Raw genomic sequence first — 132,086 nt, forward strand, 5'->3', positions numbered from 1 at the left:
AGATCATTGTTGTTGTAGAGTCAAGTTTATTTGCTCATTAATACATTTCATATATGTGGCCTCTGTAATATCAGGTTCGGGCTGTGCATTGCATGGTGACCTGTAAATATACATATATACTACATATGCGTGCATCACAAATGAAATAAATTCATATTGAAGTCATCTGCCTCTTTCATACTGCTCTTTTTTTCTTTCTTTTTTTTTGCAATTTTTATTATCGTCTCGTCATCGCCGCAAGTTTTTACATGCAGCGTAGATCTGCAAGTGTATCTGAAACTGACCCCCCTTACCCCTCACCCCCCCCCCCCCCCCCCCCCTCATTTTTTTAGACAAGAAAAATAATAGGATATACTATTACTTTTGCGTGCTATCGATCGTGCGCGTACCCAATTCAGAACAGAGAATGAGCGTGGCAGTGCTGATGAGCCCACTGCAGTTGCGATTCGTGTGGAAGGTAATTTACAGGAACTTTATATTCATTCGCTCGCCAAGCATGTTGTAGTTGTTTTACTTAACGCACACGATGATCCGCCCCTGCATTCAACTGTATCTCTCACGTGCTCTACTATGCCGCTCTTTTGCGATTCTATAGTTTCATTCAGTAATTGTTGCACAGCAAGGGAATTGGTATGCATTTTCAAAGCTCTCCGAAATCATTTTACATATCATATGTGTAGCGCAGCAATGATTTTTAACGAAACTTATTTCTAACCGACGGGAAAAAGAATTGCAGTTCTACAATTCGGTAGACATAGGCACTATGAAGTGTGAAGGAAGCACCAGCAGAATCTCATTTTGCGCAAAGTACAGAGTAGATACATGGCGCAGGCATCAAAATACCAAATGTAAACGTACAATCACAGCGCAACCATATCTGCAACGCACGGCGAATGTTCCAGAATAATCTCCAAATTTCGCGCCAGCCTACCTCAGCGGCACGCCCATTACCGCGAGAGCGAACGCACCACGTGACTCGAGTGGACCAATCGCATCATGTGAGCTGCCCCATTTCTCGCACTTTCTCGAATGCCGTTCCAGAAAAAAAAAACGAAGGGTATAAAAGGCGCGCCGAGCCGTTTTGAGCGTTAGATTGAACCGAGCGTTCGATGCTTTTTCTGCTTCACTGAACCTTTGCAAGTTGAAACTCCAGTATCATGGCTCTGTTCCCACTGCTGAGCCGCGGCTCCTGGGGCCCCGCTGACCTGATGAGACGCTTCTTGGACGACGACTTCGGCGGTTCTTTCCTGGACGGTGAGCTGTTCGATCCCCCTTACTACCACCAGCGGTTTTACATCCAGCCCCGTCACCAGCAGTCGTCAGGAAGCGTTTGTCCTGCCCAGCAGGGCACGTCTGTTGCTTGCACTCCGGACAAGTTCGCCATCCAGGTTGACACCCGGCACTTCACCCCGGAGGAGATCACCGTCAAGACGCAGGACAACAGCGTCGTCATCCATGGCAAGCACGAAGAGAAGTCAGACGACCGCGGCTGCTACATCAAACGGGAGTTCACGCGCCGCTACGTGTTGCCCGAAGATGTGGATCCCCAGTCCGTGAAATGCCACCTCAAGCCGAACGGGCTCCTTGCCTTGGAGGCACCTCGCAAGAACGCCCCGAAGAAAGAGGCCAGGCCCATTCCCATTGCTATCAAGCATGAGGGTGCTAGCGGCGACGTCGGAAAGAAATGAACTGTTGTAATGCCGGTGTGTGGACAAGCTCAGTTGTGTTCAGAGAACTGCAAAGCAGCAATTTCAGCTGGTCGTCCCGACCTGTTACATTCCTCTTACATGAAGTGTTCATCTAGTGCATATGACATCGCATTTGATAATAAAGGTTTGTACCTTTCTGACAGTCTTTTCTTTCTGGCGGTTACATTGTTTGCATACGTTGCAGACGGTGTTGTCGGCCCGCTACGCAGAATAGCTGCGCATATAATGGCGCCGTTTTTGGAACGCAGCTTGCTCGTAGCATGTTTGTAGTGTTGTCGCTTCCCTCTAAGAAGACGTCAGCAGCCTGAAATTATCGCAAATATATATATATATATATATATATATATAATATATCAACAAGTACGGAACACTTAAGGGGAAATGGTTGGCAGGAGTTTAAACTACTGCCAAGAATTTGGACGGTGCTTTCAGTGTCCTGCACGCTGTCTGTCGAAGTTTGCATGACATGAATCCAGAGATCGCAACAGGACTGTGCGACTCTGGTGCTTCCTGATCCTCGCACTTCGGCATGTTCCCTGCTTTTTGTGGTGTGCCTGCTTCTAACACCAGTAGGGCCGTACTGTTCATGTGCATCTGAAGGCGCGTTTGTGAAGTCGTGTCTTTGATCTCCTCAGGCGGAGGGTCGGCTGTTGGTTTGTCAGCTAAAAGCCTGCCACTTGAATCCCTCCAAAAAAAAAAATGGAATCCATGTAATTCCCGTGGCTCTTGTCTCGATCGGTGACGGTATGATCAAAATGAAAACACCAAAAATAATCCAATGGAACTAAGATATCTCGTGGCCGATTACTGAAGTGCGGCCTTTCGGTCGTAGAGCCACTGCTTGCAAGTCAGCAGACACTGGTTACGTCGCAGACTTGCTTGAATGAAAACATTTCAGTTCCGGTTAAGGCATTCATTCCTGAAGAACTAGCATGTATCAAAGGTATTGTGCGTGGTGTCGACCCAGCATCTTCCCCACAAGAAATATTAGAATTTTAGGATGCAGGGGTTGGGGTACTTTGTTTATCGATGCAGCCGAGAGGTGAAGAGCTCACGATTTCGAACTGAGTCGGTAATAACAGCCTTTGCGTGTTCGTCTTGTCCCAATGAATTAAAAATTTGGCCTATTGTATATTGTGTGGACCCTCTGAATCCCCGCCCTCTGCAATGCACCAACTGCTGGCAGTTTGGACATAGTGGCAAAGCGTGCAAGTCTGCTACTCGCTGCCATTTGTGTGCACAGAACCATTCTTTTGACAGCTGCACCTCAGATCAGCCTCATTATTGCTTCAACCATACAGATGATGGTGCAGTCTGTCCAAAACGTACGAAGTGAAGAACAAAACTTATTGGAGATAATCGGAAAGAAGTGCTGCTCGAGAACAAATGCATATGTGTTTTTGGACAGGAAAAAAGAGTCTTATGCCAGTCGCGTGCGCTAGAGACATTATTAGAGACATTCAGTCCTGTATGGGAACATAAATTGTATCTACTGTGGAAAAGCCCTCACAACTGCGGTTGAGCGTATGAAGACCGTATTTTCTGAGGCGTTGGCTCAGATTGTAGCAGCACAGCCAGTGTCATCATCATTGGATCAGACGACAACCTCTGTATCTCTGCCAGATTGTACAAAGAGTGCTACCCATTGATGGTTATCAGGCACAAGCTTACCTCAATCTTTCTGGAAATACACATCGCACTGACATCTGCGCCACACATGTTGAGATGACGTGCCCGTCCCAGAAGCGCCGTGCTTCGTCACCGTCAAAATGTAGTCTACCTCAGGTAAAAGCAAAAAAAGGGTCACTAAAAGTCCTCCCTCAGACTGACGTCCTCAAAGATACTATTATAGCCTCTTTAATTCATCAGTAATCGTGGCAGGTCTTGATACTTTACAATGGAATTACAGCTCCATTCTGTCTTCCCTTCCTGATTTTGAATTACTTCCTAATAAGCATGACCCTGATATCATACTTCTACAAGAAATGTGGCTATCTCCCAGTAAACCATTTTCTATGAGAAATTTCGGAATTTTCAGAGCCGATTGTATTATCGGCAGAGGAGGCGGATTGGCAACAATGATATCAAAAAATGTATGTCATCAGGCATCTATTTCTAATAAAATTATACGTCCTGACTGTGAGCTTTAAGCGATTAGTATTTCACTTCCGGATTGTGCCACAATAAAAATAGTTAATGTCTACCTCCCTTTAGGCGGGCTCAGGACTGACTGTTTGGATGGGTAGTGCTGTAATTGCAGGGGATTTTAATTCGCATCATTGTGAATGGGGCAGTCGGACAGGTACTTGCAGCCAGCTTCTCTGGTCGTGGATGTCTACAAATGCTGTGCGATGCTGTAATTCTGGAGCCATTGCATTCATGCAAGGAGTTTCCTGCTTAGTCATTGACCTAACCTTATCAATGGGTGGGCTAGTGGTCACTAATTAGTCCACAGAGGATTCTGGCACATCCTGTGATCATTTTCCAATAACCTTGAAAATATGTTTATCTCCACTCAGAAATATTGGTAAAACCCACAAGTTTGTTAATCACGTAACTTATAAAAATTTGATATCTATGTCTATTGCTTCAGTAGTTAGTACAAGCAAGTCAGACAAAGCTAAGCACACAGTTTCCTTTCTGCAAAATGCAGTACAGCAACCGGTATTTACTGTACACACAGCAACTTCTACCAAACAGCCGTCTTCCTGATGGATGCAAGAATATCGTAAATAATGTTATTGTGTAATATCAATCATGGGCAGTATCGAAGATACATGTATCTTCAATACTATCTTTAGATACAGTCTGTGTATCAGTACATATTAGGTATCGTGTGCTGAAAATGAAAGTATCGGTATCAAACATACATTTTTAAAGTATCGTGATTTTGAAGATACTCGATACTAAAGAAAACTTCAACTATTGAAACCGCAGTGAGACTCTGGGTTGACGGCGCTTGCTCAGGCAGTAGTACAAGCCCTGAGAGAGCTCGGCTTGTAGTACCGCCTGAGTTCCCTATAAGCTCCCCGGCCCCTCAGTGTCAACCACATTTCCAGATTCCCTTTCTTTAAAACTGAAGGAGGCAATGGTAAGTAGGTACTAACGAGGTGCTTGAATTTTGAGCCCCGAGTGCATGCCTGAAGCTTGTAAGCTTTTAACAGACACATAGAGAGATATGAACAAAGCGGAAACGTAAGGCGAACATGCAGTAGGGATCACGCACACTGCTGTACCCGCTCTTCCCACCCTTTGCCATCCGCCCCCTGTCTATGCGGCATTGCCCTCAGTGTGCTGTCGGATGCAATAACTTATGCACAGCCCAAAATCCCTGGGCTCTGCGTGCCGGCTCTGATTGGTGGCAAGAACACAAGCTTCTAAGGCCTCAGTCCACCACGATGCAGTCGGCCAACCACATTCTTGTAATTACGGCGTTTGACGGAAAACAAATACATTCTTTGTAAATGCACAAGGAACAGGCTGCCACTAGACTTTTTTTCTGGAAAAATATTACGTCCAAACTTTTGTGATATGCACGACATGAAATCTATGAATGCAATTTTCTAGCACAGTTCGAATAAGAAATTATGAATTGTCAAACAATTTTTGCGAAAAAACATTTGAGCGAACCTTGAATAAAACTTGTAAAAATATCTCTATATTAAAAAAAACATAAAACAAGAACTTTAATTTTTGAAACATGCGAATTGATTGACACCATATTAGCCACTTTCTGTTGAAAAACGATACTTCTATCTTTTATCTACAACCAGCCGTAGTTCTCCAGCGACACTGGTAAACCTCGAGTTTTCTAACTACCTCCAGGATGCTTGAGTCAACGCGGCTATGGTTCAATTTTGCACGCTGATAAAAGGCATCTTCACCTAATAAACACTGCGGTTTGCTCGTGTGCGTGTGTAGAGAGGATTGTCTCATTTGCGTCACTTTTAGCACGCTCATATCGTGCTCTTACCGGAATAAATAACCTTCAGCCATTTTATTTTTCTTGTTTTTCTTCTAGCTTTTAACAATACGCAGAGCTTCAAAGGTTTGTTATCGCACTAATGGCAATATAACTGCTCAGTTCTCCAAACGCACGCAGGTTGCACCTTTGTATTTGTATGTACCAAGTGCTCACAGGCCGGTTCGCATGAAGAGCATTACTTTCAAGAAATATTTTGCTATTCTGCTTGTGGAAGCAATCGCTTAACTGTAACCATGGCTTCAATTTAATGTGAAGTTCTGACCAGGACAGCTGCCCAAACAATAACACCGTGCTGGTGTATTCGTTAAGCCCTTCCAGAAAAAATTACGCTATAGGAATGCCCTAAAGGTTCCAGAAAGCACGGTAAAATTTCCTTATGCCACTAATCGTGTTACCACCTTTATTATGGTAGGATTTCAGTGATGTATCGAAGCACGAATTCTACCTTGTATCGGCATCGGAAATACAATTTTTCAGGGTATCGAGTATCGGTATCGAAAATACTTTTTCGAAGTATCTTGCCCAGCCCTGCATGATATATATCACGCAACAATATTTACGTGTGAAAAATAATTGTTAATGAAATCAGCTAGCGTTATATAATGCGATAATGCATTTCCATAATGCATGTGCTTTCATCACACTGAAAAACTAGGCACCAATTTATATATCTTAAACATGTTAAAGAAAGTTTTAATTCTATTGTTCTAATTTCTGTTTCTGAACGTACAGTTGATGTAGAGCAGCATGTGAACTGTGTTTTAATATACTCCGCAGAGGACAGTCCTCTATAGATATTACAAAGCTTTAACTGTTTGGAAGCAAGCAGATGCCTGGAGGACATTTCTCCAAAAGGCAATATGAGCACAGAATGTTTTACAGGCACAGAATCCCAAATGGGAATTAGTTCGAATTCATACCTGTTTCAATAAAAGAAGGTATGCCAAGCAGTTTGGCAAAATAGCTGCTGTTTTAACATGGTCTTGCAACATCATGATATTCAAGAAACATGGATATGACTTAAGGAAAAAAACTACACGGGACACTCGTATAGATTAATGCATTGTTTCAGCTCCAAGTTTGATTTATTTTTGAATACCACAGTTTAATGCAAGACCATAAAAGACCGTCTGGTGCATTTTAATTATCATCAAAGTCTACATGTAAACTACCAATCACAATTAATGGCCTGTAAACCAACCTTATATATTTATAGCTTGCTGTAGTTAGTGAACGTGCAACAACTAAGCAAGGCTTTCTATTTTGCACCTTAACCTCTGCAGTACTGTCCCAGAGATTGTAGCAATAGCGCTATAGCCAATGTTTAGGAGCAAAAATAATTGGATTAGGAAAGATTAATATTACAGTATCTCTGCAAAGATCAACCTTCTATTTGACTTGGTTCGAATAAAATTAGGGATGTTTGTGTACGCTGTGACCGTTTTACTTAAAATTTATTTCATTAAATTGTGAATATTTTCAATATATAAGAACATCAAACAAAACTGCCGACATGTAAAGAACAAGGAAATATGAAATATGCCTGGCACTTATGGTATATGAACATACACCAGCTAAGGATGCTAGAGTAAAGCCTCTAAACACCTACCTTGAATAAACAGGCCAAGAATTTAGCATGGCTTAATGCAGTGAACCTGTTCTCAAAGTGTCACTGTAGCATATAACTATTTTAAGTTTATAATAGACCAGCAGTATATGGTACCCCTGGATACCATGTACTGCTTCAATGTTAGGGACTTAATTAGGGGACAAGTGAAAATTTACCTTGAAGTCTCACCATACACCCCCATCTGCATTTATTAACTCTGTAACATCCATATTTACCCATGAAGGCAATACACATTCTCTTTCTTCCTGACCTATTAGGGGACAATGGTTTGAATGACTGACTTATCTGTCTGTCTCCTTTGACAGCTTTTGCTCCAAAATGTCTACCTAGCAACACCAATTCTCTCCATCTCTTCGCTGGCCACGCTCACTTCCTATTCTCTCTGATATATCGACCTATCATTTTAAAACCTTCATCAGTCATTATCACGTCACTAAACCAACAGACATTTAACTCCTGTGGCTTTGCTTCTATGTTTGGAACTGTAACCGTGTTTCTCATAATTTATACAAAATGCTGTCTACTGCTTCAGGGCATAAATGGCTTTCATATTGCTCATAGCTTGTTACCTTCCCGTTATCTATTACCTCTCTTCAAAAAAGGAGTCTTAAACTGAAGCAATTTCATAGGACTACACTTCAAAGTGAAGACAAACGGATGTTGGTCATATCTTGCTGTTTGCAGAAAGAGAACTTCATTTTCTAGTCAAGAAGCACAGCATTGTCTGCTGGTCTAACTGCATCACAGCACATTTTCCAGAGTCACCACTTAAAACCATTCAGAACTACACAACATCCACTTAACTGAAATTGCAGGCAAAGTTGAAAGGTTACTGCCTAAAAACTGTCCAACATATTTTTCATGAGTTAGACAGCTAGCAATATTGTTCAATAAAACAGATTCATACAGCATACATGCATATATAAGACACTGTTATATTCAATATTACGCACACACATATATTACGCTTCCACATTCCATTATTTGCGAGGTACCGAAAAAAGAAAAACTGTATTTGCAACTGCATGCAGTATACAAATGGTGATATGTACAGTCGGCGTCACCCTTGTGTAGAGCGGTCGAGCAAGACATATCGGGCTACAAAAGCCGAAAATAGACTCCAGCTCCAGACTTCTGGGCTAAGTGCTAGTGTCAACCTTGGTTGCGGCTATCTGTAGTACTACTTTCACTCGAGTGTTGCCTCAAGAACCTACCAGCTGCGGCGATATCTGGCCTTATTTGCAGGGATGTGTATCTCCCGAGCGCTCTACACAAGGGTGACGCCGACTGTACATGGCACATATGGTTTTAGGAGACACTGTCAACAGCTGTGTAACGTACAGACCCTGAAATTGCAGCAAGGATAAGTTATTTCATCTGTATACATTTGGATACACTTTAACAACAATGCAGCACATGTTTCTCCACCCAATGTTATGTTCCAGCTGTCATTCCCTCAATCAAGGTTAATCCCAGAGCTCTTACCAACCTCCTGCACTGCAATATGCTACTGGCTGAAAAGGATTAACTACAATACCCAGCCAACCAGATCATATTCAATGGACACTGAGTACATATCCACCATTACATACCTGACGTTCACATGATGTCTTTGAAAGTTAGTACTGTATTGATATAACATCCATACAATGTCCAATTTGACGAGTATGATTGCCCATATATAATGCCCACAACATGTAAGTACACACACAATATCAGTGAGACATGAAATGATATTCTGTGAATACCAACATATTTTTCTGTGCATGCTATGAGTCATGTAGCAATTGCTCAATAATGTCCACCCAAGTGCAACCACATATGGCTCCACTGGGTGTGGACATTAATTTATGCATGCTATATAATATTACTCCCAACCTGCAAATTATACTTCCTGCGGGGATCTCCCCTAATGCATTTGAGTACACTATATATCTTAGTTAAATAGCATTGATACTTTGCATTAAAAACACCAAGAAAGATCACTGTTGTTGTAGAGTTATGTTTATTTGCTCATTAATACATTTCATATATGTGGCCTCTGTAATATCAGGTTCGGGCTGCGCATTGCATGGGGACCTGTATAAATATGTACTACATATGCGTGCATATATACGGGTCGCTCACAGATGAAATAAATCCATATTAAAGTCATCTCTGTCTCTTTCATACTGTTCTTTTTTACAATTTTAATTATCTTCTCGCCATCCCTCAAGTTTTTACATGCAGCGTGGATCTGCAGGTGTATCTGAATGTGACCCCACCCCTCTCCTTTTCAGACAAGAAATAGGATATATCGCAGTAGCATGCCATCGATCGTGCACGAACGTGACAGTGCTGATAAGCACACTACTGTTGCAATTCGTTGGAAGGTAATTTGCAGGAAGAATTTTCATATTCATTCCCTCGCCATGCATGCTATAGTTATTTCACTTCATGCACACGATGATCCGCCCCTACATTCAACTGTATCTCGAACATGCTCGCCATTCCCTTATGATTCTGTAGCTTCATGCAGTAATTGTTGCACAACAGGGGAATCGGAATGCATTTTAACGCTCTCCGAAATCATTTTACATATCATGTGCAGCGCAGCAATGATTTCCGACGAAACTTATTTCTAACCGACGGGAAAAGAATTGCAGTTCTACAATTCGGTAGACATAGGCACTATGAAGCGTGAAGGAAGCGCCAGCAGCATCTCATTTTGCGCAAAATACAGCGTAGAGACATGGCGCAGGCATCAAAATACCAAATGTAAACGTACAATCACAGCGCAACTATATATCTCCAACGCACAGCGAATGTTCCAGAATAATCTCCAAATTTCGCGCCAGCCTAACCCAACAACACGACCATTACCGCGAGAGCGAACGCATCACGTGACCCGAGTGGACCAATCGCATCACACGAGCTGTCCATTTCTCGCACTTTCTCGAATGCCGTTCCAGACGCTGTCCTAAGTCTCGTAGCCCTAGCCACGACATCGACCGGCCGTTGTAGACGCCAGCGACAGCTTGAACACCCGCTGTCCTAAGTCAAAGACGCGCCGGAGCTTAGTCCGAAATTAGAACTACGGAGTAGCTTTGTCGGGATCGGGAGCAGCTTGCGCTACAAAACGCAAAGAGTCTACTGAGTCGTAAACTTCTCTCGGACATCTCCGCGGGTACCCGTACTCGCGACAGCGTCGTCATCCATGGCAAGCACGAAGAGAAGTCAGACGACCGCGGCTGCTACATCAAATGCGAGTTCACGCGCCGCTACGTGTTGCCCGAAGATGTGGATCCCCAGTCCGTGAAATGCCACCTCAAGCCGAACGGGCTCCTTGCCTTGGAGGCACCTCGCAAGAACGCCCCGAAGAAAGTGCCCAAGCCCATTCCCATTGCTATCAAGCATGAGGGTGCTAGGCGGCGCAAGCTGCCGTCCGATACAAAGGGCAGAGCCACTATCATCCATCCATCCATCCATCCAGCTAGCGGCGACGTCGGAAAGAAATGAACTCGGTTGTGTTCAGAGAACTGCAAAGCAGTAGTTTCAGCTGGTCGTCCCGACCTGTACATTCCTCTTATACCTCTGTCACACGAGCAGATTTAATGTCATTCGAATCGAATGTCATTCGATGCGTCAAATGTCATTCGGTTTCTTTCGGTGCTACACGGTAAAATATAATGTCATTCGCAAATGGTAGCAATTACGATCTGCTACAAAAAATGCTGCACTTAAGGAGCATCAGTGCGCATAAAAGGCGTTTGAAATCACTGTGTAACATTTAAAGCTGATCGAAACATTTCTGTACGATAATTCAAGCGAAAAACATTACTTTTGGCTGTGCTGTAGCACTTTAGCCATAAAAATCCAAGCCAAGTATCGAGTCACCCAGAAATCCGAAATATGTAAACAAACAACATGGCTGAACACAGCGGAGCGCGGATACACAGTGCGGAGACGCACGGAGACACGTAGAGCATGCAATTGGCGTCCAAACTGTGAGGCGCTCAGTCAAAACTTTAAATAGTTCCGAGATAAACATACGGGGAGATGCGGTTACCAAGGAACACAGAGCCCAAAATGATCGTGAGTCGCTGCCATTACTGGACCACTGCTGTGACCGAGAGTAATGCCGTTCCGCGAGAGCCTGCAGTGCTAATAATTTTACACCTAAATTAACAGGTTTTAAAACAAAACTTTAGAAATATAATTTTTAAATTTCGATGTGCGCAGAATATGTTGTTGCGTTACTTGTTTCTGCTGCGTATCTGGTGTCAAGAGTACACATTCGGTTCGCGATCGAATGCGAATGAGTTCCCCAAACTCATTCGATGAAGAATGTCATTCGAACCTAATGACATTAAATTTTCTCGTGTAGCATGGGAATAATGACATTAGATGCTAATGTCATTCGTATCGAATGACATTAAATTTGCTCGTGTGACATGAAGTGTTCATCTAGTGCATATGACATCGCATTGAAAATAAAGGTTTGTGTTTTTCTGGCGAAGTCTCATCTCTGGCGGTTACATCGTTTACACACGTTGCAGACGGTGTTGTCGGTCCGCTAAAGCCGGAGCTTGGCGCCGTTTTTGGAACGCAGCTTGCTCGTAGCGTGTTCGTTGTAGAGTTTGCAGCGTGCCGATATCTTTTCGAAGCTCTGCCGGGTGCCTCATTGGGTGCCTCTACGGTGTCCGAAATTGGCGATGACACTGCGTTCAGAACTGAGCAGTTAGCACCAACCAGCATATAGAACCAAGGCGTCAGCAGCCTGGAATTGTCAAAAAAAAGAAAATCCGGAACGCCTAAAAACTGGTCAAGAGGAAAGGACTGACGACTGCTTTCAATGAGCACGCTCTGTCTACGTTTCCATGACATGTTCTTACGTGTTTATGGCATGGAAGTTTATTTTTGCTGCTATACTTTTATGCAAATCGGTCAACGTTTGCATTTATGTTTGAAGGTGTCATGCTGTGCACTACGGACTGGCGGAAGTTTGATTTGGATAATTTGAGGAAAACTAAGTCAGGGATTTCAAAAAGAGTAGCTTAAATTCTAGACACCCTAGGTAAGGAAAGGCATATGACGCTAGCTGCAAAGTCAAGTGTTGTGGACAGCTGCCATGCAGATGCAAAGGACTTCCTCAGTTTCCTTGCCTGTCCATCGTGGATCATGCCAAGTATTTGCACCACAGAGTGCTGGAGTGAGTTGAGCAGCTTACCATGTGTCATGTATAGTTGCATCTTGTCAGCATGGAATTGCTAAACTGCAGAACAGTTTTCCAAGGTATGCCATTGCAGGCAGAACACTACGAAATTGTTGTCATTCCAAGGGAGTATGTTCTGTGTGATTGAAATTTTGCCAGAAGCATAATACCAATGTTTTTGTTTCCTTTTGCCGACAGCGTCCTTATTTCTACACAGAACAGTGAGTTGTCTTGCGGGTTGCAGACGAGATTTGTGGCAATGTTTTCCTCGTGGTAGGACCTGTGTACTTGAAGCTAGCCATGATTTCCTCTGTTCATTGCGTGTTGTACGTACCATACAACACTTATATATCTGACATTGTGGTCATAGTTTGTGTTAAGTAAAGAAGTTCGAAATGGTCAGTTTATTGCTTCACACATGAGGGATAGTTATTCATTCATAATGATACATCAAGCAGGAATGTACCATATGTAAAAGGCAACTGCCCTATTTTTTAGTAGAACACAGTGCAATTTTTTTTTTTAGTATGTATACCCCATGGTTTGAAAAAGAAAGCTGTCATTTCCTTGTAGCGCACTATTTGCAGTAACTCTGCACCAGGGAACAAAATCTTCGCCTTCATATTTGAACCAACATTATCTACAGTAGCATAAACTCGTTGTTGAATGTTGGTTAAATGAATATTATAATAATGAATTATGAACATTTAAAAACCCTCAATGAATTTCCTATGCATTCTATGCAAGAATGTTTCAGTTAAATTTTGGAATAGTGAATATCTATGTTAGAACAGCACTGGAAACACAGACAAATAGAAAGACAAACACACATTCTATTTCTATCCATCCGTAATTCTAGCACTGTTTTAACACAATGTCCAACCAACTCTCCCAACAAGCCACTTTGCTTGAATATTAAGTTTTTATATTTAATATTTATGTAATATTCATTAATATTTATTTAATATTTAAGTTAAGTGAACTAGATCAGTGAACCCATGCTTATGCTTGCAATTATCTTTGCAGTGCTGGTGTAGTAATTCCAGTTATAATTACAAATTTCTTACACTAAATGGCTTTTTGGGCGAATTGGTTGGATATTATATTAAAACAGCGCAGATGGGTAAGCAGTGCAATGTGTGTCTATCTTTCTATCTGTCCGTATTTCTAGTGCTGTTTTAACATAATACTAGCACAAGTATGGCCTGTGCTGTGAAGGTAGGCAAGATGTGGACACAGATGTGTCGCTGGCTGAATGTCTACGGCAACACTGCATTAATTTGAAGACTATGTGCAGCGTGACAGTGAAATTGTTACCTCTCCTGGACAAACTGATTTAGATATTGTGTCTTGTGATGTCTTGATGAAGAAGTATAATGGCAGAGCCACATTCAAACTCTAAACCTAATGAGTCTGCTGGATGCTTCGGAAAGTTGTGAGATTTCTTGTCTTCAAAATAAGCTGTGGGAAATGAAATGTGTGAAAACGGGACTTTCTGGACAGCTTTGTTACTTGTGCTTTAGGAGTACCAGCACGAACAAAAATTTATTTTCGAAATGAGAAGGCCAGTAATATTCCCCTTATGTACTTTGTAACAATGTATGCATAACTCCACAAATCACACTTCACAATGTTGACTCAATGCAAACTGTGCCCTATGCTATTCAGTACATATCCACCACTACATATCTGACATTCATATGACAGCTATGAAAGTTAGTACTATATTGCCGCGAAACCTTCAAAACTGTATTTGTTGTTTTTTAACAGCCGCCGGCATACAGGCTTATCACTCTGATTCTGGACCGCGTATCGGTTCCGTAATCTTTGTTTGTTAATGCTCAATGTCGCGTGTCACACCTTTATCAGTTTTGTTGTAGCACAAGATGCACCGAGATCTGTCTCGAAGGTTCCGGCCACTCGGGTGTCTTTCCACAATGTTCCAGCCCGTGCTGGTAGCTGTTTGCGACGTTATCTAGATTGTTCTGTGCAGCCTTTAAATTGAGCGTTGCCGAGTGTGACGGGCATTCTTTGTTCGACGATCGACGAGCGCGTTTGTTTCTATCGCCGCCGCCGAGTTGCTTAGTTCTTTCGCGGGCGCAAGTCAGCCCAAATAAACAGTTTCTTTAGTGCAGACATCGACCCTTCATTTGTGTCGTCGACCTCGTCACCACTACGTGACATCTGGTGGAGGTGCTGCCTTTGATCCTTCAAGCGAAGACCCAAGCCGTGTTCCCGACGCCCTGGAAGACCAGCCTACAGGTCGCCGAGCCAGCCGCCGACTTCAAGGCCTACAACCCGAACACGGTCTGCTGCCTGACCCCACTCGATCTCGGAAGGCATCGACGCTGACAATGGCCCAGCCTACAGCACCGGTTGTTTTCGTCCAACCCCGTGAGCCCCCCTGCTTCCATGGACTACCAGATGAAGATGCGGGAGATTGGATGGACCTTTTCGACCGTGTGGCAGATTTCAACGGCTGGAACGACGCTGCGAAACTCAGGCAGGTCTACTTTGTTCTTCAAGGACATGCCCGAGTTTGGTTCGAAAATCATGAGGCAGCTCTGAAGGATTGGGACATTTTCAAGGAAGCGTTTTTGACTGCCTTTTCAAGCGTCGTCCGAAAAGAAAGAGCCCAGGACCTCCTTCAGTCAAGACTTCAACTTCCTAACGAGCCTGTGCTGGCGTACGTTGAAGAGACGAAGCGCCTCTTTCGCCGCGCTGACCCTGGCATGACTGAAGGTGAGAGAGTCAAATTTTTAATGCGAGGCGTCAAAGAATCACTTTTTGCAAATCTTGTCCGAAATCCGCCAAAAACAGTGGCGGAATTTGAAACGGAAGCGTCTGCCATCGAGAAGACGTTGTACACCCGGATGCGCCACTACGAGCGACCACTCCAGGCAGACTACTCAATCCACTACCCCAGCGCATCTACAAGCGGAGAGAACCTTCGGGACCTCATCCGGGAGATCGTGCGAGAGGAGCTCCGCCGACTCATGCCATCCTCGCAACAACCGCAGGTGGCGACGCTCGCGGACGTCGTCCGGGAAGAAGTCCAGCAGGCGCTGGGCGTTCCTCAAGCTATGGCTGCGACTGTTCCAGCACAAGAGGCAACAGCGATGAACTACGCTGGTGCATTACGCCGCCCTCCGCCCCGACGTGATGACTTTCCGAGCCCTCGCCGCAACCGTCCTGTTCCCAAAAGCCGCCCCTTGGCCCCCGCCCGCCAAGCCTACCAACGACCCCCAAGCCCCAGAAAGTGCGACGCCTGGAGGACAGCAAACAACCGACCGCTCTGCTTCCATTGTGGTGAGGCAGGACACATCCTTCGTCACTGCCCGTACAGGCGGATCGGCCTCCGTGGTTTCGCTGTCGACGCCCCACGACCCCGTCCTGGCGAGCGACCACAGGAAATCAACGACTTCCTGCGCAGCGGAGAGCACTCGTCGCCAAGGCGTCTATCACGATCACCATCGCCGTACAATGCCCGATTTGCGTCGCCGGGCCGCAGTTACGTGCAAGGACGGTCTCCTAGCCCCCGTAGGGGAAACTAAAGGCAGCAACCTTTGGAGGTGAGGTTGCTCAACGGCGAAAAGACGAAGATCCTCCGCCGCCGACGACCACTAACGACGACGCAACCATTTCATCGCCGCTCCACACGACGACATCGACGACAACACGACCAGAGTACAAGCAGACACCGCCGCCCAGCGAAGTAACAACGGTATGCCCCGGCCATGACCTGAAGAAACGACGGAGCCGAGATCGGACACCAAGGCCCACGTGCAATGCGAGGACGCGAACGAGTGACCTTGAAGTTGATATCGACGGTCGCAGAGTCACTGCCCTAGTAGACACCGGAGCTGACTATTCAGTCATTAGTGAACCGCTAGCCTCTCAGCTCAGAAAAGTTACCACCGCTTGGGATGGCCCGCTGATTCGCACCGCAGGTGGCAACCTGATTACCCCATCGGGACGATGCACTGCAAGAATAACCGTAAATGGGCGTACTTACCCAACCAGCTTTGTGGTCTTGCAGCAGTGCTCCCGCGACGTGATTTTAGGCATGGACTTCCTAAATGAACACAGGGCTATCATCGACCTGCGATCCAAGCTCATCAAGCTCTCTGCAGACAAAGCCATTTCTGCAACGACGACGTCTATGCAACACATCCCTCTAAACGTCCTCGACGAAGAATTGAACGTCCCGCCCCGATCAAGTATCGCAGTCAGCGTAGGTAGCACAGACATCGAAACCGCTGAAGGCATCGTCGAAGGAAATATCCAATTGCTCTTAGAACGAGGTGTCGGCATCGCAAGAGGCATCGCGAAATTCCGGAAAGGTCAAGCTCAGGTTCTGGTAACAAACTTCACCGAAGAATACCGGCATCTCAACAAGGGCACGACGATCGCTTTCCTCGATGAATTAGCCGACTTCAAAGATGTATTCGCCCTCCACGACCAAACGCTGGAAGACGCACCTGACCAATTCCGTCAGCCCAAATTTGACATCAACCCGGCATTGACCCACAGCAGGAAAGACCAGATTCTCAGTCTTCTTCGAAGCTACGGGGAGTGCTTCTCATCGTCATCGAAGGTACGACAAACACCACTGGCCAAGCACCGCATAATAACGGACGAACACGCCCGACCTCTGCGCCAAAGCCCTTATCGAGTATCGCCGCGAGAACGCCAGGCCATTCGCGATCAAGTTGAGGAAATGCTGCGTGATGACGTAATCCAGCCATCGAACAGCCCCTGGGCGGCACCAGTCGTTTTGGTGAAGAAGAAAGACGGCACCCTTCGCTTTTGCGTTGATTACCGCCGCTTGAATAGCATAACGAAGAAGGATGTCTACCCGCTTCCCCGCATTGACGACACTCTCGACCGGCTCTGCAGTGCAAGGTACTTCTCATCGATGGACCTGAAGAGCGGATATTGGCAAATTGAGGTCGACGAAAGAGATCGCGAGAAGACCGCATTCATCACACCGGACGGCCTTTATGAATTTAAGGTGATGCCATTTGGCCTCTGCTCCGCACCAGCCACCTTTCAACGAGTAATGGACACAGTCTTGGCAGGCTTGAAGTGGCAAATTTGTTTGGTATATTTGGACGACGTTGTTGTCTTCTCGTCAACCTTTGAAGACCACCTCAAACGACTACAGACAGTGTTGGAAGCCATCAAGTCATCGGGACTAACACTAAAAGCAGAGAAGTGTCACTTCGCCTACGAAGAACTCCGGTTCCTAGGTCACATAGTTAGCAAGGACGGTATTCGCCCAGACCCGGAGAAAACAGCTGCAATCGCACAATTCCCACCGCCTGCCGACAAGAAAGCTGTGCGCCGATTTCTTGGGCTGTGCGCTTATTATCGACGATTTGTCAGAAACTTTTCGCGGATCGCCGAACCGTTGACGCAGCTTACAAAGGCTGACGTACCTTTTAAATGGAAAGCGCCGCAAGGAGAAGCCTTCGACGAACTCAAGCGCCGCCTGCAATGCCCTCCTGTACTTAGCCACTTTGATGAAAACGCCGAGACCGAAATTCACACCGACGCGAGCAGTGTGGGCCTAGGAGCCGTTCTCGTCCAGAAGAGTGCCGGACAGGAGAAAGTAATCGCCTACGCTAGCAGGTCACTCACAAAAGCCGAAGCCAATTACTCGACGACCGAGAAGGAGTGCCTTGCAATCATCTGGGCCACTTCTAAGTTTCGTCCATACCTATACGGCCGACCATTCAAGGTGGTAAGCGACCATCACGCGCTCTGCTGGCTGGCTAATTTGAAAGATCCTTCCGGCCGCCTTGCCAGATGGAGCCTACGACTTCAAGAATTTGACATGACTGTAGTCTATAAGTCGGGCCGGAAGCATTCCGACGCAGACTGCTTATCCCGCGCTCCCGTCGATGCTCCCCCGAAGGACGATGACGACGACGCCTTTTTGGGACCGGTAAGCGCCAGCAGTTTCGCAGAACAACAGCGATCAGACCCTGAGCTGAAAGCGCTAGCCGATTACTTGGAAGGAAAGACCGCTTCCCCTCCTGGTGTGTTCAGGCGAAATTTATCATCCTTCACGTTAAGCAATGGCCTCCTCGTGAAGAAGAACTTCGCACCCAACAAGACCGCGCAGCTTCTCGTAGTGCCCAAAACCCTCCGGCAAGAGATTCTGCAGGCGTTACACGATGAGCCCACAGCAGGCCACCTGGGATTTGCGCGCACGTTGCATCGAATCCAGGAGAAGTACTACTGGCCGCGACTGCCTGCCGAAGTTGCCCACTACGTGAAGACGTGCCGTGAGTGCCAACGGCGCAAGACGCCGCCGATCAGACCAGCAGGACTACTAAACCCGATTCCGCCCCCAATCCTGCCCTTTCAACAAATTGGGATGGATCTCCTTGGCCCCTTTCCATCTTCGTCTATGGGTAACAAGTGGATCATCGTGGCCACTGACTACCTTACCCGTTACGCCGAAGCAAAAGCACTGCCCAATGGTACCGCGGCAGAAGTCGCCAAATTTTTTGTCGAACAAATCCTCTTGCGACACGGCGCCCCAGAAGTGCTCATCACGGACCGGGGAACGGCGTTTACGGCAGAGTTGACGCAAGCCATCCTGGAATACAGTCACACAAGCCATCGACGAACAACTGCGTACCATCCCCAGACCAATGGCCTTACGGAGCGCCTGAACAAAACGATCGCGGACATGATCGCTATGTACGTCGACGCTGAACACAAGACCTGGGACGCCATCTTGCCGTACGTAATCTTCGCGTATAACACGGCAATCCAGGAGACGACCAGAGCGACCCCGTTCAAGCTTGTGTACGGTAGGGAGCCCACGACGACGCTCGACGCAATGCTACCGCACGTAACCAACGAGGACAACCTCGACGTCGCCGCCTACCTGCAGCGTGCAGAGGAAGCTCGACGACTCGCACGGCTGCGTATTAAAGACCAACAGCGCACCGACAGCCGACGACACAACTTACGACGACGCCACGCAGAGTACAATCCAGGGGACCAAGTGTGGGTTTGGACACCAATTCGCCGTCGTGGACTTAGTGAAAAGTTGTTGCGTCGATACTTTGGGCCGTACAAAATCATTCGCCGCGTCGGACCACTGGACTATGAAGTCATTCCCGACGGAACTTCAGCATCACAACGGCGACGCGCACGCCCAGAAATTGTACATGTTGTACGACTGAAGCCTTATTACGCACGCTAAACAATCTGTGGTGTTTAAACTTCGCAGTGCTTATGTTTAAGTTGCTTTGTTTTGGAACATCGAGGCGATGTTTTTTTAAGGGGGGAGTAATGCCGCGAAACCTTCAAAACTGTATTTGTTGTTTTTTAACAGCCGCCGGCATACAGGCTTATCACTCTGATTCTGGACCGCGTATCGGTTCCGTAATCTTTGTTTGTTAATGCTCAATGTCGCGTGTCACACCTTTATCAGTTTTGTTGTAGCACAAGATGCACCGAGATCTGTCTCGAAGGTTCCGGCCACTCGGGTGTCTTTCCACAATGTTCCAGCCCGTGCTGGTAGCTGTTTGCGACGTTATCTAGATTGTTCTGTGCAGCCTTTAAATTGAGCGTTGCCGAGTGTGACGGGCATTCTTTGTTCGACGATCGACGAGCGCGTTTGTTTCTATCGCCGCCGCCGAGTTGCTTAGTTCTTTCGCGGGCGCAAGTCAGCCCAAATAAACAGTTTCTTTAGTGCAGACATCGACCCTTCATTTGTGTCGTCGACCTCGTCACCACTACGTGACAATATTGATACAACATCCCTACAATGTCCAATTGCACGGGTGTGGATGCCCATATATAATGCCCACAGCATGTCCACACATAATATTCTGTGGATACCAGCATATTTTAGATGCATGCTGTGAGTCATGTATTAGTAGTCCAATACACTTTTTAGTAAGTGAGTATAATTGCTCAATAATGTCCACCTAAGTGCAACCACATGGCTTTGCAGAGTGTGGACATTGATTTGTGCGTGCCATTCCCAACCTGCAAATGTACACTTCCTGCGGGGATCTTTCCTAATGCATTTCGAGTACACTATCTCTTAGCTTAAATGGCATTGATACTTTGCATTAAAAACACCAAGAAAGATCAGTGTTGTTGTAGAGTCATGTTTATTTGCTCATTAATACATTTCATATATGTGGCCTCTGTAATATCAGGTTCAGGCTGCGCATTGCATGGTGACCTGTAAATATACATATATACTATATACGTGCATGTATATACGGATCGCTCACTAATGAAATAAATTCATATTGAAGTCATCTCTGTCTCTTTCATACTGTTCTCTCTTTTCTTTTTTTTTTGCAATTTTTATTATCTTCTCGTCATCCCCGCAAGTTTTTACATGCAGCGTAGATCTGCAAGTGTATCTGAAACTGACCCTCACCCCCCCTTCTCTTTTTCAGACAAGAAAAATAATGGGATGTACTATTACTTTTACATGCTATCGATCGTGCACGTACCCAATTCAGAACAGAGAATGAACGTGGCAGTGCTGATGAGCCCACTGCTGTTGCGATTCGCGTGGAAGGTAATTTGCAGGAACTTTATATTCATTCGCTCGCCAAGCATGTTGTAGTTGTTTTACTTAACGCGCACGATGATCCGCCCCTGCATTCAACTGTATCTCTCACGTGCTCTACTATGCCACTCTCTTGTGATTCTATAGTTTCATTCAGTAATTGTTGCATAGCAGGGGAATTGGTATGCATTTTCAACGCTCTCCGAAATCATTTTACATATCATGTGCAGCGCAGCAATGATTTTTGACGAAACTTATTTCTAACCGACGGGAAAAGGAATTGCAGTTCTACAATTCGGTAGACACAGGCACTATGAAGCGCGAAGGAAGCGCCAGCAGCATCTCATTTTGCGCAAAATACAGCGTAGAGACATGGCACAGGCATCAAAATACCAAATGTAAACGTACAATCACATCGCAACTATATATCTCCAGCGCACGGCGAATGTTCCAGAATAATCTCCAAATTTCGCGCCAGCCTACCTCAGCGGCACGCCTATTACCGCGAGAGCGAACGCACCACGTGACTCGAATGGACCAATCGCATCATGTGAGCTGCCCAATTTCTCGCACTTTCTCGAATGCCGTTCCAGAAAAAAAACGAAGGGTATAAAAGGCGCGCCGAGCCGTTGAGCGTTAAAATCCCTTGATAATTTGAAAGTAGCGACACTCTCCTCCGCGCCGCGCTTTCCTCCTCGATTCTCCTCGCGCGGCGGCGGCGAGCGCTGCGCACGACACGCTTTTTCCCCCTGACGCCCGCCGGCCGGCCGCAGCAGTGAGTGAAGCGCGAGCTTTTGGGCCAGGTCTGTGCTCCAGGAGTGCACAAAATTTTTGAAAAATTGCGAGAAAAGCCTTGAGAATGCCGATAGTAAAGTTCATGAATTGATTGGTTTCTTCTTAGAACTGTTTGAATGGGGAATACTGATAAACAAAGCTTTCAGGCGAGTTCTGTGCTACAGACACTTTTCAAGTCTCATGATAAGGTTTTACTTTGTGCACTTAATCTAGTACTGCCTCTGACTTTGTGTTTGTTTTTTTTAGAGCGTGAAATCTGTCACCGCGGTAAAACTTCAGAAAACGATCCAGGCTGGTGCTTTGAACTTCAAGATTAGAGAAGGTTAAAGCAGGACTTAGTCTATTTCGCTACTGTCAAGCTATCTCTCTAAGCATAGTATATGTCACGTGATCAACCATGAGATTGGATTATTGGTTAATTGTACATGTATTTCAATCAATTACTGGGCCAAATTAATTTATATTTAGTAAATTGCAATTAAAATCTAAATTTTAGCTGCAACACCGAACCGTATACCGTTGGAAAGCTTAGGCCAAGTGTAATGGCACTGTGCTAGTTAGCGATCCGCGATAATCTGCGTTCATTAGTTAATTTTGTATAAAATCAAATTTTGAGCTGTTCCTTACTGCTTCGAGGCAAGGAACAGGTTTGCCACGGCAGTCTTGATATGATGCTGATGGAGGAATTATATAATATTATGAGTACGTGGCCCCTCACTGACTTCGCGTGTGGTTAAAAGACAGCAGGGTACACTGGGAGATGTGGTGGGCCCTATTGCCGATACACTGAAGTTCTGGGGCAAGCATGCTGTGGTCTCATGCGCTGTGTAAAAGAGCTTGATTTCATTGAACGCAACAATCAAATAAAAAAAAATTACAAGGTGCACATAGGTCTTCAACGTGCGGAAATGAGAAAGCGTATAACTGCCAATTCATTAACTATCGCTATCCTATCACTATATCTACTAATGCCAGAGACCTAGCGTAACTGTCACTATCCGCAACGAACACTATCACCTCACTACCCGGGCCTATTACTATAATTTACTATTATTATCCGTAACAGTCACCATAATTACCTATCACTATTCATAACCATCACTATTTAATCTGATGCCGTCCCATGACCCATTGATATACTTCAATTTTCATTGACTTACGTTGTCAGTCATATCTCTGTTATCTCATAATATCTGACGAGACAACTATACATTGACTTTTAATTCTTATACTTTCTTGTTTTCTCATAAATGGAGGTGGGAAAAGAGCAAGCCACAGAAATAACTGACTACTATCAGCGCGAGGTTCATGTCTCTGTCGAGGAGGCTTCCTTTACTTCAGGACAGGTCGGTGAGAGAAAATTGATGGAACTGCGTTTGGTCTGTTTTTTTTTTTCGAGTTCGTGTAATATTGGCGGCTCAAACTGGTCTTCAGTGAAATGTAGCTAGAACATAGAGCGATGAGATAATTACTCAGGCTAGGTGAAAAAAAAAAATCTTGCATACAATTGAAATGAGTAATATGTTACAGTGTTAAGAATTGTTGCTCGCAAAATGTTCCCCTATTTTTACATAATAACTATAATCATCATTGATTGTTTAAGTTTCGTAAATACAGAAAATTGATGCAATGATTCCGGCTGATTTGACATCGATGGGATAACTTTTCTCGCAATAAATGAATACGCGGAATCGCGCTTTTAGAGCTCCAGCTTTCAAAGCGAAGGTAACCTGCCAACGCCTAGTAGTCATGGTCAAAGTGAAGCGTGTGTGATCGCCGTATCCTTGATAAAACGAACGCATGTTTTTTAACCCACGCGTGCGTCGAAGCATGGCAAGACACATTCAAAAATTGAAAAAAAAAAATGCCATACGACCTAACTAGTGCAGATTACCCGCAATACCTCGGGTTTACTTGCCAAAGAGTTTTTCAGGGCCAGCATTCATTGCTCCCGAGTAACCGACGCACACTACAAGTAAAAGCTGGAAAGGCTAGCTCCTCTACAAGCCCGAATTTTGATTTTTAGTGAAGGAGGCCAGGGATCCTAGCATAATCGCGACAAATGCAATCGAGAGACTAATTTTCCAGTTATTTCTGACAGCAAAAAGCAGATTATAGCGCCCTGTTTCTGACTGTACAGAAGTCGAAGCGTGTTAAATGATGGAGCCTTGGAGCCTCGCAGAATATTCAGCATGCTGCAGAGGACAACCTTATTTTTGTACAATGAACATGCTGCCGCCGCAAAAATATTGAGCAGCAAGCAGGAATAAAAAACGCAGCGTCAGGTGACGCGTTATTACAGGGAGTGAGAAAGGCACTCGACGTCGCAAACAACTCTGTTGTTTCTAGGAATAAACGTCTTTCGACTAATCTTGTGAATCTACTGACTCGTGCGCAAGCCGTCACGCTTGCCTTGAGATATCATGAATACCGCATAACCATCTTCAGGTCGCTTGCTGCAGTTGTACGCGCAACAGCACGGCATAGAGCTTGCACGCTGCAATAAAAGCACAGCGCGCAATATTCGCTCGCAGAGACTAGGGGAAAAATGGCGCGAAGGAAAAAGAAAACACAAGGAAAACGCCGGACGCGCGTCGGTTTCCAATGGCAACGGCAGGGAGACCAATCGTCGCTCAGGAAATCGGGCGGAGAGCCGGCCTTCAGCGAAGGGGCGCGCAAGGGGCGAGGAGGAGGCGAGGATGTAGCGCGGCGGCGGCAAAGTTCAACCGTTGGCGTAACTTTCAAAGTATCAAGGGGCTTTATTGAGCGTTAGATTGAATCGAGCGTTCGATGCTTTTTCTGGTTCGCTGAACCTTTGCAAGTTAGAACTCCAGTATCATGGCTCTGTTCCCACTGCTGAACCGCGGCTCCTGGGGCCCCGCTGACCTGATGAGACGCTTCTTGGTCGACGACTTCGGCGGTTCTTTCTTTGACGGTGAGCTGTTCGATCCCCCTTACTACCACCAGCGGTTTTACATCCAGCCCCGTCACCAGCAGTCGTCAGGAAGCGTTTGTCCTTCCCAGCAGGGCACGTCTGTTGCTTGCACCCCGGACAAGTTCGCCATCCAGGTTGACACCCGGCACTTCACCCCGGAGGAGATCACCGTCAAGACGCAGGACAACAGCGTCGTCATCCATGGCAAGCACGAAGAGAAGTCAGACGACCGCGGCTGCTACATCAAACGCGAGTTCACACGCCGCTACGTGTTGCCCGAAGATGTGGATCCCCAGTCCGTGAAATGCCACCTCAAGCCGAACGGGCTCCTTGCCTTGGAGGCACCACGCAAGAACGCCCCGAAGAAAGAGGCCAAGCCCATTCCCATTGCTGTCAAGCATGAGGGTGCTAGCGGCGACGTTGGAAAGAAATGAACTGTCGCAATGCCGGTGTGTGAACAGTGTGTGTGAACTTTTTTTTTTTTTCTTTCATTGAGCTGCGGGACAGCTCAGTTGTGCTAAGAGAACTGCAAAGCAGTAATTTCAGCTGGTCGTCCCGACCTGTACATTCCTCTTACATGAAGTGTTCATCTAGTGCATATGACATCGCATTGAAAATAAAGGTTTGTGTTTTTCTAAGTCTCCTCTCTGGCGGTTACATCGTTTGCATACGTTGCAGACGGTGTTGCCGGTCCGAGCCGTTCTTGGAACGCAGCTTGCTCGTAACGTTATAGCAGAATTCTCAGTGCAGACTCGCAGCGTGCCGATATCTTTTCGTAGCGCTGCCGGGTGCCTCTCATGTGTAGCGTCTGAAATCTGTGATGACTCTGCGTTCAGAACTGAGCAGCTAGCACCAACTAACATAGAAACAAGATGTCAGCATCCCGGAATTGTCGAAAAAAAAAAAAAAATATGAGCAAGTCCGGAACGCTTAAGAACTGGTCAAGGGGGAAAGTGCTACAAGAATTTTGACGGTGCTTTCATTGTCCAGCACGCTGTCTGTTTGCATGCCATGTTTTTGCTTACGTGCATACGGCAGGGAAGTTAATTGTTCAATTTTGCTGCTTTGTTTTTTGTACTGGGTGTTGTAAATCGGTCGACGTTTGCGTATGTGTATGTTAAATGTTTCATGCTATGCACCACGGACTGACGGAATTTTGGCTCGGATAATTTGAGGAAAACGAAGTTCAACAAAAGTAGCTTTTTAGACACCCTGGTTAGTCATTTCAATTAGGCATGGCTGAGTTCCCTTTCATGGTATGGTCCCTCTGATTGGAATTTTGCCAAAAGTATAATACCAAGATTTTTGTTTGCTTTTGACGATTGCTCCTTTTTTTTCTACGCAGAGCAGTGAGATGTCTTGCGGGTTGCAGACGAGATTTGTGGCAATGTTTTCCTCGTGGTAAGACCTGTGTACTTGAAGCTAGCGATGATTTCCAGTGTTCACTGTGTGTTGCATGTTACATACAACACTGTTTTATAACTGCCCCTGTGGTCATAGTTTGCGTTAGGTAGAGAAGTTTGAAATAGTCAGTTTATTGGTTCACACATGAGGGATGTTTATTCATTCATAATGATACATCGAGCAGAAATGTACCGTTTTTTTTAGCACTCGCATGTTTTTAATAGAATGCAGTGCAACTTTCCTTTTGTTTTCAAGATATGCCCCATGCTTTGAAAAATTTCAGCACTGCCATCTTCACAACGCCGCATTATTTATAGAGAATGAAAACTTGTTCGCCTTCATATTTATGCCAGCATTATTTGCTGCAGAGTTAACTCTCACTTGTACAAACATTTCAAAATCCTCAGTGAATTTATGCATTCTATGCAAACACAAACAAATATCGGAATAGTGAATATTTCAGAAGTTAAATGGACTAGGTCGGTAGGCCCAGGATTATGCTGGCAATCAGTTGAACAAAGTTCTTGCACTCTGCAGTGCTGGTGTAGTAATGCCAGCTACAATTGCAAATAGATGGCACAAATCTGGCCTTCTGTACTGTGAAAATAGGAAATGGGAACAGCACAACAAGGTGATCAATCCTGGAATGTGTACGGAGCTCTGTCACCAGCTGGATGTTTACAGCAACACTTCATTTGAAGTCTATGTGACCTGTACTGGGCAAACATATCTGTATATTATGTCCTGTGCTTGTCTTAATGAAGAAAAGGTAAAGCAGAGCCACATTCAAACTCTCTAAATCTAGCTAAGTCTGCTGGATGCTTTGAAAAGTTGTAAAAATTTGTGTCTCTGCAACAAGCTGTGGGAAAGGAAGCGTGCAAAAATGGGACTCTCTGGGCAGCTTCGTTACTTCTTGTGCTTTAAGAATACCAGCGCAAACAAAAATTTTTTTTGAAATGAAATGACCAGCAATGTTACTGTTATCCACTTTGTATATACCGACGTAGGTAACCTCGTAAATCACATTTTACAATCTTGACTCAATGCAAACCATGCCCTACGCTGTTCTACTTTCTAGCAGGTATTCATTTCAATGAACTTTCAGTTAAGTAAGCAGTCTTTTTCGGTCCCTCGAAGTTCACTTAAGTCAGAGCAGCTATCCTAGAAATACTATGAAGTGCGTTAAAAATAAATGATGTAATATCTCAGCAATGCCAAATATATATAGTTTCAAAACACGCATGCCATTTTACATCTTGGCTCTCACCCCTGTCAGGTGGTTAATAAATCTTATTAAGGACTCTGTACACACAGTGGTTTGCACAGTAATAAATGGGAGTGATGTTAGCACTGCAAATATAAGAATGGGAAAATCACAAGGTAAGGTTATTTTCATTCTTCACCTAGGCATGCAACGGAGTACTAGTCATATTAATCCCCTCACATACATCTAAGTTGAATTGATAATGAGCAGATCTTATGCAGTAAAATAGTTTCCATAGTGTCATTGCAACATAATGTTTCAAACAAGATGTGAGCGCAAAGACTAGGATGAGAAAGGCTAGGACAAAACAGGAGGGACACACCTGTATCTGAATGAAAAGAAATTTAAATGTGTTTCAGCAAAAGATTGCAAGTTGGACAGGCTGGAGAAAGAGAACGAGTGCAAAGTAGAAGCTTTGAAGGTTTTTTAACCGCAGGGACAAAAGCGAACATCAGCAAACATAATAAAAAAGAAAAAAAACATTGACGTTTCGTTGCCTGTAGGGGTCCCTTGTTCACAATGCTACTGTGCTGCCACCTCGCCAGACGAGTTTCTGTCAAACACTCGACTAAGATACGCACACCAGATTACCCATTCAGTATCCTCATTATAGATGGAGGCAATTGGCAGGCGAGCTTCGGCAAGTTTCTGCAGCATGGTCTGTTTCCTACTAATTACAGCGGACCACTTTAGATAATCAGCTCAGACGCCTTAGTTGACTCTCGGTGTCATGGCTCGTGTGGTTCAATATGGCCGTTTTCGCTGGACCTTGAAGAACTTCACTATTTGCTACTGTACGATTAACTCTTTATTTCTGTGAAGGAGTGCAGTGAAGAGGCAGCAACTGTGTCCTTTTATGACTCTTGTAGTGTCACTATTGAGACCCTTTAAGAACAGTTCACCCTGTATTTAAATAATTTTCCATAGAGATCATTTTTATATTCATAAAAGTGGAATTTGCATTGAATTATGTGCAGCTCCTGTTCACTTTGTTTATTTAGTTTTTTTTTTTTTTTTTTCTGGGATGAGCAGCGCTCACCACATTGTCCTCACTCATGCATATGATGTCGACGGTTTCCTTTTTGTTGTTCCTAAACTTTCTCCTAGACATAACTTAGTGTTGCTGGCTTAATTCTGAAGAGACTCAAAGCGATCACAGATTCATTAAGTTTTTGCACTTAACTACTACTAGTCGATAATTGCATTCAGTTTTTAAACATTCATCAGTATTATAATCATGGGCATTACATTAGTCATATCAGCTTTGGCCGAAGAAAGTGCTTCTGCCCTATGACGGATCAAATTCCAAGCTGATCAGGCAGCGAGGGATAGCAGCTATGTGTCTTAGATCAGTACTACAAGCCCTGTCCTCACAAAGTTGGAAGTAGTTTTGATCGTGCCACGTTGAAAGATTGAAAAAGTCAGGTTTCCCTACCAATGCTCTTACTGAGGCTATTAAGAACAAGCTAGGAAAATAAAGAAAAAAAGCAGTTACTACAGCAAAATGCAAGAGCAGTGAAAAGGCACAGTTAAAGAAACTGCCTTAGGTTTTCTGGAACTTGAAAAATGTGGCAGAAAAATTTGAAGTTACCATCACATTTTGTACCACCTCAAGCTTTCACATTTATGAGCTTTAGCAGACCAAGAGAGGAATAAGAATCCACTATGTGGGACAAAACACACAAAACCACTCGTTTCCTGCACAACTGACATTGTGCACAAATTCTCTCAGAGATCCATTATGGCAGAGTGTATACATAGGGCAGCTTTCTGAATGTAAGACTGAGAGGACATGCTGTCCAGTTCATATAAAAACATAACACATAAGCACTGCCAGAATTCAAAAGGCTGGTCCCCTTTTTAAGTCGCACCAAGCTTCGAGGGCATGGCAAAGATCAACTGGTGAGAAATCTTGGAAGCCATGATTTGAGCAGTGATGCGTGTATTGTTACACTTTGCGTTTGTCTCCTGAACAAAGGCAGATTTTTTAAGCATGTGTGAGTTCAACCGACAGCCTTCCTGCTCTTCCATTCGTCTCTCTACCATTTACTGGTTGACCATTAGGTTATGCAAGTTTTTTTTTCTTCATTTTTTCAAGGTCCGTGCACCAGCATTATTTGCTCATTACTGGAATGCATTCCACTTTCATTTCATTCAGTTATTTATTATTTATTTATTTGAAAATACTGCAGTCTCGGAAGACCAAGCAGGTGGGGATATACAGAAACAATGCAAGTCAGCTTTTCAAAAAAAAAAAAAAAAAAAAACATACTTGAAACGGGCGCTTGATTTAAGAAGAAAAAATAAAAGGGATTACACAGCAGCAAATCCAGACCAGTAAATGAATGCCGTACATGAGCATAAAATATAACATTACATAACAATAGGAGATGTAAATAAGGGTAAAAACAGCAGAAAAGTAAAAAAACATCACAACTGTAATGCGTTTGTTACACCACAATCAAAACTTTCCAAAGAAAAAAACGGCTGCAGGCAGATTGTTCCACTCTATTATTGTTCGTGGAAAAAAAGGAGTATTTAAACAAATTGGTGCACGCGGTATAAGGGAGCAAATTATGGGCATGTCTGTGTCTTGATGAGCACGATAAAAATGGCTGAATATAATTTTGTGAGTTAATGTTCAGATACTTTTTGTAAATTGCAAATAAAAACTTAAGTCGCGCAATTTGCCGCCTAGTTTCCAGTGTTGGGATGTTATTATCTGATAGAACCTTTGATATAGAATCAGTAGCTCTATATTTATTAAATATGAAGCGAACTGCATGCCTTTGGACCATTTTCAGCTTTTGTTTGTCTTTTACGTAGAAGGGATCCCAAACCACTGAAGCACACTTGAGTTCCGGCAAGATAAATGCTTTGTAGGCTAGAAGTTTTAGGTCAGAAGGTGCCTGTTTTAGCTTGTGTCTTAAAAAGCCGAGTTTACGTGTAGCAGATGCGGAAATGTTTGTTATATGCTTAGACCACGAAAAAGTGTTAGTAATTGTAATTCCCAGGTATTTGTATTCATCTACTTCCTTTAAAGGGTGACCATCGATAACATAAGAAAATACATAGGGATGCTTTTTATTTGTGATGCGGAGCAGTACTGTTTTTTGGAAGTTCAGTGTCGTGCCCAATACCGCACACCATTCACTGATATTCATTAAGCTGTCAAGTAAATTTCTTTGGTCTTGTTCACATGTTATTTGTTTATAGAGAAGGCAATCATCTGCAAAGAGGCGGATGAGGTGTAGTGGCCATCTTGTCAAACCTATGGCACCAAAGCCACCATGGTGTGAATTTTACCAAAGCATTTGATAATGTTATGCATTCAGCAATCCTTCAGAACCTTACAACCCTAGGAGTCGGTGGCAGGTTGTATTATAATCACATCTGAGACTTCCTCAGCCAGCGCACAGCCACACTTCCCTTTGGCAACTACTGCCTTTCAGGGATAATGATAGGTGCACGAGGTACGCCCCAGGGCACCGTCCTCTCCCCTATACTATTCAACATAGCACTTCTTCACCTACCCGAAAAATTAACTCAAATCCCCGACATTCATTTCAGCCTCTACACCGACGACATCACTGTCTGGGCTAAAAGTGGCAGTGATGCCGAAATAGAGGGACACCTACAATTGGCACTAACCGCCATCGACACATATGTACGAGAACGTGGCCTAACTTGTTCCCCTTCAAAATAAAAACTCTTTCTCTACCGCCCCAAGCAATATGATTCAGGCAGTCTGCCTACTTTCCTCAAGCTAGATACTCATTCAATCCCACTAGTATCCAAAATCTGTGTGCTGGGTCTAGTTCTTCACTCCCATGGTGTGCACGGAGAAGTTATAAAGACTCTCCATACACAAAGTCAACAGACCACCCGACTGATTCGCCCAACAGCCAACTGCCGAGATGGCTTACGAGAGCGAAACACACTTCACCTCATTCAGGCTTACATTATGAGTCGCACCATATATGCCCTCCCATATACCTCCCATTCAAACAAAAGGAGAGAGACTGGGTGAACGTGCTCCTACGAAGTTGCACGAAAACGGCTCTATGACTCCCCCCCAGCACATCTAATGCCCGACTCCTTAAACTCGGTGTACACAACACTTTCGAGAAACTTAGAGAAGCTACATTAATGGCACAAATATCCTGCCTACCTAACTCGGCGGCTAGCCGCACTTTATTATCCCACTTAAACCTTAGTCCAGTTACACACACACATTAACGGCGTCCCCCTTTCTCCTAACTTCCGCTCTAACCTCATCATACCTCCCATCCCTAAAAACATACACCCTGAGCGCGACCAAGGCAACAGAATAGCAAGGCCCTTCATAGACAATATAGCGAGGACCAAGAGGTGGCCTACGTGGACACAGCGGAATATACATCAGGCTCCCATATGGTCCTGGCTGTAGCCGACAATCAAGCAAAGCTGCTTACTTCCAGCTCTATAATCACCAGTTCCACCACAGAGGCAGAGGAGGCAGCCATCGTGCTTGCTCTAATCTCTACATCTGCCACAAAAATTATCTCTGACTCCAAATCTGCGATTATAAATTATACCAATGGCTATATATCTTGCACCGCTGCTCGCATATCTCTCTCTTCTCTCCTGCTCTGCTCTCCTTCCGTGATATTCTCTCGGACTACCGGGACAAACAAAGGGAATATACACCCCCCGCCCCTTCTCTCACCATAGTGCAGGCCGTACACTAGCGAAGCTTGCAGACTTGGACTGCTCCATACCCTACACTTCCACATGCCCGATACCCAGACCAGTTTTCCTCATCATGCAAACTCTGCGGCAAACCACGACACTTCCTACACATCCTTCTTACATGTCCCACCTTTCCTCATCCCCCATCACCAAACGTCGCAGAGTCCTACTGGGAGTCTCTCATGAAGAGCACCTCAAGTCAAGACCAACGAAAGATCATTTCCAGGGCTATGAGAAGGATTGCTTTTCAAGGACTTTCTTTTGCCTTATAAGGGTGTCTCCCGTGTAGTAAGGGAGCACGCAAGTACCATGAAGGGGTCTTCACCCCCACTATTTGTTCCAATGGCAATAAAATGTTTCTACCACCACCATCCTGTCCTAGCCTTTCATATATATGCTTGTCTTACACTGTGCTCTTGTTTGAAAGACCAACTAGCCCCTCTGTTTAGCTTATAATGTCAATGCAACTGCATCCAGTTTACAGCTACCGCGCAGCTTTCGCTACACCTAAGTACTTACAATGGCAGTATTAAAAACACTGCAAATAGATATGAATTTACATTGTATTTGCAGTGCATGTCCGGTACATCAATATTTGATTATGAAGGCAAATGTGTATTCCTGTTACACACTCCCTTATGAAAAACCCCTTAAAGAGGCAGTCTTTAAAGGAGTATAGACGCCAATTTTTGAAGCGTCGGAAGGAATATGGTTGCTTTCCTGGTTATATATATATGTCGGTTATACGCTTTAACTCATAGTAGACATTGCATATAATCCTGTGCAAGAAGCACATGCCATATACTAAGCCTTGTTAGTCCAATTGCATCATTAAATATGCTATTAGAGGTTACTACACATTAAAATCATTTACTGCTTTTCAATTTATCTAACTCTGCCAACCTAACTTCTTGTCCTTCGCTTTTCAGCATATAGAATGCCACTGACAGCCACACCTCATTTAGTATTATTGCCCTAAGGCTAGACATGGATGTTATTTTGCTTTCTACGCTTGCATAAACACTGCTCTATGTTCTTATACATAGTCTTCTGTCAATGAAAAGGTAAACAACTACAGTTGTACATTACACGTATATATATATAGTTGGCACATGCCTTTGTTCATTCGCAACAAAATGGAACACATAACACAGGAACGAAAGTCAAGTCCTGTTATCATTTGTCACACATTAGCATTCTCTTATTGAAAGGCACAACATATTCTTTTAGCTAATGCGTCATCCAAAATTAGGACATTTGGCACATTCACTTCATATTCTGCTCAACTTGAAAGTGAAAACTCTTTAGTATCTGTTGCATGATCAAAGGATGCAGCAGTATCTATTTTAAGTGAAGCATTCGAAGCAGGGCATTATAGACATTGATCATGTCAGTGGCGTATGTTTGCAAAGCATAATGCATAATTATTTGGCACTAAATTTGATTTGGGCCAGTACAAAGATAGGCGGTCGAGGTAATTATTTGGCCCACAACCTTGATTGGGCCACTTCAATTGAAACATACTAGTAGGCCGAGGCAGCACAACCTTTTTTTTCTCATACATGCTTCTAAAGCCATGGTGCATGCAGTTGTGTGATTTTGATCGCCCTACAACCCCCTTAATATTCATTATCTGAATGCATATCCCCTTAATGTATGTGCGTACAATATGCGCATGCACACACATCTTTCTCCCCCCCCCCCCCCCCCCCTTTCCCAAACCTCTTTGCTGAGGTGGTGCAGTGGTGCCCAAATTAAGATGCGGGATCGAGTCCCAGCCGCGGCGGCCACATGGATCCGGGATCCGCGAAAAGCAAGGTGCCTGGGAACTGTGCGATGTCAGTGGACTCTAGCTGGGTGGTCAAAATGGGTCGCAACTCCCCCTCAACACACACACACACACATATTACACTGACTAAGGACGTATGCTTCTCAACGCTCATCCAAACCCGATCAACACCTTGTCTGAGTTTAAATTCCTGCTACCGAGTAGCTACAACTGCGGGGAGATATTCGAATGCGTCCCACGCAACAACGAACGCTCTGCCACAAATCATGCACGCAGCAGCAATAAAGTTTGCACATCAGTATGAAGTGTGCTGCAACACAGCTTCAACTAGTCTGTCTGTTATAAAACAAACGACAGGAAACAGAATTATAGTATTACTAGGGATTCGGCCTACATGTGCACATTCGGGTGCGCAGAAAGTGTCAGCAGCTTATTTTTCGCAAAAATACAGCAAAGACGCTAGAAAATACCGCACACGAACGCGAGATTCATAACGACGAACTTTCGAGAACAATCTCCAAATTTCGCGCCATCTGATTTCATGAGCGCCAATACCGCGAGAGCAGACACGCCACGTGATGCAAGCCGACCAATCGCATCACCGGACGTTGCCCTGTGTCTCGCACTTTCTCGAACCTCGTTTCGTAAACAAACGAGGGGTTTAAAAAGGAGCGGCGGCGTACGAGCGCTTCAGAGCAGATTTCTGCAAGTTCTACTGCGTTGAAAGCCTGTGAAAGTTCGAGCGGTTCAACTCGAGCATCATGGCACTGTTCCCGCTTCTCAGCCGTGGTTCCTGGGCTCCTACGGACCTGGTGAGGCGTTTCTTCGACGACGACTTCGGCGGTTCGTTTTTTGACAGCGAGCTGCTCGACTCGCCGTTCTACAACCAGCGGTTCTACATCGAGCCGCGTCACGATCAGGCATCAAACTGCGTCTGCCCCGCACAGCAGGGAAATGCCGTCGCCTGCACTCCGGACAAATTCGCCATTCAAGTGGACACCCGGCACTTCACCCCGGAGGAGATCACCGTCAAGACGCAGGGCAACTGCGTCTTCATCCACGGCAAGCACGAAGAGAAGTCGGACGACCGCGGATGCTACGTGAAACGTGAGTTCACCCGTCGGTATGTTCTGCCCGAGGATGTTGATCCGGAGTCCGTCAAGTGCCACCTGAAACCCAACGGGCTCTTGGCCTTGGAAGCACCGCGCAAGAACGCTCCCAAGAAAGAGGAGGCCAAGCCCATTCCCATTGCTATCAAGCACGAAGGTGCTAGCGGCGACTCCGGGAAGAAGAAATGAAGACGCCGGGTGGACGTTTGAAGTCATGTTTTAAAGTGTTGTCGTTGAGCTGCAGGACAGCTCAGTTGTGTGTTTAGGACTGCAAAGCAGCTAGTCTTTCCGATCGCCTCATCACGAAGCGCTGGTCATCCTGTCCATGTTACATCACATTTAGCAATAAAGAGGTTTGTGACTTTTTACCTCCCCTTTTATTATATGCGGTCACGCTGTTTGCGTATCCTGCAGACTGTTCGACCGCAGAACGCATTGTATGTGGTACTGTGTGCGCAGTTTTTTTTTTTTTTTTTTTTTTTTAATGCGATGTTGCATGTTACAACCACAGTTCGTGCAAATACTTGCCGGGTAAATAAAGCAGCAGCAAAGCATCGTATATGGATTCCATACGATGTAAGTATAGTGCAGTACGTGCAGCCAAGCTTAGCAGTAGAAAGAAGGAGCTGAGTGGTGGCTCTGAGAAGTGGGGCATCTTATGTGGAAAAAAGTTGAATTTAGTGAGCACTGGAAGCTTGTACTATGGCTGGAATTATCCTCTGTTTGTTGATGAAGGTAAGACAGGGGCAGAGCTAAGAAACATTTTAAGATGAAATTCTAGGTCACTTCTAAGCAGCATGAGAAGACTGTCCCTAATGAAAATGGGCTGCGGTGAGCGTATTCTGTTGTGGTCACCATTCTTCGAATAGGTGTACTACTTCTGCAGTTAACTTGTAGGCTGCAGGCAAGATATATGGCAATGTTTTCCACCTGGTCGGTGGTGGTGTCATCTCACAAGCAAATTTATCAAATGCTTTGTCATGTACTTTTTTATGAGATAGCAAATTCCAAAATAGGCTCAGAAACCACCTGGGCCTAGCCATATCACGTGGAAGTAGTTAATCAGCTATGATAAAATGTGCAAGACGAAGACTTGTTCAAAGAGGAACTGTGAGAAGTCCTCTGTAGTCATGGCAAATAAACTGTTGGAGTGTATGGCTTTGATTACTAGATATGTCTTCAGCAGTCAGTTAAGAACTAGGAGTCCACAGCCAACTATTTCTCGTTACTGGGTATGACAAAAGCACTGAATGCTTTTGTGGGAGATCTGTCAGCTATTTGCTAATCCAAATTGTTCTACGATACGTGCATGCCTTTATTCTTGGCTACATAGCATATGAGATATTTATTTCAGTTAAATGACAGGGGAACTTTCAGGAACACTGCTTGGGTCAGTTGGAAACAGTTTGGTTACATTTGTGTGTCTGGCCGTTACAACTTGGCTGTTGTAATTGCTTATGTCCCCTGACTTATAAAAAGGCAGCTCTCTTTTTCTAATAAGGTACAGAGCTTCTGTATCCATGACTGCTGGCTGTGATCCATGATACTGCATGCCAAGTAGTTAATTGGTTTTGGAGTTTCACATCCAAAAGTGATTGAAGCTAAGAGGTGGGCTGTAGTTGAGAGCGACGGGTAATTTTGACTACCTTAGGGTTATTTAATGTGCACTGACATTGCACAGTACATAGGCGCATTGCCTTTCACCTCTTTTAAAATGTGGTCACCGTGGTCGAAATCAAGCGTCGGGTCTCCCAACTCTGTAGTCAAGTGCCATTAGTCCCTGAGCAACCAGGGTGCGTTGGATGACAAATTGGGTGATACTTTGTTATCAGCGAGGCTTTTCTGTTTATGAGTGCGAAATTTGATGCTCTTAAAAAGCATTCTTTTTGCTTGTACTCTTGCAGCTGCCTGCAGCCCTTTCATTTTTTTCATCATTTTTTTTCATAACCGTCTAAGCTGCATTTGTGGAAATGTGGAGGGGGATTTAGCGGCAAGAAAGCTAGCAAAGAAACGGGTTGATAATAGCCTGATGTGGAATGTGCTTATCAGAAACGGCAACTCCGCATTAAATTGTGAGAAAGCTATGAAAAGAATGAGATGGTAAGCTGCAGTCACTGAGTAAGACTGCAGTATATAATTTGTGCAAAGACAGTGGCCAGTTGCCCAGTCCATATGAATTCACTTCCAAATCTTGGACATTCTTCATTTTGTGCTGCTGTAATCAACTCTTTCATTAGATTTTTCGTTATTGGTCAAATGATTGATTTTAAGGCTAAAAGTGTTTTTGAACAAATAAGTAAACAGGTATACTGGCTGTGCTAGTTAGTGATTCTGCTTTTTGTATACGTATTGTTGGCCGCCTGCCTTAGATGCATGAGCTGTTTCTTACGATGGCCATGAAATGGTACGTCACCTTTTGTTTTCCGCACCTTCGCTGTGGAAGGTCAAGTGGACAAGTGCCGTCAAACTGCTGCTGCTGAGGCTACATGGAACAAACGCAATGATTACTTCCCAGCCACTAAAGGAGGAGAGGCTCTCCACGTGGTCCGGTTGGTCAACAAACTTGACAACCCATTTCACAGAGGAAACCTGTTGGAAGGTGACGAGGCAGGGCATGTTGCTACAAGCAGAATGTACAATGTATGTATGTGGCCAGCCAATATTGTTAATTAGCTTCTCTCGATATTTGCACAATGCATGTCCTTTGGAGAATGATCAATGTCCAGATGGCATCAAAGCTTCCCAAAAGCAATGCACACTGCATGTTCTGCACATAATATGTCATTTGGGAAGCCTCCAGATTTCATCAGTGAGACATCATGCAACTTTCTTACAGTGCAGCAGCATTAGTCATGCCACTTTACAGAAAATCCAGAATCAGCGTTGTTGGAGTTGCGAGCGAAAAATGGGAATTAAGGTGATATGGGAACTAACAGAACACTTTTACACCGAGTCGGACACACTACTTCTGAGCCACAAGGGCATTTTTCTTTTCATACATGGTATGTAAAACGTGTGGTTATATGTATACAGAAAAGGCTCTATATATAGACTATTTACAAAGCATTTGGCATTGGCAAGCTGCACTATCTTCACAAAGTGTAGCTAAAAGGGCGGCAAAAATAAACACACCGTGTTATCAGCGGATGGCTGTCTGGTTGAAAGTCATATTCCTCACAAAGGGCCATGGAGGCACGTTTTTACAACTTCCTTAAAGCAAGGTTTTATATCTGCTTGGCTGGTTTTTCGCATATTATGGCATCTTGCCACTACATGTATATTAATCAGTATGTGTGAAATAAATGTACAAATTAAGAAATTAGTTATTGAGTAGTTAAATGCATGTACGCAAACAACGACCAACGAGGAGCACTGCAGAGGAAGCCTTTGACACTAATGCATCATACCCTTAAAGACAAAGCTTAAGTGTTCCCAGAATTTTTCTTCCAGAAGATATACCACATGCTTAAAATAAAGCAACTTCATCAATGCAGTCTTCGTAGAGCCAGAGATAATGACTGCTTCCTCATTATGGAGTCTAGATTGAATGCAACTCTGCTCCAGAGTAATTAATCAGTTCTCTGCCTTCATCATTGCCATCTACACCATCGTTATTATTTGCAATAGCAATTGTCCTTGCAGTTAGCATGGATTATATTGTAAGTTTCATCATGCAGTATCTCGGCAATGGCCAATTCACTTGTCGACTTTGATATATATGAATGCACTGTACACCATGACCCACTAAATTGTGAGGTGAAAATAAATATTCTGAATGTGCAGCGATAAACTCAATGACAAAAACAGATTATCAAGACATGAAGGGGCAATGCAGAACTTTGTCATGAAGCAATCTCAGCTAGAATACATGTTACCAATACGAACACATGAATGAGTTATTTCCATTTTTCAAGTAAGAATGCAGTAATAAAGTTGTCATATTGAGCCCATGAGCACATAATCTGTAAAAATCCACCCTAGATAAATTGAATACAGTTTTAATAGCAGACCTTATCTAGTGTGATCATTTTTGAAGTACTATAGCAGCTACGTCCAGCTTACAGTGTAACCACATCATTCACATACCCTTGCACCAGGAATAAATGTAAGTTTACTTTGGAGTCTCAGTGCACATCTTATTTACCTTTTTCAACTATGTAATTATCTCTATTTAACCCAAAAGATAATGTCTGTTTGATTAATTTCTTCTACACGCTCTCTATACATGTAATACTGCTCAAAAAGAGTCTTGAAGATAATTAGTTGACGTGATGTAGTGCCCATGCACCTGACAACAGGCACAATTGTTTTCGGTGATGGCAAACAGTGCAGGTCTAGGTCACAATCACGTGCCATACAAAGATTCTCAGAGGTTACCTTATAACCACTTTAAGGAACCACTAGCAGAAGCTTAATCAGCAATTGAGGAAATGCCCAGAAAATGTTTTACCTGCATAAGCTAGCTGACAGCCTCCAACATGTTGCATAGAATAAAACTGTGTAGCAGATGTGCATTTATATGACTAGCTGGAATATTGGTACACATTAAGATGTCATAAAATATGCAACTTTATGCTTCCTCATTTTGCAACGTGCCAGCTTGCAGAACAAGAGTATACACAGATTCATGGAGAAATTTCACAATGTACTGGGACATTCTGATCCTGATCTGACTGTTAGGTTCATGACATTCAGGGGGCATGCTTCAGGAGCTGCAACCCACTCTGTTGCACAGCAGTGATGTAATGTTAAGCTATATTGGCAGTAGCCGCTTATAGCCCTGCTTCGCAGTATAAAACATGGTAAAGGGGCACAAAGGACAAATATAATATAGACAGGAATAGCTAATATCTTATTAAAAATATACTACCCTAAATCAAAAGAGCTTTCATATAATTAAGCATAGTGTAAGAAGTGAACTAGAAGTGAACTGTTGTTAGGCATATACTTTCAAGCAAAGTGCAATGTGACTAGACAGTGTATTTTTGGGCTCAGACCTCTCAGATTACGAGTCCTTTCATTCATTTTTGCTGTCATGAGCTTGAATCCACTAGCAAGGAGGAGGGGAGAAAGGGGTGGAAGGTACCATTTTTAAATTAAAAAATCAGTGTTTTGCCATCGGGGACATACACACACACAGAAACAGAAGCACAGCCTGAAAGAGCCATAGAATAAATTTTTTTCCAACAGAAATTTGATGAGTTGTTCTAAATGTGCTTTGAAAGGTAAACCTGCATAATGTGGATGTCAGTTTTCATCAATGTAGCTTATGTGAAAGAGTCACGGAAGAAAGGAGGCCTATAATTTACTGTAAAGAAGGCCTTAAGGATCATATGGCAATGTAATGTTGCTATGTGATGATGCCATTTTGCACAGATAGCGCCTGGAAGATCTCAGTGCATATCTGGCTAACAGCTGACAGTGTAACGGTATGTATACGAGATGCTAGGCACATCGCAATGATGGAGTTACAACTTTAATCATGACTACATTTTAATTTTACTTGTAGGCTAACCTACACTAGTGATGACACTGCATCAAATGTCTTGTACTGTGCTTAGGCAATGCCATATATCCATGATACTTTAGCTGTGATGACATTGGAGAGGTTTACAGGTTCGCCATTTCCAAGAACAATACTGTGGAAGCAGACAGAGGCTTCTGATCCCAAATTCGTTCTGAGAGCTCGATACTTTGTAGGCTTGTTACATCGTGAACACTCAAAGCCAGTGAGAAAATGCTCGGAACTGAAGCATGTATATATTTTGTTACGTACTAGCTTTTTTGTGGAATAGAGACATAAAAAGATGGGCTTTAATAGTGTTGCATATATGAGCCTTTCATCTCAATTGCAGTGCAAATCATTAAACCATGCTAATATTCAACTGCTGTCCCTAGTACACTTTTTTTTCTTCAAAACTAACCTTTCTAACCGCAAATTTTCTTCTAAACTTGGCAGTGATGGTTTACTATCCTGCCATCTCTTGTAAAGCTGTATTGCTTTCAGTGACTTAAAAAAACACTGCCTTGTGTCAAGGAAAAGTTTGTCTCTCCCATCTCAAATTGCAGCATACAATCTTGGCATGTTTTCTCCTACTACATTTTAATTTCATAGAATTCCAGCTGATGTGTGCTCCTAAACCACCCCTCCCATGTAGGAACATTGTCGGTTATCATATAGTCATCCCACAGCTAGCATATATGCATAAAGGCCACATTTCGAGGTTTGTTCTTTCACCGTGCAGTAAGAGATATTCATTCCCTTATGAGCAGCAAGTTTTGATTGCAAGATGTGATTAAAACCATGCAATTATAATATGCCTTTTCCCAGTGCTCCACATAAGTCCCTTTCTCTCTATTGTTTTGCTTTAGAGTAGTATGATATCAATTTACATTCACGTTTTTGCAACCTGTTTCATACTGTTACCTTTGGTACTATTGTAGACTGTTCCAATGTTCCACTTCCAGTGGTCTGTCTTTGGTGTTTTGTTGCTTCCAGTTTGTCTGCAAGCTCTAATGTAGGTCTCTTTGTTTGCATGGTATGTGTGGATGTCTTTAAGATGTGATAGATGAGGCAAAATTACTATGCTGTTCAATTTATCAAGCCTTCTATACCGACCTTACCTCCCATCCTTAACTGGCATTCCTGCACCTGGCTGTTACTATCTGCATTTGACACTTGCTACGTAATTGCTAGACATTTTTCACTTATTCAGATCAGCTTGAAAGTGAAACCATGTATATATACTAGTTAGCATCTGTTGCAGTGTCAAATGATGCAGTAATATATACAGCAAGCAGTTTCAAGCGAAGCAATTGAATTAGAATTCATTTTGAAACCGCGCAAAAAGACAAGGGTCAAGGAAGAAACCAACAGATTCAGACTACATGAATGATATACACTGATTAATGTAGTTTGTAAAACACAATATATAATATTTGGTGTAAAACCTTATTTTGTGGCCGTTTAATCATTTTTTCTGAATCTTGTCTGAATACGTCATGCAGCGTCTACCCAAGCGAAAACGAACGCTCACGTCACATAACGTAGCTCGCAGTAGTAGTAAATTTTGCCGCAATGCGAAATCTGCAGTATAACACCTGATGAAATGCATGATAAGCGACTGACGAAATTCGCTATACCTCTATACGCATATCGTTAGCATGTATTTCAGAAACGGCTGGAAAGGAAATTGAAATTTTACCGAAGGATTCGGGCTACATGGCCACATTCGGGTGCGCAGAAAGGACAGAAAGCGTCAACAGCTTTTCTTTTTTCGCGAAAATGCAGCAGAGGCACGCGCACACATATATATACCATGCAAGAACGCACGACGCGTACAACGAACTTTCGAGAACAATCTCCAAATTTCGCGCCAGCTGGTCTCGCGATGCGCCAATACCGCGAGAGCAGACACGCCACGTGATGCAGGCCGACCAATCGCATCACGGAAGCTGCCCTGTTTCTCGCATTTTCTCGAACCTCATTTCGTAAACAAACGAGGGGTTTAAAAAGGAGCGGCAGAGTGCGAGCTCTTCAGATTCAGATTTCTGCGAGTTCTGTACTCGGTGAAAGCTTGTGAAGGTTTCAAGCGGTTCAACTCGAGCATCATGGCACTGTTCCCGCTTCTCAACCGTGGCTCCTGGGCTCCTACGGACCTGGTGAGGCGCTTCTTCGACGACGACTTCGGCGGTTCGTTTTTTGACAGCGAGCTGCTCGACTCTCCGTTCTACAACCAGCGGTTCTACATCCAGCCGCGTCACGACCAGGCATCAAACTGCGTCTGTCCCGCACAGCAGGGAAATGCCGTCGCTTGCACTTCAGACAAATTCGCCATTCAAGTGGACACCCGGCACTTCACCCCGGAGGAGATCACCGTCAAGACGCAGGGCAACTGCGTCTCCATCCACGGCAAGCACGAAGAGAAGTCGGACGACCGCGGCTGCTACGTGAAACGTGAGTTCACTCGCCGGTATGTTCTGCCCGAGGATGTTGATCCAGAGTCCGTCAAGTGCCACCTGAAACCCAACGGGCTCCTGGCCTTGGAAGCACCGCGCAAGAACGCTCCCAAGAAAGAGGAGGCCAAGCCCATTCCCATTGCTATCAAGCACGAAGGTGCTAGCGGCGACTCCGGGAAGAAGAAATGAAGACGCCGGGTGGACGTTTGAAGCCATGTTTTAAAGTGTTGTCGTTGAGCTGCAGGACAGCTCAGTTGTGTTTTTAGGACTGCGAAGCAGCTAGTCTTTCTGATCACCTCATCATGAAGCGAGCGATCATACTGTGCATATGCTACATCACATCTAGCAATAAAGAGGTTTGTGATTTGTGACTTTTCTTTACCTTGCGTTTTATCATTGGCGGTCATGCAGTTTGTGTACGCTGCAGACTGTGTTCGACCATAGAATGTACGTGTGGTACTATGTGCAGTTTTTTTAGGGGATTCGTTACAACCGCGGTTAATGCAAATACTTGCTGGGTAAATAGGTAGCAGCAAACGCGTCGTATGGTAGTACATGATGGATGCCGTACGATTGTAGATTGTAGTACGTGCAGCCAAGCTTAGCAACATAAAGAGGAAGCTGAGTGGTGGCTCTGAGAAGTGGAGAATATGAAGAAGAGTTGAATGAAGGTTGTGCTTTGGTTGGAATTGTCCTTTGTTTGATAATGAAGGTAAGGCAAGGCCAGAGTTTAGAACCATTTTTAGGATGACATATACAAATGACTTAAAAGCAGCATGAGAAAACGGTCCGGAACGGGAATTGGGCTGTGGTTGGTGGTGTGTGATTTGTCAAATGCAAGTGCTTTGTCACGTATGGTACCTTCTGAGATGACCTAGCCACGTCCTGTAGAAGTAGTTAATAACAAAATGGTGCGCGTGACAAATCCTTGTTCAGACAAATAACTGAAGTTCACTGTAGCTATGGTGAATAAACTAGTTGGTTATAAGCAAGTATTGATCCACAGCCGACTAGTTCTAATTACTGGCTATGGCTGGGCAAAGGAAATGACTAACTCTGCTCTTAATAGCTCCTATATGAAGAACTGAATGTTTTTGTGGGTGATCTATCAGCTATGCTCATGTTCTACAATACATGCATGTCTCGATTCTGATTCTTGGCTACATAATGTGTGGCTCATATTTATTGCAGTTAGACAGCGGAACTTTCAGGAACACAGCCTGGGCCAATTAGAAACAGTTGATTACATTTGTGTGTTTGGCTGGTAGACTTTGGCTCTAATAATTGCTCATGTCCCCAGCCATCTAAAGGTAAGAAGCCTGTGTATCCATGGCTGTTGCCTGATATCCATGACACTGCAGACATGCCAAGTACTTGGTTGGTTTTTGGAGTTTCATGTCCGAAAGTAACTCAAACTAAGGGGAGGCTGTAGTTGAAAGCTGCAGGTAATTTTGACGATCTAGGCTTATTTAGTGTGCACTGATATTGGACAGTGCGTGGGTGCATTGCGTTTCGCATCCTTCAAAACAGGGTCGCCATGGTTGAAATCAAACTTTGTTTCCCAGCTCTGTAGCCAAGTGCCATAAATCCCTGAGCGACTACGGCAGGGGCAGGGTGGATCACGAATTGGGTGATACTTTGTTATCCGTGAGCTTTTTGTATTTATAAGTGAGTTAAAAATTGAGTTGAGTTGAAAACCCTTTATTAAATAGGAAGGCTCATGGCCATGGACTGGGGTAACGAAGAGAATCTTCAGTGTTTGCACAGGTCGTCACTCAAATCACATTGCTCTGACCAGGCCACTAAGGGAGCCATACTTGGCAAATATCATTTGTGTGTTAGCGTCAGTTCCTAGAAGGGAATGATAGTTCAGGCGGTAGGGTTAAATCTCGGAGTGTCCAGTAGAAAAAGCAGGGCAATCCCAGAGTAGATGAGATATACTGCCGTGTGTTAGTTTTGTTTGTCCTCTTGCTGCTGCTAGCAGCCCTTTTCATATGTACTGAATTTCAACAGCCTTTTCAATACTTCGGCACATAACTGTCCGAGCTGCATTTGTGGAAATGTGGAGGAGAGTTAAGTGGCTAGAAAGCTAGCGAAGAAATAGGTTGACTATCCGATAGCCTGAAGTGGAATGTGCTTATCAGAAACAGCAATCCTACTTAAAAATGCGACAAAGCCATGAAAAGAATGAGATGGTAAACTGCAGTCATGGAGTGAGACTGCAGTATATATTTGTGCAAAGACAATGACCACTTGCCCAGCCCATATGAGTTCACTTCCAAATCTTAAGCATTATTCATTTATGTGCTGATGTAATTCTTTCATTAGTTTTCTCACTCAATCAAATGATTGCTTTTAACACTAAAAGTGTGTTTAAATAAATAATTTAGCAGGTGTAGTGGCAACTGTGCTAGTGATTCTGCTTTTTGTACACATTTTGTGCCTTAGATGCAAAAGCTGTTTCGTGCAATGGCCATGTAATGGTATGTTACCCTTTGTCCCCCGCACCTTCGCTGTTGAAGGCCAAGGGGATGAGTGCCATTAATGTGCTGCAGCTGAGGCTGTGTGGAACAAATTCAGTGACTACTTCCCAGACACTAAAAGAGGAAAGGCCTCCCCACATGGTTTGGTTGGTCAACTAACTTGACATCCCATTTCTCACAGAACATCTGACAGAAGGCGTTGAGGCAGAGCATGTTTAAACCTTTAAAAGCATACATGTTCAAAAAAAAAGAAAAAAAACCTTGCTTTGTGAATGCGTTCTTTAATTTAATTTCACTGGCTTGTTGCTAAGGAGTCTAAGCCTATGTCATCAGATAGGAAGAGAAGGCAGTGAGCTGGACACATGTGGGACGGACAATGAAAGGAATGAAGGAGAAACGAGAATTAATGCAGCTCATTGCATTAATGAAATATCGATGTACTATTCTTTTGTGACCGCCCCAAAAAATGAAGTTAGCCCTCATATAGGTGTTCAAGCCTGGGGCATTGATGGCACCCGATGTTAAGACGTGGAAGGCAGCACAGGAAAAGTAGGTATGCACTTTTGCAACTCCTTGCAGAAAAATATATTTCTTAAAGGCTTGAAATGTTTGCAACAAAGACCGGTTTACAAATCAGTGTACAAAACTTTTGGGACCCAACAAAATTGTTTAAGGGTTCCTGACCTAAGGGGATACGTGGAACTACATTATGCACTGAGAATGTGGCAGAATTGAAGTCCTAAGTCTACTCGGCCTGCTTCTGCTCTTCTGTCACTGCTGCTTGCTGCATATGATGGGCTTGTGCAGTGGCTGAAACAGCAGCGGCATACTTTCATAATCGCCCTCGCTGCTTGCACGAATTTTCCAGTGCTCTAGGCATGCGCGGTGTTGATTCTGGCTTTATTCCAACCTTGTATGGGGAGCTGTCTGAACATATTTGCATACCACCAAGTGCAGCTGTTGTCGAGTGTGCCACTGTGCCCTATACCTGCCAACTCAGCTGTGTAACGTGGTCTCATGATGTCATAAGAAAGCAAATGTTGGTGTAAAAGACCGATGAAATAAGTTAAGAAATGCTTGTGGCAGTCACAAGTTCTCAGTCTGCCCAGTATCTCTATAGACTGGAATTGTGAAAGCTATGAATTTTCGGTCTTCTGTGGTTCACGATGAGACTTCCATCTCCACTCGTGCAAATAAATATATACAGCTCCGATGTCCTATTGGTGTCTGAAGGCGCCTCACATAGAAGGGTCAAGATGCATTGGCGTTGTTATGATACCAACTATGGTGACTTCAGCAGCATATGGTACTAATAGTATTGGCACATGTAATATTTGGGAAATAAAAACTTTGTCATGCTTCTGTGTCCACCACACTGAAACAATGGTTATAGCTTGTCATAAGAAGCACAAAACAAGATAAAAAGGAGGAAAGACATCACGCATGTCTTGAAACTGATCGAAAACTAGATGTGCAGAGGTACTCCCTTCAGATAAATATAAAAAAGAAAGCACTATCACTCCTAATATCAAGTTACACTCACTTGGAAACAGTATTTTGGCATTAAAAATTTGCTTTATACATTTGGTAGTACGAGTGTCGGGGAACTGCAATAATGACATGCTCTCATTACAATTTAATTTTTGAATTACAAAAAAAAAAAGCAGGAAGTTAAGATTTCACACTTCTTGATCTGCTTTTTTTATATGGTTTTTGAAATGCATATATTTAAATGTACAACATGGTATACAGACAGCCAAAATTGTTAAGTCTCGAAGGATATAACCAGTGCTTAAAGTCTGGATACATAGGAGGGGGTCTCTAGTGGTTCGAGCACAGGTGGAAAGGGAAATAAAGAAGGAGAGAGGTAGCGCCTGGTGGCCTGCCTCGCACATCATTTTATAAAAATTTAAAGGGAGAAATCATTTTTCTTTTTCTAACGTTTTAGAAAACGTGTTAATGGTTTCTTATTAAAACTTACTGAAAAATTGCCAGAACAACAGCGAAGAAATGAAAAGAAGTTGAAAGGTCGCAGCTTGCTCCATATTCATGCAGTCCTTATACAATATTCGAGCGCAGAGGAGTCTCAGACCCCCTGAGACCCCCTTGACTTTAAGCCCTGGATATAACTCCCCTTCGATATTTGCAAAGTGCATATCCTTTGGAAATAGATCAACATCCAGATGGCATTAAAGCTTTCCAAAAACAATGCACACAAATGTCCTTCACATAAAATGTCATTTGGGAAGCCTCCAGATTTCTTCAGTGAGACATCATGCGACTTTCTTTCAGTGCAGCAGCATTAGTCGTGCCACTTTCCAGAAAATCCAGAATCAGCGTTGTCGGAGTTGTGAGCAAAAAATGGGAATTAAGGTGATAGGGGAACTAACAGAACCCAGAACTCTGATACCGAGTCGGATACACTACCCCTGAGCCACAAATGCATTTTTCTTTTCATACATGGTATGTAAAGCATGCGGTTACAGCTATATGTATAAATTATTTACAAAGCATTTGGTGAGATGCACCATCTTAACAGAAAGTGCAACTAAAAGGGTGGCAAGGATAAACACACCATGTCGTCAGCGGACGGCAGTCTAATTGAAAGTCATTTTCCTCATAAAGGGCCATGGAGGCACGTTTGTACGACTTGCTTAAAGCAAGGCTTTATAGACCTTTGCAACGAGGGCCCCCTGGGTGTCAGAAAATTGTTCGCTGGGCTGTTATTTGTGCCTGATGTCAGTATGATGGAAGCGACAGCTGAACCGGTTTGCAAGAGCCCAGAGAGGAGGTGTTTTGACATCCTTCTCGCCCTCCTCGCCCGATGCAAAGGTCTATACCTGCTTGGCTGGCTTTTCACATAATATGGCATCTTACGACTACTTGTATACTAATGAGTATGTGTAAAACAATTGGCACACAAATTAGGAAGTAAAATATTTAGTGAGTAGCTAAATGCATATACGCAAACAAGGATCAGCAAGGGCGGCTCAATATAATTAGAGATGATGACTGCTCCTTCATTGTTTGGAGTCTAGATGAAATGCAACTCTGCACCAGAGTACTTAATTAGTTTTCTGCCTTCATCATTACCATTGCCATCTACACTATCATTTGCAATAGCAATTGTCCTTGCATTTAGCATGGATTGTATTGTAAGAACCATCATGCAGTATCTCAGCAATGGCCATTTTGCTTGTTAACACTGATATATATGCATGCGCTGTACACCATTACCCACTGCACTGTCAGGTGGATATTAATATTCTGGATGCGCAACAATAAGTGCGATGACAGAAAGAGACTGTCAAAACACGAAGAATCATTCTCAGCTAGAATACATGTTAGCACTGCGAGCACATGACTGCGAAATTCACAAGTTAAGGTTATTTTTGAAGTAAGCATGCAGTAGTGAAGTTGTCATATTGAGGCCATGAGCATATATCCTGTAAAAATCTGCCTTGGGTAAAACACCAAGAGCAGGAATAGGTGCTAGGGGCATAGAGTACACAGTAGCTGGTGCTCATTAGCTCTAACAATGAGCTTGAAGTCTCCAGTTTGATGAGCAGGGATGAAAATGACAGCAGCAGCAATTCAGAGTAGTGCAAGTGAACAAAGTTCTGTCCTTGTATTCTGGTCATTTTTTCTTCGTTTTTTTTTTTTTTTTTTCGCCTGATACGTTTTTCAATTGTAATTAGCTGTGGACATTACCCAGTGTGATGATTTTCGAAGTATCATAGTAACTATCTCCAGTTTATAGTGGAACAGCATACGTATTCACATACCCATGCACTTACAATTGCATCAGTATTAAGAACCTAAAGAATAAATGTATGTTTACCTTGGAGTCTCAGTGCGCATCCTATTTGCATTTTCAACTGTTTAGTATATATTTAACCCCAAACATAATGTGCATTTGATTAATTCCTTCTATACGCTTTTTATATATGTCATACTGCTTGAAAAGAGAGCATTGAAGGTAATTAAGGGACGTGATGTTAACGCACATGTGCCTGACAACAGGCACAATTCTTTTTAGTGATGGCAAACAATGCAGTTTGAGGTCACAATCACGTGCCAATATGAAGATTCTCACAGGTTATATAACCATTTTAAGGTACCACTAGCTGAAGCTTAACCAGGAAAAAACTGCCCCAAAAATGTTTTACACACATAAGCTAGCAGACAGCCTCTAACATGTTACACAGAATCGAACTGTGTTGCAGAGATGCATTTATAAGACTAGCTAGCACTTTGGCACACATTTAAATGTCATAAAGTATGCAAATTTAAGCTTCCTCATATTGCAATATGCCAGCTAGCAGAGCAAATATGTATGCACAAATTCATGGAGAAATTTCACTATGATACTGTGATCCACTTAGGTTCATGACTTTCAGGGGGCATGCTGTTAGAAGCTGTAACAATATACTCTGCTTCATAATTAAGCTCGGAAAGTTTAAGAAATGAAATACCAGAGTTGTTGCTATCAAGCATTCTTGCAAGGTAAGTACAATGCAGCATGACAGTTACATTTTTGTGCTCAGATCCCCGTGGCCGTGAGCTTTTTCATTCAGTGTTAATGTCACGAGCTAGAATCCAGTAGCAGGAAGAAAAGGAGGAGAAGTGGAAGCTCGGTAGCATTTTTAAATTTAAAAATCAGTTTTTTTCTTTTTGCTGTTGGGTGCTCAAAAAAGGTAATAAACAGTAATGGAGTAACAACTTCGTGACTGCATTTTATTTTTACTTGTAGGCTAATCAACAGCAATGATGACACATACTGCATCAAATGTCCTGTACTATGCATAACCAATGCTATATATCAATATGGTATTTTAATTATGCCCGCCCCTCTCATGGTGGTGCTGTGGTTAGGGTGCTTGACTTCTGTGCCCAGGAACACGGGATCAGATTCTGGCCGTGGTGGGCCGCTTTTCGATGGAGGCGGAAAGCAAAATGCACGTGTGCTATGCAATGTCAGTGCACATTAAAGAACCCCTGGTGGTCGAAATTTCTCTCATAGTGCGAGTTGCTTTGGGACGTTAAACCCCACAAACCAAACCATATGGTACTTTATTTGTGAGATGCGCAAGACGTTTACAGGTTCACCATTCCCAATAGCATTCCTGTAGAATCTGACAGAGGCTTCTGATCCCTATTCCATTCTGAGAGCTGGAGTCTTTGCAGTGAACACTGTGAACACTGAGAGCCAATCAAATAATGCTCAGAACTGAAGCATGGGTATACTTTGTGCCGTGCTGGCTTTTTCCTGGAATACAATCACAAAAATATGGGTATAATAATATTGCATATTATTTTTGGTTTCAGTCGCAGTAAAAAAGGTTAAACTGTGCCAGTATTCAATACTGAACTGCTTTCCTTAGCCCTTTTTTTTTTTTTTTTTTTTCTAAACTGCGCAGAGTTTAGAAAAAACCTTTCTGACCACAAATTCTCTATAGAACTGGGCACTACTATCTGCCATTTCTTAAAAAGCTGTATTTTTTGCAGTGACTTAGAAGTTTTAAATAATCGGAGTGAATTATTTTATCCCACTGAAAAAAACAATTGCCATGTGTCAAGGCAAATTAAGTCTGTGTCTCTCAAATTCCAGCATACAGTCTTGGCACGCTTTCTCTAACTATAAGTTCACAGAATTCTAGCTGACATGTGCTCCAAATCCATTCCTCATGTAGGAACATTCTTTTAGTTATCATACATAGTCATCCCACAGCTAGCATATGCATAAAAGGCATCTTGTTCCTCCCTCATGCAGAAATAGAAATTCATATCCCAATAACACAGAGCATGACACCAAGTTCTGACCACAAGGTGTTGATAAAAGCGGTGCTATTAAAACATTGCTTTTCCCACTGCACCGCAACGGTTTCTTTCACTGCATTTCTTTCTGCTTTATATATATGTTGTGTGGCATATTAGTTTTCATTCACGATTTTGCAACAGTGCCTTTGTTATGATTGCAGACTTTGTTGTTTCCTTTCCAGTGGTCTGTTCTGTTTTGTTGTCTGCTCCGCCACTCTGATGTTTGTCTCTTTATATGATGTGTGCAGATGTCATTAAGATCCAATAGATGAAGTGAAATTACTAGTGTAATTTATCAAGCCAACATAGCGTCCCATCCTTAATTTCCTTACCAACTTTTATTTGCCACTTAACTGCTACCCAGTTATAATTACTAGCATGTATACTATGCATTTGGCACATATTTTAATTATTTCATTCAGCTCAGCTTAGAAAGTGAAAACGTGTGTGTAGCATCTGTTGCACTGTAGTCTGAAGCTGTTTCGTAAAGCAACTGAAGCGGTCGCGGCTGTATACAGCTGAGACAACACGGATATGAGAACACCATGCAATGACAAACGTAAGTACGTAGTACGCAAAGCATATGGTTCAAAGCCTTCATTTGCAACGACGGCCTACAACAGAAAAATTCGGTGGCAGGCTAGACCCCGCCGCAAGCGGCGTTGACCTACCAGTCCCAGCCCCGTAGGGCCTGGAACAGCCACCCTTCACCACCTCCCACCACGGCCGTTGCGGCGCGCGTCTTTTCTTTTCGCTTGTTCTTTCTTCTCTACTTTCTCTCTTCTGTCCGCACGAGGCAGCGGAGGTGGCTCAGCTACAGAGCAGGCCCGAGCATTTTCTTTTCCTTCTTCCTACAGCCACAACAGCCTTCATTAGCGTCAGTTTTTTTTTTCTTTTCATTTTATTCATTTTGCACAGTACTCACGCAACCGTCCAACAAACCTTTGTTGCATGCAGTTGTACGATATGCTATATGCGACCTTGCATGCAGTTGTACGATATGCTAGAACTAAACTACACAAAATATCCCTTCACGCTTAACCTTGTACAATACGAATTAAATAATAATAATAAAAACAAACTTATTTCACAGCGGCACATCGCAGTTCAGAGTTGAATATATGATCCGCGCGTTGCATTTCTGTTTCGATCGCCTATCGCCTAACTGCAGCAGCATTTACTCAAACGAAAACGGAAGCTCCTCACATAATGTATCTTGCAACCTCAGTACGAAATCTGCGTCCTATCGTCCAAGGAGGTATGATACCTCCTTGGACGATACGGCTGGAAAAAGAATTGAGACTTTTACCAAGGATTCAACCCACATGGCCATGTTCGGGTACGCAGAAGCCGTGAGCACCTTATTTTTTGCGAAAATACAGAGCAGAGGTACGCGCATACATGAAAATACCATACACGAACGCACGACGCATACAACGAACTTTCGAGAACAATCCCCAAATTTCTCGCCAGCTGACCTCTCGACGCGCCCACTACCGCGAGAGCAGATGCCCCACGTGACACAAGCAGACCAATCGCATCACGGAAGCTGTTCTGTTTCTCGCACTTTCTCGAACGCTGTTTCGTAAACAAACGCAGGGTTTAAAAAGGAGCGGCGGAGTGCGGGCGTTTCAGATTCAGCTGGCTCTCCAACTGCTGCAATTTCTGTGCACAAAAGTTTGCAAAGGTTCAACTTGAGCATAATGGCTCTGTTCCCACTGCTGAACCGCGGCTCCTGGGGCCCCGCTGACCTGATGAGACGCTTCTTGGACGACGACTTCGGCGGTTCTTTCCTGGACGGTGAGCTGTTCGATCCCCCTTACTACCACCAGCGGTTTTATATCCAGCCCCGTCACCAGCAGTCGTCAGGAAGCGTTTGTCCTGCCCAGCAGGGCACATCTGTTGCCTGCACCCCGGACAAGTTCGCTATTCAAGTGGACACTCGGCACTTCACTCCGGAGGAGATCACCGTCAAGACGCAAGACAACAGCGTCGTCATCCATGGTAAGCACGAAGAGAAGTCGGACGACCGCGGTTGTTACGTGAAACGCGAGTTCACGCGCCGCTACGTGCTGCCTGAAGATGTGGATCCCCTGTCCGTGAAGTGCCACCTCAAGCCGAATGGGCTCCTTGCCTTGGAGGCACCGCGCAAGAACGTCCCCAAGAAAGAGGAGGCCAAGCCCATTCCCATTGCTATCAAGCACGAAGGTGCTAGCGGCGACGTCGGGAAGAAATGAGGACTGTGATATGAAACCCTTTAGGTGTGGACGTGTGGACTGTTTTCATTTGGAGCTGCAGGACGGCTCCGTTTGTGTATTATAAAAACTGTTTGGTGAACAAGTCAAGCTTGTCTACTCGACCGGCGTACTTCAAGTGTGAAGCGTTCGTCTTGTGCATCACGTTTGAAAATAAAAAGTTTTGTGCATTTCTCAAAAGTTTTATCTTTCCTTCGGCGGCTTTCCAGTCGCGTGCACAATCGCAACTATGTCTCGCCGGACCACTGAAAGCGGTGCTTGTGAATTGCTCACCGGCGTTAATAGGGTGCCGGCTCTTGTAAGCAGTGTGGCCGAACTGTTGGCTTGAGGGATAGTACTTGTGCAGGTGGAGCGTTTAATCAATGTGCCCTTGACTTCTGCAGGTGCGACAGTGATTACACTTGAGGTTATTACTAAGCGTTTTATTCGTGAAGGGTCGGTCGCGTCGTGCACCCACACACTGTCGTGACAGTCATGGCACCGTGGACGCAGCCTAACAGCTTATGAATAAGTACAACCGTTCGGCTTAATTAGCTTTGGGTAAGAGGCACAGCAATGACTACTTGCAGAGAGAAAAGCCTTACTGTGCGTAGTTTTGAAAATGTGCTCATTCCAGCACTTGGTTCATTTATTGATGTTTGCTACTTGCAAAGACGGTGTCATTACTAAATTTATTTTTATTTTGCTTCCAGTTTCTGCACACGAAGAAACGAAGGTCCATGCCTCAACAAGTGCATCCTTTGACGATAAGGAGCCTTAATTGGTGTATCAGATTCCATGTGATGCACTTGACCGCAATGAAAGTACCTATGCTAGAGAAAGTTGTCAAGCAGCTGAAGGCCTGCCCCCTGCTGCCTTTGTCAGACGTGAACACCCATGGAGGAAGGAAAACCTCAGTGGTCAGGACAGGATGGAGCTTTCTTGTGGGCACGTATCAGTGGAGTCTCAAAATCTGCTCACTTGAACCTACATTGTATCTGGCCATCTTTCAGGCCATAGGTAAGAGTGGTAGTGATTATTTTTTTCAATAATCAAACGAAAGAAAGGAATAGACTCGTGGAGAACCTGCTCAGCACAGTTGCCGATATTCTAGCCTAGTTGGCTGGAAAACAAGAACACATACCTCATTACTCTCAAGGTCTCAAGGAGACCTGTGTCTTCATACACACCAAGCAAAAAAAAAAAAAAAAAAGGGGGTCCAACAACCATGGATACCACTACATCCGGCACGTTGTTGGCACGTACCCACCATAGGGGATTGGTCAAGGTGTAGTGTCATACACTGACTCGATTACAAGCACAAGTTTGGCGCAAAGCGAGATTGTAAAGAATTACAACGGTGCAGCTATAAAAATTCTTGTTAGAATTTATTACAATCATAATTTTGATCTGACGTGTTCACGAGCTGCTGTCTAATGACCGTCCAGTGTCAACTTACACATGCAGTGGATTGTTCGCTCATGTTGGTGGTGCTCAAGAATGCTTCCAAGAGTGGGTCAAGCCCATTTGATGGAAGTCAAAAATGGAGATGACAGTGTTGCTGCTGGGACGATGGAAAACTACTTTAACTGAAATCTTCATGTGTTTAGAGATCCTGATGGGAAGCTTCATTGTCGTGTTCAGAAAACTGTGAAACACGTCTAGTCACATAAAAAAAAAAAAAAAAAAATGCGACTTTGAGAGGACTTCCGTGCAGTGCTTAAATCACCAAATTTTGCTACAAAGCCCTGTAAACCAACCTAACTTAACATCTGTGCAGAGTTGTTTTGAGCATTAATTTTCATAGCGCTGCGGGCATTTGGTGTTATAGTCTCATAGACTAAAACCATTTAATAGTGTTCTTAACCCAACGCAGCACATAAACCATGGAGCAAGTTTCCCACTTATTTGAGTGAATATGTTTCAGTAACAGACTAGGTAGCCAAACCACAGATGACTGGAGACCCTAACCAAGAGCTAGATAAACTTTGTGAGTAGTAGTAAAGTGATATTTCAGTAAGTATTGCAAACCTGTAGTTGCAGATGTTGCCTCCTACTAATACAATTCAGAACCATTCGTTGTGAAAGGTGGTGCAAAATTATAGCATGCAGTATGGATCAAATATGGGAATACTAGTGATCAACAGCCAGTGGTAAGCGGAAAGACCTTTAATGCGGGAAGCATGTCGTACAAGCAGCAAACACAAATACAACAAGGGTATACATAAATCTAAACGGTCCATCAATGTGCACTTTTCATGTTTTTCTAAATAACACTGCGGCAGCCGCACCTGTTGCAAGAATAGCACATCCAACATGCTTTGGCTTTAAACAACAGTGACACTGCAATGAAAAAGTTAATTTCAGGATGTAACAGTAAATGTTACAATCAATGTAGTCGTAAAGGGCTGGATGTATAGTAACAATGACTAGACCTGCTCTTTGCAATACATATTTGGCATCGTCAACTGTTAACACTAGGCTTTCTGACTACTTGCACTGACTGCCGCTAACAACAAAATGGTACAAATGAATGACACCCCGTCAAAACAGTGGGAGCTCGCTGGACGTAAGATGTAATATGCAAATACATAAAATATGGCTATGTAAACAAGAACTATACACCCAATCTGGCAGTGACTAGGGATATAACAATTTATAAGCACAACAACAGCTGGAATAAGTCTGGGGAGTGTAAACACCAATTTTTTTGTTGCGTGTTTTCTTGTCTGTAATGATGTACGAGGTTAGTATACATGGATCAACACATTGCATTAACCTCCAACTATAATCGAATTTCTTCTCTAACCTGTTTTGGTTTAAATAGCTGAGCGGTGGTTATGATGTAAAACATCAGTATGGGTCAGTCTGCACGAAGAGCTAGAAACTCGCATAATGTAGAGTGACTTTCAATGTCATATTCATCATTGCAAACAAGACCGAAACAGGTGAGAGTGAAAATTGAATTATAAACTATTTAATTGTCGATATGGTGATCGTTGCAGGGCAATGTCTTGCACATCGATACAAAGAAGAAAACGTACAATTGAATGTGGTGTTTAATCTCCCTTAGAAAGCTTTAGAGCATACTAGGAATTCACAGTGCAGGAATGGTGCTCAACTCAACATATCAAGCGATGAACTCCTCTAAAGCTTTTTTAGGTAAACGTGGGATGCCTTGATGCTAATGATGACTAGCAATACACTAGCAGCATTTAGCTGTACAAAAAGGGTAAACGCATGCACTACAAAACAAGCAAATTGGCATAACAAGAAGCACGGAATTAATTTCCTGTTTTACAGGGTTCTATAAAGCGCATCATAACACTGTGACGATGACTGGTACAAGAAAAAAGCAACACGTTTTGCTCTTTTAAAGTGACTACTGACATTTAAGAAAACAGAACAACTATTTGAAAAGTAAACTACACTCAAGCAAGACCGCCGTATAAATTTCTATTGCGTGACGCAGTTTTTTCAAGCTCACCTTACCTATGTTATATGCTTGAAGGACTAACCACATTCATTCTGCGACCTAATACTGGTTTCAAATGGGGAGCTAGACAGGCAGTTGAAAGGAGAGTTGGCTCTTCATGTAAGCATTAATCCAACAATCAGTGGATAAATGTACGAAATGAATTCTGCCAAGTTGAGAAAGTATCTGATCCCGAGCTTCCTAGCTTTAGAGTTAGCAATGGCTAGTAGCTAAATTTTATCATGCAGAAAATATTGCATCACTCGTTGATGTGACAAACAAAAACACGAGTGGCAGAATAATTGTACATTTTTATCAGGATAAAAAAAAACGGCTGCTTATCTGTTGCACTGACGATTTTATAGGTACAGAATTTTTGCCCCTAAATACAGGGACTGCCACACTACTCATAAGCTGCAAACGTATGCACATGAACACATGGGAAAAAAGGAGTGGGCATCCGGGATAAATGAGACACCAAGAAATATAATCTAGAATATAGTTAAAGCATTGTCAAAATAAACCGTTCATTCTGGGTGAGCACAATGGCCTGCTTTGGTACGAAAAATGACTGACGTTGGTGGATTACGTGAACGTGCGGCTGCTGTCACGTCAAATACTGTAAAACGTCTTGTATAATTAAAAAAAAAAAGAGAACATTAGAGGAACTTGTATGGTCAATCCTCCTTACAAACCTGTTGGTGCATAGAGACATGGAAGTCTTGTGCTGTAACTGCACTGCACCTTGTCACAGTGAACAATCTGTTTATCTCCATTCTCATGTTCCACACAACCTGGTGACCACACTAAGCGTAAACCTTTACAAGGACAAAACTAGTACTGCAATGGATGCAATATCCCAATTTGGAAGTCTCTTATCATGTAGTGAGCGATTGTAACAGAAAGTAGTGTTGAAACAGTCAACTGAATTTTGTGGACCAGGTGTAAATTTAGCTGTGAGCATGCCTCATATTTTACAACTACTGATCCTGTAAAACACTAATCCCCTTGGCTTAAACACATATATAATGTGTCATCACCATTATCCTTTCTATGTCCTCCTGTAAATGAAGACCTTTCTTACAAACCTCTGATTAGCCCGGTCTTGTGCAAGCCGTGGTCATCCTACGCGTAGGAACATCCCTGCTTCCATTTGTCCATCTGAAGCCCTGCTGCCCCCATTACAATGCCTTCCTCTTGGAAGATCCATTACTCTATGTAAGACACCTATTATTTCTTCTCCGTATCACATGCCTTGTCATTGACAATTTCCTCCTCTTATTATTTCAAGTAGGATAATGTGAATTTTTTTTTTCTTTCAACCCGCTCTACTCTCCTCTTGTCTTTTACATCACCTTCATCATTTTCTCTTCCACAACCCATTGCGCTGTCCATAATTTAACTTCTAGTCTTTTTATGAGCCTTGGAAGTTTCTGCTTCATAGGTGTGGAAGCCGGCATGGTAACATACATCACTATAATAGATGCTTAATTAAAAAACAATTTTTTTCCCAGTCAAATTGAGGATTACAACAGCGTGTAGGTTTAGACCACACGTTTAGACCACACATTTCTTATTATTAGCATCTTCTAGAAAACGCAACGAAAGAGACAGAAGTGCTGTCCATGACTCGAAACATCTTGTATATGAATAACTCTATGCATCTTACTAGGCTAGTGGAACAACATATTTACAAGACAGTGAAGGTGTTTGGAATATATCTGTGCAGCATGAAGGCTAACAAACATGCAGACACAAAGCTCCCACTGAGGCTGATTCACTAGTCTGACTAGTTTACTATAAAGCGAGAGTTATCAACAACTGTCAGGGAGCTGCAATGGCTTTCGAAAAGGGGTTGTTAAACTAGGCTTGTCTTAGCTTCAGTCTTTTCCTGCCTAAAAAACATGCAGAAAAAGAGTATGCAGATGTATGGCTCCTTATGAAATCGAGACGATGTACTAAATATAAAAAAGGAGTCTGCTGAACGAAAGGCGAGGGTTGAAGCATGCATGTTTTAGCTCCTGGGCAACCTCCTGTAAATTCCAAGGCACCCAAGTATCCTATAGGACACAATCTAAATGTTTTTTACTGATTCGTCTTCAATGGGTTTAATTCAAGCAAGTCTACAATAACAAATAGGCATTCTTTTATATCTCACAGTTTGGCTTAAAGAAATAAAATAGAAAGCGTGCTTCTGCAAGTGCTGCTTAGTAAAAATAAACGATATACATAGCTCGGCATGCTATATCTAGGGTTCTCGAAATTTTCCGTGCCCTCCATTATGGTGTCCTTTATAGCCATTGCTAAACCCCACAAACCAAACCAAACTATGCTGCTGCATTAGTGTGCCACAAAAAAACAGCTGAATGGGACCGACTTCAGCCCTGGCTTTCAGCAACTTGTGCCTGCCACTGCATCAGTTAAAATAATTTTTTTTTTATCTTCTATGTTAAAGAAGTATAAAATTGCTTAGACAATATAGTTCTATAGTCACGTGTTTTGTGAGCTCTACGACTTGACACATAAAGACAACTGACCAACTCTTACCGACAGAAAGCTGATTGCAAAACCAGCAACAGTAAATTATGTCTTAAAAGCAGCGATATAAATTAGGAAGAGGTATCTGCATCTCAACAGAAACAAAAAATGATATTGAATAGAATTCATCTTACGTTCATAACCACTCATAGTGTATTCGATCTGTACAAATCCAACCCATAATTATGATGCCTTGATATGGTTTGTACTTCTAAGACTGAACTTCATTCGGTGGTGTACACTGTCAACAACAACACTGTCAATTACACGAGTCAACCTTTGTAAAACCAACTTCAAACAGCACAACATCCTTTGTGAACAATGTAAATTATCCACACACAATCTGGACAGACATTTATGGTGGTCACAATTTGAAGTCTCGCAATTTTACCACCGGACATCCATGTTGCAAACTCACAATATTCTAATATCTCAAGTCCAGTTCTTTCAAGGATGCATTGATAACTTCTCCATCACAAAAAGTCACAAGCCGATTTCTTTTCCCTCGGTCATGGCCATGCATTGAAAGGACACACAACAATTCTTTGTAAAACTTCAAAGTAATACTCTGTGTTCAAATGGGTGAATTTAACCTTATAACTATTATGAAACAGCTCATTTGACACACAAACGAAGGAATCAAATTATCGAGCAATTATTATGGACCACCTTTGTACTACTACATGTTGTCGCTTTTTCTTGTCTTTGTACTCCTCAATGCTTCACAGTGATTTGCCGTTTTCATGCATATTCAGTCTCAAAAGCTAAGCCACTGACTAGATATATATACTGGATAAATCCAAGCAAAACATAACCAGACTAAACTATAATATTATAAAACCAAGCTGATGTACGAAGAAAGTCAAAAATGATAAAAATAATTTGAATTACCAAATATAGTTGAATAATGCTTGCAAGGAAAGAAAGCAGGATGACGCATTACAACTTACGCTGCACTTGGAGAAAGAGACTGGTGCAAATGATATGACACAGCAAAACTAGGTTTCTGACATCTGATGTGATTACGTTAGCTTATGCAGGTGCGACACATTGACTCATTTCAGTCTAGTGCGCAGCTGTCGACATGTCAATACTGAACAGTGCTACTACATCATGGCGAGTGAACAAACAACACAACAGCACTCGTATGCTTAAAACACTAACAGGTAATGCCTAAAAGAACTGGCTTTTTGACATTCAATATAATGTCTGTAGTAAATATAATGCCCTACTCCCCCGAAAACTTAATGCTGAAAACTCTTTCGAGACAGCGAGGCATCAGCAGGATGCCACACCAACAAGGAACGACCACAGAAATGGACAACACGTAAGAAATGTCGCTCAAGAAGAAGCGTCACCGGGAAATGCCTTTTACCATCAGGTCCCTGGGGCAGTTGCTAATGCTGCAGTGTCGACTGGTAGACTTTCGTTTCTTGGTTTGCCCTGTTTGAAGAAAAATAAAATAAAAAGAATGCAAAGGCCATTACGCGATGCGACCAATCACCATGAGCAGTACTGGTTGCACATTTTGCTCTTAAACTGATCGCCTTCCCTTTCTGTCGTGTTTCAATTTGGTCTTCCCACAGGCTTCCACTGGGCAGAACGTTTGGAGATCTTTGAGAAGGTGGAGAGACGGATGGAAGTGTGTAGGTGGGAATTCGATGCATTTTTACTCGTGGGCGTTCTTTTCAGCAGGTGTTTCCGACAGCGCGCCACATCTATAGCAAAGGTCTGTTTGTCTCAGACAACACCGACTTAGTGCTGTTGACTTCCCAACTGGTTTTGTTTTTGCATCATGTTGAACAAACATGCCATACTCATGCACATGCAGACATATTCCCCATCAGGACTTTATGAAATGCGACTCTGCTCTCTTATGCAAGCTGCACATCCAGATTTGTGCTTCATACATATTACAAGCTGCATGCAAAAGAAGAGATAGTGGAATCAATTCCGGTTTGTTAATATGGCCGTCTAAGAACTCTTGACTAAAGGAATACATGTGCATGCAGTAGAACACCTGCTGTGCTAGTCCAATGTGTGGAAAATGAGATAGTTTACTGAATCGAGTAAAACAGCGCTAGGGGAGACAAAACATATGAACGACAGACACATGCGCTGTTTTACTTGATTCTTAAGCATGTGACAACAGCCCGTATTTGCCCTCTTCTGTTATAGTTTACTGAGGACTCCTTCGGGGCAGTTTGAGAGTGACACTCGAATTTTATTATGTTATTGCAATTGCAATTATGTTACGTAAAACTACAAGGGAAAACTTGGAAGGAATAACTGCAAGGTACACACAACCTACCCTAGCCGTCTCTTCTAGGTTGGCATATTTTTCCTTTATCTGACTGCTTTCAGCACAGTTGAATAAAATTGCTGGAAGTTGAGTAAGCTCCTAGGCTTTCTGCCCTCTCATAGGGCGAAGAGCTGCGGTTTTTTATGCTTCATTTTAGGAAAATGCCTCCATCAAAACGCATCCGCCAGTAGTCGGGAGTTCCCGGGTTCGATCCCGACCGCCGGTGGATGCGTTTCGATGGAGGCGAAATAGAGAGGCGTATCTGTGCATTGCGATGTCAGTGCGAGTTAAAGATCCCCAGGTGATGGAAATTACTTCCCAGCCCTCCACTAAGGCATCCCCTTTCTCTCTCTCTCCACTTTCACTCCCACCTTCCTCCCTTCCCTTATGGTATGGTTCAGGTGTCCACAGAGACAAGTGTGACAGATACTGCGCCCTTCCCTTCCTGTGAACCAATTTATTATTTATTAAACTTATTTTTTACTGAAGACCAGGTGAGTTTAGTTTTTTGTTTTGAAATGCATCATGACAATGATGTCATTTACCTCAGATGGTGGCGAAAAGCAAATCACTTGTGTACTGTGCGATGTCCATGCACATTAAAAAAAACTTGGGGTTGAAATTTTGAAAGCTCTCAGCGTCATCCCTCATAGGCTCAGTCGCTTTGCGGTGTTGGGGCCTATTTACCCTAGAACCATTTACCCTAGAAGTTTTCTGTAAATAACAGAAAAACATTTGAATTCAAGGGAGTGCAAAAACTGAACTTTTTCTGATCGGCGTCCATGCCTGGGGTTATCAATATTTTAGCCTCAGGGTGAACTCCAATAGGTTCAATGTGGAGCTAAAGAACCCTGCATGTCTTGGCTTGCGTCCCTAACTGCCTGATAAGCTTGCAAAAAAAGAGCATGCAGCCATATGATCTCTTAAGAAATGCCAAAATTAAATAATTAAAAAATTGGACGTTCATATTTCATTACTTGGCCAAAACAAAGTGGCCAGAGAAAAGGTGCCGGGTTGAGCCATGCGCAGACTTGGCATGCAGCCACGTGATCCATTTAGAAATGTTCAAATTAAATAATTAACAACTGGATGTTGATTATTACATTAATGATTAGGCCCGGAAACAAAGTGGGCAGAGAAGAGGTGGAGGTTGAGCCATAGAGGCTTAGGAGGCCCAAAAAGCACTCCCAAGAACCACACGTACCCACCAGTCCGGCAACTGCTGCTGTACACGATGGCTTTTAAAATTGCAATTGTTTTCAATTCAACCCTCTTTGTGCCACCCTCATTCTCTTTCACCTCTTTTATTCCTCTGGCCAGGTGTAGGGTAGACAACAACCAGGCTGACAAACAACTCGTCTTGTCAGCCTTTCCTCTTTTGCTAGACCCTCTTTCTCTCCAAGTGCTCCTGCGCATACCTTTCATTTTTATTGGGAAGCGCGCCATTTTAAGTCATCACCATCAGCTGAGTTATATCTGCCATCACCTAAGACAAGAAACGTACCCACTGATCATGAAATGGCCCTGTATTGTGCCACCTGCTGCCAGTAAACCTCTGCAAGTTCTCTAATCGGACTTTAATCAACTCTATACTTCCCCTGACTGCATACTAAGTTACCTTATCGGGTCCCCATATAGCATATGTCATGCCTACATGTCCAATTCGTCCTCACAACTACACTATAGAACAGCATTCACTCCTCATAACAAAATGACTTGGAATCATTGTGGACAGCCCAGCAGATTGCGGAAAGAAAAATGTCAGGGGCAACGTCTAGAACAAACACAGGTTGATGATATCGTTAGGTGAAGCTACAAAAAAAATAAACATGGGGCAGGGCATGTTATGCAGAAAGCAGATGGAAAGCAGATTACAGACAATTGCAGTTACACCCGGATATGTCGAACTTGAATAGGTACGCAAAATGGTCTGATGTTTCGGTGATTCCAAAACATTGTACCTGGAGCCTCGAAACGAGAATACGAGAATAGTGACATGTTGCTTATCAGCATGCTGACAGTGCACCATTTAGCACTAGCTCTAATGTGCATTACGCTGAAGGGTGCTGAGAATGGTTCTTTAGATGAGATGCTTAATCCTGCTACCAGTGTATTATAAATAAAATAACTGCTCAATAAATAAGGCACAGCTGGCTTCTGCAGTGCTTTCAGCAGCAAAGCATGCCAGGCAAGGTCCACCGTTAGGCTCAAGTTTTTTGCTATCTTTATAGCAAGCCGGTGATGCATTGTGTGAAATGAGCAGTATTAGAGGTCGAAGGTCCCTCTCAAGTGCACCCAACTTTCACCATGTAATGGAGTTTTACGGTGCCGGTGCTGCCAGTAGGTGGCCGAGGATGTGCAACCGACCAGTCTCCACACTTGCAACACAGTTGAAGAATGCCATCAAGAGAAGCACCACTTTGATATATCCAGCGACCAGTGACATTTCAGTTTGATATATTGAATGACTGGCGAAATCACAGCTCAACATACAGTGCTGCTTTTATATACATTGACGTAACGTTTCCAAAGGGGATAATGTGTGTGTTTGATATAGCCAACAATTTGATATATCCAGGTTTATCTCTAATCCGATGTGGTGCAATCTTTTAGTCTCTTAGCACTGTCACTTTCCTTTCCACAGCTTTTTGAATGTCATAGTACCAGTAAAAAGAGAGAACTGCGTTTTCCTTTGTGTACATAAAACTTACGACAGTTGCCGTCGTCTTCGGCGCGACTGTTGTCGGCCGTGCGCCCGGTCGGCGTCCATGGCGAGGCGTGCTGTCATCGCCATCCTCGAGCGGCTCTTCAATGCCGTGGTGGAACTGCAGGTGGTGTCGCCAGTGGGTGACCACCAGGAACCCGCGCTGGCACAGGGGGCACACGTGCGGGTATTCGTGGGTGTGGATGCAGATCTGGTGGCGTTTCATGTTGCGCAGGTGGCTGAAGCGCAGCGGACAGTGCGGGCACTGGTAGGGCTGCTCACCCGTGTGGGTGCGCAAGTGCACCGTCAGCGCCGAGTTGTGCACAAATGTCTTGGTGCAGTGCGGGCACGCGTACGGCTTCTCCTGTACATGCGTCCGCAGGTGGACCTGACAGAGAAAAGGAATACGAAATGAGAGTTTGAGAGAGGCGTAGCGAGATATTGGAAGCAGCTAACGAAGCGTGTCTACCTAGGACGTGGTGACCACATCCGGATGTGGTCCGGATTAACACAAATCTGAACCAAGAGATGGAAATTATAGACAAAGTTGGAGCTCATGTGGAAGACACACTCAGGTTACGAAGACAAATTTATCAATGTTTATCAAAGTAATTCAAACTCAAATAGAGCTGAAAATTTATCAAGCAGATTCCAAATAAGGGCAGAATTTTTAGTCCAGTTCATGTTGACAGTGTTAAAGAAAAAAACTGTTGGTCAGTCTAAAGTATGTCAGTTTAAAATCACAAAACTCCACTGTAAATATCACTTGTGTCTTACCTACAGGGTTGAAAAGCAAAGGCTAACAAGATGTCATACTGGCACACATTCCTAGTTGGTGCATTCCTTCTCCTTCGATTCCTTCTCTCTTTCATATCTCCTTTTCCTCTGTTCTCCAGTTCTCAACCATGCACCCTCTCATTAGCTGCTTCCAGAGACAATGCACGTTTTCTCTCCCTTCTCCTTTCCACTTTTCGTCTTTGTTCCTTTTGTCGTTCTTTCCGATATTTCACTTCCACACCATAATTTCTCACATCGAGCCCTCTATAACTCTCACATTATGAAAAGAACAGTACAAAGTTTTTTTTCAATGTGCTAAATCCTCCTAGGTCTTGCTCCTTTAAACGGCGACTTGGGAGGAGGGGGGGGGGGGGGGGGGGGGGGGTTGTTGAACACTTTGAGTTCGTGACCCTAGCATATGCCTTAAAGTCCCCCTCTCCAATACGGAAAACCGTTTTTAAAAATGCCAAGATGAAAATATTAAATAGCAAGAATGGTAAAACCGAAACTGAAAGCAGGTTTCGGCCAACCTATGACGTTGTAACTTACCAAGCAATGACATCAGAGATACGGCCGCAAAAACAACCATGTGCTCGTTAATTAGCTAAATTGACATCTGGAAGTGGCAGTTGGGGTCACTATTTTCTGAAATGACCGAAAGCAAGGTCAAAATTTTGTCTTGCAGCATATATGCAGAGTGAATATAGATATAGTCATGCACCCAGTTACATCAAGTGCTCAAGGTTGCTCATAGAAATCTCCCTGATTTATGCCAAGAATTGGGAATATTTAAAATTCATTTGTGCTGCAACAAAACATTGCAGCGCTGCGATATTCCGTACAAATGACCAGAAAACTCGGGAGAGAACACATCATAGAAGTTTCAGTAAATTATCAGGGGAGGTTTAAACCACGGCGGAGTCGCCATTTAACGTTTGAATTTTCTTAGTGCAAAGTGTAGAACGGCGGCCTCACCTGCAGGTAGCTGGAGCAGGTGAAGCGGAGACCGCACACGTCACACATGTAGGGTCGCTCGCCCGTGTGTATGCGCATATGCGTGCGCAGGTTGCCGGCATACTTGTAGGTTTTGTTGCACACGGGGCAGGTGTTGCTCCCCGGGCCGCTGCCGTCAGAGCCCCCCAGCACGTGCGCCGTCTGCACGTGCCGCCGCAGGAACTGGCTACGAGTGAAGGTCTCTCCACACTCCTCACACGTGTGGACTGAGGTCGAGGCTGGTGTCATTGAGTCACCTTGCTTGTTGCCGCTGCTCTTGTCATCGTCGCCGTCACTGGCATCATTGTCCCCATTCTGCGAGAGGCAATTAATGGCTGGTCAAAGAAGAGCATGACTAACATGCGTTGGTCTCCTCATCCCCATTCTGCGAAAGGCAATTAATGGCTGGTCAAAGAAGAGCATGACTAACATGCGTAGGTCTCATTTTCGAACAAACTTTCCTCCTTTCACGTTCGAATTCCCAAAAGTTAACTGTAAGCAAGAACAGGACTGCAGCACCTAACATGGCCTTTTAAACACACTATAGAGATGTGTACTCGTGGCAATTTTCGAGGCTCAATGGTAAATGCAAATGAGTTCTGCAACCTTAAAACAAGAGCAGCAATTCAAACCATGAATACTCCACTACTCGTCCCCTTTGAACGCTAGCATATTCCTTCATACCCCCCCCCCCCCCCCTCCTTCAGTACTGCACATCAAAATTCACAAAACCAAGCATCTGGCATGGCATCTATACTCCTTTAAACGTTTAAGCATATTTGATGTCAATGGAGCACTAACATCAGTTTAAACAAACTGGAAGTTAAATGAGTTCAAATTAATAAAGAACCCCGCCGGGGTGGCGCAGTGGTTACGACGCTCGACTACTGCTCCCAAGGACGCGGGATCGAATCCCGGCCTCGGCGGCTGCTTTTCAATGGAGGCGAAAAGCAAGGCGCCCGTGTGCTGTGTGATGTCAGTGCACGTTAAAGAACGCCAGGTGGTCAAAATTTCCGGAGTCCTCCACTGTGGCGTCTCTCATAGCCTGAGTCGCTTTGGGATGTTAAACCCCACAAACCCACCAAATTAACAAATAGTCCAAGTTAAGTGCATCTATGGTGAACTGTATACACATTCGATAATTCAACTGTCTGCTTCACAACCAACAGGAAAAGGCTTGTACCACATAAAGGTGGATAAAAGCTGATTTCGACTGGCTTAGTTTCATTTGTGGGGTTTAGTGTTTCAAAGAGATTCAGGCTATGGGAGTCACCATAGCGGAGGGCTCCGAAAATTTCGACCACCTGGGGTTCTGCAACGAGCACTGGCATCGCACAGCACACAGGTGCCTGACTTTTCGCCTCCATCGACAAGCGGCCACTGTAGCCAGGATTTGATCCCGCGTCCTTGGGAGCAGTAGTCGAGCGCTCTAACCACTGCACCACCACAGCGAGTCTGATTTAAATTGATTGGTCTGACAGAAATCACTGCAAATATTCTTGCAAAAAAGACTGGAGCAGTCGTCGTGAACACCCGTACCTTGTCATGCAGGCGTAGGTGGACCCGGAAGTACTTTTTGCGTGAGAAACGCTTCCCGCATGTGGGGCATCGGTGAGGTCGCTCGCCCGTGTGTACGGGTAGATGCTCGCGCATGGTAGTGGCGTTGTTTGTCATGTACGGACAGAGCGGGCATTGGAGCGGGATGCGGCGCCCACTCTTGTACGACGTCGCTCCTGCCGAGGGCGCCCTCTTGGAAGCCTCGCCACCGCCGTTGTTGTTCTTGTCCACTGTAAAAGTAATGTCACACACGAGAACACTGGTTACTGAATATATAACTCAAGCAATTTGCTTACTTAACTTACCTCTAATTCTTCCTTCTACACTATGCTACACATGACTGCTGCAGTTGACATCACGTCAGTGCAAAAAGTGGACACTGACACTGGGTTCCATGCAATGTACAAACACCAAGTCCACCGTTCATATGTCTGTTTCTATTCTTTTCACTTCCCCAATGTCAGATGAGCATCAACTAGCCCCAATCAACCACTCATTTGAAGCTTTAAGCCGATCATTTGAAGCCGATCGCACAAATATGCTTTATATTCAATAAGTTGAACGTCGTTCGGAGTGAATTTCCAGCACATCCACATTTTATTTTCTCAATGATTTGAACGCAATATGCCTTCTCAGTTAAAGAACGTTCCTTCACAGTTCATTCACAAAGAGAACTCAGTTTACTACAAAGTTAAACTATCAATGCAATTTTATTTATAGTGCCCAATGAAAATACATCGAGTGCCAATAGACGTGTAACATGAACTGGTGTTTGTCAGCAGTCAGATGTGATGGATCCTTCACAATGATACATAAAAGTACCGTCCATGAAGTGTTTGTCTAATCTTTGTGATGTCTGTAACCTTTGTTTTCTTGGTGTTTTCTATCCCACAGCAAGTGCCAGCATGTTTTGCAGGTACAATGTGTCAATTAACTTAATTAGTGTGATTTTAAACAATGCATGCTCAGAGAAAATCAATCAAGCTGATTTAATTGATTCATATATATATACTTCTGAGTGGATTCAGAGGTCTGAAAACGAAGGTTGTTGCGAAAGACGTGAGCCAGCTTATGTCTAGATAAATATGTTTCAATATAAGCCCTGCCAGTGAACAGAAAGTGCCTTACCAAGCGCATTTTCCGCCAGGCTTGCTCGGTTTCCAGCCCATGAATCTGCAGTCTAAGAAACAGAAATTCCAGCAGATTAGTGTCTCATACAATTTCCTTCTTTCTAATCCTAGCACAGAGGCCTCCTAATTCACGCATGCACACAAGGCCTACTGCAATCAGGCCACACAACAGGACAGCAGTCACATTTACAGCATCATCAGTATCTCTTGTTCGTTGTAAAAACTGACAGTACTGCAAAAGATTAATGGGTGTATACTGCAACAACAACAATGGTAGACAACAATGTGAGAAGGATGATGAAGTGCCAATACCCTGCCTGTACTGTTGTAATGTCTGCATGCTTCATAACAATGTGCAGAGAAATACCATATTTATTTGCATCGCAAACACACTCACATAAGGAAATCACCCCCTGGTAAGGCAATAAAAGAGAGGACATTTTATTTGATAAAGGAACTAGCCTTGCTCCACCTAATAAATGCAGATGCTATACGGGCATTATTTTCTTTTCACAGTTGTTATGTGTGTAAATGTGGTGATCACATACTGGCATCTGTGAGGTGTATTCCAATGGTATATTCCGGCTGCTGTGTAAAAATCTCCAGCACAAAATGTTAGTGGGCAAATGCTGCTTGCATGAAAACACTGCTCCTTCCTAGATAACCATTTCTGTAGGTCCTGCCTATTAGATATATCAAGAGCTTTTACTATGTAATCATTGTGTTAGAGAAATTCAGTGAATGAGTCAGTAACAAATACACAGCAAAACGGTTCAATACACAGCAGGCATTTATTAAAAAAAACAACAACCATAAAAGCAATGACAGACTTATTCAGTCTACCATATAGTGAAATACTGAGTGTCACTGCTCATTAGAAAAATATGCTGCACGTTTTAAAAACCATAGATCAAGTTTTTTTGCGAAATAATTTTTTCAGAAATCATTTAATGCCTGACAATTAATTCCATTCTTTGCAGCCCTGCTGTGTGATCAATAGAAAAACACTTTCACAGAGCCAACTTTCCCTCCTCTCTTAACCTGGTAAAGTAGGCAGTTGTGTATAAAAAGCTGATTTACCGGAAAAATATTTTTGTTGACTTTAGGATGGCAAAACTTAGCTAAAAAAAATTTGCATCATGGAGGGGGAGACAGGATAGTCATAGCATACATTATGAAAAGTTACTTGGCATAATCTGGCTTACAAAAAAGCAAAAAAGTGGAAATGAAAGCTTGAAAAATAAGGATAAAACTCTTTAGTACACATTTCTCAGCAAAAAATAAAAATAACAATAAATATAAATGCACTGGGTCCAATTGGTTCCAACTGTGCCTTTGGCCACCCATCCCATTAGACCTAGATGAGTCCAACTAGATCAAACCAATTGGACTCTTCTGCTCCTAGGTACTTATACTGCATGAACAATAACTTGGTTACGTGCTTCATAAGACACAGACCTTTCACATTAACCTCCAAATAGCCTTGTCGTGCTCAGGGTGTGACCATCCTATCCCCACAAACTTCCCCATCTCATCCACTTACCTGACCCTCTGATGGCCCTTGCTATGTCTGACTACTCTTATATTCAGGCCGTTAACCTTAAGAACGCAAAGTCATTAGTTAGCCTACTTTTGTATCCCTAGATCATATGTCTTCTTCCTGGTTTCCACTGCGATGTCATTAACTCATAACTGTTTCCTGCACCACTCTGCGTTCTTGTCTCCTAAAGTAACCCTTACAATTACCCTTCCCACATCTCAATGCGCAGTTTTCAATTTAATTTTGAGTCTCTTGTTAGCCTCCGAGTTTCAGCACCATAGGGAAGTACTGGCAGGATATGACTTTTGTATTAATTTCCTCTTGAAAATTATCAGTAGAGTACTAGCTATTTTCACAATAAAAGACACTCTGAAAGATGTGATAGCACCATGTATACCAAATCTGTTGGCTGATTGTGTTGGTACTTGGAACATCCAACAAGGTTTACGACCTTCAGGGTGGAGAACACCATCGTACAAGGTTTATATCGAGGAATACCTTGGTCTTCAACACACTGGCATTAGGTTGACTCAACTCCACCAACAACAATGCCACTGAGATAAAGTGCTGTTAGAGAACTGCTGTCTAGCACCCGATGTAACAACAGCACTAGAGAGATGTGGAAACTGTATGCTGCACATACCTCATTAACTTCCAGGCACACCTGGAGAGGTACACCTTGTGAGCCTTCTGGCTCTGGCTCTGTACGGTTGCACCTACTGTCGACATCGTTCAAGTGGCCCACTGCAAATTCAAATGAGAAAAGCAGGTCCACGTGTAAGACAGTAATTGAAAAACGTGTTGCCATATTATTAATAATAATAATAAATTTAAATTAATTAGCACTGAAATATCTGAGTTAAGGCAAATTAATTCAAGGAGCGCGTGGGCAGCCAAAGATGTAGGCATGTTTCTGTATCCTGCTAAGTATATAACCGCTGTCTACTACAAATCTTATAATGAGACCAAGAAACAATATATACTAAGGCTAGAAGAAGTAACGTTAGGAGATAGGAAGTGTGCAGAATGGGTCAGAGAAATGAGTTTATGACGTTCTTTCTGGTGGAAATTGAGAAGGACAAATGGGCATAGGCAGGGCATACAGTGTGAAGAGAGGATAAACCAATGGTCACTAAGCTAACAAATTGGATTCCAAGGAAGTGAAAGCCTAGAAGAGGGCGGTTGAAGTTGAGGAGTTTGCAGAGGTCAAGTGGATGCAGCAAGCACAGGACCGTGTAAATTGAAAGAATATGGGAGGGGCCTACACCCTGCAGTGGGCGTAGTCCAGGTGATGATGATGATAATTATAAGAGAAAGTGTGGTGCCTGTCAGCATTTCTGCATTTCATTACTCGCCACTGCAGCACAAAATTTTTCGCGCTAGCTTCATTAACACCGAAGGTATAAATGATAAAAAGTAATGCTCTTGCTCTTGCCCATAATGTAACACAGATTGATGAACAAGAAAAGAAATAAAGAAAATCACGTCATGACTGCACTCTGCTGTAAGCTATCTCGCCTAAATCCCACACTCACTTGTCAGTGGGGGAGGAGTGGCTACGAATGTGCGGTGAGGTGTTGCCCCAAGTGGTTGTGCGAAAAAATTTTGCAAAATGACTTGCAAATTATAGGGTTCATGCAGGGCATTTAAATTTTACTCGAATACTCACAAATGCCACCTCTACAGATTTGTTGCATCAGAATATGGCCATCAAACATCATTTCAGGGTTCTTATAATACCACTGTCGCTGCACATTGCTACATACCATACAACAAATGAAAAATTCATCTGTTATTGAATAATAACGATCCAAAAACAAAGTTCAATACGCAGGCTGAAAGTAGGCACATCATTTCAGTCAAATATAACTAAAGGAAACCACGAGGTCAAAGTAAATATTTAATCAGTTTAATATTGTTTAAAAGCAAATTATTCATTTGTTCACTAATTAAAAGTAAAACAGGTTTATTTGGATGAGACGAGTGTTACATAATTACTACGGGCATGGCTGTTTCATGTCCATTATATTATGAAAAAGGGCACCTCGCGAAAATGATGCACTCCTCTTCAATGTCTGAGGGACGAAAGGTGTGCTGTCTTCAACCTCTCCCTCCTCGTGGTCTGAAGCCACACAGCTTTTTGGAGAAGCCTCAGGTGACGAGACCGGTTCTTCTTTCTGTGGAAAAACAGTGGTGTCTTTGTGCATTTGAGCCTCCACGAGTAATGATATTGTGATATAGGCTTCACTGCCCTGGCTGTCTTCAATTCAACGCAGGTGATGTCACCTATGTGGGGGTACTACACAACAGATGAAATGCCCATCACAAAATGCAGTGAGAAAATGGCTGTGATTAGGACTTCCTCCTCCTCACGCACAACTACGCATTCCATGAGCTGTACCGAGTAGTTTCACTGCAATATATAGAATGTGCCGTGAGTGATAATATTTATAACTGCTAATTATATATGAAAATAAAGGTACTGCAACTGTTTTACTTTTATAACTGCTAATTATATATGAAAATAAAGGTACTGCAACTGTTTTACTTTTTTTGGACACCTTAACCACGCTGTGAGGGAGGTGGCAAAAAAGGGAATGAAAGACTGGGTGTCAGCATTTTTTGCTTGTACATTTTTCATCATATCATACCGGCAGCGGTTTCTTTTTTATCGTTGAGATATGCATCGATGTCATCTAATGTTATACTCATGTTCTCTAAAGAACACAGGTTCCCACATAAGATTTATAATGGTTTCTCCAAACACAAAGAAATCAGAATGAAATTGGCAGCAACAAAGGAAGATTCTTCATGTTGACTAGCTGTAATACAATCGTAGAAAGCATCAAAATGTTTTCGTGTCCTCTGTGGTAACAACGTGTTGTGCATGATTATCTTGCAGATTCTACCGAAAAAAAAAATGACAAAGAAGTGATGGAAGCCATCTAGGCATGCTCTGTAAAGCTCTATATTGCAGCACTGCAGTTCAAACAGGCGCTTTGCTTCAGAGTATATGCGCCGAAAGAACTCAAAGTAGACAAGCCAAGTACATACTTACTTTTACAGTAACATGGGAGAAGCTCGAACTCCCATACAAATCCGGAGTAACATCTATGAAAAGAAGTGAAGCAATTAAATGTGACACATTCTGAAAGATTGTGCAGCTAAATTTGAAAGCAAGTGCAGAATGTTTGTGTATGACAAAAAGAACAATGCTACCTGGATAGTGAGGTACCAGGAAATTAAAACAAAAGTTACTTCGTATTTTGTTCAGCAGATTGCATGTTTAAAAGCAGGAGATATCACAGTTGAGCATAAATGTGACATACTCAAGGCAGAATTGTGTAAATTTGATGAAGCATGCTGATATATGGGACTATACTCAAGTACAGAGTATAAATTTTTTGTTATGTAACTATTGCTTCTGACTCTACTATGCTGCTTATAAAGTAAAATTACAAAAGTGAAGTTGCTTAAACCTTGCAATATGGGAAAATGCTGCTTTGAGAAGAAAAGAAAACAATGATGGAGGCCATATACTCCAGCAATGAAAATATATACGTACACTCTTCCTCTTCAATGTCTGAACTTGGTGGCGATACTGGTTCTTGCTTGATTTCAATATTAAAGTTTGGTTGTAAGGCATGTCGACTACCGGCCCGGTCCATCATAAGCCTGAAAAGCAACACCCCAGTCATAAAAACTAATGTTCAAATAGATGTGTTTGGGACCAAGCACATGCCTGAGTGTTCAGTGTGCTGCACTGGTACTATGCAGGCTCAGCGGAATCTACAATGTGGATTATTTCTGTAACCTTAACAGTTTAGTGTCATACATAAATATATATATATATATATATATATATATATATATATATCTTCTAAAAATTCCTGTACAATTTTGCAGCTTCTTGACCAGTTATACAGCATCCTTCATGCTTTGATATGTTTCAAGGATTAAGAGGGTGCAGTTGTGGACAAAGCTTTGGGGGATGTGGAGTTGAAGAAAAATATTGCTCCTTGCTGACTAGCCTCGCTATCCTATCAGCTGTTATTCAATTTAAAGGATTGAGCAGGTCTTCTGATGCTTTTAAATATTTTTTGGATCTGCTTTGCCTGGAAACGAAGTAATAAATTATAATCTGTGATTCCACATCCTGGAAACTTTTGTCCATGACATACTTTTATTATGGTCACATTTTTTTCAGTGGTCTGTTCACATTTTTGCACCTCCTATGCCAACAAAAGAATATCGATATATTTAGTGTAGCGAGATATGAGCCAACAGCACAAATTTTGTGCGTCTTTGTGTGTGTGTGTGTGCGTGCCACCAGTTTGCATCATTTTTGTGCCAGATTTATGCTGGACCAGCTCAGCAAATTTACAGATGGCTATGGCCTAAAAAACGACAGGATGGAATTAGGACGTAAGGAAATGTACAGCGCAAAGAAAGACAAGGACAAAATGAAGACACATAGGACACACAGTGCTCGTGAGTCCCATATGTGTCTTCATTTTGTTCTTGTCTTTCTTTGCGCTGTACATATCCATCATGAATAACTAACATGCCCAGACTGCTACGGTAGGACATAAGAACAGGCACACAAGTGCTCGCATTGTATGTCTGCTTAATGCACCTCACATTAACTAGCTCAATTCTGCACTATAAATAATTTATGACAATATTTTAAAAGAAACAACAGTTGGTTACAAGTGGCACTGTCTGTGGCGGCTGTCCTGTATTGGTCTGCTTACCAGTCACAAAGGTAAATAAAATAAGCTTTTGTTGCTTGACTATCAAAAAAAAGCCACATTATTCGATCTTATAATAGGTAAAAAGAAAAGCTTTACAACAGACCACTTTCTTTCTTTTTTTTTTTTGCGCATAACTGTGTGTGGCGGTTCTGAATTTATATGGATACGGATTCAAAATAAAGTTGCATCTGACTTATAGAAAGCACAGATAAACAGACATGCTTTAAATATTTAAATTCAGTCAGCTGTCACGACCAGCACAACCTCTAATATATAAATGAGTGCAAAATATAAAATAGCTGCACCCTGTTGGAAATTTCCGAGTAATGTTTCAATTCATTTTATTGGCAAATGGTTTCAGATGCAAACGGACCAGCCAGTGATAAAGAGGAGGTGGTGATGTACTCTAATTGCAGCTTTGATTTCAATTGTATAGTGTTACGTAAATTATGTTATACTAAATTATAAATAATCCCCAATAGTTGATAAAAAGAAAAACGGAGCAGAAAACACCATGCATGTGCACATTCAGCACAATTTCGATTTGACACGGGTCGCAATGAACATTCAAGTAGAATTTAAATTTCGATCACGTTATTAGATCTTGAGGCATGTAGATACTTTAAAAGAGTGTCGATGTTTCTACAAGCTCTAAAAGAAAAACAAAAACGAAAATTAAACTAAAGAGAGCGAAGTAGGTACGATAATGCATCTGGGAATGGCTCGATCGATATAATATGCAGAACACTTCCGTAGCTGCGCGCTGTCCATGACACTAATGGAGGAAAGCGAAATCGAAAGACGAGCAATTGCACGAGATGCACGAGACGCATGAAGTTCAGCTCATCTTTACTGTTTCTGTATTTGGCCTATACGCGAACCGCATAAAAACACACGAATCGAGCAGGACTTCGACACTGTTGCGATATTTCCCAGCTGTCCCGGTCATGTCAGACGCATAAGACTGAATCAAATATCATTCAGCCAGCTTCATATATCAGCGTATAATAACTTCCCAATGATGTCGCTTCTGACCATGTGGCATCGAGAAATGTAGCCATCGAACGTGTCAACGACTTTTCAATATGAAAGTTCAGTGCGAATGCGAACTTGTTTCCAAAAATGTATTCGAATACGGTCGCACTACTGAGGGGAAAAAAAAGAAAAAAAAAACGTGAGTGCGGAATCCTACGACCTGAATACTTTTTTTGTTTTGTTTGGTCACCGAATTCCAAATCGCTGCGGTCGTTATGTGGGCGTCCATTCAAAACTAATCTTGAGCAGACGACACGCGCACGCAAGCAGACCTCTCTCGCCGCACATCAATTTTCCCTCTGGTGTCGAGAATTGGAAACAAGCAAGACCGTTAATTCTATAAAGAGCGCAGTTCAGCACGAAACATTGCATTGACGAAAGAAACAAGCAAGAACGCGCGCAAAAAAACATTTGTTATTTGTCCGTTTTTAAATGTCATACGTTAGCCGAGAGACCGACTGAGCTAACGCGAAGAGAAGAAAACAAACAAATATCGCAAAGTGAAAGGACGAATCAGCTGGACGTTTCCGACCTCGCCCGCTAAGCCTAGAGCAAATAAACGAAAGTACCCATACAGCTCGGCGCGGGAGCAATTTTAGGCGCCCTAAGCGTTATTTCGGACGAGCTGGCCCATCTCCGGCATGGAAATTCACGACACGCTCCGAGGAAGATGTAAAGTTGCGTACCGTGACGCTTCGGTCCGCGACGCTCCGTAACGTTTCGGGTAGCCGCCGTACCTCACGCGTAATAAGCATTCGATACATCACGCGCGAGTACACGAGCGCTCACGAAGAACGTAAATAACGAAAGTATGATACTCACGGCACCTGGGATCGTCGAAGCTGGAGTGACGATCGGGCGGTGAAAAGCGGAAAAAAATCTGAAAACAAAACCCGGGCTCGGGTCGATGCGTGCGCGGGCGCCCGTTACTCGTTCCTCGTCGAACAGACGACATTTCGGCTTGCAGACGACGTTCCCGCGAGTGCGCTGTGAGGTTTCACGTCGCGACCGCAGCGTCGGAAGAGTGGCCGACGGTTCCTAGGATCACTTGAGACTAGACTGGCGCCCATCTTTGAGAGGTTTAAAGGTCGCGGCGGGGCGTACCGCCGGCCTCCGAGCCCGGGCCGGAACGTCGCCAAGAGCGTTTCTCTTTTTTTTTTTTCTTGCTTTAACCGAGCGCGGCTGCTACGGCTGCGGCGCCTGTAGAGCCATCTAGTTACGGTGGGAGCAACTGTCGGCACCAAAAGCGAGCGCGGATTTTTGAAAGGCAAGGTGTGCATTGTGAGACCCTCCCCCTGGCTGAGCCCCGGCCTGCCCCGATGTCCATGTCGGTCTCTCTCTCTCTCTTGCCGGACACGCTTCAGGCGATGCTGCGCGCCTCAACAAATTCCAGACTGCCGATGTTGATGTGCTACACATTTTGTCTGGACCAGTTGTCTTGGAACTGAAAAGTTTCTTCATTGAAGTTAGCGAAACTTGTTCCTTAATTCGCTATTTCCTATCGCGACGTTTTAGGTACATACTATCCGTTTTTTTTACTTAAGCAGATGTTTATAAATTATGTAAGGAGAAACAACTGCATTACATTGGATGAGCGAAACAAGGAACTGTAATATGCTAAATATAGAGCATGCACGGACGTCAGAACTTGTAACTTAGAACCTCGACGTTCCCATAAAAATGATACTGCAGCGGTGTAGCAGTGGACAACTTTACGTTGATGGCACCCACAAAACACAAAAACAGGCATAGATTAGAAATGCTAGGCGTCATTTTGGTTTTCACAGAGCGCCAATTTTAACGACAAAAAGAGGCTCACGCCAGTACCACTTTGAGCGAAACTTGCAGGTTTCATTCTGCACAAGCTTTGGGACGTTAAGCCCCAAAATCAAATCAAAATCATTCTGCACAAAAATGCGAGAGGTGAGCCAGTACATGCGATGTACATAAGCAAAAAAAAAAAATACAAAAATGAATTTTTGTTCAAGCGCCGCCCTCCACACACACACAAAAGTTCGATGGGAACTGCGTAAGAATATATATCGCTGTGGTTGTTGGGTGTTTTACGCAATCTTTACTGAACAGCACGCGGTTGACTGCTTACTGACTAATAATGTGACATGTGCTTAGGACAAGTCCTATAGGTAATTTAGGCTTCCTCTGTGGGAGTATAACTTACAATACCTCAGGGTAGAGGGGCGACTGTATATGGTGTTGGCTTGTATTTTAGTTTGGACCAACTACGAGCTAGGTCACCTCTTGACGTTTCGTCAGGGATTTGCGTGCCGAGGTATAATTGTGTAGCGATCGCATAGTGTGCGACCATGCAATTCCCTAACTGGTAATTAAATGAGTGTCGCTAGGGGACAAGTCTGCGTAGACTGAGGGCCGGCTTGTGAAACCTCGAGTTGCTGCGTCCTCATTTCCCGGCGGGGGGCATGCGATCGGCATGTGGATAATGTGGTAGTTACACGGGTTAAGGTTGGGTGTATGAATTCGTTGCGCGAGGGGTGATGACCGACATCTCGAGGTACACGTATTGCGGACATGAAGTCGTTGAGAATATATTTGGTGTCTGTGTGAAAGGATGGTGTTATGGCCAACGCGACAGCTTTCCTCAACTTGCTTATTGATGTTTGGATTGATGCGTGAGTCTGCGCGACGACTACAGCCAGAGTAAAAGCTGGTTGACGCCCACAGGATAAGGTGTTATATTCAGCGGCGTCAACGTGCGTAGAGCTCGTCTTCGTCATTGAGAAAGCGTCGATGAAGGGCATTGGATCGCTCAGCGCGTCGAGTTTGTGGTGGATCGGTTGCCTGCTCCCTGCATGGGGTGCAGTTGATCTGCATCTGTTTGCGATGTTCTCGTGGCACACCGTCGGCGTCAAAATGTCTGATTCGCCATCGAATCGGGCACTGTCTGTAACGTGTTCATATTTTGAATGTGCGCGCGGCCATGACATACCACTGACATACGCGTCGTCCTCTTGCGTCGCGTTCTCGCCGTTACCCTAAGCCCGACTGAAAACTATCCGCCACCCTCTATTCGATGAAGTGGAGCACCCGCACACAGCTTGCGACCTTTTTTTTTTTATCGGATTTCAAGGTCCCCGTTCTGAAAATATTTTCCCCAAGCGCTAAAATGAACACTTTAAATAAAATCAACATCGAATTGTGAGCGCACTGGATGGATGGATCGATGGATAGAACATAGGAGCGCCCCTTTGAAACGGGGTGGTAGCAGTTGCTATCATGCTCATTTTTTTCTCCTATTTTAGATACTAGCACTTTACCAGATTTACCAGATACTAGATTTTTGCACTGATAACCGTTACTGCACGCCTGGTGGGGTGCCCCGATGTAGCGCGCGGCGGCGCTGGTATCGAGGCACCACACCTAGTAATTAACACGTGCACCTAACGGCAAGTACAACCTCTGCCCAGAAGCAGCTGCTTCCTGCCGTAGCCCCGCCGGGGTGGTGCAGTGGTAAGACGCCCGACCACTGTGCCGGAGTACCCGGGTTCGAACCCAACCTCGGCGGCTGCGTTTCGATGGAGGCGAAACGAAGAGGCGTCCGTGTGCTGTGCGATGTCAGCGCACGTTAAAGATCCCCAGGTGGTCGAAATTACTCCGTAGCCCTCCGCTACGGCTCCCTCCTCCCTTCCCTTACGGCGCGGTTCCGGTGTCCACAAAAAACAAGTGAGACAGTTACCGCACCTTTCCCTTCCTATAAATAAATCAGTTAAAAAAAATAAATCGGGGCCCAAAGAAAACGAGACATTTACTGCGCCTTTCCCTTAGTATAAATCAATCAGTTTTTTTCCAGCCGTCGTCCACCACAGTGGCGGGCGCAATGACGGCCCACAACAGACAAAATTCAGTGGCTGGCCAGCCCCCGCCGCAAGCGGCGCCGACCCATCGTCCTAGCCTCGTAGGGCCAACTGCTTCTGTGCGATGTCAGCGCACGTTAAAGATCCCCGTGTGTTCGAAATTACTCCGTAGCCCTCCACTACGACTCCTCTTTCTCTCATTCCACTTTCACTCCCCCCTTCCCCCCTTCCCTTACAGCGTGGTTCAGGTGTCCACAGAAACAAGTGTGACAGATACTGCGCCTTTCCCTTCCTGTGAACAAATTTATTATTTTTATTACCATTATTATTATTAACAAGTGATAGTGATATCAGCTTAGTCTGCATTGTTTAGTGAGAGTAATTGTTTTCACCTTGTTGTCTTTGTTGGTCGGAGTGTTATCCGCGCTTCTCACAGCGTCCGTGCCCGATCACCTTTAACCACGAGGCGTTTGAGGCGCGATGGAATTTTAAAAGCAGTCACCAACCGCGCGTGCTAGCACGACAAAGCGAACACCATGAGGCTTTGAGAAACCGCAGTTATCTTCCAACGTATTTCTTCCCGAAAAAAATTTGGAGGACGCTTAAGCTTCGCCTTCAAGAGTGGAACGCGATAGCGTTATTGCACCTCGTCGAGAAAACTTATTAAACGCAAGGGTATTGGGGCATCCTCGCACCGGTACCCGCGCGGCCCGAAGGGGAGAAGCGGGTGAGCGAAGATAGTGATCTAAAGAAAGGAAAGACGCTTGATTCTACGATCCGTGAGGGTGCACGGCGAAACGTCAGGGGCGAGTGGCGCGCCACGTGTCGGGGCAGCGCCGCACATTGCGAGGAGGGGTTCTTCTGTGTTTGCCGCAAGATGGCTCTGCATGTGCACAGAGCGCAGAAGAAATGTAGCGGAAACGTACTTCGCTACTCGTGTAACTGCGACTTCTGTTAGTAACATGCTCATAATTACCGATATACACCGCAGTATAACGTTCTACGGCACGTTTCTAAGGCAACACCGCATTCACTAGAAGCGCTTTTGTACCGCTTTCAAGCATCGAACTCGTGGCGTGTATGCTATTCCTGGCCAAAACACTAGAGATGACAGCCATGTCTTATTGCATAGATGACGAGGGACGACTTATATGCTGTGACCTCACAATCTCAGGTGTGCAGTGGCGAATTATTTGTGTTTACGCCCCTGTAAAACAGCGAGACAGAAGGCATTTTTTCTTTCATTAGTTAATCATTTGTGCACAGATCGCAAAGTTATGTTGTTGGGAGATTTTAATTGTGTTTGTAGGGATGAGGACCGATCAGCATTATGTAAGAGATATGATCCTAGTGCTGCATTACTTAACGATTTGGCTTGTGAATATAACCTTGTGGATGTGGGGCAGGAAAAAGGCGACAGTATTCATTTCACTCATTTTCAGTTCTCCTCTAATGCCCGCCTTGACAGAATTTATGTTTCTGCAGACACGTTAGCAAATGTGTTTGGTTACTGGGTGCGGCCCATCTTCTTCAGTGACCATTGTATGGTGTCTCTTCAGGTAGGGAGGTACAGTCGGCAGATACTTCAACCTTGGTGGGAACTGTGGAAAATGAATCTTTAAGCGTGCTGTACCTACTTGTTTGAAAGACATATGGTCACGCCATGATCTGTCAATTTTTCAAAAATGGGACTTGTTTAAACAGGAAACCAAAAACTTAGCAATTGAAGCCTCTGCAAGAATCGCGTTACTAAAGAGATACCACCTTCGTGAGCTTGGGCGCACTCTAACTGAGCTACATTAGCTAGAGAGGGTTAGCCCGGGTGCCTATGTTGAAGAAATTAATAACGTAAAGGCAGAGCTTCAACAATTTGCGACGGAAAGATACAAGGGGGCCCTAATAAGATCTACGACTCGAAGGTTTCTTGACGAGCAACCTTCACGTCGGGCCCTCAGTGATGAAAGAGAGAATGCTCTTACGAAGGAAATATTGGAAATTCAGTATGGTGATTGCACATATAGTGATGCTCCTAGTATTCTTGCTGCTTTCTATGATTATTATCGAAAGCTGTTCGGCAGTTGTAAAGATCCAAATCAGGGTTTCGATTATAATTCCTTACTTGAGAACTTTCCTCGACTAGACGATGAGAAGTGTGCTGTAGTAGAGGGACCCATCACTTTGGAAGAAATTAAATCAGCCATTTCAGACCTTCAGAACCAGAAATCTCCTGGCCCAGATGGTATTACTAGCGAATTTTATAAAACATTTTCGCCTTGCCTAACGCCTGTTTTGATGGAAGTATTCCAAGCATCTTATGATGTGGGTTTCCTGCCTCCCACTTTCTATTCAGGCCACACAATATTAATTCCCAAAAGCAAAGATACTAATCGGTTGAAAACTGTTGAAGGATATCGTCCAATTTCTCTCTGTAATGTTGATTACAAAATTTTTGCCAAGGTCCTTTGTTCTCGTTTGCAGCTGGTTATCATGGACTTGATAGGTTCGCATCAGGTGTGTGGTATCAGAGGGCGCAGTATTCAAACACACATCCATATTGCACGTTCAGTAATCGAGACAGTATCAGATGAGACAGGCCAAGTAGCTCTGATTCAAATTGACCTGGCGAAGGCGTTTGATAAAGTTCAGCACAATTTCTTGTTCGCGGTCTTGGAGAATGCAAACATTGGTGACGTTTTGCTCAAAGGCATAAGGCTGTGCTATATGAACTCGTATACAAGACTAATTGCTAATCAGGAGCTAACGAAACCAATACCACTGGAATCATCTGTTCGTCAAGGATGTCCACTGTCTCCACTGTTGTTTGGCTTATATCTGGAACCCCTCTGTCTCAGTATAATTAACAGTGCAGCCATCCGTGGTTTCTCTCTGGCTCAATGTGAAGTTAAGATTTTAGCTTACGCGGACGATATCGCACTCTTTTGTTCTGACAAAAAGAGTGTACTTGAGGCTTTACACTTGACTGAACAGTTCTGCGATGTATCAGGCGCGGCCCTTAATTTAGATAAATCCAAAGGCTTTTGGTTGGGACACTGGGGCACTAGACCAAGCAAGTTTGGAGGCATATGCTGGGACTGTAGTCCTCTTCAGTGCCTAGGGGTTCCGCTGCACCAAGTTCGTAACAGCGCAGCCTACTGAGATTCACAAATCGTACCTATGCGGCGACAAACGCAGGCTTGGATGGGTAGGGAACTCTCAGTGTTTGCTAGGGCACAGGTCTGTAACATATTTTTGTTTGCAAAGCTTGCGTATTTCCTTCAAGTCCTGCATTGTGCGAGGAGGAAAGTACAAGTTATACACAGAATATTTGCAACATTTGCGTGGCGCTCTCAATGGGAGCCCATGCGGCGTGGTGGTGGTGGTGGTGAAAACTTTATTTCCGTAGAGAGAGAGAGAGAGTGACAACTTGTTTCTTCCCTTAGAGTCTGGTGGAGTGGGCCTTGTTCACTTGTTTGTGCATCAACTTGTTTCCCGTTTTTTCTTTTTCAAATCGGCAAACCATCCGTTTCTTGTAACTGTGCTCATTAGGCGTCTTAGTCCACACTTGCCTTACTTATTCGCACCAACTGGGCAGGCTCGTGAGGGGCGTTTATGGGGATTCCTTAAGGAGGTTGCTGACACTTTCAATTTTCTCACTGTGCGTTTCTCTGTAGATTACCTGTATAGCCTCTCGAGAAAGCAGATGACCCAGGCTCTCACTGAGTCTTTGTTCCCTACACCGTTGTATCGGCAGCCTTATCTGGGGTTTTTGGACACCACTGTTCTAAAGCGTGTTAGACAAATGTGCATTCAGGCAGCTGCAAAAACGTTCTTTTTCAAATTACATACAACGACGTTGCCTGTCAAGACATTTCTTCACAATAAGGAGATGTTTGTGCCCTGGTCGGTAAATTGTCGTCTCTGTAACGTGCCTGAGACAATTGATCATTGCTTTATTCTGTGCCGTGATGCTATGTTCTTTTGGGACATACTACAAAGAACTCTTAAAAAGGACATTGAAATTACGCCTTATACAATTAGATTTTTGCCTCCTGACAAAAACTCTGTCGTGCCTTACGATCTATTTGTGTTGAAGGGACTGTTCAGCCTTTGGAAAAGCCGCATGATCGACAGGCATGCAGAGCCACCAAGATCGTCCACATCCGTGTTTCGGGAGCAGTGTGCTTTGGTGAGAAGTGTATATGCTGCACGTGAAGAACCTCCAAACTGGATGCCGTATCTAGACGCATGTGTATGTCTCCCAGACTTTTGATGTTCTGATGATTGTGCATTGTCGGGCTGGGGATATGACGGGCTCGTATTAAGCAGCCCGGTAACTTTAGACATGGACATGTTTAAGTAAGTGGAGTTGTTCCTTTTTACGGAAGTTTTTCCATGCAATAAAGAAAAAAAAAAGAACTCGTGGATGAGTGGTCTCCGTCTCACACTCCAGAGACCCTGGTTCGATTCCCACCCAGCCCATCTTGGAAGTTGCTTTTTATTTAAGAAGTGCATGCCGGGATTTATCGCTCACGGCCAACGCCGCCGACGACACCGGCTTTTCTGCGACACGAGCTCCTTAACGCTACCGCGTTAATAGACCGAATACTTTTTCTGAGGATGCACAGGTGGTCGAAATATCCTCAGGTGGTCGAAGTTGCTCCGTAGCCCTCTATTACGGCTCCCCTTTCTCTATTTCCGCTTTCACTCCCACCTTCCTTCCTTTCCTTATGACTTGGTTGAGGAGTCCATAGAAACAAGTGTGACAGATACTGCGCCTTTCCCTTCTTGTGAACCAATTATTATTATTTTGGAAAATCGTGGCTTGCGCACTGATATTTGGCGGGCATCATTTTGTTTCGATAAATTTATTCAGCTTTTGCCTTCAGAAAAGATATAAAGGACGGTTTTTTGTTGTCGCAGATTTGCTAGGAAAAATAGCTACCGCTTCCTGAAGAGCGACGCGTTTAAAGAAAGTCAATTTGAGCTCTACATTCTGGCACAATGCAATGAGATGTTGCGATTGAAACATTTTTTTGTGTACGTTGCTTATTTCTCTATTCAAGACAAATTTTGTAGCACTAGATCTCGAGGTTATTTCTCAAAAGCGCATCAAAGTCAGCCAAAATTCTAAAACAAAATTGAATTGGAATAACAATTTTTATTAAAATCTGCCCACAACAATCATTGAGATTTCATAAATATGACGCAATAAAATGTGTTGCATTATAGGCTTTAAAATTATAAAGTAAATTCAGAACTGAGCGCATGTGTTTTTTTCTGCAGAATTGCTTAGGACTTCCACTTAAGTAGTAGGCGTCAGAGTTTCGATTTAATATTTCACGAATGTCGCCAAATTTTATCTTATGCAATATCCAATGCCTTCTCATTGCTTTCAATCAATGATTACTCTTTTCGGTTCTCTAATTAGGTTTTCTTTTTGCGTATTGTATTCGTAACCAATACTCATCTTTAACTTATGAATATGACATAAGTACGTAACGTACAAAAATCGTCGTTTGCGCGCACTGATTGTTTAAGTCTAGGTTGAAACGACCTGCACAGTAAATGTTTACTGGATGTGCATGTGCTTAAAAATTGCTTGAACAAAGCCATGCAAGCTGAGCGCTAGAAATTATTGAAAGTAGGAAAAGATGCGCAGGCTCCTTCGGCAAATATCAGTTCCACAGGTCGCTAGGCAGTGCTAAATTTTATCCGAGACACGTTCATCCCGTAATCGTTTGCTGATAGCTTCACCAGCGTATTTGCATACCATGTAAATAATTAAGTCCTCAAAAGGGCGAGATGCCATCTAAGCTCCTTTTTCATCAGCTGAAATCGAAACGACGAAGTTTGCGCGGACTAATGACGGCAAAGCTGCACGCGCACTCGCGGCATAACTCAGCTGCATCATCTAAGCCTAGCCGGCGGTGGCGGCAATCTCTGTCTCGGTGATAGCGCCCGCTACACTTCCCGCAGCCCTCTTTCGTCCCTGGCCCTGCGAGTCCACGCTTCGAGCACCTTCCAAGAGGGCAGTTCTTCTAGTTCCGCTATCATAAGGAGGTAGCATGGATGCCGAGCTTCAGACACTGGTCAAGCTGCCCGTTGTCCTGGTAAGCCGCAAGGAACTGTACTCTATTGTCTCCGTGCTCGGCCTCACCGTCGTTGGATGCGCGTGCGTGCTGGGGTACTCCTTCGCCAACTGCGGCGAGAGCGACCAGGGCGTTCAGAAGCTGCGCATCTACATCGACTCCGGGGTCAAGATGGCGGAGAAGCGCGCTGCCGATGTTGGAGGTGCAGTCGACGTTCCCTCGGCCATCGCCAAGGAGCCTGTAGGCTCGGCCGCCAGAATTGATCCAGGGTTGAACGTGCAAGCCGTGAACAATAGCAATGTCTCAATGGTCTTGGGAGGCGATACTCCGACTGCGAAGCAGACATATGGACATCGCCCAGATGTTGTTCGAGGTGAACGAAATATCGGTTCAACTGCCAATATAGAGGCAAAAAATGTGAGCCTAGTAGTGCAATCTGCTGTGGCCACCAACGTGAGTCGCATCGATTCGGAATCTGGCTTCGCCAATGCTCCGTGATTCCTGGTCGAACTTTGGACACCGACCCCTGGCAGTGGCAGACCTTCTGACTGCAAAACCGCGTTTCTTAGTAGGCTTTTGATCAAGGTGAAGCTAAAACAGTTCCTGTATATAAAAAAAAAATACACAAGAAACTAGAGATCATTCGCGACGCGAAAATACAGTCGACTTCTGGGCGAACTTGATCTTCTCTGCTTCTGCTTTGTTCATTCACCTTCGGGAAATTCCACCTCCTGTATTTCATCGTCATCAGCAGCCGGACTATACGCATTGCAGGGCGAAGGCCTCTCCCATACTCCTCTAATTAACCCAGTCCTGTGCTAGCTGCATCCACTTGATCCCTGCAAATTTCTTAATCTCATCCACCCACTTAATTTTCTGCCGACCCTGCTACGCTTACCTTCCCTTGGAATCAATCGGTTAACCTTAGAGACCATCGGTTATCCTTTCTTCGAACTACATGCCCTGTCCATGCCCATTTCTTCTTAATTTCGACTAGAATGCCAGAAACGAATTATTTATTACCAACTCTGCACGCTTCCTATCTCTTAGCGTTACCTACCATTTTCCGTTTTATAGTCCTCTGCGTTGTCCTCTACTTATTTAGAACCTCTTCGTTAACCTCCATACTTCAGCCACATAGGCCAGGACAGGTAAGGTGCGACTGTCATACACTTTCCTCTTGCATTCATTTACAAAATAATCGACATGCCGGTCTGACTGCTACTTCGATGACGAGTCCACTTCGTACACACCGATATGTTGTATTCATTAGTATGTTACGCAGCGCCTTGAGAAAGAATAAGCGATCAGAGTATATAAAGGCAAAGCTGTCGGTGCGCAAGTGTATCAGATAATTATATCGGGTTTAAATATATTGAGGGGATGACTAACCTAATTTTTTGTAAGACATTAGCAATCGGGCAAGTAAAATATCCTCATATGATGCATAACTCTGATGATGGCCACCATAATCATTGTGACTAATAGTCACACACGGCAGGGTACTGCCGAGATAGAAAGCCGGGCATCATGTTACGAACGATGCGACGCAGGGATGGAAATCGGTTGGTTCGTGCTATGTCGATGCTTTTATGCTGTCTTGCTCAACGAGGGTTATTTGATGATGACATGCATCTGTAAACGCAAGACTACGCATTTGCATTTCGCGGATATATCAACTGTGAGAGTCCATCGCAGTGGTTGCCCAATAGTCTGAGAATCCTCGCGTGTCGGAGGTGTGGGGTTCGATGCCCAGAGTCGCTACTGGGTATCCAGCGATGAAACATGGGTACGAGCTTTTCTTACTTGGTGCTTGGGTTCGACTCCAGCCTGTGTAAAAAAAGAAAATGCCTTGTTCTGTGGCACTTTCATTTGTACAAGGCAGTTTCGCTAGCACAAATCGTGAATAATCACGGGCTAGCGTGATTACCATGGATTTGCTTGATTTGATCAATGTTACCTCGAGTGACATATCGTGTGATATATGTTGTCCAGGTCGGCAGGAGCGACACGAAAAGCCCCAGTTGAAGCTTATTGCACGAGTGTTCTTGCATTGCTGATAGTAGCGGGTATGACTGTGTTATTATGATCACGGTCCATTCGATTAAATAAGTAGCCCGAGAGCGGCTCCTCTGTATTAGGACATGGCATGTGGTTCCGTGACGTCGTACAACCCGTCGAGCTATCAGGGCCTAGCCGTACCTCCTGTCAGAGGTACGTATCCTCGGAAGGAGCACCGGACGGACAGTTAAGCACAGCGGCTTCAGAGCGGAGTGGAAGCTCTAGTACGATCTCGTGCACTGAGGACAGATGAATAAAATCTCCCAAAGAAAGATGATAGCTGTTCATTGGGTGAATGACGACTATGGGCTGCAATCTGTGGAGCGGCATCTGAATGGAGGTTCAATGGGTAAAACGTCGGGACCTACTGAAATTTCTCTAAACGCTAAAGAGCCCCTGAAGGCGGATGAAGGCTGAAGTGCGGAAGTATAAACTCTCTGTAAGGTCATCCGTAGCCTATGTAAGGTCATCCGTAACATCGAATCGTTTTGCACTGCTCTAGCTTAATGAAGATGATACCATCGCAAAACCTGATGCAGGTGAAGGTCTGGCTGCATTCTTGTCAGAGGAATTGCGACAGCATTTTGATTGTCGGTTCTCTTCTAAGCATTGTGTTGGTAATTTATGTCATGAGACTAGATTATACCTTTCTATTTACCGTTCTGTCTTTTCGTGTTTACAAGGTATTCCGGGTTCGAAGGCTTTTCTTTATGTGAGCCGCGGCAGACTGATGACTGTCATGACTGAGGTCACGTGTTGAAGCCCCGGTTGCTTTGTCGGGGCTGGAACGAGGACCTGGCGGCCGGAAAATGATTTGAGGTATAGCAAAAAGAAAAAAACAATATTTACATAATTTACATGGTAGCTTTCAGATTGGTGGAGACCGATTAGAGGAGCAGCCTCACTTTACCAGTTTCTGTAACACAAGTATCAAAGAGGTTTAAGGGGTTCACATTACCTGTATTCTCCAGATGAAAGGCGTGCTATGTACACGAGACAGTGTTTTGGCCACCTCACTTTAGAGCACTTTCATGCTCTCGCACTCGCGGACAGGCTCCTCTGACATGCTGTGGGAAATGGTCGTCGAGGTGGCATAGCGGGCAGTATTAAGCCTGTGAAGTCAGCCGGTGGTAGACGTGCGTGTGGCCCATATCCGTGCTCATCAGACCCGACGCTCGCGGTGGGCACTCGAGGGTAACGCAGTAAGAAACCGTTCCTTTGCTCCCCCACAAGATTACTATGAAATGGAAAATTCCCGCTGTTTTCCGTTGGGTTCAGTACCATATATATGTGGTATACATGAGTCACTACGTTTCTACTACCTCCCATTGGATTATCATATGATTTTACTAATCAGACCAGTTAACCACTTTAATCCGCCATAATTTATGCCGATAATCCATTGACACGAATTAAGGCGCATTCGGCGCTTTCCAATTAGGCGGCGCCCTCTGGTTGTCTCATTCGAGGTCTCGTGACCTTCACATCACCATATTCAGAAAACCTTGTTGCGGAGAAACCGGATAATTTTTGAATGACATTAACCTAAATGAGTTAGCATTAAAAACTTTAATGAGGGTCAGCAAGATAGCCTAGTGGCATGGGCCACTAAGGCCTGCGCCATTACTCTCAGCCAGTCAGGCGAAAAACATTGGCTAGCTATTGCAGTGTAACCTCAAAGGCAGAAAGATTGCGGCACGAACTGGAAAATGAGTTAAAGAGGCGGAATTATACAGGCACCCTAAGAATGAGTCGAATTAAAGGCGCCCTGAGATGAATGAAATATTTAGAACGCTATGGTGCATGGCGAAGAACGAACAAGCTGAAATTGCTTGTAGTGTATTTATGCCAAGCTTTCCTCGAAACTGAGCAGCCAACTGGCAGTCGTGGCCGAGTGGTTAAGGCGATGGACTCGAAATCCATTGGGGTCTCCCCGCACAGGTTCGAATCCTGTCGGCTGCGCATTCTATTTATTTGCCACACTGTAACGTTTACAGTGCATGTGATGTCAGCAACTTTTCAACTTTTTCGCCTATTATCCACCTATATTGTCAGAACATTATGGTGCCAGACTAATGGTCGAACAACTTGTTCAGCCCAAAGCAAAAGTTATCATTGGCCTTGTCAAATATTGACTACCGCATGGGTCGCTTTTAGGCAAGCTTAAAACAACTGCAGTGCCGATTTTAACAAGAATATGCTTACAATACCAGAGGTCATTATACATCACAAACCCCGTGTTTCTATTTTTAAAATAGCACGAGAGCCGAACACGAAATCTCAGGGAAATGTTTCCTTCTTCTCGCTTTGATGGAATCTCATACCTTGCTTTTTCTAAATCGAATAATTGTAATCTATCATATGATGGGGTTGTCATTGAAGTCTTTCAGAAACCGGAGCAAGGTCCAGCTCTTAACGTTGTCCATTAGCCACAAGTTCAGGTCGTCCACCCTTGTAGTTGTAAGCACAACCTTTTGCAATTCTCTGCGCCTTAGAGTCTTCATCTTGGACACGCGCATAAAATGTGGCGAATGCCACCTCATCGGCTGGCCTGGAACACTTAACACATGCGCTTGGTACCACTTCTTCTCGAGAGCCCAATCGGCATATCACCAATGGTGTCAAAGGCTGAATCGGAGCTGCAGATGTTTTTAAAACTAGTATTTTTGTTTACTGGTCAACAACTTGCTGATTTGGCAACCGGCGCAGCCTGTGACGACATAGGCTGACACCGCGTCGTCTGCTGCATGTTCTGTGCATGAGCTGCGTCAACCGCGGTTGCGCGAAGCCGCGGTAATGCCGGTAAAACAGAAGTCATGCCGCTTAACGAGGATACCGCAAACTAAGCTTTTCTTCGATCACTGTTAGAGCTTTTAAGTTTTGAATAGCAGCATCTGCGGGCGGGATCCAGGTGCACGTCGGCGCCCGGGTACGAAATACGCATGAACTCACCTACACATTGTACACTGAAACACGCCTCAAAAGCTACACATAAAATGCGAAATGTATGTAGTGCCATCCGACGGCGCATTTGTACAATCTTTGATATACCGCCCGAGAGCGCAGCACTCCGGCCGTCCCGTCTTAGCAGCATCGTTTACGCTGGTCGTTTTCAGGCCCAAGGCTGGCCCCAGCCGCATCATGAAAGTAAACGATAAGCTCATGAGGCGTACAGCACCGGATGCCGCAAGATGACAGCAACGGCTTCGCCCGCGAGCGCGAAGGACGATGGCGTTGTGGCTGTCTATCGGATGATGGCGGCGGTAGCGGCGGTCGTGCCGAAGCTGGATGCCTGGCCAAGAACTAAATCGCGCTTTTGCTACAGTCAGTACTCTGTTTTCAGAAACGCTCTGAGTACACTTACTGGGAGTCATGCCGGTCTTTTAGGAAGACAAACGCGAACACAGTCCAGTGTATCGGTAGCTTATCAGCGCCGACACAGCAGCAGACGACGTGGTGGTCGGTGTCGCGCTTTGACGTCACCAAGTATTTCGCATGACGATCGCTGTCGGTGGGAGGGGCTTCGCGGTGCCAACTTCGACCACTTATTTCGAACTAAGGAATGCTTCTAGGGTACACAAATTTCGGAAATAGAATAATAAGGTCCAGTATTGTCTGCCAAACTAAAAAAACTAATATATTGGGTGACCGTGACATGAACCTTAAAATAAGAAACGAGCGAAATTTAGAACTTTCGCTAAGTACATAGACAAAAGTGGCAACACACTGTTAGTTACCAGTCCAATTAAGAAAATGCGAGCATGGGTAGCAGCAGGATAGCAGGTAACAATTATTTTGTGAAATCTTGAAAATTTGTTGATCTACACCATGTATTCCTTGTTCAAAGTTCACCGTAGGGAGAACCGGTGCTTTCTGACTCGAAATGTTGAAGTAAACCACGTATAAGAAATTGTGCACATGTATGTATAATGCACTTTATTGGTTCTGCCGAAGGGGATTCAACTCTCACAATGAAAATCTTACTGTGACGCTAATGAAATTGTTTATATTAATGCGAAAGCTTTTCTTGGCTCATGGATAGCGTGGCATGTGCGGGTGGCCACGAGATCTCTGCAGGAGATAAGGACGATAACTAGCGATGATCACAATTTAGTAGTATATCATTAATAATTGTGAGATAAGTCACAGCAACCTTACTCGCGATTACTGGTTAGAATCATGATAATCATGATTAATAATAATGATGACGCAACCCAATGAAAATTTAGGTTAACATTAACTGAAATTGTATCCCATCATCAGATTAGATAGACAGATAGTTGCTAATAAGAGAGTGATACTTTGCATATGAGAATGACAAGATAGGTTGGACTGATAAATCACTGGGAATTTAGGTAAAACATCGGCGCTAATCATATGACATCAAATTAAATAGATAATCACCGATAAGATAGTGATAAGGCATTGATGACGTTATCAGCTAGTCGAATAAGGTGAAGCTTGGACGCCCCCCCCCCCCTTTAATGATTTTAATTTCCTACATATATGAAACCGCAGATAATTGAACCTGATGCCATACGCACGAACCTACAGAATCAGAAAGGGAAAATGGAACCCCCGCCTATTTCGTTATCGGTTGGGGAGAGCTTATTGAGCTGTAAAAAAGAGATACGCCGCCTCGCGAGATTCCTTTCTTTTAGGCGACCTGCGCTTCTTACGAATACAGGGAGCTATAATGGTTTCCCCGTCAATCCCTCCATCGAGGGGTGTGGGAGAACAGGAGTGTGGAGGGAGGACCAATACCCCTACATCGGCCAAATAGTTTCATCGCTCCATTTATCCTGTTTAGGAGAAAAAAATAGGCAGTGTCCAAGTGCATTTTCCCTTTATTTTCGCAATTGTGGTTGTGTTGGTCTTCTGTGTGCTATAAACCTAATGCTAGCACATAACTGTATCGCATGAATCACAGTGGTCTAATGCAATTCAGATCTAACCAACCTTACACCAACAACAACTGGTGGCAATACCACACAAATATAGTACACAGTAGCCGTACTGCTTCAGAGGGAAATTCGAATGACCGACATGAGCGCCTGGGAGGATCTAAGTAGAAGTGGCCTGAATTCCCCAAATAAATTCTGCTATTTTCGGATGAGAGTTTGGGGCCGGAATCACCTTGACAGCAATTAGCACACATAAATACCAAAAAAGGCCTGTCGAAACCAGAGGGTCCAGATGTAATGACGCAACAGGCCATAAAACATTTCATGAAACAAAAGGTCATGAGAAAGAGATGATGACCACATGACAGCGCCTGAAGAAGACACACAAATAAGAGGGCCCCTCAATGGGAAGCCGGATTTCGGAAATATCGCCAGGGTTAAAAGGAACAAGGACAGCAACGGGATTGGACGATTTTCCTTCGACCTTCCTGAAAAGACGAGGCGAAAATAGGGGGAGCCTCTGTGACAGGCAATCAGTGAACTCCTTCAATCAGGCAAATTGCTTAGATGTTGTCCGTAGAGCGAATGTTCCTTCTGTACAGAAGATTTGCTAGCCGCAGCAATTGCACACAGCACAGTCCAATCACAGTGACTCCAGCGCTGTACAGAAACTTCGTCCATGTGCTCCGTCACTGAAGCTTAAGCTTGGACAAAACAAGCAGAAATCTTGTACTTGTGACAGATTCGATCGGGAGCTGGCTGCAATGCTCTTAGATGTGTGCACAATACGAGCCGGACATTTGGGACTGCAGTACAGCACATGAATGAACGATTTTCCGAGCACAAAACACCAGCAGAAGCTTTGACCGAGTTAGGAGAGGGCTGAGACTCATATGCCTGGCAGCTGGACGGTTGCAGTAGTCTCTCGAAGGAAGGGCTTACAAGACTTCAGTACAGATGAATTGCACGGTGCCAACAATACGTACAGGTTGAGTGTGTCGACAGGATCGTTTGCGCATTCTCAAATTTCCCCACAAAGCGGCACGCATGCCAAGCATGGCTCTGGCTCACTATGGCAACAGTCTTTGATAATACCTTTATATCTATCTATATTCTCTACTTTAAGGGCTAAGCGGCTGCAGTTAGTGGCAGTAAGATAAGGTATCAGCTTGTTTACATCAGGTAAAACAGCTGTCATATGACAAATATATTGAAGGTTTCCGAAACTTTCAAGATATCAAAGCTATTTTCAAAGGATTGGAATGATCTGTCGCTTCACGATTGCAGAAGAAGTAGAAGAAGAACTGCGCTCTGTGAGGTGTTCGCTCGCCTTCTCCGACGTTTAACCAGCACCCCGCGTATTCAGGCCAAGTTCCTTGGACCCTCATGCACAGACCCCTCGAGGTCAGTAGTTACCAGGAGAGTGCTGTCGAGCGACCGCGGCCACCAGGGAGCCCAGACTTGGCACTTCCCGAACTCAGATGCCCAGCATCTCCCAGCGGGATTGAACCCCGCGAGGAAAGGCCTGGTGAGTGTCCAACACTCGCACTATGGTCACTGCCTCACGCGGAATTGTTTAGTGCACCATCGTAGCATGAGATGAACTGATCCGGCTCGCTAAAATCATGTGCAGTTTGGCAAAGGCCCACTTGAGTAACAATTTTTTGGTCAAAAATAATTATTTTTCTAGTGGAGCTGCTGCGCCCCGAACAGCTGTGAACCGGTCAGTGAGGAAGACCAGAGGCTATTTACTCTACCTGTGAGGTCGTGCGTTGTGCGGTCCTTTCGCTTTATCGTTACTATAGGCCGTGTCAGGCACCACAGCCGCTGTGTGCAACATCAATGTCGAGATGATTCCAACAATGGCAAATCGAGAATGCACGCAACTTCTATTTCTTGGTTAAATAGACGCAGTTTGTGCCTTGGGGTTGGATAAGAAGCTGTATTTAGCACCGGTGGCGTTAAGCCTGCACCCTCCGTTTGTAAAACATGAACAATGATGGTCGAGCAGACATAGCGATGAATGCTCTTTGGTAAGCCACAATTTGTTCTGAGAATCATCGGTAAATAGAATTCTGATATTATGTCATGAATGCGCCGTTATGGTGCATGCAGAAAGCGCTAACGTTCCTCGGTCAGACGTATTAATGTGACAGTATGACATCGCCCATGTGCACAAAATTCGGCGATGTCAACCATGGCACGGAAAGCTCGAGCATGCGATTGACAGGTGGTATTTGACGAAATGATTATAAGAACTATGAGTGATGAATAAAGAATACGCGTAATGTTTGTACGCTGTCTACCACCTTATAGTTGTGCAGTGAGGCATCAACTGGGGCGGTATATTCCAGATAGGATTCGAACCCACCAGCACCTTTAGATCCCCAGTCAGGCTTCCCTCCTAGGTCATCTCTGCTGCAAACTTGGGAACCATGCATCACTGGCCTCCTGAGAAGCGTGTCTCTGGCGAGTGTACTGGATAGGTGACGTGAACTAGGACTGGGTGGCGGCATTCTGTGGCGGCATCATGCCTTGGATGCCGCCACAGAATATTGTGCTACCCAGTGCCACTTTGTAATGACTCATAATATTATATTGCATACGCATTCTCACACGCGAACGGTATTAAGCTGCTCAGGCAAAATTATCAATTTTATGAATCACTTGGTCGGCAGGATCGACCGTTTTCGACTCCATCTTGACCGACGCCAAGTGCACCAGCCGTGGATCGCCGAATCCAAAAGGCATCCTCAAGACTAATAAGACGACAGAAGAGCCGTGCCCGTCTCCCGAAGCGCCTGCATCATCGTCACGCGAAACTCCAATCCAAGTGGTAAGGGCACCGGGTTAATTAAATCTGCCGCATTATACTTACAGCCGGTCTGCGAAATGGCACCTGTTTCCTACTTTCCCTTCAGAGGTCCATGGCAATGACTGTAATATGCGGGGCTTTTAGTTAAGGGTGTCTGGGGGTTTGTGACTCCCATCAGTGTTTAAGAGGGGTCTGAGACTGCCCCCTTTCTCGGATGTAGAGACTGAATTAGTCCTAAGCAGGCAATAATTTTAGCAGAGCAGCAAACCTACCTCCTGCATCTTGAGCAAAATTCCGGTCAATGTGTGCAACCTGTACCCCCATGCGGCAGCCAGGCTCGTGTCAGCGTTGTTTGGTTTTATGCCATAAGGAGACACGTGTGATGCCCAAATTGCCAGGAGCTACTAAGTGGGGCGATCTTCGGTAATGGGAGTCAAACCCTGCCTTGTATAACGAATCAAACACTCAACTCCTAAACCATGCAGATAGGTGCATGCAGCTTGCCTAAAGCTAGCTTAAAGGTGCCCTTGCAATTGCCCACACGGAAGCTAAATATATACTCACAGACTCAAAAACTGCACTACTAAATTTCGCACGTGGGCGAGTTCATGTTTCTGCTTTTTGCATACTGACCTCGCCCACTGCCAACCCGCCCCGCCACGTGGAGCTTATCTGGGTGCCTGCGCACTCGGGGAACCCTGGCAACGAGGCCGCTAGCAGCTTAGCCCGAGGTCTAATACGCCGGGCACGGGCGGTCCCCACGTCGGAGTTCTCCCGGGAGCGCATGCACACGTTTAAAGAGATGACTCAGGACTACCGGGTCGAGAGACAGATCTACCCCCCACCTCACTCCTCCCTCAGCAATCACCACCAAACACTATTGCGCCGCCTCCAGACGCGAACCCTCCCATCCCCTTACATTAGGTCCCGTTACCACCCCACTCTCACCGACCCCACCTGCACCCTTTGCAACCACCCCACTGCCACCCTCGCCCACATTCTATTCCAATGCCCGGCGGATCCTTCCCCGCGGGGTCTGGAGCACTTCACCACCTGGGAGGAATGGGAGACCCTGCTACGCTCTAAGGACCCGGTCCGGCAAAAGACCGCCACAGACCGAGCTTCCGACGTCATGAACTGTAGGAACATGAACGTTTGAGTGTAGTGGGGCCGTGCGGGGGCCCAGGGGCCTGCGCGCCCCGAACTCCCCTGTTAAAATAAATGTTTTTTTACCACTACTACGATTTAAAGGTGTCCAAAGAACTGTGACAGATACGGCAGCTTTCCTTTCGTGTGAACCAATTATAATTATTAATATGAACCGAACTAATCGGTAATCCCGCCGGGGTGGCGCAGTGGTTACGACGCTCGACTACTGTTCCCAAGGACGCGGGATCGAATCCCGGCCTCGGCGGCAGCTTTTCGGTGGAGGCGAAAAGCAAGGCGTCCGTGTGCTGTGCGATGTCAGTGCACGCTAAAGAACCCCAGGTGGTCGAAATTTCCGGAGTCCTCCACTACGGCGTCTCTCATAGCCTGAGTTGCTTTGGGACGTTAAACCCCACAAACCAACCAACCGAACTAATCGGTATCATTTCATCACGACTCGATATGCTGCTCCTTGGCAATACGGGCATGTTCACATCGGTTGGTGAAAGAGGGCTTTAAATCATGGCTGGTATTACATATGCAGTAAATTATGAATGCGTGCGAATGAGCATATGTGACTAGATGATGGGTTCAGAACCTGCGTCATAGCACAGCCTACACGTCTCTAAACAGGCTGCGTCTGCTTTCGCGGGTTACGATGAAGGCTACCTGCCCTGGTTCCGAGTGTCTTGCAGAGTTAGACTATGAGACTTGCAGTGGCGACGATATGACAGCGAATGTTGCAGCATAGTTGAGAAAGCAATGCTAAGAAAGGGGACGAGCTGTGTTACTGCTGCATTATATTGGGCGCGCCGAGGTATTATCTACCATCTGTCAGCGTTTTCCATTTAAAGCGAAAGTTTCATTACACTAAGTTGCGCCGCGCTTCGTGTGTCTGATAATTTGACCTTCAAGTGACGTAGACAGACACTACGCTTTTCCTTTCACATAATCCAATTTACAATTGCAGCGAAAGCTTCGCTATGCTAAGAGCCGTTCCTCGCGTGACACTATATTTGACCTTCAGGTGACCTTGACCTAATTAATTGTAGATGTCTACGATTTTGTGGTGTCCGTCGAAAAAAGTAGTGTACCTTCCTTTCCCTAAAATCTAAATTAAAGGGAGATGCTTGCAGTGGTTAAGATGCCCGACTACTGTGCGCGGTACTTGGGTTCAACCCGACCGCCGGCGCCCGCGTTTCGATGGAGGCGAAACGGAGAGGCATCCGAGTGCTGTATGATGTCCCTGATGGGGCTGGGACAGGTAGGTCACCGCCGCTTGCGGGGGGGGGGCTAGCCTGTCCGAATTTTTATCTGTTGTAGGCCGTCATTGCACTCGCCACCGCTTCGGTGGTGGACGGCAGCTGTTGTTGCGGCGTGCGTCTTTCTCTCCCTCTTCCTTTTCTCTCCTCTATTTTTTCTTCTGTCTGCACGAGGCAGCGGAGGTGGCTCAGCTACAGAGCCAGTAGCAGGCCCGTGCATTTTCTTTTCCTTCTTCCTACAGCCACAACAACAACAACATGCCAGCGCACTGTATTGATTCCCAGGTGGTCGAAATTACTATGTAGCCCTCCGCTACGGCTCCCCTTCCCCATTTCCATTTTCACTGCCACCTTCTTCCCTCACTCTACTAATTTATACCATCCCCCATGGCATCCATGGTAGCAACGTAGAATACGTTAGGTTTCAACCCATGAGGCGATCCAGGGCTTCCGCCCGCGGCAAACGACTGCCAATTTAGTCCTCGCGGGTCATGTTCGCGAAAAAAAAAGCGCACGTGAAAGGCGAATTACCACTAGAATGGAATCCGTACGCGCTCTTTCATGGGCGTGCTGTGCTGGATATGTAGTCGGGCAACGAGGCGGCGACCCAACGATGTCATCGAGAGACGTTACAACGGTTAGTCAAGTCGGCTTCTCGGAGTTTCCAAAATGTGTTCATACCCAGCTCCAGGAGATGCCGATTGGAGATGTCGAGGTCGAGAACTCATTTAATAATTTTGCGGAGGATAACTTCAAATGCTTCAAAATTTTGCTTCCGCAGGTGGAGGTATGGACTCGAGTAAAACATTCGTCTGGTTACAAAGGCACGCGCCAGCCGCAGGCATCCTTGCATTGTAATCCCCACGCGCTTGTTAGAAACACGATGGACCTTGCGGCCCACCTGGACCCCACGTAATGGAGTTTGGCCGATGTCGTTTCTGACCGTCTTTGTTGCTATATAAAAGCCCCAGTACCCAAACTTCCACACGTTCAGGGAATATACTTCCCTCAAGAGACGACGTTAAAGATCCCCAAATGGTCGAAATTAGTCCGCAGCCCTCCACTACGGCACCTGTTTCTTTCCGCTTCCACTCCCAACTTCCTCTATTTCTTTACAGCTCAGTTCAGGTGTCCACAGAATAAGTGTGATATGCACTGCGACTTTCCTATCCAGTGAATCAATTATTATATATATATTAAACGGAGAGGTAACCTTGTGTTGCGCGGTGGCAGCGCGTGTTAAAGGGCCCCAGGCGGCCGAAATTATTCCGTAGCCGTTCCGTACGGGACCTCTTTCACTCTTTCTGCTTTTACTTGCACCTTTCTCTCTTCCTTCAAGTCTGACATGCTGCGCATTTCCTTTATTATAAAGCAGTCTATAATTAGCAAATAAAATATGAAAACATGGCCTTAACCTGGTTAGGTGTAGGTGTCCACCATTCCGTGCTGTGCCTCCAAAAGTATAAGGCATTTTACTTTCTCCTGAACCTAACCTAAATGAAGTTATGACCGGCGGCTACGTTTCTATGGAGGCGAAACGAGGTGAACGCGTGCTGTGCAATATCAGTGAACGTTAAAGATCCCCAGGGGGTCAAAAATTACTTTGTACCCCCCGCTACGTCTTTTCTTTCTTTTCAATTCCTCTCCAACCTTCATCCCTTTCCTTACTGCGCGATACAGGTGTCTACAGAACCAAGTGTGACAGATTCTGCGCATGTCCTTTCCGGTGAAAATAACTTCAAAAATTATTATTGAATTTGTTTGAGTGTGACCTTGGCCTTATCCCGCGTAGTGAAGCTACTGCTTCAATAAAATGGAATCATAGCACACAGACGAGCTGGCGTTTCCTTCCATGCGCCCTCTCACCTATTCACATCGCATTAAGGGGCTGATTGAGCGAATCGTCAATGCTCGCCTGATTGATTGATTTATAGGAAGGGAAAGGCGCGGTGACTGTCTCGCTTGTTTTCTGTGGACACCTCAACCGCGCCGTAAGGAAGGAAGGTGGGAGTGAAAGTGGAAAGAGAGAAAGAGGGGCCGTAGTGGAGGGCTGCGGAGTTATTTCGACCACCTGGGCATCTTTAAACTGCGCTGACACCGCACAGCAGACAGACGCATCTTCGTTTCGCCTCCATCGAAACGCAGCCGCCGAGGTCGGGTTCGAACCCGGGTACTCCGGCACAGTAGCCGGGCGTCTGACCACTGCACCACCCCAGCGGGGCTCGCCTATGTCCTTCTGGTTATTCGTTTTGTCCGGAAGAGAATGTGGTTCCCAAGTCCAGGATCAAACAAGTTAGCTCATGCTAGGCAATCTAAAGTCATACCACTGAGCTAAAGTGTTGGAGTCGTAGGAAGTGAAGTCGACACATTCAGTAGGAACTTCATTTAAACTTTATAATTATTTGTGACCAACTATTGTATTGTGTCATCCTGCCAGGACCTGCACGGAGAAACAAAGCAAGCCCTGGACGACCGCAATGAAGTGGAAGTGGGAAACGCCATCGCAACACCGCTCCAACAAAACGTCCAAGACGACACGCACGGATTCAAATCGACAGTGCGCTGTGAGTTGCAATTTTATCGACATAAATGTTTATATTACATGCAATTAAGACATTTGATTTCTGAGTTAGGCCACTGCTTCACAAACTGTCTAAATGAGATCTACATCTGTACGATGACTTAGGTGGCCATGCTCAGGTGCGTCCATGGTCCTCCCTGCGCGGCTTTTATTGCGAAAGCAATACTACTTGCACTTTCAAGCCTTTGCCGTACCGTGGTGGTGCCACCATTGACCTTTCGCGTGACCTCTGTGTGACGTTACGCCGAAGAGCCGGGCTACCATCTCGCGCCGTCTGCGAGTAGTGGCGGTGCGTAGCGGTATGGTGGCTAGAAGGGGGAGGTGGTAGCAGGTAATGGTTTAGCTCATTAAACTCTAGTCGAACCTGATTACGGCTGACAGAATTCAATTTTAAGCCATGGTGGTGCAGTGGTTAGGGCGTTCGACTGTTGTGCCCAAGGATGAGGGATCGCATCCCGACCGCGGCGACCGCTTTTCACTGGAGGCGAAAAGCAAGGCGCTCGTGTGCTGTGCGATGTTAGTACAAGTTAAAGAACTCCAAGTGGTCGAAATTCCGCAGTCCTCCACTACGGTGTCTCTCATAGCCCGAGTAATTTTGGCACATGAAACCCAACAAACAAAACAATTAAAATCGATCGGTTGGTACTCCAATACTTCTGGTGCGTAGAATACGGGCGTATCTATCCTTTCAGTTCCAGGAATTGGAGGGTCTTGAATGAGTCCCGTCGGATCGAGATAGTGCATGTCGAAAGCAGAAGACAGACCAAGATAATGGGTATTCAAGGTATACTGCGCACACACAAAACAAAGACGAGACGAGAAAAGACCTTTCTCATCCTTGTTTTGTGTGCGCACAGTATACCTTGAAGATATGTCTGACCGACTCGCCCAACAACGCACTCTTTCAAGAGAATGAGGTTAGAAGGATGTTTCGGCTCCGTGCGGTCGCATTTTTTTCCCACAACGTTGTTTGCCCCAGGACATAAAATAATATGTAAGAAGAAAATTGAAAGGGGTAATAAATGAAAGAAAAAAGGTTGGCTGTTCTTTGGTCGATGTTTTCCACCTCCTTCAGTTTCAAGGATACGAAGCATCAGCATTACTCCTAAAAAATGTGATTGGGGATCCAAACAAGCAAAACAAAGCATAGCAAACATTTATTGCATATCGTAGTAATAGCAATGTACTGCACATAATAACGTTCAGGGTAATTCAAAATAACAGATACATTTACACATGCTTCTGTGTAATTAGAAAGAAAAAAAAACATTAAACATTGATTACCAACACTGCATGCATCGCTTGGAACTAAGAAATGGGGAGCAAGGATATCCCTTCCCGCTAAATAAAAAAATATATATATATATTACATTCGACCTTGAATAAATACGCAACTTAGACACCCTCTTAAGTTTCAGCACTTTCATTCTTCCCTGCTTAGCGTTGCGCTTACAGTTCTGGGCCTTAACATAGAAGTGCTGCCTGGTAAGAACATAAAATTTGATAATTTTGCTTGGGAGGGACATACTGTGACTTTTTTTTTTTTTTTTTTTTTTTGCGCTGGAGTTCATCTGTTCGACGAAGTTAGGCCCTCACATTAACATGTCAGCAGCGCAACACATCTGGCCATAAACGAGAAATCACGCTGGCAGTCGCGAACAAACAGGAATGCTGCCGCACCGTCCATACACCGCGCGCGAACCTGCACACGCGCGCGATCGCGTGACTGCATCGCCAAGCTGACCGCAGCGCCACCGCGGCCTTCGCGGCAACGCATGAACCAGAGGATCGCGCTTTCTCTGCGGATGCGCTGGCGCTGGCGCCACCTCCCCCTTCTAGCCACCATAGTAGCGGTGCCACCACCGGCAGCTTAACTCCCGCGCTGTCCGCCAGGAGCGCAACAAGTGTTGTGACGTCACGCCGAAGAGTTGGGCGACCATCTCGCGCCCTCTGCGAGTAGTGGCGGTGCCTCCACCGGCGGTTTAACATCTGCTTCGACGATGCCACCTACCGCTAGGGAAGCTCGTCGCAATGAGCGTAAGAGACAGCAGCGAGCTACAGAGACGGAGGAACAGCGTATCCATGTCGTATCCAGAGTGAATCATTGTATAACTTCGACAGTCTGACCATAACAAGCATATCCATAAGCACCACCACCAACCGAACATTAGCTGAACCTGGGCGTAGCCATGGGTATTGTTTTCGCAATCTGCCGGGCTTAACCGAGCTAAGTCTCTGCCAATTATTTTATACATCGGGGGGGGGGGGGGGGGAGGGAAACATAACCCCAGTGACATCCCGTAAAGTGTTCGGTGAAGAACTGCTGATGAATTCACACATGTGTCTAAAATCAGTTGTAAACTATTCGCCCCTCTAGACTGCGTGATAGAACGACTGCCACCCACATTCGGATGTTTTGACTGTAGTGTCTAAAAATCCAGATGACATTTTCCACTAAAAAAAATTCCCAAAGCTGCATAGCTGTAGCTCCTCCAATGCAAGAGTGCTGCCGTCAATGCTGGGAGCTGTTAGCTTCTGTATTATTGATTATTTTGAGTGTATAATGTTTCAGATTAGCGTAGCCAAGGAGATAGAAATGTTTGTGTTAGTAAAGTCTCCGTAAGTGTTAGTTTGTATGGTTTGTAGAGAAGGAAAAAGAAGAAAAACCTCAGGAAAACGGGATGAATGAAAATGTGGCGAACAATGCCCCTCCAGATGTAATCTTCCAGTCGTGCCCTATACACCTTAGACCAATTTACGGAATCTTATACAAATATTCAGCATTGCAGGTTTTTTTCGCCGTTTTCGTTTTCGTCAATTCGGTGACCTGTAGCTTGCCAGTTTGCGGATTTCCCGAAGCAGGCAAGAAACAGCTCACGCTTCATTAGGCAGTCAGTTCTATAGCAGTCGATTAAAGAATAGATGATCAACCTGTGTTGGCGCACAGTGAGTCGAACTACACGCTGAATGTCGAGCGTCAAACAGGCGTAAATATTGACGATGACATTTGCAGAGTGTACACTGAACACAGCGTTCGACGACAAAAGCTCCAAGTTAATCTGTGAAATACCATTATCACAACCTCTCGTTAAACGAGACTGAGAACACATGCACGTTTTGTAATTATTCGGTCACCTAAATCACACTGTTGTTCCCGACGTCGGTAAGTAGGGATCATGTCGAAAAACAACTATCATGCAAGAGACATTGTCTTGCCAATCGTTTTGCGGTGTCCAACGGTGTCCAAAACACGGGCACTGCTGTACGCATTCGAATAGGTCAACTGACAGCTGTCTCGTATAGATAATTTATTTCTGAACTCACTTGGCTGAGTAGACAACTTCCAGATAAGATTTTCTCTCCATATAACCATGCGTGCAATTGACGTAGGGACATCTCGATTGCCCCGCCGTGGTGGTGCAGTGGCAAGACGCCCGACTACTGTGCCGGAGTACCCGGATTCGAACCCGACCTCGGCGGTTGCGCTTCGATGGAGGCGAAACGAAGTGGCGTCCGTGTGTTGTGTGATGTCAGCGCACGTTAAAGATCCCCAGGTGGTCGAAATTACCCCGTAGCCCTCCACTGCGGCTCCTCTTTCTCTCTTTCCACTTTCACTCACACCTTCCTCCCTTCCCTTACGGCGTGGTTGAGGTGTCCACACAAAAAAGTGAGACAGTCACCGCGCGTTTCCCTTCCTATAAATCAATCAATCAATTAGGGACATCTCGACTTCCCGAACACACAGCAGTTCCTCGACAGAGTTGTCTTGGCACTTCATTGTCCACCAACACTTGGAAAAACCTGGAGATCGCATTAAGTACCACCATCCCTGTGGTGGAGCCGTTCACCTTAGAGCGAATATTTTCATATTTACTCGTTCATTGTGCCATAGCTTTTCTGTGAACCGGTGTCATACTGCCAGTCGCCAAGTCAGCATTTTCCGGAGAGCTATTAATAACAGGCGCTACTGGTGGTATGCGGTATACCGTATACAGTAACTTTTAACAAAACTCTATGGCTCCAAAAGTACGTGGCTTCTCTGCGCAGTCGGTACCACGACACTCCACGAGTTTATATCGGCCACGCGGTCGTTGGTCGAGCAGTCCTCCACGTGTCGGTTGGCAATGGCCGCCTGCGGAGTGGGCATCATGACGGCGTTTGTACTGTGTCTGGTGCTCCTGGCGACGAGGCGGCCGTCGCCACCATCGCTGGTGCCCCGCTGCACCGCGCACGCATGCGTCGCCGCTCAGCTGGACCTGGTGCAGCTCTTGGACAAAACTGTGGACCCATGCCGCGACTTCTACGGACACGTCTGCCGGAAATGGGCCGAGGCCGCCGCGCCTGCAGTGAGTTGCACTGTCTCTACATAACACGCATTTCGCGTCGACAGCTACCGCTACCGAGACTAACCATTTGTAACACTTCGAGACTCTGTGATGAAAGATAATTTTCCTCAATTTGAAAAATGCTGTATTTTCGCGACTCTTCGAAAACACGTTAGCGTGCAAATTTAAGCACCCCGCCTATTTGCGAAGAAAAGAGCATACACTGGCGCCTTGGTCTCCCACTGCAGCCTGAGCCACTGGAACCCGAGGTGTCCGCGTCACAATTTTCACTTCTTGCGCTGCTGCATTCCGACAATATAAGACAGCTTGCGCGCGGAACGTTCAGCTATGGCACTGGGGTTGGCATCCGTAACGGAAGTCGGAATGAGTTTGAAGTTGTTATCGCTGTCCTGGCTTGAAATTCAAGCGCACTGCAATCGCGTTTGCGGAAGATGTTAGCCAAGTACATTGCTATTTCTCGCACACGTGTCGTCAAGTTATTGATTCGAAAGCATGGAGTGTGTAATATAGATTTTTCGCATCTGAGAATCTTCTCTGAATCTGGCCATCGTGATAATTAAAAAAGGGGGTCTTATAATCCTGTAAATAAGGCAAATGTGAAATGCAGGGTGAAAATTATTAATTTACTAAGTGTATTCCCAGCTTTTGCCCGCACCAGGAGTCATATTCTCTACCGACAAAAAACAGCACTAACAAAGACCACTAACCAACTAGCTTAGCTTCCAGGTTTTAAGGCGAAAACCTTTAATTGCTCATACTCTCGGCGTTCGTTCGTCTGGTCAATTAAGCTGTCAATCATCTCGAGTTAGCCACGCCGAGCACACGAGAAATGTACTAGTGCTCCGTGTCTAGCGTAGTGCCTGCGCTGTTGCCATGGGGACAGCCGCATCTAGTTATTGATACCTAGTGACCGATAATCGTAAGTGGTAGTTAGTGATAGTGATGAGGATGGCTCTTGCTAGAACGCAGCACCACACAGCAAACAGAAGCAGACGCAGTACACTAGGCATCAACGGCGTTTAAAATTGGCTTACAGGAAAGAAAAGGCGCAGTATCTGTCACACACATCCGCAGACACCTTAACCTAGGCGCAAGTAAAAGGAGGAAGGCGGGAGCGAAAGAAGAAAAAGTTGCTGTAGTGGAAAGCTTCGGACCACTGCGCAATGAAAGCTTTCGACTCATCGCACTTTAGTGGTTGTGTTGTTGTTGTTGTTGTTGTGGCTGTAGGAAGGAGGAAAAGAAAATGCACGGGCCTGCTACTGGCTCTGTAGCTGAGCCACCTCCGCTGTCTCGTGCAGACAGAAGAGAAAAATAGAGAAGAAAGAAAAGGAAGAGGGAGAGAAAGACGTGCGCCGCAACAACGGCCGTCGTCCACCACCTAAGCGGTGGCGGGTGCAATGACGGCCTACAACAGATAAAAATTCGGTGGCAGGCTAGCCCACACCGCAGGCGGTGGTGACCGACCTGTCCCAGCCCCATCAGTGGTGTCAGACTGAAGTATCATGTGATCGCATTGTGCGCGATTGGTATGTAGTGTCACGTGATGCTGTGACGTGTGTGAATGGCAACGCCGAGAGGGGGAGCGTGGCACTTGTGAAGAAGTCAGCGCGCAGATCGCTCGTTGTACGGCCCAGCATGCCGAATAAACATGTTGCTTAGTCGCTCTGCCTCTGCTTCGCTCGCCGCGGCTACAACATAATTGGCGACGAGGATGGGATTCCGCTGGACTACGTAAAACGCATCGCGGCGTTCGTGATCCCGCTGGACTACGTAAAACGCATCGCGGCGTTCGTGATCCTGCTGTACTGCGTGAAACTCATCGCGGCGTGCGTGGAAGCACCGGCGTTCGTGGAGAGCGTTTGGGCGAGGCACAGGGATGGCAACGCTTGGAAGTTTCGACCAGTTCGTCGAGGACGGAGACGAGGATTTTGGGTCCTACGTGGAAAGGTTCGAGCACTTCCTGAAGGCCTCCCAGGTGAGCGACGACCTCAAGGTCTCGATGTTTATTACGGCAATAGGCAAGAGGGCTTACAAGACGCTGAAGACTTTGCTAGAGCCTAAAACGCCAGAGGACAAGACTTATGCGGAACTCATAGAAGTGCTGGGAAGTCATTTCACCCCAAAGCCCATGGTCATCGCAGAACGATTCAAGTTTAATCGGCGGTACCAGCATCAGGGAGAGTCCATAGCAGCATATGCAGTGGAGTTGAGGCGTTTGGCAGCTTCATGCGAATTCGGGGAATTCCTCGATGAGGCTCTTCGAGATCGCTTTGTAGTGGGCCTCTGCGACAGCGCAACGCAAGCAGAGTTGCTGAAGAGAAGCAAGTTGACGTTTTCGGACGCCTGCGACGTTGCGAAATGCATCGAGCTAGCGCGGAAGGAAAGTCGGGAATTTCAACCGACCGGGACGCAAGGTACAGTCGACGCCGTACGTCATAAGCCAGGCGGTGGGAAACGCCAGCAGCAGCGTTCAACCGGTGCAGGACTAGCAAGGGACCGAGTGTCTGAATCGCCGGTCTGTTTTCGGTGTGGCTCAGCGCACGAAGCATCGAACTGCAAATTTCGCAAGTATCGTTGTCGTGCATGCAAGCGTTACGGACACTTGGCGAAAATGTGCAAGTTCAAGTCTAGAGACGCGGCTAATTCGGTAGCTGTGGAGGACGCGGATTGTGACCAAGTGTTGTTGTACAATGTCTATTCTTGTGCAGAACGCCCGGGGCATTATGAAATCTGTCTCAAGGTAGCCAAGAAGGATGTTAACATGCAAATAGACACGGGTGCGTCTGTTTCCATTGTGCCAGAAACGCTATACAGGAAATTGTGGCCCAGTCTACCTAAAGAGCCTTGCCACATAAAGCTGAGGACATACGGTGGGTCGCCGCTAACAGTCACAGGGAAGTTGACGGTTCCAGTCGAACATAATGGTCAGTGCAAGCAACTTCCGCTCATTGTCGTTAAAACCGACAACAATATATCGACATTGCGTTGCTAGGGCGTGACTGGCTGGAGGCTCTTAAGCTAGACTGGTCAAGTGTGCATGGCGTGTGTTTAGACAAAGTTGCGGCGCTACTTTAGAAGTACGCAAAGGTGTTCGAGCCCACTCTGGGGCTGATCAAAGGTAGTCCAGTCAGGCTTGTTTTGAAGGAGGGGAGCAACCCCGTATTTTGCAAAGCGCGACAGGTGCCATTTTCTTTGAGGGAAACCGTGTCACTTGAATTGCAGTCTCCTGTGAACAGGGGAGTGTTAGTCCCTGTACAGAAAAGCGACTGGGCGACGCCCCTAGTTGTTGTGCCTAAGGCGAACAACAAAGTCAGAGTGTGTGGGGACTTCAAGGTTACATTGAATCCGTGCCTGCGAACTGACCATTATCCACTTCCCGTGATGGAAGATTTGTTTGCAAAGTTGTCAGGATGCAAGTATTTCACAGTGCTTGATTTGTCGACAGCGTACCAACAGCTGGAACTGCATCCGGAGGCACAATCAATGGTGGTTGTGAATACACACCTGGGGCTTTTCAAGTACACGCGCTTGCCCTATGGCATCACAAGTGCACCTGCTATTTTTCAGTCTGTCATGGATGATGTGTTAAAAGGGCTTGAGCGGGTAAGCTGCTACTTGGATGATGTGCTTATCGCAGGTTCAACATTTGACGAATGTTTTCATCGAGTGGAAAGGGTGTTGGCACGTTTTCTAGAAAGAGGCATGCGATTGCAAAAGGAAAAGTGTAAATTCTTTCAGACATCTGTCTCTTACCTAGGCCACATTCTGGACGACAAGGGCGTTCGGCCATCAGATGAAAAAGTGAAAGCGATAAAAGAGGCACCAAGTCCAAAAGATGCGGCACAGTTGCGAGCTTACCTGGGCTTGATTAACTTCTACGGGAAGTTTGTACCGAACATGTCAGCTAAGCTTAAGCCTCTGTATAATGCTCTAAAAAAAAGAAAAGGGATTTCAGTGGTCACAGGAAGCTGAGCAAGCGTTTCAAGAAAGTAAGAGCTGGTTGACACAAAGCAATGTGCTGACATACTACGACCAGAAAAAGCCGATAGGACTAGTGTGCGACGCTTCGGCTTACGGCGTAGGAGCCATTCTTTTTCATAAGATTGGAAGCGACGAAAGGCCAATTGCCTATGCCTCCAGAACGTTAAGTAAAGCAGAGCAGGGGTATGCTCACATCGAAAAAGAAGCCTTGGCTGTTGTTTTTGGGCTGAAAAAGTTCCACAAATATCTGTTCGGGCATCGCTTTGAGATTTACTCCGACCATCAGCCATTGGTAGGCTTGCTCGCTCATGGTAAGCCCGTACCAGTGATGACAGCAGCCCGCATGCAGCGCTGGGCTTTACTGCTTGCAGCGTACGATTATCGTTGGGTTTACCGCAAAGGTCGAGAGGTTGGAAATGCTGACGGTTTTTCAAGGTTAACACTTGCAAATCGCAATGATGTCTCGGATTATGCACATTTCTTTTCAGTTGTTGATGAAGTGCCATTGTCTGCTGTTGAAATTCAGAAGTGCACTCGAACTGACAGAGTATTGTCGAAAGCGCTGTGTTATACTATGAGTGGTTGGCCGCCGCATGTTAAAGATGAGTTAATGCCTTATTTAATTCGTCGACATGAGCTATCTGTAGATCAGCAGTGTGTTACATGGGGAAATCGAGTGATTATACCTCGTGGGTTGCGCAAACAGGTGTTGCATCTTTTGCACGAAGGACACCCCCGGATGACGCGCATGAAAATGCTCGCCCGTAGCTTTGTGTGGTGGCCTCAGCTCACGGAGGACATTGAGCAGATTGTGAAAAGCTGTGAAACGTGTCAGTTAACACAAAATGCTCCGCCACGTATTCCACTGATAACTTGGGGTTGGCCAACTCGCAGATGGCAAAGAATCCATCTGGACTTTGCTTTTACCGATAACCAGTGGCTCCTAGTCCTAGTGGATGTGCATTCCAAGTGGACAGAAGTGTTCGTCATGCCATCCACCTCTACCGAGAAGACCATTGAAAAGCTGCGGAGTGTCTTTGCGTCCTACGGCCTGCCAGAAGAAGTAGTTACGGACAATGGTCCACAGTTCTGTGCCAAGAATTTCGCAGACTTTCTCCGCAGGAATGGGGTGCGGCATACCAGTACGCCACCGTACCACCCCGCATCAAATGGAAGCGCAGAGCGGTGCGTACAGACCATTAAGCGGGACCTTTTGCGACAGGTTCTCAACGATAGAAGAACAGGGATCAAGAAAACCTTACAACATCGGGTTGACCAATTTCTGTTCACGTACCGAAACACACCAACCGCAACCACGGGGCTGACACCCGCGGAATTGTTTCTGTCATGGAAGCCGCGCACACGCCTGGCCTTTCTCCAACCGAACTTGGAAAAACGTATGGACGACAGGTTCTACCAGACGAAAGAGAAGGCTAACGAGAGAGGGCGGTCATGGAGATCATTTGAGGAAGGCGACCATGTGCTCGTCCGAGGACTACGTCCTGGGGAATCGAAGTGGTTGCGAGGCGTTATAGAACAGCGGTGCAGTGCATCCACCTACAATGTTAGAATAGGGCAGGAACAGAGGTTTGTGCATGCTGACAACCTACGTCCGTGTTCGTTTCAAAGTGTTGAATCCGGGCCAACTGTGTATCCTTCTGTGCCTAGTTCAATGCCTGATTCTGTAACGGAAGAGTCGTCTACTAAGACCCCTTAGATACGTCTGAGCCACAGGATTCCTCAGCACCACAGCCTGCCCAAGCATCTACGTTGCGGGGACAGAACGCCAGTTCGCCTGCAAGGTCCACGCTGCCTGCACCACCGCTCCGGGAGCATGCGCCACCTCCGGACACGCCACCTCTTCGGCGCAGTGCTCGTTCTCGGAAGCCTCCTGATCGTTATACCCCATAGCGCTGGTGTAAAACAGTTAAGGGAAAAGGGAATGAAGTATCATGTGATCGCATTGTGCGCGATTGGTATGTAGTGTCACGTGATGCTGTGCCGTGTGTGAATGGCAACGCCGAGAGGGGGAGCGTGGCACTTGTGAAGAAGTCAGCGTGCAGATCGCTCGTGCGGGGCTCTTAATCTGTACGGCCCAGCATGCCGAATAAACATGTTGCTTAGTCGCTCTGCCTCTGCTTCGCTCGCCGCGGCTACAACACAGACTATGAGAGAAACGGCGCCAGTGAATGTAGACGCTGTGTAACGCTCTGTGTCAGTAGGGTGGATGTTTACCTTACGGCTTGGTTTGCTTTGTGGCGTTTAATGTCCCAAAGCGACTCAAGTTATGAGAGACGCCGTAGTGTTGGGCTCCGGAAATTTCGACCGCTTGGGATTATTAAACAGCACTGACATCGTACAGCACACGGGTGTCTTCCTTTTTGCCTGCATGGTAAAGCGGTCGCCGAGGCCGGGATTCGATCCCGCATCCTTGGGAACAGTAGTCGAGTGCCGCAACTACTGCGCCACCCCTTCGAGGAGTGCATGTTGACATGAGTATGGCTGATGATCATGTGAGAGATGAATTGACGCTAAATTGGACAGCGAAGAATTATCCGTTTTAAAATAGGTAGGTATAACTGTGTTGTAGGTATAACGTTATTGAAATGCCGGCAACCGACGGTTTAACGCGTCGTGCCGTTGGCCAAGCGTGGACCCGGGGAATGCAGAGCAGGGCATAATCCTGGGTCAAGGCTTGGCCAGTGTCACGGCGCGTTAATCCATCGGTTGCCTCACTTTTAATAAAGTTGTAGCTACCTATACCAATTTTAAAGCTGGTAATTCTTCGCTGCCCTAGCTTAAATTATTAATCCACAGCCGTACACATAGCCCCTTTCGCGTGGACCCTCCTAATCATGAGCGAGACCTGTTTGGAGGTCTGCCGAAAAGAGGCGCCTCTGAAGAGCTCAGTCTAACATTCGCGCAGAATTATTCAATTCGTATTCAACTAGCTTATCTACCGTAGTATTTTTCGACTATGTAATGGAGCTAAACTGTAATCGTAACCTATTAAGTTTGGAAAAGCACAACTTCGACACTATTACTGTTTGACATTTAGTTGTACTTGAGCAAAGAAAGGCTCTGAGCATGCGATACGCCCATTAAAGATTTTCACATAGTAGCGACAATGCCGCAGATGACAAACGAAGGAACTACCTTTGTAATGAAAGAAACACTTTGAGACTCCACCTGACGTGCGTCACTTGTTGTGGACGTGTCCATCAACGAAGCACATTAGGCAACGGACAATCATGAAGGTGGGCCTGCGGTGGAATCGCGATAGTGATTATGAGAAATGGACAATCGCTATACTGCCAACCTTCTCGAATACATAAGCCCAACAGGACTTCACTCCTTCTTTTAACTTTTTATTTCCTGCATCCCATTCCCCCTTTCTCAACTTATGCCTTGTGGCAAACTCTTCGAAAAAAAAAAGAACTAAGCAAACTCTAGCGGCGACGATCGCAGTAAGCGTGCTCGGCGTTCGTCAATCTACGAATGCCCGTTAAGGCTGCGAAGAAAGATCTAGATAAAATCGCAGTGACTAGAATACCCTGGATCATTGTAAAAGACCACGCGCGTGGCTGGAATCTTTCGAGATACTTCTCGAAGCATCTTCTACAACGAAGGAAATCATAAACTCCCATCTCGCGACAACGAGCATGAGCAAACAAAGAGTACATAATCGATCCGTGGTCTGCAATCAAAGTGATAAGGCCGCATGCCGGCGGCTGGTAATAAAACAACAAATGGAGATTTTAATGGCTCGCGGCAGTATTTACGGTTGTCTGAAGGGAATTATGCGCAGCAGCAGTAATCAGTATTTCTTTTTGTCTTCCCACAAGATGAGGAATAAAAGCGGCCGGGGAAGTGAAGGTTTCGAAATAATCCCACTGTTGTCAGCGTACGAAAGCAAAAACATGACCGACGACTTAGCGTGGTTAGGCCCAAAGCGAGCTTGGTGCTGCAGGACGTCGGGTTTCTCTTCGCTTCAGGTTTTGGCTCGAGGCTTGGATTTCTAGGTGAAGCAGCCTATAATGAAAGATTGTCAAAATCAGCAATTGCGGACCATAGCAGTACCGTAGTGAAAAATGTTGGCCCTGGTTAACATGCCTTAAGACCAGAGCTCTTTAATAGTACCAGTTTCAAAATTTCCCATAGGGCCAATGTATCAAAAACGGCGGTATTTTTTGGCCAAAGTTCTGGTATATACGGATAATGACGGCGCTCGCGGGGATTGAAGGAAACTGTCAGATTGTTCTTAAATGCACAACCACCTTCTGAATGATATCAGTTGAAGAGATGCAGCAACAAAATTTAACAAGCATAGACGCCATTGAGAGGGAAAATAAAAAGAAAATTGACGACTTCTTAGTAGCCAGTAATTGCAATGGCAGCTAGCTTTTACTTGCCGCTCCTAGATGGTGCCACAATAAATAAGGAACCAAAAAATGCATATATTAAAATTATCAATTTTTAAACCGAAAATTCCCAACTGGTATACTCAAAAAGCTCTGCTTTATAGACTAATGCAATCGTGATGTGTTCTAGAATCATTCTACATGAATGGATGGATATTAATGGAGACAACGACATACCATGCGCAGGGCAAGAACCATGCAGTTAAACACGTTTGGCTGCGGTAATGACGTAGTGGTCTAATACGGTGGCCATAGAAACTTGTTCGCGTCACCGTCAATTTGAAGATCACTCGCGGCCACAAAATATTGTATTTCAGACGAAGCAGGCTTCAAGTATCACGCAACTATAAAAGGGCTGAGTTGAAACTTCAGTACAAGCATATTAATATAAATTATAGTGGTTCTTGATCAATAATTACAGCAGCTGCATGTTCGTTTGCCAGGGTTTCGATGTCGGTCATTTGAAATTTCAGTTCATGGTTGCGGCGGCATGCTGTTGTCTATACCAGGGACAGATTAACTTCTGAACGCTTCCGTAGTGGTTGAAGTGCGGAGAGCTGGTTGCTGATATGGAGTGAGTTTAAAAACGAGGCGCGCTGCCTTCAAGCTAGGTTTTTGGGTGTAAGCGGCGATGAAGCTTGAGTGGTTGGTATACATAGAGTGTTGCGTATCCAGTAGTGTGCACTACATGAATAAGCGACCCGACATATAAGACATAGCTATACACTATCTTTGGCTATTTCGGGATCGCCAGTGACTGCGTACCTTTCTCACTCAGGTCACCGACACGAGCGGCATCGATGGAGGCACTGACTACCTTCGTGCAGCCAGGGCGCGTTTTTTGCGGTACCTGAATTCGTCTCTTGAAGGAATCGCCAGGAGCGGACATTCCGGAATCCGCCTCCAGCCAATCGCCCAGTTCTACTCGCACTGTGCTCGTTTCGCCCATTTTCGTGGAAAGCTTCAAATGGACGAGGTGCTGAAATCCTTCCAGAGCGAAGTCCAGTCATTCGCTTACATGACAGACATTCTGTCAGTCGTAGATCGTGTTCTGACTTTGTCCCTCACTCGTGCGTTGCACACTGTACTTGGCGCCAAGCTTCTTGCTGTCGGTGATTACACGCTGCTGGTGTTGTTCCCAGGAAGAACGTTGGTCCAGAAGCTAGGTGGAACGACATACACCGAAGAGATTCAAGAATACCTGAACATGGTCTGGGAGGAAGGTTACAATCTTTTGCCACCGATAATCGGCGACCGACCATCTCTCCAGCAAGTTCTCGACCAGGATCGGACTTTGTCGTCTTTTTTGCCACAGCGTTCCGCTAGATTCCGCACAAAATCCAACATCATTGCCCTCAAGGACCTCTGCAAGCGCCTACGAACGCACGACTGGGTGAAGCTCCTGAACGCTCACGTCCCTGGAAGTACAGACCGATTCAGTTACAAGTCCGAGATACTAATCGATGAACGGGAATCCCTGGTCAGCATCTTTAGTTACCTGGAGGGTCTCGGAGACCTCCTGGTCATTTCCATATACCTGTACCTGCACATCCTGATAGACTCTCTAAGGCTTGACTTCCTTAGGCGACAGAGCTTTAAGAACCCTGAAGGCCTTATTGAGGTCTGTCTGCGTGCCAGTCAAGAAGTCGTACCTTACGCCTGGTCCATTGTTGTTCAAGATCTCCTTGAAGCAACCGACGGGTACAACGGCACGCTCGCATTCGCGTTGCCGAAGTTACTAGAGCTCGGAATCGCCGACGAGAATCTCGCTTCCATAATCGGCCGACGTTCGATAGAAACCGTGAAGAGATTCATTGGGAGAGTTTCCATCCACTCATACGGTCACGCACCAGTTCTGTCGCAACTTGATCGCCTAAATGCAGGCATATCGGACCTTGAGGCCAGGTTTCCGACGTCATTTCCAGTTGCATACGCCCGTCTTCGAGCAGTAACGGCCACGGGGTACCTCCAGTATCCGCCCTCGGAAGCCGACGTGGAAGCGGATGAAGCCTTCTTGGGAGAGCAGGTTGTTTACCTGGGCCGTTTGGACCTCATTGTTCTGCCTGGGTACCTGAGAAGACGCCCCATCTTGTATTCGACAGAGGTCGCCTTGGAATTTTCGATGGGATCCTTGGGATTCCTTATTGCTCAGGAGCTCTACCGGGCTACAGTATCTGTAGTGGCCGAGCCGCCAGTGCGCCCCGTCCTGAAGGAGGAAAGTAGTCTCGTCGTGCGGAAGTTTGAACAGTGCCTGAAGACATTCTTCTCTCGCCTAGTGAACGCGGCAAAACTCAACCAAGGACCGCACCACAGTCAGCGCCATCTCAGGTGTGTGACTGAGAGACATATATTGTACTTCCTGCGCAGGAAGTATAACATGCGAGCAAGACTTTGATAACAGTTCAAGCAAACTACAGTGCTTTTGCCGCGTTACGACAGACGTGAAAGCTAAAAATTGCCTATGTGCTGTGCAATCTCAGTGAGTGTTAGGTTCTCCAGCTGATATAAATATAAACTAATCAGGAGCCCTCCACAATTCCATGCCTAAAAATTTCATGTTACTTCGGGAGGTTAAGCACTAAGAGTTCCCCATATTATACGTAAGCACAATACAGCGGAGCAATTATAAATTTAGTTTTATTTTTATAAAAGTCTTGATGCTATAGCTGCAATACTTGGCGCTAGTGACACGTTCTGGCATTATGTTAGGTCACGTAAAAACCATCTATTACTGCTTGCGGAACAATAGGCATTTGTATCGCGCAGTCATTACTGCGAGCAGTTATGTGCCGATGTGCCGATATCTTGAGTGCGGAGTAGACTGAACCACGCTGAGCCTTGGAAGATAGTACGGGGGTACATGACAAATACCCCTCCTTTCATTGTTTCAGTGAACATCAAAATGCGGATCATATTTAGAGCCAGCTTTGCTACCCCTTTGTTAGGGCGTACAGAGCTCTCTCCTCCCCCCGCCACAGTGAATTCAGCAATTCGGAAACCACTGTTTAATTTTAATGTTTTGAAAACATTAATTACGTCTTTGGGGCTACTTCGGTGTCTGGGGGGCCTCAAAAACGAGTTCAATAATGATAGATTTCCTCTATTTGCTTTGTTAGCTGTGTCCCTCCAGCCCTTTCTGTGTCTTTCCTTTCTCACTGCTCTTGCCGGGTGGTTTCCCTCACTTCATTTTGCCAGCAGTCTACCGAGGCTTCAACAAGAGTTGTTGTCGGGCTAGTTGGCTTGAATCGTGTAAAGCCATCAAGGCTATGCGCAAAAAAGCACGACACAAAAAGAGAGGCAGCGACAAGACGAGCGCAAGCTAACAACCAGTTAATTTGCGCACAATTGTGTCAGCGATACGTATATCGCCTTATACAAAAGCGATTCTGCCCTGTTGAAATCTGCTTTGTAGGGTTGAACGGTGGTTCGCGTTTATCAGGCATGCTGTGGGTCTTTCCGCTGCGCATGGGTTTATATGTTTTGTATTTAGAGGTTAAACTTCTGAATAAACTAGTTGTTAATTTGCGCTAGTCTTGTCGTTGCCTCTCTTTTTGTTTTTGCGCATAGCCTTGATGGCTTTACCGAGGCTTCAGAAGCACGGTCAGATTTTTTTCAGAAAAGAGGCGCTAAAGTTAACGCGTTGAAACTGTCTCGACGGACTGCGATTTCCTTACGGGGACCGCCTGTAGCGGTGACATTTAACTCCATTTTATAACTGCGCAAGCACTAGAAGAATCAATGCGAAGCAATCGAGCGGCTGCTGTCCGTCAGGGGGTCATAGCCTACTGGAGAGACTACAAAGAAAGGAGAGAAGGAAAAAGAGGCGAGGTCAGCCATGCGATACACGTGGGAAGAATTTCGGATGCTTCTAGTTATGCGCTTTTCTTATCCATGTTAACAGGACCATGCTGTAATTTTAGAGTTTACAGAGGCAAGTAGCACAGCTCTATCTATCGCCATTTTTAAACAACAAGGTTGTGAGGCCTGCTGACATTTTTGCACATTCCCATTGCGGAGTTCGATTTCCGATAGGCAATTCTAACGATGATCGCCATGAAAAAAATACACAAAAAATGTAATTCTCTTTCCACTGCCGCTCACCGTGGTTATCGAGGAAAAAAGAAGTCAGGAAGTAGTAGAACTGAAATAGAAATAAAACAGTTTCATTTTAAATTGGATTAGTTTGAAGCGTTGCTTCTCAGCTGCTCTAATGAAATACCTTCCTTGGTTAAGCCGAGTGCTTAAAACACGGAAACTTAAAAAAAAGGGAACTCGAAATAGAAAGTGTATATGTTCTGCTTACGTACTTAAAGCAAGCTTCTCTGCATACTTACACCGCTAATTAATAAAACTCGCTAACTAGTGTGGTTTGATTTTGGCAATGGGGAGCACGAAGCTGTGGACAAATATTATACCTGACTTTAAAAAATAAAGCTTTTTTTTAAGCTTTAATGCCTAATAAAGTCCAGTGCTTCTCGTTTTTAATACTGTAATATCGACAGCACCCAATTCGAACCGCCGGCCCGACTGGTCGGTATCAAGCATTTGATTTCGCTCAATCGCTCCCAAAATAACTACAACGGGGTGACGTCGTCGTGTGACGTCGTCGTCTAATATTGTAACAGATGTGTATAATAGTATGGGATCTTTGTTTGGGGAGTATGTCTTCTTCTGATGGTGGTTCTCGACTAACAGAGAGACTTTGTAAGGCGGATGCCGAGTATTTTTGACGAGATGAACGCTCGGTATGAGGCAGGTAGACGGTTGAAGCGAAGTCGGGGTGCCCAGGAACTACCATTAGAAGTGGGGTAACGAGTGCCTACGTGTGCGTTTTCGCATCTACTCTTAATGCGAATATAAACGTCCTCCCAATTTTTATAGTTGTTTCGAAAGTCTGCATTCGGTAGCAAAGGTGTGAACAGGCATTGGCATTTGTGGTGTAAACATTTAGCGCCTGTACCGCTGTGTGTATCTCTAGCAAACTTCAGTTTTCTTACATTACTGGCCACCTGAAGCGGCAAAACTGTTATCACGAGATTGTGTACGTTCGGTTCTGGCAGCTGCTAGTAAAACGCGTCAAGCGCCTTAAAACAAGAAAAGGAAGCGTGCAAAGCGTGTCGTGCGACATCAGAATGATGCCACGTAAAGAAAAAGTAAAAAGCAACGTAGTTTTTTTTCGTTCATTGTTACAAGGGAGCCACTTATGTATTGGCGCTAGGAAAGTTTGCGTGGCCAGTCAGTAGCAATGAAATTACGAAGACATTGCAGTGTTCAGCGCGTCACATGCCACTTTTTTTTTTGTCACACGCGTCCAGAGGCCATTCGCTGAAACCCACCACGGTGAAGTCGACGGAACCTGCAAAGGGTGACTTGTTCTTCGCCTCCCGTGCCTTGGCGTTGGCCTACGGGGCGCTGAGGGAGACCTTGAGCCGACGTCACCGCTCAGCGTCCAACTGGTACCAATTCTGGACGGACGCCCAGAAGACATTCTTCAGGCGCTACTGTCTTATTGCGTGTGCTTCAGGCAGTTTTTCAGGCCACATTGATCTGAGGCTACATTGTGCTCTGCCTCTGGCCACAATGGACGAGTTTAGCTGGGTTTTTGGCTGCTCGAACGACGTACCGAACTTGGGCCGCTGCCCCCTCACATGACGCTGCACACATCGATACAAGATGTCCTCGTTCTCATCAATGCAGACTATTTTTTTTCGCTTGTCATATGCGCTCACAAAAAGACTAAGGAGTGTGCATTCCTATGCAGATTGGAGCTGGTATATAGAGGCCGTGAAATATAAGGTGGACGAGGCGATGAATATGCATGCAGTAGAAGATCTTGTAATAAAACTTTAGGAATCATAGTAAAATATTAGATCTTCCCAAAAGGTATGATAAACGAAGGGTAAATAAACATGCCCAAAATAAAATACGACGCTTCCATGACATGCAACAATGCAAACGAGTTGCGATGCATAACGACGCTGAGTTTGGTCATCGTTAGTAATAGGCTGCTGTTCTTTACTCAAGGATAGTGTATATGTGTCCCTCTCTCTGTAACTTGCTTGTAAGTTTCACCAACACGCATGGGAAAAGGAGGATTAGCGCCATGAAAACGTCTACATGACCATATGCGCAAAAATATTTTAACATTCTCAGGAAGTCCGGGGTGTTCTCAGGAGCGCGCATCACCTCTTCCCAGAGTGAGCCCATAGTCACATTCAAACCCAGCGAGAACGTGCAGAAGACCACCGCGCCAGCAGTGTAGAGCGTGGTCATAGTTGCATCGACAGCCAAGTAACTTCCCAAATCTGTGGCTTCTAGACCGTGCAGGAAGAGCTGATCCTCAATTGCGAAATGTTCTAGCATCGGCTGCTTGGCTAAAACCACAGACCTTGCGTGACAGTGAGAAGTCTGTAGGCCACCTAAACTGTGACAGTGTATCACCTCCGGCCTATATGGTCCATGTGCATGACCCTGTATTGGGTAAATAGAACGGATTCGGTGCCGCATTATGCTTCATGAAGACTACCATGTAGACGTGAGGCCAGTTCTCCAGGATCCAAGGCAAGAATTATAGGTAACTGGAAGTATTTGTATCCATTTGCAGTTCTAGTATTAAACCAGTACTGTAATTCCTGCGGAAGACAATGTCTCCACAAACGCTGCCCTCGGAGCGAGCCACGGATTCCAGCTCACCATCGTGGTCGGTTACGGTGCCCAACATACAGAACATGGTAAGACATTGACTAATCTCGGCAAAGCTTCGGTTGGCGTACGTGCTGTGCGCGAATCGGCGGTTTGACAGGTTTCCGAGGACCATGTCCACAACGAACAGCACACATGTTCCTCCTTGGCACAGTTTCTGATCACACTCATCTCCCTGCACTCCGAGTCGCTGAGAGGTTAGAGCTCTCCGCAGATTGAACGGCAGCCATTGAATGTCGCGGTCATAGAGATACAACAATCCCAGGACGACTACAGTGAACACGCTCTCGCGATGAGACGCCTTGTAGACGGTCGCCAGCACGGTAACAGTAGAAGCAGCACCAGCCTCAGGAACTTGAAGCTGAGCTATTCCTGTGGCTCGCTCAAGCGCTATTAACATCGGGGCTTGAGAAATGCGTGCGATCAGTGGCGTCGCTAGGGTCACCCGCACCCGATGCAGAGTTGCGGCGCGGGTGTCATCTAACACGCTCCCGCGCAGAGATGTCCGATGGGCATCGTGTTGATGGTGGTGTTTCCAGGGTACGCGCACGTACACAGGCCCGGACCAAAGTTAAAATGGCGTGGATTGTCTGGCATAAACCAAGGCATGCATTTTCAAGCACTCCTCACAACAGAATAATTCGTTCTACGAGAAGAACGTACTTGCCGGTCAGTGTCTCAGCGGCAGCAATGCGCGCCTTTTCGCGTCTTTGCACAATACTAATTCATTTCGCTCCCCGCCCCTCCCTCCCTCTCACTGCCCAGCTGCACTCCCCTGAGCGCTGTACCCGGGTGGTCCGCACGGGGTGCAGCTCTCAGGGGGGTGCAGCTGGGCAGTGAGAGGGAGGGAATGGCGGGGAGCGAAATGGAATTAATGGGAATTAAATGGGCTTGGCAGCTTGGTTCGCAAGCCTGTCGGCTGAGAGCACGCCATTGGATTCATTTGAGGAAAATGGTGCTGATGTGATTCCTGTTGCGCTCGTATGATACGCTATGGAATGCTCAAAATTAAGAATCCAAAGACAATCCAGCAGCAGCTCAAGAGTGATGAACACTGTTGATATATCCGAGGTTCTATACCTTTCGGAATGCGAGTTATTGTTTGCAAATCAGCAAACATTGCTTGCGTGTCGCATCTACTATGCTGCAGTGCATTCACATCTATTTCTGTCAAGACTTTAATTCTAGAACAGCTTGCGTGTACTAAGTGATTGGAGTGGACACGGCATCTACACTGTAATAAATTTTTTCAGGAGTTTCAGGAAGGAGGATCTGGGGTTCTATATAGTATCGCTGCGCTCCCGGGGTGACAGGTGTGCATATTGCAACAGAGACTATTTACTGTAACTATTGCTGGCCACACGTGTTCCTCTGTGTTGGAATGTTACTGCGAAAATATTTCTTGGTTCATGGGTGTCGTGGACAGAGTCGTCATCAAAAGTGTCCGCACGAACTGTCACTCATCAGCTGTGCGGTATCTTGTGTCATGGGCACGGTGTATAATATTTAGTTGATGGTATTGAGCGCCCGCTGCGGCGGAGAGAGCGCACATATTGTGTTCGCCCTCTAGAACTTGCGACGAACGCAGCGGCGTGGGGGCGCTGCGTCAGTGTTGGTTCGCTCGTTGCTAAGCGGCGTGACTGCCTTTGGTGCTGTTTAAGATTAGAAAGATTTAGCTTACCGTGATCCGCGATCCGCCACCGTGACTCTCTACCGCGCGTGGGCGGTGCGCTCAAGCTGATTGGTCCCCACGCGGTAGGTCTGTGTGCCGATATCCAGTATGTGGCGCCATCTGTCGGCGTCAAGGGGGGTCTGGGCATGCGCAGTGGAACGTACGGTGGCGGATCACGGTAGCGGATCACGGATCACGGTAAGCTAAAACTCTCTTTTATGCTTGTAGATGTTTTGCGCAGCCAGAGTGCATCACGTACTGTGTACATTAGGTGCAAAGTTTCCACGTTGTGGCAGGCACCGTGCAGAACAAAATCTCATAACTATCTTTTGTGTCGCGGTTTGCAACCAGCTGCAGTGATAGTTTACGTGGTGGCGCGGGCCGACGCCGCGGAGGGTCGTCGCGGCCTACTTATTTGGTGGCTGTGAGGTGTTGGCTGTTTTTGTCGCACTCCTTATAAGTCCAGCCGGGTCGAGAAGTCGACAAGACGCTATTATGAGTGAGAGGTGCTTCATTCACCACTGAAGATCGGACAATCGGATTTGTCCTAAGCAAGTGTAACTTTTTAAAGTTCCGTAGGACCATGCTCGGCTATAACTGCGGCGTCGGAAAATTCCCAGAGCAGATATGACAATGTAACCGAGCGACCATGTCTGCGCGAAGTTCGTTTCCGAGCATATATGATGAGCAGCTTGGTGTCAAACATGGAAAATGGCGCCTAACATTGAAAAAACAGGTAAATTAGAAAATATTTAGAGAAAGACATTAAGATTCATACACAATAAGTATAGCCGTTATGGCTCACTCACAGAGCTGTTATTGAAAGTCGGCCTCTCAAGAATCAGTAATAAAGCGAATTTCTTGCGTCTTAAGTTTCTTTTCCTTCTTCAGGAAAATACTTTTCGAATAGATGTCTAAATATTTCGTCCGATCTCCGAGTGGATCCACATGATTAAACACTCGGAACACTTCTCAGAATACCGCTTTAACACTGATGCAAGTTTTGCTTCTTCACCATGACTGTGAAAGAGAGTAACATGTCTCCCGATGACGTTATGACGAGCCGGACCGTTAGTGAAGTTTTGTGCGTGCATTGCCAATTTACGTTAGAGTTGTATGTTGTGCTACAAATTGATCATGTATTTGTAAAATTTTCATGTGTGCAAGTGATACCTTGTATGGAGTGCCCTCAGCAGGCTGATCTTAATATGCTGCATCTCCCTGTGGTCTTTCGGGCCTTTCTACTTTATTCATTGGTTTTTGCCAGCTGCAACTGTACAAAGTGCTTATCCGTTTTTTTCGTTTTCTTTTTTTTTTTCGTGATTTGTTTAGGCATATGTAATGTAATTCTTTTATCGAACTTCTGAACGTCATTATGACTATACTCTGTATTGTGATCCAACCCCTGCCACGGCCAGCTGAGTGGCTAGTACAGTATAAATAAATAAATAAATAAATAAATAAATAAATAAATAAATAAATAAATAAATAAATAAATAAATAAATAAATGAATAAATAAATAAATAAATAAATAAATAAATAAATAAATAAATAAATAAATAAATAAATAAATAAATAAATAAATAAATAAATAAATAAATAGTTATACACTGTTTTAAATGGTAATTTATCTTTAAATTTAACCAAGAAGAATCCCCTAATGTCGACGAGTGCTGTGTCCAGTATTTTCGGGGGGCATCGGAAATATCTGACTAAAAAGACAAGTTTAAGAAAGCCTGCTAGAAAACGACAAAATGCAGACACGTGTGCCAAGCAGCCAAGCAAGCGGTCTGAACCCGTCATTGTTATACTGACCCTGGGGTAGTACTTGTTATAAAGATTATAAATTTAACATGATAGCAAAATATAACAAAACTCTGGCTACTCTAATAAAAAGGCTGACTGTAATAAATACAAGTTTGTTTCACATAACGGCTATCGGGGTCCACAGTTAACAAAACAAAATATATAAATTTTGCTGTTCGAAGTCCGGAAGCGACACATGAGCATTAATGGACGCCGCAAAGAGGGGATCGAAATTAGGCCACTTAAGATCCTTCACATCACCTTTATTGGATTGTTTTGGAAACTTGTAATATTTCTGAGGTTATTCTGTCAATGCCAGTATGATATCTGTCAATAGGATAGAGCTGTCAGATGCATGAACAAATTCTAACTGAGTGGATTTTCACGTTCTGGTTTCCTTGTCTCTGGCAGCTTTATGGCTGTAATGTAGTCTGTCACTGCCTCTTATCACTGCTATTTATGAATACATTGATAACTTAGTCATGAGCAACGATTTTATGTCTCTAAAGAAAGTAGAGGTAACGTAAACGAGACAGACTGTCCGGCAGCTGTTGTGTCGTCGTAAGCTGATGTTAGTTTGAGAAGGCACCATAATGATTTTTGTCCACCAATCCCAGCTTACTTCAGAACTGCGCGGACCGCTTACAATAGAACAATTCATGACTGCGGGCACACTCTTACTGTATATTGCTTGCCTTCCCGAGACAACTGTCCCCTACTCGGTTGACGACGTTGGAGAGCGCGGTTGTCTCTTCAGTAAATATGCGGACGAGCGCCAATAGGGGGCCACGAGTTGACGACTCATACGGTTGGGCAGATAAGGAGCCTCACACCGAGAGCCACTTGTGGCAGAATTTCTTGCATACGCATGAGCCCCGCTGACCTTCCCTAAAATCTAATATATACGAGGAAAGGAAGTTGTGCGGTTCCCAATTGGAGCTATGTATTGGTCGTCTGGTACAGGCTACGCGCCGCTAGGCTCGCGGCTGAAGGTCAGCTGAAGGCCAAACTGCGGCGTACGCGAAACACACCGAAACACTTAGTGAAGCTTTCGCTTCAACAACAGCAAACTTTTTGTAGGTACTCAAAGATTACGCAGCTTCAGTTTCACTAGAGTTACGAAGAGCGTAAAACGAATTGAGAGAGTCCAGTGCCTGAACAACTCGTTGCATTTGTGGCAGCTGCATTTCCACTTGAGCAAAATGCAAAAGGTGTTAATGTGTTTAGATGATTGTAACGTAACGTAATGGGAAATATGGAGCTCACCAATGCGCTCTTTCCTTTTCCCTTGTTTTATTCACATCTCCACATTGTCCTCGCGAGGTAATTGATGCGTGCACGGACAAGTGAAGGCCGTTACTATGCAGTTGTCAACTTCAATATATGCTTTTAATTATACTGCATCGCTTTGCGCTGGTATAGGTAGCGCTGATATAGGATGGGAAGTTTGTTTCGAACATCCTTAGCAAGAATTTCGACCAAGCTTCAGAAAGAAACGACAACGTCACAGACAAAAAGTGAAACAAACTTACCCTATGTCATGAACCCTATGAACAACCTTCTGAGGCTTATGGTGAAATTGAGTGCATAGGTCACTTTTTTTTATTTTCCTACCGGTAGTTCACTTCTCTCCGTAGGATTTACTTGGTGGTATTGGCAGAAACATTTATTGCCATACATGCAAATAGGGGGGATGAAGCCCCCTGCATGTCACTTGGGTGCTCCCATACAACGCAGAAGTTAAGGCAGTTAAAGGCCCACTGTCCACCCCCCGGTCGAAAATATTTTCTCGCTGAGTCGACCAAGAAGGTCTGATTCGGCGAGCACAACTGGCAGCAGCATCCAGCGGAGCCCTGGACTAAGGACAACCGACCTTTGTCTTAGAAGATGGATGAAGCCATCTGAAAACTGCAGAAGACACTCTTCCCCGGTGACTGTGAGACTTCGCCCCTAGAACGCAAGGCCGCAAAATGTTTTTGAAAAGAGTAACTAATTACGCAGTTACAGCCACCGCAATCACCGATTCTGTCACGCTTCTCTCCTTCCCTTCCCTCGCAAAGGTTTTTCATTCTCCTGCCCGAAGTCGTCTAGCCTCCGCAAGACAAATTCCCCTTTCTCCTCCGCGTTTGGCGGGAGGTGGGGCGTGGCAGTCCGCCTGCGCGAAAAAAAAAGAAAGAAAACGGGCGAGGGAGCGCGCGCCTCTGGATTCAGTCGGGCAGTGGCGAGGGAAAAGTGGTAGACACCCATCCTTCTCCCGTCAGTCAGCGAGACGGACCAATGGACGTCGTTCTCTGGAAGTACGTCATAACTGTGGCTCGACGGGCCAGCGCAGGAAACAGGGAAGCCGGCTTCCCGAAGGAGAGTATGAGAGAGCTTTGATTTGTATTTTCGTTGCTTGTGGCGCGCGTGTTACTGTAGCATTTTGCACAGACTATCTCCGACACCTGATCGAAACACTGGGCTCCTTTGTTTAAAAGATCCTTCCTTGGACAGTGGCCCTTTGAGGCCAAACGCTCGATACAGGCGCGCTGGAAGCGGCAACGGCTGAATCGCAAATTGAGAAAGAAGGTGGCCGACTTAAACAGGGCCATTCAACATCACTGCAAGGTCCTGTGCCGTCGAAAAGCACAAGCCTCACACCCACCACAAACGGGTCAAATGAGGTAGTGCAGAGTAGGGCTTAACCCCGGGTAGACGCTTGGCCAGCGTCACGACGCGTTAACCCGTCGTTTGCCGGCTCCCTAATAAAGTTATACATACATACATACATAAGGCAGCTGTTGTTGGGCACGACGCCCCATGAAGCCAGGCGCTGGCGCGTGGGCAAAGCTCCCCAACGCCGCCGCCACTCAAAGTCTCTGACCTCGGCGGGCAGGCGACTGACTCCCCATGACCTCCATCTATTATTGGCGACCATCTAACTACCGTCGGTGGAATCGCATCTATGTCAACCTCAGGCAGGTCGACGTTGAGGGTCTGCCTGAAACGTGCTGCGACGCGATAGAACGAGAATCGCACCTCAGGCAGGTCGGCGTTGAGGGTTTGCCTGAAACGTGCTGCGATGCGATAGAACGAGAACCGCACCTCAGGCAGGTCGGCGTTGAGGGTTTGCCTGCAACGCGATAAATCGAGAATCAAATGCTGGTAAAGCCATGAAGCCCTAGTCTAGCTTGCGAAACCCATGCTGATTAACGCAAGACTCTATAAAGGCACGTTTTCACGACTACGTGCGTATTTACATCACTTTGAGCTATAATCTTGTTGAGTCTATTTAAAACGCTTCTGGAGTTAAAGTACATGCAGTTGTTAAACAGCCTTTTTATTGCGTGATCTGATGGCAATGAAATCTCAATAAACATAGCCCCCCAGTTTTTAGAAAGTAATCATAACAACTGCGTCACAGGAAAGGAAAGTCGCTGCATATGTCACATTTGGTCTGATTGCTATAGGAAGGGAAAGGCGCGGTAACTGTCTTACTTGTTTTTGTGGACACCTCAACCGCGGCGCCGTAAGGGAAGGAAAAAAAAAACTTCGAAGACGCTTAAGCTTCGCCTTCAAGAGGGGAACGCGATAGCGTTATTGCACCTCGTTCGCACCGCCCAGCGCTACCGGCACTGGTAGACGGCGCCGCTTCCGTCACACGCGTCTCAAGAGCGAGCGCGCAAGGCCCTGCAATACAACACCTGTCGACCTACCAAGGAGTGTAAGACAATGCGCTACGGCGCAGCAATCACTGATGAGGCGCCCCGCGCCGGATTTTGCTAGGGTGCCTCGATGTAGCGCGCCGCCTATCGAGGCACCCTAGACTGCACTCACGAATCACGCGGTGAGCGCCGAGCAACGCAGCGTTCGGCGCGGCAACGAAACGTGCGCCTGAGCAAGCAGAACGAACCAAAGAACTCGGTGTCTCGGAGGGAGAAAGCCGGGCAGCGACGCGCCATGAAGGCGGACGCGATCATGGGGCTGACGCCTTGATGGGATCGTCCTCTATCTCGCTTGGGAGCACCATGCAGAAGCATGATTCCTCGGAAGCAGCTCGGCACACATCGCAGGGGACGCTTTCCCAGCAGAAGCGCTACGGCGCAGCGGTCACGTCAGAGGCGTCCGGCATCAGACGCTGCACCTAGCAATCGCGCTGTGAGCGGAAAGAGGAGCCGCGTCGCCTAAACACCACTGTTCGAGTGACGCACGCTGGATGTTGGAAGGGGAGAGAGCGAGAAAACTTATTAAACGCAAGGGTATTGGGGCATCCTCGCACCGGTACCCGCGCGGCCCGAAGGGGAGAAGCGGGTGAGCGAAGATAGTGATCTAAAGAAAGGAAAGGCGCTTGATTCTACAACCCGTGAGGGTGCACGGCGAAACGTCAGGGGCGAGTGGCGCGCCACGTGTCGGGGCAGCGCCGCATATGGTGAGGAGGGTTTCTTCTGTGTTTGCAGCAAGATGGCTCTGCATATGCGCAGAGCGCAGAAGAAATGTAGCGGAAACGTACTTCGTTACTCGTGTAACTGCGACTTCTGTAAGTAACATGCTCATAATTACCGATATACACCGCAGTATAACGTTCTACGGCACGTTTCTAAGGCAACACCGCATTCACTAGACGCGCTTTTGTACCGCTTTCAAGCATCGAACTCGTGGCTGAGTGGTAGCGTCTTCGTCTCACACTCCGGAGACCCTGGTTCGATTCCCACCCAGCTCATCTTGGAAGTTGCTTTTTATTTATGAAGTGCATGCCGGGATTTATCGCTCACGGCCAACGCCGACGACACCGGCTTTTCTGCGACACGAGCTCCTTAACGCTGTCGCGTTAAAAAAGGAAGGTGAGAGTGAAAGTGGAAAGAGAGAAAGAGGAGCCGTAGTGGAGGGCTTTGGAGTAATTTCGACCACCTGGGGATCTTTAACATGCGCTGACATCGCACAGCACACGGACGCCTCTTCGTTTCGCCTCCATCGAAACGCAGCCGCCGAGGTCGGGTTCGAACCCGGGTACTCAGGCACAGTAGTCGGGCGTCTTACCACTGCACCACTCCTGAACACCTGACCTGCACCTTAAGGAGAGAGGGAGTAAGGCGCAAGGTAAATTAGAAGTAGTGCTGTAGGGGAGGGGGCTACAGAGTAGTTTCGACCGTCTGGGGATATTTCACGTGCACTGACATTTAAAAGCACATGGACACCTCTCCGTGTCGCCTCTATCGAAACGTAGCCGACGACGGTCAGGATGAAGGCTGGTTTATCGTCACCGGTGAAACCTCCAAAAAGGAATTTATTTTGCACATACATACATACAAAAACGCACATTACTCACACCCAAAGGCGCTATACAAATCACTATGGGGTAATAATACATAATCAACTCCGAAAACATAATTCCCCAGACTGGGGAATTACGTTTTAGGAACAATAGAAATTAGGAATTAGGAATAGGAATTAGGAACAATAGAAAGGGGGTTGGCTTCTAATAAAGTACCGCAGGCATCTCAAGTCTGTTCCCCTGTACAACATAGAAGTGCGTGTACCAGCGGCGCAGAAACCGCGTGAAAGAAGGAATGCCACTAGAGCCATGGAGCCTTGTTGTTTAAGCTGTAGGAAGAAGAAAACGATGCCTCGTGGAGACAGAAGAGAAAATAGAAAAGAAAAAGAAGAGGGAGAGAAAGACGCGCGCCTTAACAGCCGTCGTCAACCACCAAAACGGTGGCGGATGCAATGACGGCCTACAAAAGATAAAAATTCTGTGCTAGGCTAGCCCCCGCCGCAAGCGGCTGTATGGAGGCGAAACGAAGAGGCGTCCGTGTGCTGTGCGATGTCAGCGCAGCGTATTTGGGTTTGCTTGGTACGGTGGCTCCGCAAGGGACAAAACAACAGAAGAGACGAAGAAAACGGGCTGTTCCGACTAGCATCTACCGCCCCCAGGAGCCGAGCAGCCTAGCGATTAGCGGCGCATGCGTTTTCAGTGGGCGTCGCGTTGGACGCGGCACTAGCTTGAGAGAGCCTATAGTACTACTACTACTACTACTACTACTACTACTACTACTACTACTACTACTACTACTAAATAATAATAATAATAATAATACACAGTAATAGTTCTCTGCTAATTATTATTAATATTATTATTATTATCATTAGTAGTAGTAGTAGTAGTAGTAAAGAGGAAGACTCGTTTCACGAAGTTGGCACTGAATTGTCTAGTTAACGGCCGAATTAACTGGCTAAATATTATCTTCACAGTTTTAATTAATATTAATAATAATGATTGGTTCACAGGAAGGGAAAGGCGCAGTATCTATTACACTTGTGTCTGTGGACACCTGAACTACTCCGTAGCCCTCCGCTACGGCTCCTATTTCTCTCTTCCTCTCTTGTGTCTGTGGACACCTTCATCCCTTGGCGTCCACAGACACGTGTGACATACTGCGCCTTTCCCAATGAATATTATTATCATTAATAATTAAAATGGGAAGATATTTAGCCAGTTAATTTGGCCGTTACCTACAGACAATTCAGTGCCAACTTAGTGAAACGAGTCTTCCTCTATACTACTACTACTACTACTACTACTACTACTACTACTACTACTACTACTACTACTACTACTACTACTACTAATAATAATAATAATAATAATAATAATAATAATAATAATAATAATAATAATAGCAGTAGTAGTAATAGTAGTAGTAGTAGTAGTAGTAGTAACAGTAGTAGTAGTAGTAGTAGTAGTAGTAGTAGTAGTAGTAGTAGTAGTAGTAGTAGCAGTAGTATAGGCTTTCTCAAGCTAGTGCCGCGTCTAACATGACGCCCATTGAAAAAGCATGCGCCGCTAATCGCTAGGCTGCTCGGCTCCTGGGGGCGGTAGATGCTAGTCGGAACAGCACGCTTTCTTCGTCTCTTCTGTCTTCTGTCCCTTACGGAGCCACCGTACCGAGCAAACCCAAATACGCGTCAGCGCACGTTAAAGAACCCCAGGTGGTCGAAATTACTCCGCAGCCCTCCACTACGGCTCCTCTTTCTCTCTGTCCACTTCCACTCCCACCTTCCTCCCTTCCCTTACGGCGCGGTTCAGGTGTCCACAGAAACAAGTGTGACAGATACTGCGCCTTTCCCTTCCTATGAACCAACCAACCAACCCACTTGTCCCAGCCCCATCAGGGGAGTGCCTCTACCACATTCACTGAAGTCGCGCAGCACACGGATGCCTCTTCGTTTCACCTCCATAGAAACACAGCCGCCGGTTATAACTTCATTTCAGTTAGGGTCAGGGGAAAGGAAGGCGCCTTGTATTTTTGGCTGCACAGCACGGAATGGTGGACACCTACACCTAACCAGGTTAAGGCCATGTTTTCATATTTTATCTGCTAATTATAGGCTGGTTTATAATAAAGGAAATGCGCAGCATGTCAGACTTGAAGGAAGAGGGGAAGGTGCAAGTGAAAGCGGAAAGAGTGAAAGAGGTCCCGTACGGGAGGGCTACGGAGTAATGTCGACCGCCTCGGGGCCTTTAACACGCGCTGTCATCGCGCAACACAAGGTTACCTCTCCGTTTAATATATATAATAATTGATTCACTGGAAAGGAAAGTCGCAGTGCATATCACACTTATTCTGTGGACACCTGAACTGAGCTGTAAAGAAAGAGCGGAAGTTGGGAGTGGAAGTGGAAAGAAATGTGCCGTAGTGGAGGCGGAGTAATTTCGACCATTTGGGGATCTTTAACGTCGTCTCTTGAGGGAGGTATAATCCCTGAACGTGTGGAAATTGTACTGGGGCTTTTATATAGTAACACAGACAGTCAGAAACGACATCGGCCAAACTTCATAAGGTGGGGTCCAGGTGTTGTTGCTGTGGCTGTAGGAAAAAGGAAAAGAAAATGCACAGGCCTGCTACTGGCTCTGTAGCTGAGCCACCTCCACTGCCTCGTGCGGACAGAATAATAAAAATAATTGGTTCTCTGGAAGGGAAAGGCGCGGTAACTGTCTCACTCGTTTTCTGTGGACACCTGAACCGCGCCGTGAGGGAAGGGAGAAAGGTGGGAGTTAAAGTGGAAAGAGAGAAAGATGAGCCGTAGTG

The 132,086-nt window shown here is 45.1% G+C and overlaps 8 protein-coding genes, 1 long non-coding RNA gene and 1 other non-coding gene across 11 annotated transcripts; 9 read left to right on the forward strand and 1 right to left on the reverse strand.

Moving 5' to 3' along the window:
- The first annotated feature begins 1,079 nt into the window (after window positions 1-1,079).
- On the forward strand, window positions 1,080-1,846 carry LOC146181387 (alpha-crystallin A chain-like). Its single transcript, XM_084576434.1, has one exon. The coding sequence runs from the start codon at window positions 1,158-1,160 to the stop codon at window positions 1,686-1,688; it is 531 nt and encodes a 176-aa protein (XP_084432560.1). The 5' UTR covers window positions 1,080-1,157; the 3' UTR covers window positions 1,689-1,846.
- A 7,784-nt stretch (window positions 1,847-9,630) lies between these two features.
- On the forward strand, window positions 9,631-10,837 carry LOC146181388 (heat shock protein beta-1-like). The gene is made up of 2 exons (XM_084575776.1): window positions 9,631-9,696; window positions 10,451-10,837. Exons 1-2 carry the CDS (start codon window positions 9,631-9,633, stop codon window positions 10,820-10,822), a joined length of 438 nt encoding a protein of 145 aa, XP_084431902.1. The 3' UTR covers window positions 10,823-10,837.
- A 13,829-nt stretch (window positions 10,838-24,666) lies between these two features.
- Window positions 24,667-25,441, forward strand: LOC146181389 (alpha-crystallin A chain-like). Its single transcript, XM_084576435.1, has one exon. It carries the CDS (start codon window positions 24,709-24,711, stop codon window positions 25,237-25,239), a length of 531 nt encoding a protein of 176 aa, XP_084432561.1. The 5' UTR covers window positions 24,667-24,708; the 3' UTR covers window positions 25,240-25,441.
- Window positions 25,442-25,829: 388 nt separating this feature from the next.
- On the forward strand, window positions 25,830-32,562 carry LOC146181390 (uncharacterized). The gene is made up of 3 exons (XR_014700434.1): window positions 25,830-26,206; window positions 27,486-27,589; window positions 32,367-32,562. It is a non-coding gene; the product is annotated as an uncharacterized LOC146181390 (long non-coding RNA).
- Window positions 32,563-34,639: 2,077 nt separating this feature from the next.
- LOC146181391 (alpha-crystallin A chain-like) lies at window positions 34,640-35,470 on the forward strand. Its single transcript, XM_084576436.1, has one exon. It carries the CDS (start codon window positions 34,755-34,757, stop codon window positions 35,289-35,291), a length of 537 nt encoding a protein of 178 aa, XP_084432562.1. The 5' UTR covers window positions 34,640-34,754; the 3' UTR covers window positions 35,292-35,470.
- Window positions 35,471-42,601: 7,131 nt separating this feature from the next.
- On the forward strand, window positions 42,602-43,432 carry LOC146181392 (alpha-crystallin A chain-like). Its single transcript, XM_084576437.1, has one exon. The coding sequence runs from the start codon at window positions 42,714-42,716 to the stop codon at window positions 43,248-43,250; it is 537 nt and encodes a 178-aa protein (XP_084432563.1). The 5' UTR covers window positions 42,602-42,713; the 3' UTR covers window positions 43,251-43,432.
- A 9,517-nt stretch (window positions 43,433-52,949) lies between these two features.
- Window positions 52,950-53,799, forward strand: LOC146181393 (alpha-crystallin A chain-like). The gene has a single exon (XM_084576440.1). It carries the CDS (start codon window positions 53,068-53,070, stop codon window positions 53,599-53,601), a length of 534 nt encoding a protein of 177 aa, XP_084432566.1. The 5' UTR covers window positions 52,950-53,067; the 3' UTR covers window positions 53,602-53,799.
- A 1,953-nt stretch (window positions 53,800-55,752) lies between these two features.
- LOC146181394 (uncharacterized) lies at window positions 55,753-77,540 on the reverse strand. 2 transcript variants are annotated; one of them, XM_084576438.1, is made up of 10 exons: window positions 77,231-77,540; window positions 74,180-74,289; window positions 73,673-73,725; window positions 72,659-72,791; window positions 71,258-71,358; window positions 69,073-69,124; window positions 67,927-68,174; window positions 66,370-66,702; window positions 64,625-65,005; window positions 55,753-61,054 (listed from the first exon to the last, which is right to left on the reverse strand). In XM_084576438.1, exons 1-10 carry the CDS (start codon window positions 77,356-77,358, stop codon window positions 60,989-60,991), a joined length of 1,605 nt encoding a protein of 534 aa, XP_084432564.1. In that variant the 5' UTR covers window positions 77,359-77,540; the 3' UTR covers window positions 55,753-60,988. The 2 variants fall into 2 exon arrangements, with proteins under 2 accessions (XP_084432564.1, XP_084432565.1); XM_084576439.1 differs by having other exon boundaries at window positions 77,226-77,365.
- A 12,723-nt stretch (window positions 77,541-90,263) lies between these two features.
- TRNAS-CGA (transfer RNA serine (anticodon CGA)) lies at window positions 90,264-90,345 on the forward strand. Its single transcript has one exon. It is a non-coding gene; the product is annotated as a tRNA-Ser (tRNA).
- Window positions 90,346-107,169: 16,824 nt separating this feature from the next.
- Window positions 107,170-108,189, forward strand: LOC146181396 (uncharacterized; the record flags this gene model as incomplete). Its single annotated transcript, XM_084575777.1, has 1 exon — window positions 107,170-108,189. A coding segment is annotated over exon 1 (876 nt), but the record flags the coding sequence as incomplete, so codon positions are not given.
- Window positions 108,190-132,086: the final 23,897 nt, after the last annotated feature.

Source organism: Amblyomma maculatum, chromosome 8, assembly GCF_055883805.1.
Source record: "Amblyomma maculatum isolate TAMU_Amacu chromosome 8, ASM5588380v1, whole genome shotgun sequence".
NCBI lineage: Eukaryota > Metazoa > Arthropoda > Arachnida > Ixodida > Ixodidae > Amblyomma > Amblyomma maculatum.

Excerpts from the sequence above, each read along its gene's own strand:
- LOC146181392 (XM_084576437.1), top strand. The coding sequence starts at position 42,714 with ATGGCACTGTTCCCGCTTCTCAACCGTGGCTCCTGGGCTCCTACGGAC.
- LOC146181389 (XM_084576435.1), top strand. The coding sequence starts at position 24,709 with ATGGCTCTGTTCCCACTGCTGAACCGCGGCTCCTGGGGCCCCGCTGAC.
- LOC146181391 (XM_084576436.1), top strand. The coding sequence starts at position 34,755 with ATGGCACTGTTCCCGCTTCTCAGCCGTGGTTCCTGGGCTCCTACGGAC.
- LOC146181388 (XM_084575776.1), top strand. The coding sequence starts at position 9,631 with ATGCCATCGATCGTGCACGAACGTGACAGTGCTGATAAGCACACTACT. Across the intron at positions 9,697-10,450 it reads CTGTTGCAATTCGTTGGAAG|AGTCTACTGAGTCGTAAACT; the intron begins GTAATTTGCAGG and ends CAAAACGCAAAG.
- LOC146181393 (XM_084576440.1), top strand. The coding sequence starts at position 53,068 with ATGGCTCTGTTCCCACTGCTGAACCGCGGCTCCTGGGGCCCCGCTGAC.
- LOC146181394 (XM_084576438.1), bottom strand. The coding sequence starts at position 77,358 with ATGTCGTCTGTTCGACGAGGAACGAGTAACGGGCGCCCGCGCACGCAT. Across the intron at positions 72,792-73,672 it reads TCTCCCATGTTACTGTAAAA|AAAGAAGAACCGGTCTCGTC; the intron begins GTAAGTATGTAC and ends GTTTTTCCACAG. Across the intron at positions 66,703-67,926 it reads ACCTACGCCTGCATGACAAG|AATGGGGACAATGATGCCAG; the intron begins GTACGGGTGTTC and ends TGCCTCTCGCAG.
- LOC146181387 (XM_084576434.1), top strand. The coding sequence starts at position 1,158 with ATGGCTCTGTTCCCACTGCTGAGCCGCGGCTCCTGGGGCCCCGCTGAC.